We start from the raw sequence: 140,806 nt of genomic DNA, 5'->3' as shown, positions 1-140,806 counted from the left end.
CATTGAGATAAAGGCTAGAGCTGCCGCTTTCAAGGAGAGGGACTCTAACCTGAGAGCTTATTAGAAATGTCCTCAGACGAACCATCAAATAGGCAAAGAGTCAATACAGGACTAAGATCAAATCGCACTACACCAGCTCTGATGCTCATTGGATGTGGCAGGGCTTGCAAACTATTACAGACTACAAAGGGATGCACAGCCGAGAGCTGCCCAGTGACACGAGCCTACCAGACAAGCTAAACTACTTCTATGCTCGCTTCGAGGCAAATAACACTGAAACATGCATGAGAGAATCAGCTGTTCCGGATGACTGTATGATCACGCTCTCCGTAGCCGATGTAAAACCAGTCAATTTACACAATGCTGCTGGGCCAGACGGATTACCAGGACGTGTGCTGCGAGCATGTGCTGACCAACTGGCAGGTGTCTTCACTGACATTTTCAACATGTCCCTGATTGAGTCTGTAATACAAACATGTTTCAAGCAGACCACCATAGTCCCTTTGCCCAAGAACACAAAGGCAACCTGCCTAAATGACTACAGACCCGTAGCACTCACGACCGAAGCCATGAAGTGCTTTGAAAGATTGGTCATGGCTCACATCAACACCATTATCCCAGAAACCCTAGACCCACAACAATTTGCATACCGCCCAAAGAGATCCACCGATGATGCAATCTCTATTGCACTCCACATTGCCCTTTCCCACCTGTACAATAGGAACACTTATGTGAGAATGCTATTCATTGACTACAGCTCAGCGTTCAACACCATAGTACCCTCAAAGCTCATCAATAAGCTAAGGATCCTGGGACTAAACACCTCCCACTGCAACTGGATCCTGGCTCCCCAGGGGTGCGTGCTCAGTCCCCTCCTTTACTCCCTGTTCACCCACAACTGCATGGCCAGGCACGGCCCCAACAGCATCATTAAGTTTGCAGACGACACAACAGTGGTAGGCCTGATCACCGACAACGACAAGACAGCCTATAGGGAGGAGGTCTATCCCTCAATGTAACCAAGACTAAGGAGATGATTGTGGACTACAGGAAAAGGAGGACCGAGCATGCCCCCATTCTTATCGACGGGGCTGTAGTAGAGCAGGTTGAGAGCTTCAAGTTCCTTGGTGTCCACATCAACAACAAACTAGAATGGTCCAAGAACACCAAGACAGTCGTGAAGAGGGCACGACAAAGCCTATTCCCCCTCAGTAAACTAAAAATATTTGGCATAGGTCCTGAGATCCTCAAATGGTTCCACAGCTGCAACATCGAGAGCATCCTGACTGGTTGCATCACTGCCTGGTACGGCAATTGCTCGGTCTCTGACCGCAAGGCACTACAGAGGGTAGTGCGTGTGGCCCAGTACATCACTGGGGCTAAGCTGCCTGCCACCCAGGACCTCTACACCAGGCGGTGTCAGAGGAAGGCCCTAAAAATTGTCAAAGATCCCAGCCAACCCAGTCATAAACTGTTCTCTCTACTATCGCATGACAAGCGGTACCGGAGTGCCAAGTCTAGGACAAAAAGGCTTCTCAACAATTTTTACCCCCAGGCCATAAGACTCCTGAACAGTTAATCAAATGGCTACCCAGACTATTTGCATTGTGAGCCCCCTCCAACCCGTCTTTTACGCTGATGCTACTCTCTGTTTATCATATATGCACAGTCACTTTAACTATACATTTATGTGCATACTACGTCAATTGGGCCGACCAACCAGTACTCCCGCACATTGGCTAACTAGGCTATCTGCATTGTGTCCCGCCACACACCACCCGCCAACCCCTCTTTTACGCTACTGCTACTCTCTGTTCATCATATATGCATAGTCACTTTAACCATATCTACATGTACATACCACCTCAATCAGCCTGACTAACCGGTATCTGTATGTAGCCTCACTACTTTTATAGCCTCGCTACTGTATATAGCCTGTATTTTTTTACTGTATATAGCCTTTATTTCTTTACTTACCTATTGTTCACCTAATACCTTTTTTGCACTATTGGTTAGACCTGTTGTATTCGGCTCACGTGACAAATCATCTTTGATTTGATTTGACTTAGAACGCCTCCTCTCAAGTTGTCGCTTACCTCTTTAGTGCTAACACTCACAGGCACTCCTGTTATCACCCCTTTAATTAATCCACTGCTTCTCTGCTTGATCAGTCTAGCTGCTCGACACTACCTTACACCTTGAGAGCTTTTTCCCTCTGCGCCATGTCCTTACAGAACACCAACAAGCTCCCATCTTAACACTTTGACAACTTCCCCAATCAACTCTTTTATCACAGCCTCTTACCCCCCCCTCTTTATTTGTCCCACTATGCTCCATACTTGCTTCACTTTCTTCTCCATCACTATCTCCTACCATCTCTGACCCAGTCACAGCACAGCACAGCCATGCCGAAACGCCGCCACACCGAGTAAAGTTGGATTGTTTGTTTATCAACAATTGATCGCTAGCCACAGCTTTCAGCCTCTACCTCATCCCATGTACTCCTATAGTTCTCTAAGGCTGCTTTTACACAAGCAGCGAAATTCTGATATTTTTTCCACTAATTGCTCTTTTGAGCAATCAGATCAGGTCTGGAAAAGATCTGATGTGATTGGTCAAAAGAGCAATTAAGTGAAAAAAATATCAGAATTGTTTTGCCTGTGGTAGCTTATTGGAGTTGGCCACCCCTGTCATAAGATCAATATTCATACAACAGAAAAACATTACAAAAGGAGAGCGATGACCCAGCCATCTAACCATGCCATAGAAAATGACTGTACATTCTGTCCTTAATGCAGCAGTACTATCAAATATGACTTTACCTGGCCAGGAATGCATGACTTACTTTTAGAAAGGACGATTGACAGGACTGTTGCATCCTTCTCTGGCTCTTGGCACAGACAAGAATGACATGCCATGTCTTTCTCAAGTTGTGTAAAGATTATACATTGTTGAGTTCCCTCTATTGTAAGTGGGGAAAAACTATTTCACTATATCTAAACTAGGATATACATCTTAAATAAGAAACATGTCTTTCATTCAACAGCACAAATACTTAAATTGATAAAATATCAATAAATCAAATGTCCCGGGGACAACTGTACTCTCTGTCGTGTCCGGAGACCAAGGCTATGGAAACTTACATTGAGGATTCCCTAGTTGCAAGGTGTATTCGTCCTTCTGCCTCCCCCGCTGCACCAGGCTAATCGACTACCAGGGCCTCAATGACATCATTGTGAAGAACCGCTACCAGCTACCACTCATTTCCTCGGCCTTCGAAACGCTCCAGGGGGCCACCGTTTTATTCAAGTTCGACCTGCGGAATGCCTACCATCTGGTGCGAATAGCGGTCACTATGAATATCTGGTCATGCCATTTGGCCTAACCAATGCCCCAGCTGTGTTCCAGGCCCTGGTTAATGATTTTCTCTGCGACATGTTGAACCAGTTTGTCTTCGCCTACATTGACGATATCCTAATTTTCTCCCACTCAGCCCAATAACACGAGCTTCATATCTGACAGGTCCTCCAGTGCCTCCTGGAGAACCAGCTTTTTGTGAAAGCGGAGAAATGCGAATTCCATCGCTCCATCATCACCTTCCTTGGTTACATCATCTCTGCAGAGAATGTACAGATGGATCCCGGGAAGGTGAGAGCGGTGGTGGATTGGCCCCAGCCTACGTCCAGAGTGTAGTTTCGTGGTATTTGACAACTTTTATTGCCACTTTATCTGGGGTTACAACACCCTGGCTTCTCCCCTGTATGCACTCACCTCTCCCAAGGTTCCATTCATGTGATCCCCAGCTACTGACCGGGCGTTCAGGGACCTCAAACACTGCTTACCCATAACTCCCATATTGGTTCATCCTGACCCATCCCGTCAGTTCATGGTAGAGGCCGACGCTTCGGGTATCGGAGTGGAGGCTGTGCTGTCCCAGCGTTCAGCCCTGGACCTCAAGTTACATCCATGCGCCTTCTCCCATCGCCTCAACGCCATGGGGGGAATTACAATGTGGGGAATCGTGAGATCCTCACGGTGAAGACGGCATGGAGACACTGGTTGGAGAGGGTGGAACATTCATTCATTGTGTGGATGATTCACAAGAACCTGGAATATCTCCGCACTGCCAAGCATCTCAAATCCAGGCAAGCTAGGTGGGCCCTGCTTTTCACACAGTTTAACTTCTCCCTCTGCTACAGGATCCAGTAATATCAAGCCGGATGCGCTGTCACGCCGCTTTAGCCCCGCGGCTACACTCTCGTACCCTGAGACCATCTTTTTCACCTTGTGCCTGGCAACAGCACTCAGTTGGGGAATAGGTCCGTGAAGCGCAGCGTTCCCAGCCGAACTCCAGGGGGGCTGATAACCGGATATTTGTTCCTGACGCTGTCAACGCTTTTGGTGGCCTACTATGATTCTGGATGTCTCCTTGTTTGTCGCCGCCTGCACGATCATTGCACAGAACAAGACTCCTCAGCAAGTGCCTGTCCATCACCATCCCTGGTCTCACCTATCCCTGGACTTCTTCACAGGTCTCCCCCCGTCTGATGGCAACACCGCCATCCTGACAGTAGTGGACTGGTTTTCCAAAGCCGCCCATTTCATTCCTCTCCCCAAGCTACCCTCTGCCAAAGAGATGGCCCAGCTCATGGTGCAGCACGTCTTCCGGATCATGGACTCCCAGTTGACATGGTCTCCGACCGGGGTCCTAGGTTCTCGTCCCGGTTCTGGAAGGTGTTCTGCACACTCATTGGGTCATCGGCCAGCCTGTCCTACGGGTTCCACCCTCAGTCCAACAGCCAGTTGGAGCGAGCCAATGAAGATCTGTAGATGACTCTTTGCTGCCTTGTTTCCGCTAACCCCACCACCTGGAGCAGGCAAATCCTGTGGGTTCAATATGCCCGCAACACCCTCCCCTGCTCTGTCACGGGTCTCTCACCCTTTGAGTGTTCCCTGGGTTATCAGCCCCCGCTCTTCCCATAGCAAGAGGAAGAGATCGGCATACCCTCAGTCCAGATGTTTGTCCGCCGCTGTTGCCATACCTGAAAGAGAGCCCAGTTGGCTCTTCTCAAGACTACATCCAGGTATCAAAAAAAGTGGACTGCCACCAGACCATGGCTCCCCGGAATCGTCTTGGGCAGAGATATTCTCTGTCCACTCAAGATCGCCCCTCCGAGTGGAGTCCCATAAACTTTCCCCCCATTTTATCGGCCCTTTCCCTGTCTCCAAGATCATTAGCCCCTCTACTGTTCGTCTTCTGTTGCCCCATACCCTCCATATACATCCTACTTTTCATGTGTCTAGGATTAAACCTATGTCTCACAGCCCTTTGTCTCCTCTTTCCAGGTCCACCCCTCTCCCCTGTCTCATTGATGGCCAACCGGCGTACACGGTGAGGCACCTCCTGAAGGTTATACCTTGGGGCAGTGGATTCCAGTACCTGGTTGACTGGGAGGGTTATGGTCCAGAGGAGAGGTGCTGGGTCCCTGCTAGGCACATCCTGGACCCAGACCTCATCGCTGAGTTCCAACGCTGGCACCCCGATCAACCATGTATGGGCCCAAGTAGGATGCCAAGTGGCCACCCCTAGAGGGGGGGGGGGGGGGGGGTACTGTCACACCCTGATCTGTTTCACCTGTCTTTGTGCTTGTCTCCAACATCCTCCAGGTGTCATCCATCTTCCCCATTATCCCCAGTGTATTTTGTCTGTTGTGCCAGTTTGTTTTGTGTCATCAAGCCTACCAGTGTTTTTCCTGTGCTTCTGCCTTCCTCTAGTTCCTGTTTTGTCCATTCTGCCTGCCCTGACCCTGAGCCTGCCATTCTGTATCTTGTCACACCACCCTGGATTACTGACCTCTTCCTGCCCTGCCCCTGAGCCTGCCTGCCGTTCTGTATCTTTTGGACTGCTAGAAGGCCAGTATCCCGGAGTCGCCTCTTCACTGTTGACATTGAGACAGGTGTTTTGCAGGTGCTATTTAATGAAGCTGCCAGTTGAAGACTTTTGACACGTCTGTTTCTCAAATTAGACACTCTACTGTACATGTCCTCTTGCTCAGTTGTGCACTGGGGCCTCCCACACCTCTTTCTATTCTGGTTAGAGCCATCTTGTGCTATTCTGTGAAGAGAGTAGTACACAGCATTGTATGAGATCTTCAGTTTCTTGGCAATATCTCGCATGGAATAGCCTTAATTTTTCAGAACAAGAAGTTTCAGTTTCAGAAGAAAGGTCTTTGTTTCTGGCCATTTTGAGCCTGTAATCGAACCCACAAATACTGATGCCCCAGATAGTCAACTAATCTAAAGGTTTATTGCTCCTTTAATTAGAACAACAGTTTTCAGCTGTGATAACATAATTGTAAAAGGGTTTTCTAATTATCAATTAGCCTTTTAAAATGATCAACTTGGATTAGCTAACACAACGTGCCGTTGGAACACAGGAGTGATGGTTGCTGATAATGGGCCTCTGTACGCCTATGTAGATATTTCATTACAAATCTGCCGTTTCCAGCTACAATAGTCATTTACAACATTAACAATGTCTACACTGTATTTCTGATCAATTTGATGTTTTTTAATGGACCATTTTTTTTGTGCTTTTCTTTCAAAACCAAGGACATTTCTAAGTGACCCCAAACTTTTGAACAGTAGTGTGTATATATATTTCCTGAGCTTTCTTACATCGCCTAAATATAGGACCAATATATTCCACTTCTCAAATGGATTGTTTCAGTTTTCGAATTCAGTTCTCTAAATTCAGATTAGAAAAACCAGAGACAACGTCCTGGTACTTTGCCAGCCAGGAAAGGTAGAAGAGAACAGATAGAATCAAACACTCACTGTGGTAAACAGAAAGGTCCACTCATGGGGTTGGCATGTTAAGCTTGTAGATATTCCATTTAAAAAATCTGCCTTATCCCAGCTACAATAGTCATTTACAACATTAACAATGTCTACAATGTATTTCTCTTCGATTTCATGTTATTTTAATGGACAGAAAATGTGCTTTCCTTTCAAAAACAAGAACATTTCTAAGTGACCCCAAACTTTTGAACGGTAGTGTATGCCTGCCATTGAAGCGTTTCCTGGAAACAGCAGAAGTTGGCCGTCTTGCTGTCGGTGCATATGTACCTCATCCCGACTTTTCTCGTCGACTCCGTCTAAAGTCAGCTACTTTCGGCTTACCACTCAAACGTGCTCTCTTTCCATTTCCCTTGACAACCGGAACATCCGATTGTTGGAGACTCAGGAGAGGCGACTAGCTAGCTAATATTTTTACATTCCCAGTTTGTTTGTTATCCCATATAGGTGATAAACTATTATTGTCTAGCTAGCAATTGACTTAGTATGGGGTGTATGCAAATTGTATTAGCTTTTTTGATAACATATGGCTCTCATCATAAAACCTAGATACGAACTCATGTAGCTACCCTTAAACCTGTCAAGTTGTAGCTATAGCTAATGTTAGCTATATTTCAAGCCTGTGAAATATAGCCTAGCTAGTTTTCAGTAGGGTACTAACATTTTGCACAGACCCATGTTAACTAACGTTAGCTATCGTATGATAGAAACCTCAAGACAGTATTGTGTTTTAGCAGATATTTTGTTAGTTGTGTAACGTTATTTCCTTTTGGGATGACTGTAACGATGATCCGCACTCATCGGTACCCAGCCCTTAAGGACTAATGTTACAGTTACTAGATCAATTTAGTTATTACTTCTACACTTACAGTACATTACTTAATTTTTCATTATCAAAGTACTAAACAAAATACTGTAGTTCAATAGCAATGAGCTGGTGTGTATGTAATCTAATTCAATTTATTGTTGTTAGAACAACATTGGGAATACAGGCCATATTGTTTGTCTGACACAAGTTAGTGACAAGACAAGATTGCCCTGTCATATGATACAATGGCATTTTGGCTACCAGTGTCACTGCTGAGCCTCGAGTATGTGCGTCTCCCGTTAAAATGAAAGGTACTTGAAATTTGATCCATTTGTGCATGTAACGGACTATTACATTTTTTGGGCAAGTAACTTTGACCTTAGGGCAAGTAAAACATAAACTGTACTTGCCGTATGGGCAAGTGGCTTTGAGAGCTTAAAGTCATCCCCTGCCTTGCTCGGAACATAAGCTAGGAACACAAAACAGAGCTGTGAATTCACTCTTTCTTCCTGGAAGGGAGTGACATATGTTCTGTAACTTAGACTACAATAGTACACATAGTTGTATACATGCACTCAAGCAGTTTCATGACAGTTATTTTCCCATTGAATTATCTTACCCTCTAAGAAATTCTTTGATCTATGACTTTCTTCCATGTAATAGTAACCTGTAACACTAAATTACAAATTAGCCTATTTGCTGAACCGTATGATCCTTCCAAACCTTTACACATTCTTTAAAAATAGGTTTGGGTTAACTTCAAACGTTTTAAACACTCACATGGATAGCAACAAAGCTTTTCCTTGAGAATGCTCTCTTCAGGCTACATTTGCAGTATGGCCTATTTTTCCACAGTACACAATGTAAAGTAATCTGTGCTATTGCTGATCACACCGTAGATAAGTTAATTGATTTGGTTTGTATTTTGACACACATATCCTAATTTCATTAGCAGGTCAGTATAATGTGGATTAGTCTATGATGGTGATACAGTGCGTTCGGAAAGGATCTAGACCCCTTGACTATTTCCACATTTTGTTACCCTTCAGCCTTATTCTAAAATTAATTAAATTGTTGTTTTCCCTATTCAAACTACAAACAATTCCTCATAATGACAAAGCAAAAACAGGTTTTTAGATTATTGATTAAACTGAAATATCACATGTACATAAGTATTCAGTGTGCAGCTGAACATTGCATGCTGGAAAACACTTGGTTTGTTATTTTTGATTTATAAAAATCCAATATTCATTAAATACGAATACAGAACTTGTTTCTGCGTGGATTCCGCAATGCGGTTAGTTTTTAACTGCAAGGACCGCTATTTACTGTCCTGGAATCCCGCTTAAGACAGGTGTGCTGCCATCCTGTTAGAAGGTAACAGATTATTTTATTACAATGGTTCAATTGGATTTTCATTGTGTTCAATGGTGTTATTTGCTCCCTAGTGGATGTTTCTGGTACTTAGAAAGACTACGCAAACAGGAAGTAGAGAATTTGTTCTGCACGCATAGAAGCAGCTACAAACAACGCTACGGTGCAGGTCTTTCAAGTCACGCTTCAGCCTTGGAAAATATTTGTTTGTAAGTTCAATTCAAGCATTTAGCTAATGATTATAATCTTGTTATTGATAGAGTTGCTTACATATCAATGTTGGTTGCATTTACTCACAAATTGCAATGCCTTTCATGTATGTCGTTAGCTGTATTACTTTGCTCGTGCGTCATGCAAACGAATTGTAAAATATGCAATACTGTAGTTTTGTTACTGTTCCTAGTGTAATATGCTTTGTTATTCTACATAAATGGTTGTACAATATTAGAGTAATGAAAGGAGCCAATTACCATATGAGTAACAATTAGCTATATGGTTTGGCATCATGCCAGATGCATGGTACCTTAGCGCGTGCTTTGTATTTATGCAACTTCAAATGTATAATGTACAGCTACAGTGTGTCGGTGTGAATTGAATACTAAAGTATATTATTTTCTGTATTTTGCAGTTTCACAACATAAACATTTTCAATATATTCATTCAAGAAAAGTCACGCCTTGGGAGTTTTATTGAAGACTTAGTTGTTAGCTATCTGTCTAGTTTTGCATGGGAACGCAACTCAAGGGCAGAATAGTGAAAAAACATCATCACAGCGGGCTCAAGCACAAGAATAACTGCACACGGTGGTTATGTTTCTACGTTCATCAGCCAACAAAGCCTCTTATCCTAGGGAAGACCAGCAGTCTACGATGCAACAACCAGAGTCAGGTGTTCAACAGAGAGAGATGGAAGAGCCTCTTCAGCACATTGGGACCAAGTCTCAATCTACAAGATCAAGGTCATCAAAACAGTCAAGCAGATCCTCAACGGCGAGTTCTGCAGCCATCAAAGCACGCGCCAAGGCGGACGCAGCACGTGCACAAGTCTCTTATGCTGAGAAGGAAGCTTCTGTGATGAAACAAAAGGCAGAAATAGAGGCCAGCTTGTTGAAGCAAAAAGCTGACCTCGAGGCAAGTTTATATGTTCTCCAAGTTGAGAGAGCAGCTGCTGCTGCGTTGGCTGAAGCTGCAGCCTTTGAAGAAGCTGTAGAATCAGAACGCAGAGAGCTTCGCAAAGAACTAGACACAGGGACACAGCCCTTAAGTCCAGTCCAACGTACATGTGAGTATGTGCAACAACATGCTAGGCCCTACTTTGCTGAACTTCCATTTGAAGTGGAGAAACAAGAGCTTAGTGTTGACCCAGCTACATGCCATAATCCAGAAAGTAGCAAACAACAGAACATGAGCAGAGACTCTCCGTTCAAAAGAAAGGAACAGCAGCATGGTGGAAATGGAAAACAAGCCCACTTCCAGTCACACACACAAAACTTCCCTGAGTCACAAGTGGCACCAGACCTCATCAAGTACCTCCTACGCCGTGAGATGGTGAGTTCCGGACTCCTGAAGTTTGATGATCGTCCTGAAAATTATTGGGCATGGAAAGCATCCTTTCTCAATGCGACCAGAGACTTGAATTTATCAGCCGGGGAAGAGTTAGATCTAATTACCAAGTGGCTAGGGGCAGAGTCGTCTGAGCAAGCAAACAGAATTAGATCTGTCCATATTTTCAATGCAACAGCCGGACTTAACATGGTCTGGCAACGACTAGAAGAGTGCTATGGTACACCCGAAGTGATCGAGAATGCACTGTTGAAGAAAATTGAGGATTTTCCAAAACTGGCTAACAAAGACAATCACAAACTAAGGGAACTAGGTGACATTCTTCTCGAACTGGAGTGTGCTAAAGTAGAAGGGTACCCTCCAGGCCTCGCTTATCTGGACACATCTCGGGGGGTAAAGCCTATTGTAGAGAAACTTCCATTCAGTTTACAAGAAAAATGGATAGCACAGGGATCCAAATATAAGGAGGACTATCGGGTAGCATTCCCACCATTCTCGTTCTTCTCGAGATTCATCAGGAACCAGGCGAAATTAGAAATGACCCCATCTTCACCCTCTACACCTCAACTAACCAGGTGTCCATGAAAAGTGAGAAACCTGCCAGGTACAGCAGCAAGACACCTGTGACTGTATATAAGACAGATGTGTCATCTGAGGCCTCAGACCACCAAACCAAACCCAGTAAGACAAAGGTTGAAAACCCTGACCATCACTGTCCAATACATAACAAGCCTCATCCTCTTAAAAAGTGTCGTGGGTTTAGATACAAAACTCTAGATGATCGCAAATCATATCTCAAAGACAATGGCATTTGTTTCCGATGTTGTGGCTCAACTCAACACAGAGCTAAAGACTGTAAGGTTTCAATCAAGTGCTCTGAGTGCGACAGCGACAGGCATCTTGCTGCTCTGCATCCAGTCCCAGCCCCTTCAAATACAGACACCGCTAAAGCAGAGACGGAGCATGGCGGGGAGCAAGGTGACGATGCTCTTCTATCTGTCACCTCAAAGTGTACAGAGATCTGTGGTGAGGCAGTCAATCCAAGATCATGTTCAAAAATATGCCTAGTCAAAGCTTATCCGGCTGGGAAAAGAGAGAAAGCTGTCAAAATGTATGTAGTGCTTGATGAACAGAGTAACAAATCTCTGGCCAAGACAGAGTTTTTCAGTCTCTTCAACATCAATGACAACTCTGCTCCATACACCATGAAGACGTGTTCTGGGGTAACAGAGACTTCAGGCAGGAGAGCCGTCAACTTCATGGTGGAGTCTATAGATGGACACATGCAGCTCACTCTCCCTACTCTGATAGAGTGTGATATGATGCCAGACGATAGGATGGAGATTCCCTCCCCCGACATTGCGTATCATCATCCCCATCTGCAACCAGTTATGGACAAAATTCCAGCAGTGGACCCAGACGCTCCCATCCTCCTGCTCTTAGGACGAGACATCTTAAGGGTACACAAGGTACGAGAGCAAATCAATGGGCCCCACGACACTCCTTATGCACAGCGACTCGACCTCGGGTGGGTCATCGTGGGTGAGGTCTGTCTGGGAACGGCTCACCGACCAGCCAATGTTAACGTGTTCAGGACAAACATACTTCAAAATGGTCGCACATCCTATCTGAGCCCTTGCCCTGACATCATCCAGGTAAAAGAGAACTACAACAGTTTAGCTCAGAAACACATCTCTCCCTCTACAGTGCACTCGAGAGATCCAATCACAACTGTGAACACAGACAGCCTGGGATGTTCCGTGTTCGACAAAACACAAGACGATGATAAACCAGCACCATCAGTGGAGGACAAAGCCTTCTTGGACATTATGGACAAACAGGTTTTCCAGGATGATGGAAACAACTGGGTGGCTCCACTACCCTTTCGCCCCACTAGACGTCGCCTCCCTAATAACAGGGAGCAGGCCATGAACCGTCTCACATCACTTCGCAGGTCTTTAGACAAAAAGCCTGACATGAAGCGTCATTTTATTGACTTCATGCAAAAGATGCTGGATAACGACCAAGCCGAACCTTCACAGCCACTAGAGGGAGACAAAGAATGTTGGTATCTGCCCATATTTGGTGTTTACCATCCACAAAAGCCTGAACAAATACGAGTAGTATTTGACTCCAGTGCCAAGTGTCAAGGAGTGTCACTTAACGATGTTCTGCTCAGTGGTCCAGACTTAAACAACACACTCTTGGGTGTCCTAATGCGTTTCCGCAAGGATTGCATTGCACTAACAGCAGATGTGCAACAAATGTTTTACTGTTTTGGTGTACGTGAGGATCACAGAGATTACTTAAGGTTTCTCTGGTATGAAGACAACAACCCAGATAGAAACATAACCGAGTACAGGATGAAAGTGCATGTATTTGGGAACAGCCCTTCACCAGCCGTAGCCATCTACTGTATGAGACGAGCAGCGCTACAGGGTGAGAAGTAACACGGGTCAGAACCCAAGCAATATGCAGTGAGGAACTTCTACGTCGATGATGGTCTGACATCAGTAGCTACTACAGAAGAAGCTATCAACATTCTAAGAAAAACACAAGCAATGTTGGCGGAGTCCAACATGAAACTACACAAGATTGCATCCAATAGCAAAACAGTTATGGAAGCCTTCCCTATGGAGGACCGTGCGAAAGACTTAAAAGATCTGGACCTAGGAGTGGATCCTCTTCCCTTTCAACGGAGTCTGGGACTTTCTTGGAACCTGGAAACAGACAGCTTCTCATTCCAGGTGTCCCACAATGAGAAGCCTTTTACGCGGAGAGGCATCCTGTCCACAGTGAATAGTCTTTATGACCCCCTTGGGTTCGTGGCTCCAATAACAATGCAAGGTAAAGCCTTAATCAGAGAACTCTCTTCTGATCAGAGTGAGTGGGATGCCCCTCTTCCCACAGAAAAATAAGAGAAATGGAAACAGTGGAAGCAAGTCCAGTGTCTCGCTGACACCTTTTGGAAAAGGTGGAGACAGGAGTACCTGACAACGCTGCAGAGACGCAGAAAATGGACAGCAGAAAAGCCAAATGTAAAAGTGGGAGATGTTGTCTTATTGAAAGACAGTCAGGCACACAGAAATGACTGGCCAGTCAGGCTTGTGGTAAAAACCTTTCCCAGTACTGACAAAAAGGTTAGGAAAGTAGAACTAAAAATTGTCAAGCAAGGAGCTGCTAAGGTGTTTCTGAGACCAATCTCAGAGATTGTTGTTCTTCTTTCTGAAGCATCCTAGAGAAAAAAGATAAAAATAGAAAGGACATTATTTGTTTCTTGATATGTTTTATTTCATAGTGGCACAATTTCATTATACCAGTGTGAGTGTGCTGCCATCCTGTTAGAAGGTAACAGATTATTTTATTACAATGGTTCAATTGGATTTTCATTGTGTTCAATGGTGTTATTTGCCCCCTAGTGGATGTTTCTGGTACTCAGAAAGACTACGCAAACAGGAAGTAGAGAATTTGTTCTGCACGCATAGAAGCAGCTACAAACAACGCTACGGTGCAGGTCTTTCAAGTCACGCTTCAGCCTTGGAAAATATTTGTTTGTAAGTTCAATTCAAGCATTTAGCTAATGATTATAATCTTGTTATTGATAGAGTTGCTTACATATCAATGTTGGTTGCATTTACTCACAAATTGCAATGCCTTTCATGTATGTCGTTAGCTGTATTACTTTGCTCGTGCGTCATGCAAACGAATTGTAAAATATACAATACTGTAGTTTTGTTACTGTTCCTAGTGTAATATGCTTTGTTATTCTACATAAATGGTTGTACATTATTAGAGTAATGAAAGGAGCCAATGACCATATGAGTAACAATTAGCTATATGGTTTGGCATCATGCCAGATACATGGTACCTTAGCGCGTGCTTTGTATTTATGCAACTTCAAATGTATAATGTACAGCTACAGTGTTTCGGTGTGAATTGAATACTAAAGTATATTATTTTCTGTATTTTGCAGTTTCACAACATAAACGTTTTCAATATATTCATTCAAGAAAAGTCACGCCTTGGGAGTTTTATTGAAGACTTAGTTGTTAGCTATCTGTCTAGTTTTGCATGGGAACGCAACTCAAGGGCAGAATAACAGGTTTAAGCCTGCTTCGCAGAGACACTAAACTGCTAGCCAACAAGCTAACGAAGTTGGTACCAGATGAGTTTTGCAACGGAGTCCTCTTTGTCTGGAGAAATAAATGAACGGTTCCTGCGCTGTAGGAGCTGTATCTATTACGCTCTGTTTCGGGACAAACCGGACCACACGGAGTTCCAATGTAGCAATTATTTACTTGCTGGGGATTATAGGGTGGAGGTGGCTTCATTGATCACACAGGTCGCCAGCCTACATAGGAAACTTGGGAAAGCGCACAGTGGAATGTTTACATTTTCTAAGCCGGTGGCTAGACAGCATTCACGCTTGTGGGATGCATCTCCGCCTTGTTGTTTATCGTTATCCGACTGGCTGGTGTTTCCCGGAGCTCCCACATCTGATAGCGGAGTCGAAGGAGCACAGCAAGACAATCAATGATGGTCGCATGTCACGAGCCGTGGAATTCGAAGGCTGCAACTTCCAGCAAACCAGTCTACACTCCAGCACTAAGCAGGTGTGCCCTAGGAGGAAGAATACTGTGAGCAGCTCACCCTACACTAACATAAATAACATGAACTACTGGTGCTAAACTTCCCAGTAAAGTAATGAAAGCAAGTAAACATCCCAGAAGAAAAGTGCTCAAAATAGCCCACGTTAATACATGTAGTTTAAGAGACGAAGCTCATGAAATCAATAACCTGCTAGTAACAGATTACATTCATATTCTGACTATCTCTGAAACTCACTTAGATAATACGATACAGTGGTAGTAATACAAGGTTATAACATTTATAGAAAAGATAGAAATGCCAATGGTGGAGGTTTTGCTGTTTATATTCAGAACCACATTCCTGTAAAGATTAGAGAGGATCTCATGTTAAATACTGTTGAAGTAATATAGGTTCATCTGCCCCAACTATAGCCCATTCTGGTGGGAAGCTGCTACAGACCACCAAGTGCTAACAGTCAGTATCTGGATAACATGTGTGAAATGCTTGATAATGTATATGATATCAACAGAGAGGTATATTTTCTGGGTGATTTAAATATTGACTGGCTTTCATCAAGCTGCTCACTCAAGAAAAGGTTACAAACTGTAAGCAGGGCCTGCAACCTTGTTCAGGTTATCAGTCAATCAACAAGGGTAATTAAAAACAGCACAGGAATGAAATCATCAACATGTATTGATCATCTTTACTAATGCTGCAGAAATTTGCCGAAAGCAGTATCCAAATCCATCGCATGTAGTGATCACAATATAGTAGCAATATCTAGGAAAACCAAAGTTACAAATGCTGGGCCTAATATAGTGTATAAGAGGTCATACAATAAGTTTTGTAGTGATTCCCATGTTGTTGATGTAAAGAATATCTGTTGGTCCTTGGTGTGTAATGAGGCGCAAAAGGACACTGCACTTGACACGTTTATGAAATTGCTTATATCAGTTGCTAATAAGCATGCACCCATTAAACAATCTACTACAAGACCAAGGTCTCTCCCCTCCCTGGGTGGGGACAGAATGTCCTGTAAGGAACACAGTATTCCAGCCGGTCTGACAATAGCTCCATTCGTTTCTAACAAGGAACAGAAAGTCCTTGTTCTAATTCAGAACTAAAACTACACACATTATATTCAGTGTTATGATTATAATAAGATTCATACATTCATACAGTGACAGAGTAGTATTCTGTTTAGTTATAGTTCTACGTTAAATGTATATATCATTTAGTCATTATTCATGAAAATCCCATAACATTTACTCTGATTCTTCATATAATTTATCTTTATTTCAAAGTGTATTTAATTTTCAATTAGTTTAGTCACATGATTTCTTAATTTGCAGGACTTTTTTGCCATACCTTTTGCTTTATGCCATTCAACAATAAAACTGTTCAATTCCTTATCAATTCAAGGGAATGTAACAGTTTTCTTAATGGGTGCATGCTTATTAGTAACTGGAATAAGCAATTTCATAAATGGGCCAAGTGCAGCTTCTGGTTGCTCCTCATTACACACCATAGATCATCAAATATTCTTTATATTATCAGCATATGAATTACTACAAAACTTCTTGAATGGCCTCTTATACATTATATTAGGCCCAGCCTTTGAACTTTGGTTTTCCTAGTTATGGTACTATATTGTGATCACTACATCCTATGGATCTGGATGCTGCTTTAAAGCACATTTTTGCAGCATTAGTAAAGATGTGATCAATACATGTTGATGATTTAATTCCTGTGCTTTTTAATTACCCTTGTAGATTGACTGACAACCTGATCCAGGTTGCAGGCACTGGTTACAGTTAGATTATTTTCGCGGAGTGGGCAGCTTGATGAAAGCCAGTCAATATTTAAGTCGCCCAGAAAATATACTTCTCTGTTGATATGTGGTTCTGAATATAGACCGCAACACCGCCTCAGTTGGCATTTCTGTCTTTTCGGTAGATGTTATAACCATGTATTGCTACCACTGTATCATCAAAAGTATTATCTAAATGAGTTTCAGAGATAGTCAGAATATGAATGTCATCTGTTACAAGCAAGTTATTGACTTCATGGACCTTGTTTCTCAGCCTCATATGTTAATATGGGCTATTTTTTAGCACTTTTCTGGGTTGCTTGATCGTTTTTAATGCTTTCTGGGAAGCTTATCAGAAGTAGACTTACTCATGTTATTTATATTGGAGCTGATAGTGCAGGGTGAGCTGCACAAAGTAGTCTTCCTACAAGGGCACACCTCCTCAGTGCTAACAGTGTAACTCTGGTTCATAGGCTCATGATTACTGCATTCAATAGCTTTAGGGTAAACAGAAATATTCGGTGCAATTAGGGGCACATCAATTAAGTTACTAACATTGTGTTTGCCAATGCCCCTAGAATCATGTACATTTGATGCAGCATTATAATGACATTGTCACAATGGTAGGGATTAAACGAGTTGGTCTTAGATCATTAAACAGCAATTGTTTCAACGCAGCGTTGAAATGCGTGGACGGAGTCCAGGAGCCAAGATGATTTCGATGGACTCCGTAATTCCTGTAGAGTATCTTCTGTTTCCAGAAGATGTCAAAGGTATCTATAAAAGTGACGCCAGCAGGGCTACAGTAGTATTTTAGCCACATGTGTAATGCCAGCAGTCTGCTGAATCTTTCACAACCGCGGCCCAACGCTGATACTGGACCTGAAATTATTGGCAGTTTTTTGTAGTCTTTTAATGCTACAATCAGTTCTTTAAAATCCATCAAATTCACTTTAACAGCCACATCATATTTCGCTTAAGTTGATTGAACTAAATCGTTTTTGGTATCTTTTAATTGTCACTGTATTAGACTAAGCATGGGTGATTTGATGATGTTGTTATGTTGAAGTTAAGATGGTGCTGGAATAGTGGAGGCCGCTCCTGTTTTCTTTGCATCTTGCAGTAACTGTCAGTGGTTCTAAATCAAAATGTTACTTTCTTGACCATGCTGTAGGTCATGTAACTGTTTGTTACATGCAATATGCTTTGTGGACTTCACCAGACAGAGGTTGGTCTCCGGTTTTGTGATGAAACAAAGGTGTGATTAAATGTATTCTGCTGCGGAAGGTCACAGGTTCTAATCTTGCTGGTGCACTTTCAGTTCTCAGAAGATCCGTGTTACAGCTCGATTGAAATTTAAAGGCAATGTTGCCACATTCGCGGAGACTTCATTCATGGTAAGCCCTGCACACAGTATGTAGTCTCAATCAGAAATCAGAATATCAGTATTGGCCTTCATTTTAACAACTAAATTAGGTTAGTTGAAATTAGGTTAAATTATGTTATTGAGACAATCACTACAAAAAAGTTTTGCATAATATGTATGGTTTTGGACAGTGGTGGAAAAAGTACGCAATTGTCATATTTGAGTAAAAGTAAAGATAGAAAATTACTCAAGTAAAAGTGAAAGTCACCCAGTAAAATACTTCTGTAGTAAAAGTCTAAAAGTATTTAGTTTTAAATATACTTAAGTATCAAAAGTAAATGTAATTGTTAAAATATACATAGATACAATAAGTATCGAAAATAAAAGCATACATCATTTCAAATTTCTAATATTAAGCAAACAAGATGGCGACATTGTTTTATTTACAGATAGCCACGGGCACACCCCAACACTCAGACATCATTTACAAATGAATCATGTGTGCTTAGTGAGTGTCGTGCAAGTTCTAAAGAATCAGGAGAGACTTGGATAATTCTTCAAGCAATCCTTCTTTAACGTCAATGAATTATTGTAATAATGGAGCTGGTCAACGTCCACCCGTATGAGAGCCCGACAATACAGGAAGTGCTGAGGTCTTATACAGTGGATGCTTAGTCATGGCTGGTTCCACCCCTCCCCAGCAGATCAGGACATCATAAGCAACCTTGTTTCCTTCTTGTGTATCGGGTAATAGCGCACAAACAACTGATAACGTTAGTTCCGTTACCCCTCTCTGTTCAAGCCAGCCTCTGTTCTCTTCATATCTCCACACAACTGTGCCCTTGGAAGATAGTAAAAGACAGGATAGACTGAAAAACTGTGGTCACTCTCAGAGGCTCTTTTCTTGACCGTGTGACTAAGTTGAACAGAGGTAGAATGGAAAAATGCCAGCTCCTTCCTTCTTACAAGACCTTCAAACAGACAGGGGACATCTACAGGTTTACAGTGGCTTGCGAAAGTATTCAACCCCCTTGGTATTTTTCCTAGTTTGTTGCCTTATAACCTGGAATTAAAATAGATTTTTTTGGGGGGGTTGTATCATTTGATTTACACAGCATGCCTACCACTTTGAAGATGCAAAATATTTTTTATAGTGAAACAAACAAGAAATAAAACGAAAAAACTGAAAACTGGAGCTTGCATAACTATTCACTCCCCCAAAGTGAATACTTTGTAGAGCCACGTTTTGCAGCAATTACAGCTGCAAATCTCTTGGGGTTTGTCTCTATAAGCTTTGCACATCTAGCCACTGGGATTCTTGCCCATTCTTCAAGGCAAAACTCCTCCAGCTCCTTCAAGTTGGATGGGTTCCGTTGGTGTACAGAAATCTTTAACTTCTTATGGCTGGGGGCAGTATTGAGTAGCTTGGATGAAAAAGGTGCCCAGAGGTGCCCAGAGTAAACTGCCTGCTACTCAGTCCCAGTTGCTAATATATGCATAGTATTAGTATATTTGGATAGAAAACACTCTGAAGTTTCTAAAACTGTTTGAATGATGTCTGTGAGTATAACATAACTCATATGGCTGTCATGCTCTGACCTTAGATATCTGTTTTCTTTATATTTTGGTTGGGTCAGGGTGTGACGAGGGTGGGTATGCTAGTTTTTGTATTGTCTAGGGTTTTTGTATGTCTAGGGGTTTTGTAGGTCTCGGTATTTGTATGTCTATGGTGGCCTGATATGGTTCCCAATCAGAGACCGCTGTTTATCGTTGTCTCTGATTGGGGATCATATTTAGGTAGCCATTTTCCCTTTTGTGTTCGTGGGTTCTTGTCTATGTGTAGTTCCCTCTCAGCACTCATTTGTATAGCTTCACGTGTCGTTTTGTTATTTTGGTTAGTTTGTTCAGTGTTTATTCTTAATATAATAAAGTATGTACGCATACCACGCTGCGCCTTGGTCCGATTCATACGACGAACGTGACAATGGCAGGCAAAAACCTGAGAAAAAATCCAACCAGGAAGTGGGAAATCTGAGGTTGCTCGATTTTCAACTCATTCCCTATTGAAGATACAGTAGGATATTGGTCATGTTGCACTTGTTTGAGGCTTCTACTGTAAAGGAGGGGCTCATGAGGGCTATTTGAGTCAGTGGTCAGGTAACTCTCGTTCCATTGCTTTTCTACAGACAAAGGAATTCTCCAGTTGGAACATTATTGAAGATATATGTTAAATATATGTTAAACACATCCTAAAGATTGATTCTATACATCGTTTGACATGTTTCTACGGACTGTAACGGAACTTTTTTACATTCCGTCTGCAACTAGTGAACGCGCTTTGACTTTGGATTTGTTTACAAAACGAGCTAACAAAAGTAGCTATTTGGACATAAATGATGGTCATTATCGAACAAAATAAACATTTATTGTGGAACTGGGATTCCTGGGAGTGCATTCTGATTAAGATTATCAAATGTAAGTCAATATTTATAATGTTATTTCTGACTTCTGTTGACTGCACAATATGGCGGATATATTTTTGGCTTGTTGGGTCTCTGAGCGCCGTACTCAAATTATTGCATGGTTTGCTTTTTCCGTAAAGCTTTTTTGAAATCTTACACAGCGGTTGCATTAAAGAGAAGTTTATCTAAAGTTCCATGTGCAACACTTGTATTTATAATGAGTATTTCTGTAAATTGATGTGGCTCTCTGCAAAATCACCGGATGTTTTTGGAACTACTGAACATAACGCCTCAATGTATACTGAGATTATTTTTATATAAATATGAACTTTATCGAACAAAACATACATGTGTTGTGTTACATGAAGTCCTATGAGTGTCATCTGATGAAGATCATCAAAGGTTAGTGATTAATTCAATCTCTATTTCTGATTTTTGTGACTCCACTCTTTGGCTGGAAAAATGGCTGTGTTTTTCTTTGACTTGGCTCTGACCTAACATAATAGTTTGTAGCGGTATTTATTAGAGAGGGGTAAAGAAAGCTTTTGTTCGGGCGCCAGGCAGGTATTAACCATGCCGAAAGGAAAAGAGTAGAATAGAGAGAACCACTACCAGACCCACACACATCAGCAGAAGAGACTGCCTAGAGTGTAGCCTGTTTACCAGATAGCCAGTGGAGAGAAAAGAGAATACACACCATATAAAACCACATCACAGCACAGGGGTAACCCAAACAAGAATACCTCATACAATAATACTAATAATGGCAGAGCAATTCAACAGCAACTGCATACAAGAATGAACCCAGTCATCAACATAGGATTTGCAATTATCTGTATTATTTTCTAGTGGATGAGTGCAGAGGGTATGAATGTGGGGGGTGTTCATCGACACAACAAAGGCCTTAAAAATGTCCAGTCTTCTCGGCCACATGTCATTAGTACATCTCAATACAGTTCACATAACAATACACAACTTGCAAGCAACCTCCCTTTTAACTGAAATGTCCAAATACTTCTGGCAGGGCAATAATAGTCCAGCTCTAATGAACTTCAATGGGAAGTGCATTGGAAAAATAGAGAGTCTGTTGCAGGGTAAAGCACTGGAACGATAGAGGGAAGAGAAAAAGAGAAAGCGAAAAAGAGAGATCTTAGCTGTGGTCTTCAGGCGTGCAGGTGTACTGTCTGACTGTCCGATGGTTTGTATGTTAAAGCTTCGCAACAATGTTGCTACTAATCCATGCGATCCATAACGGGCGCGGTCCCAAACGAAAACAACCACGACCTAGAGCAATTACACCGATGATCGAGTTAAACACTCTATAAACTACACACGCTGAAAACAAACAAAACTTCTGCAGCACAGCACACACAATCAAACTGTCGCGCCACCAAAGAGCCCCTCCCCAAAGAGCTGAACGAGCTCTCTTTATTTTCTCCTTCCTTACTGCTCATGCGCTCTTAAAGTGGCAGTGCACGGTGAAGGCTCCGTGCGGATTTCGCCACAAGTTTATGGTGCTTTTGCTGTAAAGCCTATTTGAAATCTGACACTGTAGTGGAATTAACAACAAGATTACCTTTAAAATGGTATAAAATACTTGTATGGTTGAGGAATTATGGTTGAGGATTTTTTTTGTTTCTTTTGTTTGAATTTGGCGCCCTGCACTTTCCCTGGCTGTTGTCATATCGATCCCGTTAACGGGATCTCAGCCCTAAGAAGTTTTTAAGTCATACCCCAGATTCTCAATTTGATTGAGGTCTGGGCTTAGACTAGGCCATTCCAAGACATTGAAATATTTCTCCTTAATTAAACCACTGGAGTGTTGCTTTAGCAGTATGCTTAGGGTCATTGTCCTGCTGAAAGGTGAACCTCCATCCCAGTCTCAAATCTCTGGAAGACTGAAACAGGTTTCCGTTAAGAATGTACCTGTATTCAGCTCCATCCTTCAATTCTGACCAGTTTCTCAGTCCCTGCCGATGAAAAATGAGAGGTGATGAGGATGATGAGAGGTGTTGGATTTGCGCCAGACATAGTGTTTTCCTTGATGGCCAAAAAGCTCAATTCTAATCTCCTTTGACCAGAGTACCTTCTTCCATATGTTTGGGGAGTCTCCCACATGCTTTTTGGCAAACACCAAATGTTTACGCAATTTTTTTTTTTTAAGCAATGGCTTTTTTCTGGCCACTCTTCCGTAAAGCCCAGCTCTGTGGAGTGTACGGCTTAAAGTGGTCCTATGGACAGATACCCCAATCTCCACTGTGGAGCTTTGCAGCTCCTTCAGGGTTATCTTTGGTCTCTTTGTTGCCTCGCTGATTAATGCCCTCCTTGCCTGGTCCATGAGTGCTGGTGGGCGGCCCTCTCTTGGAAGGTTTGTTGTGGTTCTCTGTGGGTTGTTCAAAGTTTCTGATATCTTCTCCACAACTTTGTCCCTGACCTGTTTGGAGAGCTCCTTGGTCTTCATGGTGCTGCTTGCTTGGTGGTGTTGCAGACTCTGGGGCCTTTCAGAACATATACTGAGATCATGTGACAGATCTTGTAACACTTAGATTGCACACAGGTGAACTTTATTAACTAATTATGCGACTTCTGAAGGTAATTGGTTACAACAGATCTTATTTAGGGGCTTCATAGCAAATGGGGTGAATACATATGCATGCAGCACTTTTCCATTTTTTACTTTTTAGAATATTTAGAAAAAAATATTATTTTTTGGACAATTTTGTGTATGTCCATTACATGAAATCCAAATAAAATTCCATTTAAATTCCAGGTTGTAATGCAACAAAATAGGAAAAACATTGGGCCAGTAACTGAAAGGTTGCTGGATCGAATCCTCGAGCTGACAAGGTAAAAATCTGTTGTTCTGCCTCTGAACAAGGCAGTTAACCCACTGACTTGCTAAGTTAAATAAAGGTTACATTTAAAATAAAAAAATAAAATGTAACGAGTACTTTTGGTTGTCAGTGAAAATGTGTGGAGTGAAAAGTACATTATTTTCTTTCGGCATATATAGTGTATTAAAAGTAAAAAATACTGCAAAAATACTAAAGTAAAAATATTTTAAAAAATACTATAAAGTACTACTTAAGTACTTTAAGCCACTGGTTTTGGAAAATATTTAAGACAGGGACTGTCTGAACTTAGATCGATTTTATTCTCTATGATTGGTTAGGTCAGGGTGAGACTCGGGTGGGAAATTCTATGTTTTCTATTTCTTTGTTTTTGGCCGTGTGTGGTTCCCAATCAGAGGCAGCTGTCTATCGTTGTCTCTGATTGGGGATCACATAAAAGTTGTCATTTTCCTTTTGGGTTTTGTGGGATCTTGTTTTCTGTTTAGTGTTTTTTTGCCTGACAGAAATGTTCGTGTTCGTTTTTAATTTTTAATATTTAGTTTGAGTGTTTTTGAATATTAAAATCATGAACACTTTCCACGCTGTGCTTTGGTCTACTACTTTCGATGAGAAACGTTACAGAAGATCCCACCAGGACCAAAGGACCAAGCCCAGTGGCCAGGAGGAGTGGACATGGGAGGAAATAATGAATGGAGAAGGACCCTGGACAAGGGCCGGAGAGTATCGCGTCCAAGGGAGCAGATGGAGGCGCGAGAGCTGAATGGCGACGATGCGAGGAGTTAGAGCAACAACGGAGCTCGAGAGGCAGCTCCAAAAATCTTTTTTTGGGGGAGGCACACGGGGAGATTGGCTGAGTCAGGGTTTAGACCTGAGCCAACTCTCCTAGTGCTTATCGTGGGGAGCGTGTGACAGGGCAGGCACTGTGTTATGCGGTGCGCATTAACAGCCGGGGGCACTCTTTGCCAGCTCCTCGCATTTGCCGTGCTAGAGTGGGTATTCAGCCAGGACGGATTGTGCCGGCTCAGCTCTCCTGGTCTCCGGTGCGTCTCCTCGGTCCAGGATATCCTGTTCCTGCTCCCCGCACTTGCGGTGCTCTACGCACTATGCCTCCAGTGCGCCTTCATAGCCCAGTGCGTCCTGTGCCAGCTCTTTACACTCACCGAGCTAAAGTGGGTATCCAGCCAGGATGCGTTGTGGCAGCTCCCCGCACCAGGCTTCTAGTAGGACTCCTCAGTCCAGTGAGACCTGTTCCGGCTCCACGTACGAAGCCTCCAGTGATGATCCATGGCATGAAGCCTCCAGTGATGATCCATGTTACGGAGCCTCCAGTCATGATCCATGGCCCGGAGCCTGCAGTGATGATCCATGGCCCGGAGCCTGCAGTGATGATCCATGTTACGAAGCCTCCAGTGATGATTCATGGCACGAAGCCTTCAGTGATGATCCATGGCCGGAGCCTCCAGTGATGATCCATGGCCCGGAGCCTCCAGTGATGATCCATGGCACGAAGCCTCCAGTGATAATCCATGGCACGACGCCTCCAGTGATGATCCATGGCACGAAGCCTCCAGTGATGATCCATGGCACAAAGCCTCCAGTGATGATCCATGGCACAAAGCCTCCAGTGATGATCCATGGCCCGGAGCCTGCAGTGATGATCCATGGCACGAAGCCTCCAGTGATGATCCATGGCCCGAAGCCTCCAGTCATGATTCATGGCCCGGAGCCTGCAGTGATGATCCATGTTACGGAGCCTCCAGTGATGATCCATGGCCCGAAGCCTCCAGTGATGATCCATGGCCCGAAGCCTCCAGTGATGATCCATGGCCCGGAGCCTGCAGTGATGATCCATGTTACGAAGCCTCCAGTGATGATCCATGTTACGAAGCCTCCAGTGATGATTCATGGCACGAAGCCTCCAGTGATGATCCATGGCCGGAGCCTCCAGTGATGATCCATGGCCCAGAGCCTGCAGTGATGATCCATGGCACGAAGCCTCCAGTGATGATCCATGGCACAAAGCCTCCAGTGATGATCCATGGCACGAAGCCTCCAGTCATGATTCATGGCCCGGAGCCTGCAGTCATGATCCATGTTACGGAGCCTCCAGTGATGATCCATGGCCCGAAGCCTCCAGTGAGGATCCATGATACGAAGCCTCCAGTGATGATCCATGGCACGAAGCCTCCAGTCATGATCCATGGCCCGGAGCCTGCAGTCATGATCCATGTTACGGAGCCTCCAGTGATGATCCATGGCCCGAAGCCTCCAGTGAGGATCCATGGCACGAAGCCTCCAGTGATGATCCATGGCACGAAGCCTCCAGTCATGATCCATGGCCCGGAGCCTGCAGTGATGATCCATGGCCCGGAGCCTGCAGTGATGATTCATGGCCCGGAGCCTGCAGTGATGATCCATGGCCCGGAGCCTCCAGTGATGATCCATGGCACGAAGCCTCCAGTGATGATCCATGGCACGAAGCCTCCAGTGATGATCCATGTTACGGAGCCTGCAGTGATGATCCATGTTACGGAGCCTCCAGTGATGATCCATGGCACGAAGCCTCCAGTGATGATCCATGGCCCGAAGCCTCCAGTCATGATTCATGGCCCGGAGCCTGCAGTGATGATCCATGTTACGGAGCCTCCAGTGATGATCCATGGCCCGAAGCCTCCAGTGATGATCCATGTTACGAAGCCTCCAGTGATGATCCATGGCCCGGAGCCTGCAGTGATGATCCATGGTACGAAGTCTCCAGTGATGATCCATGTTACGAAGCCTCCAGTGATGATCCATGGCCCGAAGCCTCCAGTCATGATTCATGGCCCGGAGCCTGCAGTGATGATCCATGTTACGGAGCCTGCAGTGATGATCCATGTTACGGAGCCTCCAGTGATGATCCATGGCACGAAGCCTCCAGTGATGATTCATGGCACAAAGCCTCCAGTGATGATCCATGGCACGAAGCCTCCAGTGATGATCCATGGCACGAAGCCTCCAGTGATGATCCATGGCACGAAGCCTCCAGTGATGATCCATGGCACGAAGCCTCCAGTGATGATCCATGGCACGGCGCCTGCAGTGATGATCCATGGCACGAAGCCTGCAGTGATGATCCATGGCCCGAAGCCTCCAGTCATGATTCATGGCCCGGAGCCTGCAGTGATGATCCATGTTACGAAGCCTCCAGTGATGATCCATGGCACGAAGCCTCCAGTGATGATCCATGGCACGAAGCCTCCAGTGATGATCCATGTTACGGAGCCTGCAGTGATGATCCATGTTACGGAGCCTCCAGTGATGATCCATGGCACGAAGCCTCCAGTGATGATCCATGGCCCGAAGCCTCCAGTCATGATTCATGGCCCGGAGCCTGCAGTGATGATCCATGTTACGGAGCCTCCAGTGATGATCCATGGCCCGAAGCCTCCAGTGATGATCCATGTTACGAAGCCTCCAGTGATGAACCATGGCCCGGAGCCTGCAGTGATGATCCATGGTACGAAGTCTCCAGTGATGATCCATGTTACGAAGCCTCCAGTGATGATCCATGGCCGGAGCCTCCAGTCATGATTCATGGCCCGGAGCCTGCAGTGATGATCCATGTTACGGAGCCTGCAGTGATGATCCATGTTACGGAGCCTCCAGTGATGATCCATGGCACGAAGCCTCCAGTTATAATCCATGGCACGACGCCTCCAGTGATGATCCATGGCACGAAGCCTCCAGTGATGATTCATGGCACAAAGCCTCCAGTGATGATCCATGGCACAAAGCCTCCAGTGATGATCCATGGCACGAAGCCTCCAGTGATGATCCATGGTACGAAGCCTCCAGTGATGATCCATGGCACGAAGCCTCCAGTGATGATCCATGGCACGAAGCCTCCAGTGATGATCCATGGCCCGGCGCCTGCAGTGATGATCCATGGCCCGAAGCCTCCAGTCATGATTCATGGCCCGGAGCCTGCAGTGATGATCCATGTTACGGAGCCTCCAGTGATGATCCATGGCCCGAAGCCTCCAGTGATGATCCATGGCCCGAAGCCTGCAGTGATGATCCATGGCACGAAGTCTCCAGTGATGATCCATGTTACGAAGCCTCCAGTGATGATTCATGGCACGAAGCCTCCAGTGATGATCCATGGCCGGAGCCTCCAGTCATGATTCATGGCCCGGAGCCTGCAGTGATGATCCATGTTACGGAGCCTGCAGTGATGATCCATGTTACGGAGCCTCCAGTGATGATCCATGGCACGAAGCCTCCAGTTATAATCCATGGCACGACGCCTCCAGTGATGATCCATGGCACGAAGCCTCCAGTGATGATTCATGGCACAAAGCCTCCAGTGATGATCCATGGCACGAAGCCTCCAGTGATGATCCATGGCACGAAGCCTCCAGTGATGATCCATGGCACAAAGCCTCCAGTGATGATCCATGGCAAGAAGCCTCCAGTGATGATACATGGCCCGGCGCCTGCAGTGATGATCCATGGCACGACGCCTCCAGTGATGATCCATGGCCCGAAGCCTCCAGTCATGATCCATGGCCCGGAGCCTGCAGTGATGATCCATGTTACGGAGCCTGCAGTGATGATCCATGTTACGGAGCCTCCAGTGATGATCCATGGCACGAAGCCTCCAGTTATAATCCATGGCACGACGCCTCCAGTGATGATCCATGGCACGAAGCCTCCAGTGATGATCCATGGCACGAAGCCTCCAGTGATAATCCATGGCACGACGCCTCCAGTGATGATCCATGGCACGAAGCCTCCAGTGATGATCCATGGCACGAAGCCTCCAGTGATGATCCATGGCACGAAGCCTCCAGTGATAATCCATGGCACGACGCCTCCAGTGATGATCCATGGCACGAAGCCTCCAGTGATGATCCATGGCACGAAGCCTCTAGTCATGATCCATGGCCCGGAGCCTGCAGTGATGATCCATGGCACGAAGCCTGCAGTGATGATCCAGAGAAAGGAGCCTCCAGCGACGGTCCCCAGTCCGGAGCCTCCAGCGACGGTCCCCAGTCCGGAGCCTCCAGCGACGGTCCACAGGCCGGAGCCTGCAGCGACGATCTACGGTCCGGAGGCCCCGGAAATGATCCCTGCACCAGAGGCGCCACAGAAGTGGGGGGAGCCTCAAGCGGGAGGGGTCTGTGTCCGCAGCGGAGCCCCCACCGAGAGTAGATGCCCACCCGGACCCTCCCCTATAGGTTCAGGTGTGGGGGGGGGGGTGTACTGTCACGCCCTGACAGTACCCCCCTCTATTTTTGGTTAGGACAGGGTGATACTCGGATGGGAAAGTCTGTTTGCTTTTCTTTGTTTTTGGCCGTGTGTGGTTCCCAATCAGAGGCAGCTGTCTATCGTTGTCTCTGATTGGGGATCACATATAGGTTGTCAGTTTCCTTTTGGGTTTTGTGGGATCTTGTTTTTTTTGCCTGACAGAATTGTTCGCTTTCGTTTTCACGATAGTTATTTTGTTTGAGTGTTTTTGAAAACGGGATAGGGGGCAGCATTTTCACTTTTGGATAAATAGCGTGCCCAAATTCAACTTCCTGCTACTCATCCCCAGAATATAAGATATGCATATTATTAGTAGATTTGGATAGAAAACACTCTGAAGTTTCTAAAACTGTTTGAATCATGTCTGCGAGTATAACATAACTAATGTAGCAGGCAAAACCCAGAGGACAAACCATTCAGATTTTTTTTTTGAGGTCACTGTCTATTTTTCATTAGGGAACCAGATTTCTAAGGGACTTGTTTGCAGTTCCTACCGCTTCCACTGGATGTCACCAGTCTTTAGGTTATTCCTTTGTGTAATGAAGAAGTACGGCCATCTTGAATGAGTGTCACTTGAAGTGTACTTTCTGAGAGAGGCGTCTTCCTGTACTGAACACAGATAGTCCCATCTTCAATTTGATCAATTTTTAACGTTTAAAACTACCTAAAGTAGTTTGAAATGTTTTGGCAAAGTTTACAGGTAACTTTTGAGATATTTTGTAGTGACGTTGCGCAAATTGGAAGCTGTGTTTTTCTGGATCAAACGCGCCAAATAAATGGACATTTTGGATATATATCGACGGAATGAATCGAACAAAAGGACCATTTGTAATGTTTATGGGACTTATTGGAGTGCCAACAAAAGAAGCTCGTCAAAGGTAAGGCATGATTTATATTTTATTTCTGCGTTTTGTGTTGCGCCTGCAGGGTTCAAATATGCTACTCTCTCTTTGTTTACTGTTGTGCTATCATCAGATACTAGCTTCTTATGCTTTTGCTGAAAAGCCTTTTGGAAATCTGACATGTTGGCTGGATTCACAACGAGTGTATCTTTAATTTGGTATCTTACATATGTGATTTAATGAAAGTTAGATTTTTATATCATTTCATTTGAATTTGGCGCTCTGCATTTTCCCTGGCTATTGGCCAAGTGAGACGCAAGCATCCCGCCTATCCCAGAGAGGTTAAAACCATGAACACTTTCCACGCTGCACTTTGGTCCACTCCTTTCGACGAGAACCATTACAGAGACAAAGGCTTTGAGGTAGTGGTCCTCAAACACAAAACATTGGTTTCATATTTTATTTTTTTTAAAGTACTTAAGATTTTCATGGTGTTTACATAAATTGAAAGCAATTCATCAAGGGATAGATCAAGATGTGACGGGAAATGTTGTCCTGGTTTCTAGCCACACAGTTAATCATCAGTGTGTATGTACACTCAAAGTACGAGTGCATTTTTTATTTGAATTCATATGTTGAATAAAATAGCGGTATCAATGCTTAAAGGCAAACAGACGTTTGACCCCATATTGAAGACAACATATATAAATGGGGACAGAGAAACACAATGGTTCCAAAATATAACATTTCCACACTTTTCAAATTTCCACACCTCCTTGGGGACGACCCGGAGGATGAGGAGGACGAGGCGCAGGGCGATCCGGATGGAGGCGGTGAAATTCCTGCAGTAATGATGGATCTAGGAAGTCCTCCCCCGGCACCCAGCAACTCTCCTCCGGACCATACCCCTCCCACTCCACGAGGTGCTGAAGGCCTCTCGCCCAACGTCTTGAGTCCATGATGGCTCGCACAGTATACGCCGGGGCCCCCTCGATGTCCAGAGGGGGCGGAGGAACCTCCCGCACCTCAGACTGCTGGAGCGGACCAACCACCACCGGAGGATCGGCTGATAACCTAGCACACACTGGAAAGGAGATAGGTTAGTGGAAGAGTGGCAGAGTGGCAAAGGGAATTTTGGGCCATCTCCGCCCAGGGGATGAAAACCGACCACTCCCCCGGCCGGTCCTGGCAATAGGACTGCAGAAACCTACCCACAACCTGGTTAATTCTCTCCACCTGCCCGTTACTCTTGGGGTGAAAACCTGAGCTGAGGCTAACCGAGACCCCCAGACGCTCCATAAATGCCCTACTGACTTTAGATGTTAATTGGGGACCCCGATCAGAAACTATATCCTCAGGCACCCCGTAGTGCCGGAATATGTGGGTGAACAGGGCCTCCGCAGTCTGTAGAGCCATAGGGAGATCGGGCAAATGAAGGAGACGTCAGGACTTAGAAAACCTATCCACACTGTCTAGGGTCGTGGAATTACCCCGTGACGGGGGAAGATGCGTCACGAAATCCACCGATAGGTGTGACCACGGTCGTTGTGGAACGGGAAGAGGCTGCAATTTCCCTCTGGGCAGGTGTCTAGGTGCCTTACATTGTGCGCACACCGAGCAGGAGGAAACACAAACCCTCACGTCCTTAGCTAAAGTGGGCCACCAGTACTTCCCAGCAAGACAGCACACTGTCCGACCGATGCCAGGATGACCCGAGGAGGGTGACGTGTGGGCCCAACAGATCAAACGATCACGGACATCCAACGGAACGTACAGATGCCAAACTGGACACTGTGGCGGTGTGTGCTCTGTACGTGACGCCCGCTCGATGTCCGCGTCCACCTCCCATACCTCCCATACCACCGGTGCCACCAGGCAAGAAGCAGGAATTGTGGGAGTAGGCTCTGCGGACTGCTCCTCCGTGTCATTCATCATGGACAGTGCGTTTGCCTTAATGTTCTGGGAATCTGGTCTGTAGGTTAGAGTGAAAACAAAGCGGCTGAAAAACATGGCCCACCTCGCCTGGCGAGGGTTCAGCTGCCCGAATGTAGTCCAGATGGCAGTGGTCAGATGGCGGTGGTCCAAATTAGGAAAGGGTGTCTAGCCCCCCTCAAGCCAATGTCTCCACGCTTTCAGAGCCCAAACAACAGCTAACAGCTCCCGGTCCCCTACATCATAGTTTCGCTCCGCCTGGCTGAGCCTCTTCGAAAAGAAAGTTTAGGGGGCTGAGAAAGCACAGCTAAAGAGGGATCAGGATGAGCCAACACGGGAGCAGAGGTAAACAGAGCCTTCAGTTGACAAAAAGCCCTGTCCGCTGACCACTGCAGTCACACCGGTCCCCCCTTCAGCACTCTCTCGTGTCCTGAAGGGGCTGGCTGAACAGCTGCCAGGTAGAGCTCTAGCTGGAGAAGGAAACCCTGGCACCCGGGAGCCGTTCCATCATATGCTCCCGGGAACGAGAGTCGAATCCCACTTTATTCTAATGATGTAGGAAGTGTAGATCTCTGGGTCGGTTGTTGTGGGAGCTGGGAGTGTGCTGAAGGGGGGAGTGGAAAACCCTCTCTCTCCCATCGGTCCATGGTTTGCAGCAGGCGATCCATGGCTGTACCGAGACTCTGTAACATGGTCGCGTGCTGCTGAACACGCTCCTCCATTGGGAGAGGAGGGCTGGCTGTACCTGCTGACTCCATAATATTGGTGCATTACTCTGTGAGGCCGTTGGTAAAATTGAATAAATGCAGAGTCAGGCGCAGGACACAGTTCTGAGTAATAATCCAAGATTTACTCAATAAATGTTAAGATTCCAACAAGGAACACATACAATAAACTAAAGCACGAACAACGAGAACCCACATGACAAACAATGACGCACAAAACAGAGAAGGAAATCAGAGGGTTAAATAATGAGCATAATTAATGGAATGGAAACCAGGTGTGTAAATAATCAAGACAAAACTAACATGAAACATGGATCGGTGGTGTCTAGAAAGCCGGTGACGTCAACCGCCGAACCCCGCCTGAAGAAGGAGAGGGACCAACTTCGGCCGAAGTCATGGCAGAAATATATAAAACGCTGATTAAAAAATCTGTAAAAAAAAAAACACTAAATAAATAAACACTAAATAAATATATATCTGTTGATACATTTCAGATTGGGCCATCATCATTACAAACATATAATTTAGGGGGGGAAAGCCTTCATAACATAGTGTCATGCTAATGCTGGCGACAAGCAGATTGAAGAATGTCAATTATTATGAGGAAATTACCATTTGGAAACAATTAATCTTTACGGGTTGGTGATGTGATCATGTTGTAAAGAAAATCTGTCTAGTTACCTATTCATTATAGTGATACATTATTGGTGACAGTCTTCGGCAGGCCATGAATACTCATTCAACCCATATCTCATGTGGTTCCTGTCTAGCATGACTCCTAAATGTATCCTTGGGATATAACTTACATATTATATAATAAAATATGTTAATGTTGATGATTATTTTTATTTATTTATTTATTTTACCTTTATTTAACCAGGTAGGCAAGTTGAGAACAAGTTCTCATTTACAATTGCGACCTGGCCAAGATAAAGCAAAGCAGTTCGACAGATACAACGACACAGAGTTACACATGGAGTAAAACAAACATACAGTCAATAATACAGTATAAACAAGTCTATATACAATGTGAGCAAATGAGGTGAGAAGGGAGGTAAAGGCAAAAAAGGCCATGGTGGCAAGGTAAATACAATATAGCAAGTAAAACACTGGAATGGTAGTTTTGCAATGGAAGAATGTGCAAAGTAGAAATAAAAATAATGGGGTGCAAAGGAGCAAAATAAATAAATTAATTAAATACAGTTGGGAAAGAGGTAGTTGTTTGGGCTAAATTATAGGTGGGCTATGTACAGGTGCAGTAATCTGTGAGCTGCTCTGACAGTTGGTGCTTAAAGCTAGTGAGGGAGATAAGTGTTTCCAGTTTCAGAAATGTTTGTAGTTCGTTCCAGTCATTGGCAGCAGAGAACTGGAAAGAGAGGCGGCCAAAGAAAGAATTGGTTTTGGGGGTGACTAGAGAGATATACCTGCTGCGAGCTGAGATAAGGGGGGACTTTACGTAGCAGGGTCTTGTAGATGACATGGAGCCAGTGGGTTTGGCGACGAGTATGAAGCGAGGGCCAGCCAACGAGAGCGTACAGGTCGCAATGGTGGGTAGTATATGGGGCTTTGGTGACAAAACGGATTGCACTGTGATAGACTGCATCCAATTTGTTGAGTAGGGTATTGGAGGCTATTTTGTAAATGACATCGCCAAAGTCGAGGATTGGTAGGATGGTCAGTTTTACAAGGGTATGTTTGGCAGCATGAGTGAAGGATGCTTTGTTGCGAAATAGGAAGCCAATTCTAGATTTAACTTTGGATTGGAGATGTTTGATATGGGTCTGGAAGGAGAGTTTACAGTCTAACCAGACACCTAAGTATTTGTAGTTGTCCATGTATTCTAAGTCAGAGCCGTCCAGAGTAGTGATGTTGGACAGGCGGGTAGGTGCAGGTAGCGATCGGTTGAAGAGCATTAATTTAGTTTTACTTGTATTTAAGAGCAATTGGAGGTCACGGAAGGAGAGTTGTATGTCATTGAAGCTTGCCTGGAGGGTTGTTAACACAGTGTCCAAAGAAGGGCCGGAAGTATACAGAATGGTGTCGTCTGCGTAGAGGTGGATCAGAGACTCACCAGCAGCAAGAGCGACCTCATTGATGTTTACAGAGAAGAGAGTCGGTCCAAGAATTGAACCCTGTGGCACCCCCATAGAGACTGCCAGAGGTCCGGACAACAGACCCTCCGATTTGACACACTGAACTCTATCAGAGAAGTAGTTGGTGAACCAGGCGAGGCAATCATTTGAGAAACCAAGGCTGTTGAGTCTGCCGATGAGGATGTGGTGATTGACAGAGTCGAAAGCCTTGGCCAGATCAATGAATACGGCTGCACAGTAATGTTTCTTATCGATGGCGGTTAAGATATCGTTTAGGACCTTGAGCGTGGCTGAGGTGCACCCATGACCAGCTCTGAAACCAGATTGCATAGCAGAGAAGGTATGGTGAGATTCGAAATGGTCGGTAATCTGTTGACTTGGCTTTCGAAGACCTTAGAAAGGCATGGTAGGATAGATATAGGTCTGTAGCAGTTTGGATCAAGAGTGTCCCCCCCCTTTGAAGAGGGGGGTGACCGCAGCTGCTTTCCAATCTTTGGGAATCTCAGACGACACGAAAGAGAGGTTGAACAGGCTAGTAATAGGGGTGGCAACAATTTCGGCAGATAATTTTAGAAAGAAAGGGTCCAGATTGTCTAGCCCGGCTGATTTGTAGGGGTCCAGATTTTGCAGCTCTTTCAGAACATCAGCTGAATGGGGAAGGCTTGGGCGAGTTGCTGTTGGGGGTGCAGTGCTTTTGACAGGGGTAGGAGTAGCCAGGTGGAAAGCATGGCCAGCAGTAGAAAAATGCTTATTGAAATGTTCAATTATGGTGGATTTATCAGTGGTGACAGTGTTTCCTATCTTCAGTGCAGTGGGCAGCTGGGAGGAGGTGTTCTTATTCTCCATGGACTTTACAGTGTCCCAGAACTTTTTTGAGTTAGTGTTGCAAGAAGCAAATTTCTGCTTGAAAAAGCTAGCCTTGGCTTTTCTAACTGCCTGTGTATAATGGTTTCTAGCTTCCCTGAACAGCTGCATATCACGGGGGCTGTGCGATGCTAATGCAGAACGCCATAGGATGTTTTTGTGTTGGTTAAGGGCAGTCAGGTCTGGGGAGAACCAAGGGCTATATCTGTTCCTGGTTCTAAATTTCTTGAATGGGGCATGTTTATTTAAGATGGTTAGGAAGGCATTTAAAAAAAATATCCAGGCATCCTCTACTGACGGGATGAGGTCAATATCCTTCCAGGATACCCCGGCCAGGTCGATTAGAAAGGCCTGCTCGCTGAAGTGTTTCAGGGAGCGTTTTACAGTGATGAGAGGAGGTCGTTTGACCGCTGACCCATTACGGATGCAGGCAATGAGGCAGTGATCGCTGAGATCTTGGTTGAAGACAGCAGAGGTGTATTTAGAGGGGAAGTTGGTTAGGATGATATCTATGAGGGTGCCCGTGTTTAAGGCTTTGGGGAGGTACCTGGTAGGTTCATTGATAATTTGTGTGAGATTGAAGGATGGCTGGGGTGTTAAGCATGTTCCAGTTTAGGTCGCCTAGCAGCACTAGCTCTGAAGATAGATGGGGGGCAATCAGTTCACATATGGTGTCCAGAGCACAGCTGGGGGCAGAGGGTGGTCTATAGCAGGCGGCAACGGTGAGAGACTTGTTTTTAGAGAGGTGGATTTTTAAAAGTAGAAGTTCAAATTGTTTGGGTACAGACCTGGATAGTAGGACAGAACTCTGCAGGCTATCTTTGCAGTAGATTGCAACACCGCCCCCTTTGGCAGTTCTATCTTGTCTGAAAATGTTGTAGTTTGGAATTAAAATGTCAGAATTTTTGGTGGTCTTCCTAAGCCAGGATTCAGACACAGCTAGAACATCCGGGTTGGCAGAGTGTGCTAAAGCAGTGAATAGAACAAACTTAGGGAGGAGGCTTCTAATGTTAACATGCATGAAACCAAGGCTATTACGGTTACAGAAGTCGTCAAAAGAGAGCACCTGGGGAATAGGAGTGGAGCTAGGCACTGCAGGGCCTGGATTCACCTCTACATCGCCAGAGGAACATAGGAGGAGTAGAATAAGGGTGCGGCTAAAAGCAATAAGAATTGGTCGTCTGGAACAGAGAGTAAAAGGAGGTTTCTGGGGGCGATAAAATAGCATCAAGGTATAATGTACAGACAAATGTAAGGTAGGATGTGAATACAGTGGAGGTAAACCTAGGTATTGAGTGATGAAGAGAGAGATATTGTCTCTAGAAACATCATTGAAACCAGGAGATGTCATTGCATGTGTGGGTGGTGGAACTAATAGGTTGGATAAGGTATAGTGAGCAGGACTAGAGGCTCTACAGTGAAATAAGCCAATAAACACTAACCAGAACAGCAATGGACAAGACATATTGACATTAAGGAGAGGCATGCTTAGTCGAGTGATCAAAAGGGTCCAGTGAGTGGAGAGGTTGGTTGAGGGTCACGGTGATTTAGACAGCTAGCCAGGCCATCGGTAGCAAGCTAGCATAGGATGGAGGTATGTTGTTAGCCACCTCTTGCGTTCGGTAGATTAGTGGGGTTCCGTGTGGTAGAGGGGATTAATCCAAATCACACAACAACAACAAAAATAAGAACAATAGATATAGTTATAGAGGCCCGAGAAGAAAACATAATAATAATAAAAATAAATAAATTGTCCGATTGTCTACTCAGATAGCAGCCGGTAAGACAGCTAACGGTTAGCGGGCCGCAGATGGGCGTTCAGGTAACGTTGCGACGGAGGAGCCAGCCGGATCTCCTTCGGGTAGATAACGTCGGCAGTCCAGTTGTGAAGGCCCGGTGGGGCTACGCGTAGGCAGCAAAACGGGTCCGGATAGGTGACTGCAGCCCAGGAGTGAATGATGGAACTCAGGAGTGATTGACGGAGCTGGCTAGCACCGGAATAATTGATGTTTGCTCCGGAATCGACGAAATCCGATTGTCACACGGATAGCAGCTAGCTAGCTGTGAGATCCGGGTATGAATGTCCAGAGAGCAGTTGAAATCCAGGGACATGTAGAGAAAAATTGGTCCGGTGTGTTCCGTTCCGAGCCGCGCTGCCCCGTACAAAACTGGCGATAGATTTTCGAGCTAAAGGATAGCTGATGACCACAAACCGTGGTTAGCTGAATACTAACGATTTGCCAGTAAAGAAGCTAACTAGCTTCTGATTAGCTTCTGGATTAGCTTCTGGGCTAGCTCCTGGCTAGCTTCTGGCTTGTTTCTGGCTAGCTTCTTGGAGTTTCTGGCTAGCTTCTTGGAGGATTACAGATCTGAGGTAAATAATACTTTTTTATAAATATAAATTGGTGAGGCGGGTTGCAGGAGAGTGTTTTGAAGATGAGTTGATGGAAAATAAAAATAAAATGTATGTGAAAAAAGTTGTAAATATATATATATATACAGGACACGACAAGACGAGGACAAAAGACGTCTGAACTGCTATGCGATCTTGGAGAGAAAGATATTACACAGAACACAAAGTCGGACAGCTGAAAACAAATATGTACAGTATTCACACAAAATAACAGATTGGATAATGTAACATCCAAAATGTTTACATTATCCAAAATGTTTAGTAGGACAAAAATGCAGAAATTGAATACTAAAACACAATTGAAACAAATGAAAAAGCTTTCGCTATGTACCTTATTGGTGCTTTATCATTGATCCCCAGAATGCACTACCCACAGATGTGTTGTTGAAAGACTGAGTCATATATTCAATCATTCATTCAGTACATATCTCTACAATTTGGACTTGCAAGTCATGAGATGTGGCTATAGTGAGAACAAGAATCGTACAGAGTATTGCTTAACCAGAGATGACTAAATATATCTATTATATAGAACGCAATACACAGAATAATGGCAAGGATATACATAGTGCATTCAGTAAATGTCCCAAGATACTAACCGTTACCCAATTTACCCAATTATTTTTATTTGATTTGATTAATTCTTCTAAACTCAGCAAAAAAATAAATGTCCCTTTTTCAGGACCCTGTCTTTCAAAGATAATTCGTAAAAATCCAAATAACTTCACAGATCTTCATCGTTAAAGGGTTTAAACACTGTTTCCCATGCTTGTTCAATGAACCATAAACAATTAACAATTAACATGCACCTGTGGAACGGTCATTAAGACACTAACAGCTTACAGCTGACACTATAAAGAGACCTTTCTACTGACTCTGAAAAACACCAAAAGAAAGATGCCCAGGGTCCCTGCTCATCTGTGTGAACATGCCTTAGGAATGCTACAAGGAGGCATGAGGACTGCAGATGTGGCCAGGGCAATAAATTGCAATGTCCGTATTGTGAGACGCCTAAGACAACGCTACAGGGAGACAGGATGACAGGATGGCAACTGAGATCCTTTATAGCAAAGACAGACCCATCTAAACTCACATGACAAATAACAGATCTTAGGAACATTACACAAAGCAAGATTTTACTTTAGAGAGGAGTGTCCCATAGCCTGACAGCATTGGCTATAAATTATCATTCAGTTTGCCCTCTTAGACGAAGTTCTTATCTCGTTCTTGGTACCACTTAGGACCAAAACATTACTCATCCAATGGCATATATCAATTGTCAATTCTAGATACTCCCATATCAAACACAGCCCCTCCTGGACAAGATCAGAAAAGACAGTGAGCCTCTTAGGGCATATACTAAATCAAGATAAGGGCAACCTCAGAGGGGACGTGTAATAGTTACAGACACATTCCCATAAGAAGACAAGCCTGACCTCTCCACTCTCTGGGCCCCTAGTGACTAAGCCATAGCAGAGAAGGGATAACTGCAAACTGCCAACAGTATTATCCAAAAGAAAACATCCTAATGACAAATATCTCACATAAGCATTATTATATAAATAAAACATCTTATTTATCAATGTTACCTAACTAATTCTGATTCTGCTACCACACCATGTGTAACAACACCTGCACACGGTCGGTACATCCGAACATCACACCTGCGGGACAAGTACAGGATGGCAACAACAACTGCCCAAGTTACACCAGGAACGCACAATCTCTCCATCAGTGCTCAGACTGTCCACAATAGGCTGAGAGAGGCTGGACTGAGAGCTTGCAGGCCTGTTGTAAGGCAGGTCCTCACCAGACATCACCGGCAACAACGTCGCCTATGGGCACAAACCCACCGTCGCTGGACCAGACAGGACTAGCAAAAAGTGCTGTTTACTGACGAGTAGCAGTTTTGTCTCTCCAGGGGTGATGGTCAGATTTGCGTTTATCGTCAAAGGAAGCCTGTACACTGGAGCGGGATCGATTTGGAGGGGCAGGATCCGTCATGGTCTGGGGTGGTGTGTCACAGCATCATCGGACTGAGCTTGTTGTCAGTGCAGGCAATCTCAACGCTGTGCGTTACAGGGAAGATATCCTCCTCCCTCATGTGGTACCCTTCCTGCAGGCTCACCCTGACATGTCCCTCCTCAATCCCATTGAGCATGTTTGGGACCTGTTGGATCGGAGGGTGAGGGTTAGGGCCATTCCCCCCAGAAATGTCTGGGAACTTGCAGGTGCCTTGGTGGAAGAGTGGGGTAACATCTCACAGCAAGAACGGGCAAATCTGGTGCAGTCCATGAGGAGGAGATGCACTGCAGTACTTAATGCAGCTAGTGGCCACACCAGATACTGACTTAATTTTGATCAGGGACACATTATTCCATTTCTGTTAGTCACATGTCTGTGGAAATTGTTCAGTTTGTGTCTCAGTTGTTGAATCTTGTTATGTTCATACAAATATTTAATCATGTTAATCAGATTACACATTCAATATTCTTCCAGGTCATTGGTAATTAATGTGTTATTAGCTAACAGGCCAAGAAAAGCATAAAAAAATACTAAATAATACATTTTATTTTACCATTTGAGTCAACCAAAAGTGAGTATGGAAATCTTGAAATAGTGTATAAAATGTTGGTGCTGTGTTAGGTGAACACTAAATACTTTGTTGTATGCACCTCTGTAAGTAGACTATGACTGCATTCATGTAAATGGGGAGAAATGACATGCACTTGAACACATAAGCAATATCGCAGATTCAGTAGAATACCATTGTATTGAGCTTACAGTGAGTAGTTCATACAGGTATATAGGTAATCCATAGTGCTGGTGGATTCTTTTGTTTTAAGGGTCAGGTAGCAACGCCAACAGCGAGAAGAAAATTATGAATATATGGACCAGAGTCATGATGCAGTTCCCTTAAGCACATCAAATGGAAATTAAAGGCACCATTAATATTTTTCTCCATTGAAATACTCTGAACCATTGGTATATAGTAGTGTATATGGCACTTTCTTTCATGACATGAGCATGTTTGTACACATTTCTATTTATTTATAAAATATTTTTTCACTACTTTGCTAAAATAAACGTTGTCTTTCTTTTTTTTTGCAAATATTTAATTTATAGAAAATAAAAGTTTAGTGGTGACTATTATTTATTTTTGAAGTATTTTAAGTATTTTTCTAAGCAATATTTACATTTTTGACATTATACAGCAATTGGATCTTGGTTGGCGATGATGCTGGATAACCTGGCTTGCAGGTCATCCTGTGGGGAGAGTCGGAGTGCTGGGTAAGTTCTGCAGCTGTCTGTGAGTGGCTCCACACCTGCAGCCATGTAATCCTGTAAACTCAGGAAGGGCGTGTCCTCTCCCACGCAACAGTCCTCCTCCGTGTCGCTCTCCGAGCTGCTCCTCGCCGTACTGCTGACTCGGTCGTTGGACTCCGTTTTGTGGCCCGCCGTGTGGCCATTGGGCTTTGTGCTATTGGCACAGCGGCCATTGTTGTTGTTTGTGAGTTTTTTAGGGAGGCTTTGCGGGGGAACGGTTGGTACCACAACCGTGGCGGCGACCGCCTCGTACTCCTGCGTTGTCTCGTAGTTGTCGTTCTCGACCATCCTCAGCGGGCTGGGCGGGGGGCTGTGGGCCTTATGGCCATAGTTGTAGTGGGCACAGTTCCTTTTGGACTGGCTGTGGTGGTGGTCGGGGCGCGGCGGCTTGTCACGGGGCCACAGCGTGGTGGTGAACAGCAGGGGGTCCTCCTCTTCGCCAGTGGGGCTGACTGCCACCGAGGGGACTGAGGTGGCCAGGCTGGACAGTGGGGCCGAGATCTCAGAAGGAGGGGAGGCCGGGGTCACGGGAGAGAGCAACTCCACAGGAGACAGGCGCGTTGGGGTGGTCATTGCTGATGGATACCTGACAGACAGGACCAAAAGAGAAGCCACTATCGATTAGGAACATAAAAGTGAGAACACACAACTGTATGCATGGACACCACTTGAATCCTTATTAGGGACACATGCTTTTTAGCTAAAATAACTAAATCCATAGCATTACATTTTGTTCCCTATAGGTACAGTCAAATCCTCAAGTGCACATCCGATGAGCGTAGGCTCCTTTAATGAAGTGCAGTGCAATTCACCAGTCTCCACTCAAATACTTTATTTTTTACATTCCTCTACTCTTGTTCAGGATACACATTCATTCCCGATCCATTTCATCAAGCAGGTATAGAACTGTATAGGCCTTTCTCTTAGTATGTGTGGGGAGGACAGAGACACAGATGTGAAGAACACTGGAGCATTTGTCTCCGTCTGCCCCAGCCAGTCATTAGAGTTATGTGCACAGATGGGTTCTCTCTGACTCAGTGTGGCCTGTGACCTTTGCTGCACAGCTCGACTGACAACACGGTTACACCTGCGCTCATCAGCACCACATTGGTTTACTAATGAGCATTTATGAAGTCATCATTGTCCATTAGGTTTGATCTAGGAGGGACTGTTTGTGAAGTCTAAATATAGGTGTAATGTGTGCTCCATCTCCGGCCTCTAGGTCACCAGGCTGCTCATTATGGCGCACACCTGTCACCAGCGTTACTCGCACCTGCACATCATCAGACTCACCTGGACTCCATCACCTTCCTGATTATCTTCCCTACATATTTCACTCCCTTTGGTTCCCTCCCCAGGTGTAATTGTTTCTGTTTCCTGTCTGTGCATTGTTCGTGTTTCAAATCAAATCAAATGTATTTATGAAGCCTTTCGTACATCAGCTGATATCTCAAAGTGCTGTACAGAAACCCAGCCTAAAACCCCAAACAGCAAGCAATGCATGTGTAGAAGCACGGTGGCTAGGAAAAACTCCCTAGAAAGGCCAGAACCTAGGAAGAAACCTAGAGAGGAACCAGGCTATGTGGGGTGGCCAGTCCTCTTCTGGCTGTGCCGGGTGGAGATTATAACAGAACATGGCCAATATGTTCAAATGTTCATAAATGGCCAGCATGGTCAAATAATAATAATCACAGTAGTTGTAGAGGGTGCAGCAAGTCAGTACCTCAGGAGTAAATTTCAGTTGGCTTTCCATAGCCGATCATTAAGAGTATCTCTACTACTCCTGCTGTCTCTAGAGAGTTGAAAACAGCAGGTCTGGGACAGGTAGCACGTCCGGTGAACAGGTCAGGATTCCATAGCCGCAGGCAGGCACATTAGTTTCTTGTTTTACATTATGTTGTGTTTATTTATCGAAACACTCCCTGAACTTGCTTCCGGACTCTCAGTGCACATCGTTACAATAGGACAGCTCATAGGAAACCTCTAATAATTAAAAAATAACTATTTCATTCAGAAGAAAGAAAATGATAGCATGGCAATGGAAATACCACAAATCTTGGATTAAATCTTGGTGATATATAAAATGAATGTTATTCCCTAAACATGATATCAAGTATAATCTCTAAAATATACCTTATTCTTAAATGGATATCTCTATTTAACTCAGTGTCTGCCACTTCTTAATGACCTATCATTAGTCACAAACCCTCAATTAGTTGTATGGGCTGAAGGGAGGTTATTGTGTGTAAAGCAGCACGTAGCACCATTAGCTACATTAGGGCATCTTTCTCCTACCTGTCTCTGAACAGCGAGTCCCTGGAGGAGTCTGGCGTGTCTCGGGTGTTCTTTAGGTAGACACTCAGGTCTCTGGCGCCGCCCGTGGCGTCCAAACGACCCCGGTGGATGGGCGTGGCGTGCCGGCTGTTCTCCATTGATGACATCACCAAGACAGAGCAGCTGTGAGATGAGGCACTCTCGCTGTGGCAGTTGCTCCAGCTGAGGGGAGACAGAGGAGAATGAAGAGGGTAGACAGAAGAGGGGAATTAATTGCTTCTCTTAAATTATGCATAACACTGGCTGCTTCAGACCCTGATGTAAGCTGTAAACACGTTAAAACATGTCTATTGCAAACCTGGGTTCAAATACTTTTAGAAATCATTTCAAATACTCCAGCTGGGCTTGATTGAGCTTGCCCGGCTTAATGGACCAATAAAATAGTCCCAAATCTGCTATAACTGCCGTTCTTACACTCCAAGCAGGCTAGAACAAAACCACAAAAGTATTTAAAGGATTCAAATAGCACTTAAAGTAGTTTGCAATATCAGTGGGCTTTGTGATGAATATCAGTGGGCTTTGTGATGAATATCAGTGGGCTTTGTGATGAATATCAGTGGGCTTTGTGATTCATCTGATTCAATAAATGAAGGAGCAGAGCTGGCTTTTTTCCCCAAAATGTAATTTAAGGTGCCCCAAAGCTTTTTACTATCATTCTTTATATTGTCTCATGGTGTAGTTTCTTTTCATTTTTATTTAGTTTCGTCACATGATTTCTTAATTTGAAGTACATTTGCCAATCAGTTTGGCTGCCAGTCTTAATTGCCATACCTTTTGCCTCATCCCCCTCAACCATACAATTTTTCAAGTCCTCATCAATTCAAGGGGATTTAACAGTTTGTATAGTCATTTTCTTAATGGGTGCATGCTTATTAGTAACTGGAATAAGTAGTTTCATAAATGTGTCACGTGCAGCGGCTGGTTGCTTCTCATTACACGCCACAGACCAGCAAATATTCTTTACACCATCAACATATGAATCACTAAAAAACATATTTTATCGCCTCTTATAAACTATATTAGGCCCAGCCTTTGGAACTTTTGTTTTCCTAGATATTGCTACTATATTGTGATCGCTACATTCCATGGATCTGGATATTGCTTTGGAGCAAATTTCTGCAGTATTAGTAAAGATGTGATAAATACATGTTGATGATTTAATCCATGTGCTGTTTAAATTCAAGGTCAGAATACGCATGGAGAGAAAAGATCATAAAGAGATCATTACGTTCAATTTACGTGCCTTAACTGGGGTCGGAATTCCCCCCAATGTGAATTCATTGCTTTTCAAACCCCTGACATAAACGGAGAGGATAGAGGAAAGGAGGAAAAGTGGGGTTGGCTGGGGTGAAATGAGAAGGATTAGGATAGAGTAGAGAGGCTGTAATGCATGTTGACAGTTATGACAGATTGACGGAAATGAACAGAACATTAGGACTTTATCTTTGACACATTATTACAGTATCTTCTTAGAGCTATTGCTCATCTCTTTTTAAAAGCGGACGACTTTCACAGATGGGAGGAGAGGAAGGAAAGGAAAAAGGAAAGGTAGGTAGGATTGTACAGGATTACCTTTGACTGGAGGTGTGGGTGACCGTTGTCGATTGATGCACTGATGATGTGTACTGGCTCGTGGAGAAAGACATTTCCGTTTCCTTCACGAGTAGATGCTGTGTGGGCAATGCATTTTTAGACACAAATTGCTATAAGAAGGGAAACAATCAAAAGAAGCGTCAATAGTAAGGCCATGAAATCACGTTCACATTATGAAACGTGCAGTACCTGTAGCTCTATGTACTCTGAAACAAGTCAACAAAAAATATATGCAATGCCTTAAGAAAGTATTCAAACCCTTTGACTTTTTCCACATTTTGTTGTTTTATAGCCTGAATTTAAAATGGAATAAATTGAGATTGTGTCACTGGCCAACACACACACACAACAGCCCATAATGTCAACGTTGAATAATTTTTTTCGAAAGGAAGGAAATCTCTCAGGGATTTCACCATGAGGCCAGTGGTCACTTTAAAACAGTTACAGAGTTTAATGGCTGTGATAGGAGAAAACTGAGGATGGATCAACAACATTATAGTTACTCCAAAATACTAACCTAAATGACAGGATGAAAAGGAAGCCTGTACAGAATAAAAATATTCCAAAACATGCATCCTGTTTGCAATAAGGCACTAAAGTTAAACTGCAATAAATGTGGCATAGAAATTAACTTTATGTCCTGAATACAAAGCGTTATGTTTAGGGCAAATCCAACACAAAACATCACTGACTACCACTGCATCATGTTATGGGTATGCTTGTCATCGGCAAGGACTAGGGAGTTTTTTAAGGATAAAACTAAACGGAATAGGGCTAAGCACAGGCACAATTCTAGTGGAAAACCTGGTTCAGTCTGCTTTCCAACAGACACTGGGAGATAAATTCACCTTTCAGCAGGACAATAACCTAAAACAAAAGGCCAAATATACACTGGAGTTGCTTCCCAAGATGACATTGAATGTTCCTGAGTGGCCTAGTTACAATTTTGACTTAAATCTATGGCAAGACTTAAAAATGGCCGTCTAGACATAATCAACAACCAACTTGACAGAGCATGTAGAATATTTTTTTTTTATAATGTACCAATATTGTACAATCCAGGTGTGCAAATATTGTTATCCACAGCTCTGACAAATTGAAAACCATAGTCATTGGCGACTCCATTACCCGCAGTTATAGACTTAAAACGAATCATCCAGTGATCATACACTGTCTACCAGGGGGCAGGGCTACTGACATTAAGGTTAATCTGAAGATGTGCTGGTTAAAGATAAAACTGGCGAGTGTAGAGAGTATAGAGATATTGTTATCCACGTCGGCACCAATAATGTTAGGATGAAACAGTCAGAGGTCACCAAGCGCAGCATAGCATCAGCGTGTAAATCAGCTAGAAAGATGTGTTGGCATTGAGTAATTGTCTCTGGCCCCCTCCCAGTTAGGGGTAGTGATGAGCTCTACAGCAGTCTCACAACTCAATCGCTGGTTGAAAACTGTTTTCTGCCCCTCCCAAAAGATAGAATTTGTAGATAATTGGCCCTCTTTCTGGGACTCACCCACAAACAGGACCAAGCCTGGCCTGTTGAGGAGTGACGGACTCCATCCTAGCTGGAAGGGTGCTCTCATCTTATCTACCAACATAGACAGGGCTCTAACTCCCCTAGCTCCACAATGAAATAGGGTGCAGGCCAGGCAGCAGGCTGTTAGCCAGCCTGCCAGCTTAGTGGAGTCTGCCACTAGCACAGTCACTGTAGTCAGCTCAGCTATCCCCATTGAGACCATATCTGTGCCTCGACCTAGGTTGGGCAAAACTAAACATGGCGGTGTTCGCCTTAGCAATCTCACTAGAATAAAGACCTCCTCCATTCCTGCCATTATTGAAAGAGATTGTGATACCTCACATCTCAAAATAGGGCTACTTAATGTTAGATCCCTCACTTCCAAGGCAGTTATAGTCAATGAACTAATCACTGATCATAATCTTGATGTGATTGGCCTGACTGAAACATGACTTAAGCCTGATGAATATACTGTGTTAATTGAGGCCTCACCTCCTGGATACACTAGTGACCATATCCCCCGCACATCCCGCAAAGGTGGAGATGTTGCTAACATTTACGATAGCAAATTTCAATTTACAAAAAAATTGAGCTTCTGGTCATGAAATCTATGCAGCCTACTCAAACACTTTTTATAGGTACAGCTAAGAAGCCTCCTGGGCCATATACAGCGTTCCTCACTGAGTTCCCTGAATTCCTATCGGACCTTGTAGTCATAGCACATAATATTCTAATTTTTGGTGACTTTAATATTCACATGGAAAAGTCCACAGACCCACTCCAAATGGCTTTCGGAGTCATCATCAACTCAAAATGTCTCCGGACCTACTCACTGCCACAGTCATACTCTGGACTTAGTTTTGTCCCATGGAATAAATGTTGTGGATCTTAATGTTTTTCCTCATAATCCTGGACCACTATTTTCGGACCACTATTTTATTACGTTTGCAATCACAGCAAATAATCTGCTCAGACCCCAAGCAAGGATCATCAAAAGTCGTGATATAAATTCTCAGACAACCCACAGATTCTTTGATGCCCTTCCAGACTTCCTCTGCCTACCCACGGACATCAGAGGACAAAAATCAATTAACCACCTAACTGAGGAACTCAATTTAACCTTGCGCAATACCCTAGATGCAGTCGCACCCCTAAAAACGAAAAACCTTTGTTATAAGAAACTAGCTCCCTGGTATACAGAAAATACCCGAACTCTGAAGCAATCTACAGAAAATTGGAACCTTCAAGCTGCATACTGGACCCTATTCCAACTAAACTACTGAAAGTGCTGCTTCCTGTGCTTGGCCCTCCTATGTTGAACATAATAAACGACTCTCTATCCACCGGATGTGTACCAAACTCACTAAAAGTGGCAGTAATAAAGCCTCTCTTGAAAAAGCCAAACCTTGACCAGGAAAATATAAAAAAAACCTATTGGCCGATATCGAATCTTCCATTCCTCTCCAAATTTGTTGAAAAAGCTGTTGCGCAGCAACTCACTGCCTTCCTGAAGACAGACAATGTATACAAAATGCTTCAGTCTGGTTTTAGACCCGATCATAGCACTGAGACTGCACTTGTGAAGGTGGTAAATTACCTTTTAATTGCGTCAGACTGAGGCTCTGCATCTGTCCTCGTGCTCCTAGACCTTAGTGCTGCTTTTGATACCATCGATCACACACATTCTTTTGGAGAGATTGGAAACCCAAATTGGTCTACACGGAAAAGTTATGGCCTGGTTTAGATCTTATCTGTCGGAAAGATATCAGTTTGTCTCTGAATGGTTTGTCCTCTGACAAATCAACTGTAAATTGTGGTGTTCCTCAAGGTTCTGTTTTAGGACCACTATTGTTCTCACTATATATTTTTACCTCTTGGGGATGTCATTCGAAAACATAATGTTAACTTTCACTGCTATGCGGATGACACACAGCTGTACATTTCAATGAAACATGGTGAAGCCCCAAAATTGCCCTCGCTAGAAGCCTGTGTTTCAGAGGAAGTGGATGGCTGCAAACTTTCTACTTTTAAACTCAGACAAAACAAAGATGCTTGTTTTAGGTCCCAAAAAACAAAGAGATCTTCTGTTGAATCTGACAATTAATCTTGATGGTTGTACAGTCGTCTCAAATAAAACTGTGAAGGACCTCGGCGTTACTCTGGACCCTGATCTCTCTTTTGACAAACATATCAAGACTGTTTCAAGGACAGCTTTTTTCCGTCTACGTAACATTGCAAAAATCTGAAACTTTCTGTCCAAAAATTATGCAGAAAAATTAATCCATGCTTTTGTCACTTCTAGGTTAGACTACTGCAATGCTCTACTTTCCGGCTACCTGGATAAAGGACTAAATAAACTTCAGTTAGTGCTAAATACGGCTGCTAGAATCCTGACTAGAACCCAAATATTTGATCATATTACTCCAGTGCTAGCCTCCCTACACTGGTTTCCTGTTAAGGCAAGGGCTGATTTCAAGGTTTTACTTCTAACCTACAAAGCATTACATGGGCTTGCTCCTACCTATCTTTCTGATTTTGTCCTGCCATACATACCTACATGTACGCTACAGTCACAAGACGCAGCCCTACCAATTGTCCCTAGAATTTCTAAGCAAACAGCTGGAGGCTGGGCTTTCTCCTATAGACCTCAATTTTTATGGAATGGTCTGCCTACCAATGTGAGAGATGCAGACTCGGTCTCAACCTTTAAGTCTTTATTGAAGTCTCATCTCTTCAGTAGGTCCTATGATTGAGCGTAGTCTGGCCCAGGAGTGTGAAGGTGAACTGAAAGGCACTGGAGCAACAGATCGCCCTTGCTGTCTCTGCCTGGCCGGTTCCCCTCTTTCCACTGGGATACTCTGCCTCTAACCCTATTACAGGAGTTGAGTCAATGGCTTACCAGTGCTCTTCCATGCCGTCCCTAGGAGGGGTGCGTCACTTGAGTGGGTTGAGTCAATGACGTGGTCTTCCTGTCTGGGTTTTCTTCGACTTTAACAGTGTTTTGTATAGCTCATTGACAAAAAAAGACAATTAAATCCATTTGAATCCCAATTTGTAACACAACAAAATGAGGAAAAAGTATTGGGCTGTGAATACTTTCTGAAATCAATGAATATTTGAAAGTTAGCGAGAGAGTTGCTTAGTCACCATTATAAGATGTGAGTGACTTACATTGACAAACTGGACGTTTTCAAGTGAAGGGTTATAAATCGGATGTCCATTAGCCATACTTGCCATGGTGTTTCTTTCATTTCGTAGGCTCTGCCTCAGAAGATCATGGAGCTTTTTCCTCTGCTTTCTGTGCACGTAAAGACAAACTGCATTGTGAGACTGACCAGCCATTTAGCCAATCCAAAAACCAGAGGGATGACATCAGAGGTTGTGATCGACCAAAACAAATATTTCAATGTTCAAATGTGCAGGCTATTACCTCAGAGAAAACTACAAATGACATAATAAGGATACTAGTAAATAATGATTTTGAGTTTAGCATAAAAATGTGACGTGAATTACTTTGTTTTGCAGTAGGCAACCACACACATGATTCCAACCACTAGGAGTGCAATGCAGATTCCTGTTATTGTTAATACACGTTTCTGATACAGCTCCTCAGCTTCTGGAAAAGAGGACAACGCATTCTTAAAACTCCACAACATGCAGGCCTTACTGTTACACAAACCAAACTCTACTTGGAAATCCCAAGGGAAACGAACAAACGTGTTTTAGGTTATGTATTACATTCACAGAAACAAACAAGCCGGGGCACAACGTTTTAGAGGAGTCACGTGGGCTTCATTCATGGCATTTCTTTCTGCAATGTTAAACAATGTTTGCCTACTGAACGTGGCCCAGATATAACATTAGTGGCTGTCGACCGAGACGGAGGAAATCGAATACATCTGAGGAGGCAGTTCTGCTGAATCCAGTCGGAAAGCGAGGAAGTGTTAGTTCAAGGTCGGGCTCAGTGATCATGACTAGGCACATTTTCCACAATTAAAATCACTCCTTTGTGTAATGTTAATATTCTAATACTGCAAACAGTACAACATTGTTTGTTCACAGGACTCAGCGCTTGGAATTATGGAATAATTATGTTTCAAAATACTTAGAGGTTAACAGTCACCAGATTAGGGGATCAAGTGAAGTGAGTAATTATATAAACTGTTCAGTAATCACACCTAGTAATCACACCTCAGTATTAGGTGTCCTGTGAACAAATGATGCTAGAAACAATCACTTTTTTTAAAAATGAAGAACAATTATTTGGTAAATTGTTCAGAGTGAACTTCAAGATCCCTTAAAAGACCTACAGCAAAAACTGCCATCACTGATGAGACAAGGGGAGGAAGCATGAGATGACAGGAAAACAAAGGGGACACTGTTGGACACATACAGTACATCCACACGGTACACTAGGAAATAGGACAGGAAAGGAAAACAAAGGGGACACTGTTGGACACATACAGTACATCCACACGGTACACTAGGAAATAGGACGACAGGAAATCAAAGGGGACACTGTTGGACACATACAGTACATCCACACGGTACACTAGGAAATAGGGCGACAGGAAAACAAAGGGGACACTGTTGGACACATACAGTACATCCACACGGTACAGTAGGAAATAGGACGACAGGAAAGAAGGAGATGAAATGAATAGGTCGCGAGGGAGGGCGCTGTCAGCATAGTTGGCATGACATGCTAAATACTGGTTGGAACAGAGGAGGGATCAGGGGAGATGCAAGGAAAAGGCAAAAGCAAGAGCTGAAGGGATCTGAACATACAGCATAAACACACTGCAGTCTCTCTGGGCACCTACACTATCTATTGTGTGTCTGACACAACAACAAGAGATAGTCTACTGTAGCTCAAACGTTTGAATGAGTCTAATGTGAGTTTATGGTGGACATTTTAGAACCTAATGTGTGTTGGTATTTTGAGGACCTGCTCGTCGTTTGTTTGTATGTGTGCAGGTTAATTTGACTATACACTAACACATTGAGGTTTTCCAGAAATGTATAATAGAAGGTGTCATTACTAAGCATTGTAGATGCTGGCTACACCATGCGGCTTCGAACTACATGGCTTTAATCACATTGCCATTTTTGGGCATGCTGCCAGAATAACAGCATCAAGGCTTGATAGATGGGCAGCATATTTAAGCTACATACAGTGGGGCAGAAAAGTATTTAGTCAGCCACCAATTGTGCAAGTTCTCCCACTTAAAAATATGAGAGAGGCCTGTAATTTTCATCATAGGTACACTTCAACTATGACAGACAAAATTAGAAAAAGAAATCCAGAAAATCACATTGTAGGATTTTTAATGAATTTATTTGCAAATTATAGTGGAAAATAAGTATTTGGTCAATAACAAAAGTTTATCTCAATATTTTGTTATATACCCTTTGTTGGCAATGACAGAGGTCAAACGTTTTCTGTAAGTCTTCACAAGGTTTTCACGCACTGTTGCTGGTATTTTGGCCCATTCCCATGCAGACCACCTCTAGAGCAGTAATGTTTTGGTTTTGCTGGGCAACACGGACTTTCAACTCCCTCCAAAGATTTTCTATGGGGTTGAGATCTGGAGACTGGCTAGGCCACTCCAGGACCTTGAAATGCTTCTTACGAAGCCACTCCTTCGTTGCCTGGGCGGTGTGTTTGGGATCATTGTCATGCTGAAAGACCCAGCCACGTTTCATCTTCAATGCCCTTGCTGACGGAAGGAGGTTTTCACTCAAAATCTCACGATACATGGCCCCATTCATTCTTTCCTTTACAGTTTATCAGTCGTCCTGGTCCCTTTGCAGAAAAACAGCCCCAAAGCATGATGTTTCCACCCCCATGCTTCACAGTAGGTATGGTGTTCTTTGGATGCAACTAGGCATTCTTTGTCCTCCAAACACGACGAGTTGAGTTTTTACCAAAAAGTTATATTTTGGTTTCATCTGACTATGTGCCATTCTCACAATCTTCTTCTTGATCATCCAAATGCTCTCTAGCAAACTTCAGACGGGCCTGGACATGTACTGGCTTAAGCAGGGGGACACGTCTGGCACTGCAGGATTTGAGTCCCTGGCGGCGTAGTATGTTACTGATGCTAGGCTTTGTTACTTTGGTCCCAGCTCTCTGCAGGTCATTCACTAGGTCCCCCCGTGTGGTTTTGGGATTTTTGCTCACCATTCTTGTGATCATTTTGACCCCACGGGGTGAGATATTGCGTGGAGCCCCAGATCGAGGTAGATTATCAGTGGTCTTGTATGTCTTCCATTTCCTAATAATTGCTCCCACAGTTGATTTCTTCAAACCAAGCTGCTTACCTATTGCAGATTCATTCTTCCCATCCTGGTGCAGGTCTATAATTTTGTTTCTGGTGTCCTTTGACAGCTCTTTGGTATTGGCCATAGTGGAGTTTGGAGTGTGACTGTTTGAGGTTGTGGACAGGTGTCTTTTATACTGATAACAAGTTCAAGCAGGTGCCATTAATACAGGTAACGAGTGGAGGACAGAGGAGCCTCTTAAAGAAGAAGTTACAGGTCTGTGAGAGCCAGAAATCTTGCTTGTATGTAGGTGACCAAATACTTATTTTCCACCATAATTTGCAAATAAATTAATTCAAAATCCTACAATGTGATTTTCTGGATTTTTTCCCCTAATTTTTTCTGTCATAGTTGAAGTGTACCTATGATGAAAATTACAGGCCTCTCTCATCTTTTTAAGTGGGAGAACTTGCACAATTGGTGGCTGACTAAATACTTTTCCCCCGCTGTATATAGCGTGAATGTATGTTTATTATTCTATAACAAATATGGTATGTTATTGCTGGATGATCCCTTCATTGGCACAAGGAAACTGACTGGAGATGAGGGGGGCAGGCTCAAGCTTCTAGTCCTACGTCTGCAAACTAAAGAGAAAGGAACTAACCCATAAATTCAATCCCAAGATGTTCTGCCAATGCAGACACGTGACAAAAAGAAAAGAGAGGTATTTTTCAGATGAGGTGTTATTCAGAATTATATTGCTCACAAAATGTTTCTACAGAGAATGGAATAATGCATTATAACTGACTATTTCACCTTATAGAATAATTCTATAATTATTCTAGAAGAGGGCTTCCCAAACTTGGTCCTGGGGCCTCCCATAGGTGCATGTTTTGTTCGCCCTAGCACTACACAGCTGAACAAAACATGCACCCATGGGAGGCCCCAGGACCAAGTTTGGGAAACCCTCTTCTAGAATATCCACTCTATTATAGTCTAACAGCTAACTAAGTAACTAAGATGATGTTACCACAATTAGGAAAAGTGATCAAACACCCTATCCCATCGAATACATGAGTTAATCAAAAATGCATTCAAATGTATCCATCTAATAATCGCTACCATGAGAGAAACTTTCTCAGTGCAGTGGCATGCACATGCAAACATCACTTTGCTTGCATTACCAATGGTAATGTCACTACACTGTCAATCAGGCAGGTTTACGGGCACTAGTTAGGGCATTAGTCGTTCAATGTTAAACACTACGACATGTCTTACAACTCTCATGATGTGTGATGATCATGTACTATTTCGATTCCCAACACACACTAATGCAGATCTACAAAGTCAATTTTGCCATCATACCAAATTCTGATTTGCCATTACTCCGATCAACAGCCATGCCTGTTAAATATGTTCAGAGGAATACAAAAACCATATATACAGTATATATACAGTGCATTTGGAAAGTATGCAGACCCCTTCACTTTTGACATATTTTGTTACCTTACAGCCTTATTCTAAAATGGATAAAATTCCAATGACACTGTTATGTACTGTGATGTACTTCCTATTCTCTCTTCGACAATAGTCTACAATTATCATACTGGTATTTTGGTTAATAGCTGTGTTATCAAAGGAGCTATGATGTGATTATAAAGTTGTGTATAAACTGACGCAATGAGGTAGTATAGGAACAGAAGGCATATTTTTCCCTGAGTAAATCTGACTAATATTCAAACATCTTGTTGGCCCTTAAAAACGATGCAAAACATAAACACATGGCTGTTCTGCACTTGTGAACCCTCAGCTTAGAAGCTCCAAGGCACCTTTCCATATGACTGCCCCAGTAACGCTGCTCTGAAAAATGTATAGAAATTCAGACAATACTTTAGAAATGGGATTAGATTTAGTCCCATTATGCCAATGTGAACAAAAAATGTTTTTGTACCCTATCCATGTTCTCTACTCAAAATATGGTTAGTGACAACAATAACAACCACTCTGTTCTTGGTCAAATTCTATGACTCATCTCATTGTTAACACATATCAAAGTCCTGCTTTCACCGTGTGTAACATGACAGCTGACTGAGTTTCAAAGTGTTTGCAACTTTCCCTACTTGGTCACGGGCAACTGTGACGCCTCAGGAGAGTACAGAGTACTATCAATATCAACAACATCTTCAACTACTCTCGCTGGGTCAAACAAGGACTAGTCAAATCAGAAGGAAAGGACTCCTTCGTGAATACTACTCTGAACAGACCCTAACATATACCTCCATTTTGAGTAGCGTACCCTCGACCCACAGCAGCCCTTGTCAGGAGGTCCATTTGTCAGCGAGGGGTAAATGATTGTGCTCTCAGCTCTTCTGAACTGCTGTCGGAGCCTTCTTCATGTATGTCCTCTCCGACCTCAGCTGCGTTCCCACAGCAAATGTGAAAATATAGGACTATTTTGGCAACAGCCATACGGAGACATTGGCTGTCCCCCCTTTGGATAATATTTCCTGATCGTCAAGGATAGGGCTGCGTCCATCCTTTCTCGGCCTATACTACGCACACACAGCATCCGTAGCTCCTCCTCATCTACAGCATCCCTCCTCCTCCTCCGTAGCAGTGAGTGTCTCTTGTTACATTGCTGGCAGCGTGCCCTCCTTGCAGGTCCAGGGGTTCACGGACACTGTATTTTTCCCTGGCTAGATAAATGCCTCCAACTGGCCGCGGGAAGAGGTTTGGGGGTGGGGTGTGCTGAGAATTTTTGGCCCGCTAATAAAGTAAAGTCCCAGTGCACTTCTTTTTTCTAAATAGTACAATAATTTACATTTATATTTCTTGGGGTTCTGATTTTTCAAGGGGTGCTACATCATCCTCAGCATCCCTACTACCCACAGCTATGCCAACTGGGAGGAGGAGTAGTGGGCCACGATGATTAGAGGAACAGATAGCGACAGCAGCATTCCTTTGATTAGCTCCTCAAATTCACTCGCTGTCATCTCAGGGAGACGCAAAATACAACTCCCTCCGTTCCTTTGCTTCCTCCACACTCCGATTACATCTCAATAGGCATCTTTTTTTTGCTCCACCTCGTAGATGAAAGCCAGGCCTTAAAGGTCTTATTGCTGCTGTTTTGCCAGGCAATGACGTGTATTCATGGATACTCAATAAAACATTTGAAATGATCAAATAATGTATCTTCAGTCTCTCTCTGTGTTTTCATAATTTTCCAGCAATTTACAATTTGCAATGGGTTCGAGTCTAGGCTCTGTCAGAGCCGGCTGCGACTGGGAGACCCATGGGGCAGCGCACAATTGGCCCAGTGTCGTCCGGGTTAGGGGAGGGTTTGGCCTGCAGGGATGTTCTTGTCCCATCGCGCACTAGCGACTCCTGTGGCGGGCCGGGCGCAATAAGTGCTGACACGGTCGCCAGGTGTACAGTGTTTCCTCCGACCCATTGGTGCGGCAGACTTCCGGGTTAAGTGGGCATTGTGTCAAGAAGCAGGGACGCACGGATCTCGACCTTCGCCTTTCCCGAGTCCGTACAGGAGTTACAGCGATGAGACAAGACTGTAACTACCAATTGGAAACCATGGAATTGGGGAGAAAAAGTGGTAAAAAAAGTTTGCAGACAACACAGCAGTGGTAGGCCTGATTACCAACGTCGAGAGAGCCTACAGGGAGGAGGTGAGGGCCCTGGCGGAATGGTGCCAGGAAAATAAACTCAACGTCAACAAAATGAAGGAGCTGATCATGGACAGCAGGGATGCTCTTGTCCCATCGCGCTCTAGTGACTCCTGTGGTGGGCCGGGCGCACTGCATTCTCAACGTGGGGGCCCTCAGGGGTGTGTGCTCAGTCTGTACTCCCTGTTCACTTATGACTGCACGCCCAGGCACAACACCAACAGTGATAGGCCTGATCACCGACAACGACAAGACAGCCTATGGGGAGGAGGTCAAAGACCTGGCCATGTGGTGCCAGGACAACAACCTCTCCCTCAACGTGATCAAGACAAAGGAGATAATTGTAGACTACAGGAAAAGGAGGACCGAGCACACCCCCATTCTCATCGATGGGGCTGTAGTGGAGCAGGTTGAGGGCTTCAAGTTCTTTGGAGTCCACATCACCAACAAACTAACATGGTCCAAGCACACCAAGACAGTGGTCAAGAGGGCACGACAAAACCTATTCCCCCTCAGGAGACTGAAAATGTGGCATGGGTCCTCAGATCCTCGAAAGTGTTACGATGAGCGAAGGGGGGGAACCCAAGAGCGGACTCAGAAGAGGAAGCCGGGATGAATGCACAAATAGGTTTATTGATCACAGAGAAATGGGAAGTGCAGAACCGGGGTAGCTAAGATGAGTTGCAAAAACCAGGATTGTAGAGTGAGGTTGGAGTTGGCTGAGTAGGACAGGGGAACATGTCCTGAGGGGAATCCAAGGTAATGGTGGTGAGTGATATCCAGAGCAAGGTGGTTGGTGGTGAGATGTGGAACAGGAGACAGGAGACAGAGACAGAGCGGTAACTACAAGGAGAGGACGAAAATGGTGTAAGGCAGGGAAACGAGCACAGCAGAGCAACAGGATCTTGAGAATAAACAAAAGGCTAGACTGATACTGTCTGAGCAGAGATTACGATCTGGCAGAGTTGAATTGGCAGGAATGGGTATTTGTAGAGGTCTTGATTTATGGAACGAGTCACAGCTGATAGAGATCTGCTTTGACTCCAGCACACATGTCTCCAACCACACCATCACACACAAATAGAAAGGGAGGGGTCGAGAGAGAACGAGTGTACTGGAGCAAATAGCTGCAGGTAAAGCATATACTGGATGACCACTAGGGAGGGTGGCAGGAGTAGATGTGACAAAAAGGTTCTACAGCTGCACCATCGGTTGCATCACTGCATGGTATGTCAACTGCTCGGCCTCCGACCGCAAGGCACTACAGAGGGTAGTGTGTATGGCCCAGTCCATCACTGGGGCCAAGCTTCCTGCCATCCAGGACCTCTATACCAGGCGGTCAGAGGAAGGCCCTAAAAATTGTCCAAGACTCCAGCCACTGGTACCGGAGTGCCAAGTCTAGGTACAAGAGGCTTCTAAGCAGCGTATACCCCCAAGCCATAAGCCTCCTGAACATCTAATCAAATGGCTACCCAGACTATTTGCATTGCCCCCCCCCATCTTTTACACTGTTGCTACTCTCTGTTATGATCGATGCAGTTACTTAATAACTCTACCTACATGCACATGTTACCTCAATTACCTTGACTAACTGGTGCCCCCGCACATTGACTCTATACCGGTACCCCCTGTATATAGCCTCGCTATTGTTATTTTACTGCTGCTCTTTAATTATTTGTTACTATTATTTCTTATTATTTTTTTTATTTTTAATTTTTAAACTGCATTGTAAGTAAGCATTTCACTGTAAGGTCGGAGCATGTGACAAATCAAATTTAATTTGATTTGACTGCCTGTCTTTCAGAACACATACATCACGGCCTGTTCACCCCGCTATCATCCGGAAGGCGAGATCAGTACAGGTGCATCAAAGCTGTTTCTATCTCAAGTCCATCATAATGTTATATAGCCATCGCTGTCCGGCTACCACCCGGTTACTCAACCCGGCACCTTAGAGGCTGCTGCCCTACTGTATGTACTGTACATCGATGGAATCACTAGTCACTTTAATAATGTTTACATTATTTTTTACTCATATCAACTATTTACAGTTGAATTCAGAAGTTTACATATACCCTAGCCAAATAGATTTAAACTCAGTTTTTACAGTAGAAATTCCCTGTCTTAGGTCAGTTAGGATCACCACTTTATTTTAAGAATCTGAAATGAAAGAATAATGGTAGAGAGAATGATTTATTTCAGTTTTAGTTTATTTCATCACATTCCCAGAGGGTCAGAACATAACATACACTCAATTAGCATTTGGTAGCATTGCCTTTAAATTGGTTAACTTGGGTCAAATGTTTCGGGTAGCCTTCCACAAGCCTCCCACAATATGTTGGGTGAATTTTGGCACATTCCTCCTGAAAGAGCTGGTGTAACTGAGTCAGGTTTGTAGGCCTCACTTGCACAAGCCTTTTCAGTTCTGCCCACAAATATTCTATAGGATTGAGGTCAAGGTTTTGTGATGGCCACTCCAATACCTTGACTTTGTCCTTGAGCCATTTTGCCACAACTTGAGAAGTATGCTTGGGGTCATTGTTCATTTGGAAGACCCATTTGCAACCAAGCTTTAACTTCCTGACTGATGTCTTGAGATGTTGCTTCAATATATCCACATAATATTCTTTCCTCATGATGCCATCTATTTTGTGAAGTGCACAAGTCCCTCCTGCAGCAAAGCACCCCCACAACATTATGCTGCCACCCCCGTGCTTCACGGTTGGGCTGGTGTTCTTCGGCTTGCAAGCCTCCCCCTTTTTCCTCCAAACATAACGATGGTCATTATGGCCAAACAGTTCTATTTTTGTTTCATCAGACAAGAGGACATTCCTCCAAAAAGTACGATCTTTGTCCCCATGTGAAGTTGCAAACTGTAGTGTGGATTTTTTATGGCGGTTTTGGAGCAGTGTCTTCTTCCTTGCTGAGCTGGAATTGTTGTTGTTCTGTTGAGATTCTGTTGTTCTGGAATTGATTTGCACTTTTCGCACCAAAGTACGTTCATCTCTAGGAGACAGAACGTGTCTTCTTCCTGAGCGGTATGATGGCTGCGTGGTCCCATGGTGTTTATACTTGCATACTATTGTTTGTAAAGATGAACGTGGTACCTTCAGGCGTTTGCTTCCAAGGATGAACCAGACTTGTGGAGGTGTACAATGTTTTTTCTGAGGTCTTGGCTGATTTCTTTTGATTTTCCCATGATGTCAAGCAAAGAGGCACAGAGTTGGAAGGTAGGCCTTGAAATACATCCACAGGTACACCTCCAATTGACTCAAATGATGTAAAATAGCCTATCAGAAGCTTCTAAAGGCATGACATAATTGGAATTTTCACTGGAATTTTCCAAGCTGTTTTAAGGCACAGTCAATTTAGTGTATGTAAACTTCTGACCTACTGGAATTGTGATACAGGTACTTATAAGTGAAAACAATTGTTGGAAAAATGACTTGTGTCATGCACAAAGTAGATGTCCTAACTGACTTGCCAATACTATAGTTTGTTAGCAAGAAATTTGTGGAGTGGTTGAAAAATGAGTTTTAATGACTCCAACCTAAGTGTATGTTAACATCAGACTTCAACTGTATATACCATATTCTAATGTATTTTAGTCAATAACACTATGACATTGTTCATCTTAATATTTAAAATCCATTCTTTTACTTTTAGATTTCTGTGTATTGTTGTGAATTGTTAGATACTACTGTTGGAACACAAGCATTTTTGCTACACCTGCAATAACATCTGCTAAATATGTGTATGTGATCAATAAAATTTGATTTGATTTGTAGCCAAAGTATCTGATGCCTGTCGTTAACAAAAGAGTATAACATGTTGCAGTTGTAGCATTTGATTGATGCCAGCAAGCACTTGGCCTCCCTTCAACTAAGCTCAACTGGGAGTTGTCCTGGTGCAGCAAAATGTCCCCCAAGTGTGGCTAGATTGGTTTTGGCTTCACACCAATCAAATCACTTCCTAAGAAAAAATGTAATTTCAGAAAAACATGTCTGTGATGGGGAGTCCCATAGGGCGGTGCACAATTGGCCCAGCGTCATCCCGGGTAGGCCGTCATTGTAAATAAGAACTTTAGTTATTCTACAATTGTTTTGATTTTTAATACATTCAAAGGCTGCATAATGAGACAAATGATTATTTGAAAAAAGTCGCATGAAAGGCATGAGCTCTGCCTTGTTTTTTGCGCAGGCTGTACAGACTTCATCAGTTTCTCGTTCACAATTTGACAAGCACTTGATAATGCCTCAAATTTCCCAGCGGCATCCTTTTGTGTAGCTGTAATGCCCCCTCAAAAAATCCAGGCCTTTTGCAGTCAGTGGCCGTTTTGCCTTTGGGCTGAATATAATAATTATAATTCCCTTCTCCCTGAGTGCTGTGTGCTCCGAAGCACCTCTCACTCACATGGCTCTCCATCATGTGATCTGGGCTTTCTCACAGGCTACAGGTGAAGACAGACACACCGGGGAGGCAACTGCACACATCCATTATCACAAATGACCTCAAATGCAATTATGCATGTAGTGCTTGTATTATGAAGGGTCATTTTTATGGTGAAATTCATCTTCCCCAAACTTGAAACTCACGCCCTGCTTATGTATACCAGTTAGGCTCTACACACCTTGTAAAGCGGATTAATGTGCTTAATCTTAAGAAGTAATTTTGTCCACTTTAGTTGTTATACAAACACGAGGTGTGCGACTGTGATTAGAAAATTAGAAAAAAGTTATTATTTCTTGCCTTACACTGGGCATCATTCACAAGTGATAATATTTAATTCACAAGTGATAGGCTAATATTGTCACCCATCTGATTATTCTTGATTTAATCTCGTCTTTACATCTACTAAATTATGTATGTGTGAAATTTGTTTTGATTTAGAATGGACCGTTATCATGAGCCTCTCTCGAAACAGGGGCAGGGGTTAAAATGCATGTCAACTATGCACTTAAATAGTGAATGGAGGACGCTTTTCCCGGGGTTCATTTTCATGCCAGCCAGGTAGGCTATACTCCTGCTGTAAAGTAAAGCAATGTGTTTAATATTAGGAAACTTGAGAAATCAATGTAGTTGCCTAATTCTGTGGAAAGGTGATGGGATCTTCCTCTATTTATTAAAGCCATCACTCTGTTTTCTCACGCAACTGCACAGCTTATAGTAATGTTGCGCAACATGCTAATACGAATGACCATCAGCAGCAGCATCAGAGCTTGGAGAAGCCTCATTACCGTGACTAAATGGTCACACGGAATATGACTGCCTTCATGACCACCGGTGTGGCGGTAATACGGTCACTGTTACAGGCCTATGTGTGACTGTTGTCTTTTTGTTGTCTCAGCATCATTGTATATCATGGTGGTGTATGAACGAATGGGTTAAAGCTAGCTAATACTTTGGCTATCGACATGTCTCTAGACAACTGGAATGTGACAAGTGTCGCTGGTTCAAATTATATTTAATTTATACTCCGGTGGAATGTCTGTAGACCGTTGCTGCGACTGTCCGTTTCCTTGTTGCAGGCAGAAGAAAAAAAGTCAAACTTTGACCCTGTCGCTGCGTCCGTCATGGTTACCTGACTAAGTCAGCAACGAGACACTGCTCAAGTTTTAAAATCCTCATGTAGAATGCCCTACTTTTATTTCCTCACATCGTAAGCTATTTTCTTTCATTTGCTCACCATTAACTTGTAAATAATGATATTTTTGTGAGTTTATTTTCCTGTAATAATCAATAAAAATGTAATAAAGTTAAGATGTTGTCAGCTGTGATATGGTCATTATTTGAACTAACGTTAGTTAGCTAGCTAACAAGCTAGAAGCAAGCCAATACATTGTTTAGAGAGTTGCTTTAGTTGCCTGGTTTGCTAGATTTACATATACTAAATATATTTTTAAATGGAAGGGTTATTGGTGTTAAAATACACCAGTTATGCTATTTTGGACCACCAGGGTGCTGGTGTCGTGCAGCCTGTCGTTTTTGTGTTTATACTTTTTCATAATGTCAACGACAAGTGTGATGTCGGACGACAATAGAATGTTCATGATGTCACTGCGCCAACTGTCTACAGACATGTCAATAGACAAAGTGTAAATCACCCTTTATAGAGCAAACAACTAAATTATCAAAACACAGGCTGTAATATGGCTTTTTAACTGGCTTGGCTTGGCTTCCTCAGTGATTTTACCCACGCACCGCAACTGTTGCCAGGTAACCTATGGTAATTGGACAGTAAGGTGAGTGGGTAAGTCACAGTGATAAAGTGCACTGGGGCCGTTGCCTGGGCGGCTGCCTCTCTCCCTCTCTTGCCTTTCCATGACATCAAAGAGGTCTCTGTTCCGGTTTTTACAGTGCCTCCATAATCCACAATGACCCCTACCCACCTCCCATAAGTGTTATTGCTCTTCAGATTATAAAATACATTGCAGGCTTAGGTTGTTTCCTTTCAAAGGCAGTAAGTAGCGAGATAGAGCTTTTTTAGTACAGCAAACAACACTGTCCCCTGCCTCCTATTTGAAGGTTCAAGTTTGGAAAGTTGAATATACATAAGTTTGAGTGTTCATTTCCCCATCATCTATTATTGTTCCATTCAATCATGACATAACAATATCAGGAAACTATAATGAACTGCTTTAAATTTCATCCAACTCTACAAAACAAGGCAAAAAAAATGGACATGCGAGAAACAGGTAACGGTGACTAACCCCGATCCGTACACATTTGCGCAACTGCAGCATTTAAACGAGGCTGCAATGAAAACTAATGGGACTGTAGCGACTGTTTTGGCATCAAAGTCCGGGGTGTGAACTAAGTCTCGATTGACATGGTAATGGACCCATAGTACTGGAGAAATAACTGACCCCGCTGTACTTTAAAGTGTGACGTGTCACAACGTAACGTACTGCACGCATTATTCAACTCATTCTGTGCCGTACAGCCTCTTTCCAAAACAATAAATCATCAATGGTGAGTGTAATGGTGAGTGTAAAGGGAATTACTCGTGAGTTCATCAATAGTTAATTTTTGCGTAATCACTGCGAGCCATCATGACTCTCAAAAACTGTGACAGCCACAGTTGAATTGTGAAGATAAATTTAGCGCCCCCTTGAAAACCATATTCAAAATTGACACAAACCTTTACATAGGTATGTAATGACACATTATATAAACTCTTAATGGTGTTATATTTACATTTTAGAGTTAATAAGTTGGGCGGGTGAAAAATGCAGTTTCCCCATACGACATATCTCCCCTTTCACTATGACGCAGTAGCGTTTGCTTCCCCACCCACCATTTTTAAAAAGACGATCATGCAGAGACGGGCATCATCAAGGTCTCGTCATTGATTTTGCTGGAAAGGGGAGAAATTGTGCTTTACAATGGTATTCATATTACAGTTGACCTGGAAGTATTACGTTTTTGGGGTGCTTAAATTAAGGTCAAATGTATGGAACATCGCAACGTACAAAAGTGCGTTAGCTACCGTTATGGGATACATACATTAAAAAAAATGAAGCAACAGGAAGTAGCGCTGATTGAGCATGCTCCAATCACAAGCACAGACAGGAAGAGAAAATAGACGTACTGTAGAAGCTGGCCATTACGTAGTTTTGACAGCGATCACCAGTAAATTCATTTGGACACCTGAGAGGGAAACAAAAAAGTCACAAACAGAAGACAAGGAAGAAGAGAAGATGAGTTTACACCAGATCTACAGAAGACTCACGTGCATCGCTGGTGTTGTCAAGGAGACTGATATGTCTTGCAACCATTGCCAGTTCTGTTTGCGAAAACATATGTACTTGAGAGAAAAGTCTCAATCAATGTCTTATTCAACAGGCCTCGAAATTCAGCAAATGTTTGGCTCATGCATTCTGATTCCAGGGAGATTTAATTAAAACTTCTTCGGGCTAGGGTCCTTTTTTTCTAAATTTCCACCTGACTGACGTGTCCCAAGTAAACTGCCTGTTGTTCAGGCCCTGAAGCCAGGATATGCATATAATTGGTACCTTTGGAAAGAAAACATGTTGAAGTTTGTAGAAATGTTAAAATAATGTAGGAGACTATAACACAATAGATATGGTAGGAGAATATCCAAAGAACAACCAATCGGATTTTGGTTTTTTGAGAGCCCATGCTCTTACAATGGAAAGTATATGGGCATAATGAATCTCCCAGGATAACATTTCTATGACTTCCACAGGGAATGAGAAATATCAGTTTGATTTTAGCAGGTGGGTTCTGTCTTCATCTTGCGTGCATACACAAATTTCCAAGACCTGTACTAAGTTTCCTATTAAACATACTTTTTTCCGTATGAAACTGTATAGTTTGATTACATTTTAGGGTATCTGAGGAGTCAATAGAAATGTATTTTGACTTATTGAAACAAAATGAAAGTTTCATTTTCAGATTCCTATCTCTGCATGTTGAACGAGTGGATTACTCAAATCGATGTCGCCAACTAAACTGACTTTTTGGGATATAAAGAAGGATTTTATCTAACAAAACGGCACTACATGTTGTAGCTGGGACACTTTGGATGACAAATCAGAGGAGGATTTTCAAAAAGTAAGTGAATATTTAATCGCTATTTGTGAATTTATGAAACCTGTGGCGGTGGAAAAATATTTTGATGTGGGGCACTGTCCTCAAACAATCGCAGGGCATGCTTTCGCTGTAATGGCTACTGTAAATCGGACAGTGCAGTTAGATTAACAAGAATTTAAGCTTTAAACCAATAGACACTTGTGTGTACCTAAATGTTTAATATCCATAATTTTTTACGATTATTTATTTGAATTGTGCGCCCTCCAGTGTCACCGGAAGTTGTCCCGCTAGCGAGACGCCTTAGCTGTGGACTCCATGCCTGAATAATTGTCTGATTATCAACCTCTTTTGATCCATCGAGAAAGGATATCGAGTCAGGATGTGTGTGTGTGTGTGTCTATTAGTAATTTGTATGCCGTTCTACCCCACTCCATACACACACACACACACGCACGCACGCACGCACGCACGCACACACACACACACACACACAACAAATTGTCTGGATGTATTGGCCGTCTGGCTCTGGGAGAGACAGTGATTAGAACTTTAGAACAGGTATGAAACACCAGAGAGAACACGAATGGCTGAGTGCACAAATATTTGGGGTTTATGACTCTCACAGGCACAGTGGCTTGACATCGCTTCCCAATGTATTCCGCTAAGCACCTGGGGGGGCCTGATGTAACATCTACCAGTCTACCAAGTAGCGGCACATTAACAAATTAAGCCCTTCATTAAAATCTAAATGACTAGAGGCTAATTGAAAAAGGGCAACATACTGACCAATGCTCAGTTTTTTGGAAAAATCTGCCTTTGACGTTTCTTCGTTTGTAAGTTGTTTGTGTACTGAAGCGGGAATTAACGTGTGGGTTAGGGGCGAAGACATGCAGATCATCTGGTGTTTGATGACAAAGCAGGAGGCTGAGTAATGTCTTGCTAAGGAAGAGATTGTGGAGTGAGATGCAGAAATAATCCAACAAGCCAGTCCAGCTGTGATTCAGTTCTGACAGGGTCTGCTGGGCAAGCCCATTCTCTCAGAGGCAGAGAAAGAAAAGGGGGATAGAGAGAGGGGAACGTGGGAGTGGGATGGAAAATAGCAGGAAACTGATAGGTGTAAGTGTTGCTGGTATGTATGCTGGTTTACCCAGAGGTCAGTGACCATTGTCAGGTAGAGTACAGTAGGACGTAATTCGAATGTACTGCCATTTCAAATAACCGCATGGCTAAAGAAAGACATTCGTATTGGCTATGAATAGTTAAATACAGATTAAATTAAATAAAACATATAATTTGCTATAAATAAATTGAGGAGGGGGTCAGGATGGAAAGCGTTGCTTCCATGATGTTCTGACCCTTCCACACTGTGTGCCTGTTACAGAATCCGTGCTCTGACTCTTCAGGCTTCAGAGAATCAGGCTCCACAGGGACCCCTGGCAGACAGGTTATTTTTGTAGAGGGTTTCTGAGGGAGTGACGGCATGCTGCATCATTTACTGAAAGGAAACGAAATATCCCGGAGACAGCAGCGTTTTTGCGCTTAGTCACCGAAGTATTGAACACGAAACTCAATCTGTCGGTGGACGGTAAGAGTCTGTCTTATGTATGTGTTGGATGGCCCAGACCCAAAGTGTATCCTTGGCAATGTCAAGCCTTGTGTCAGGCACAAAGAGGGAGGAGCAGCAGTGATCTTTCTTGCTGCTGCAATGGAAACAATAATACCATGAGCTATCCCCACCTCACCATGTCTTTTGAAAACGACTGGGTTTTCTAACCACAGATGTAATGATGTAATATACAAATTGGGAGATGCTGTAGATAATTAGGAAGAGTTTACAACCTAGCAATGTTTCTAAAGGGTCAATCCACTTTGCTATACAGACCACAGTGTACTTCAATGCCTTAGTGGTCAATTGGTCTGGATAATACATGATTTTTCCTCAGATGGATTTTATATGAATGACAATGATGGAGAATGTGGACAGGACAGCAGAGAGGTGATTATCTTGTCAAATATAGATGTCAGCGATGTATGCTGTTGCTTCTCATACGAAGCGTGTAAAGAGCATGCCAGCTTGTTTGCTGCTCGGGATGATTCGCTACTCATGTGCCTTGAGCTGAGTACTCAAACTCTCAGAGACTGAAAGTCACAGAGGTTCAAGCCACAGAGGGCACTGGGAAAGCACATCAAGCCCCGTCCTGCCTCGGTCTCTCATCGGCTCTATCACTTGGATCAGGGCTGAACACTCTCGACAACAAGAGTGCGATGCTGGAGCATAGCATAGCATGAACATAGCATAGTCCTGCTGTAAGAACACGGCTGATCCTGACACCAGCACAATGTCAGCACAGAGTCATGTTCAGTAGGGCATGTGACGGAAAACACTTTAAAACGTTTCACAACAACAAACTGAAATGACCCTTTCTTATTGGACAAGTCCCTACTACAGTCTGTTTAGTTACATTTGGTGCCTAATGAACATGACCCAGCTCTAAGGTTACAAAGTGAAAAATGAAATGGGGAAGAAGACAGAAAGAAAATCTCATAAATACAACATAGCCCCAGATTTGGGGTTTGTTTTTCTTAAATGGAGTGCGATGAAAGGAGCCGGCATTAATAATGTAAGGGGGCATAGGGACCTCCACCTGCTCTGCTCTCCATGTTGCTTAGCCCAGTTAATGTCATCCAAAGCATCCATTAGAACATCCTCCCCTACAGCTGCCCAAAAAGACATTTCAAAGTGCAGAGGCAGCACATTTGTACACCGCTATGATGTCTTGTGCATTCACTTTAATCTCTGCTCGGGTCTTTGGATTTTTTAATGATTTACTCAAAAAACATTCAACTGACACCTTTGCTTTACTGTAAAAAAGGCACAGTTTGGGCCTAAAAAGCTCTGCGGCCTAATTTAGCAGGCATAAATGGGGCTGGACATAGCGCATTCTAAAAGATCATGACTTCAAACATGATAGATAGTAAATGTTATGACTGCATCTACTGTATCAGCATGTGCTACTTCTTGACATGTACAAAAAAGCAAAGTAGTGTGCTGAAGTCGGCACCGGCATCATGTGGGAGCACAATTAAATATTTAGAAACAGCAGCTATAAGCCATCAGGAATTGTATTAAGCATAAAGTCAAACATAGTCTGCATAGTATAGTACAGTGTGTGGTGTGGATGTTGTTGTGTTTCATCATGTCCTACCTGCAGAGGAACTTGGACCTTCCAGGGGTGATGTCCAGGGTGAAGCACTCCCCTCCGTTTACACAGTAGTTTTTCTGGCTGTCACTACAGCGCGTCATGTGGCTTGAGGTCTTCACCACAGCGGTGGTGCTGGTGGCAGCTGCAGGAAGATACGAGGGATTAGCAGGAAATGGATCCAGTCATCCCAGTAGACCCCTGGGGAGTGTTCAGCTGAACGCTAGTGCTTAGAGAAAGCTACTGTGGCCTGATATAACTCAAATATTAATAAAACATTTACAACTCCTTGCTGTCTAAATAATGACTTCAAACCTAAAGTCAATTCAGAATGGTTATCTTATCTTCAATGAACCAGCTTTGGAGCAGTGATGTTTCTGAAAAGTCTCAAGACGTGGAGACGCATTTCCCCTTTTCTGCCCATTGGAGCAGCTCAGGCCAGTGCCGTCCAGTGAATCAATAGGCTGGAGCTCTAAGCACTCTGTCAGCTGGTGGTCTCGACAGCCTCTCCCCACAGCCTGTCCTCCCCAGTCTACACTGTGTGAAAGCCCATAAACATTTTAAATAAGCACTTTCCCCCCCCCCCCCCCCTAACCCTCTATCTCATCCGGATGTCACTTCTGGCATCAGAAGCCTTTGCGCATCGGAAATACAATGGATGCGACTGCCGGCCGAAAAGACGTCAGAGCTCGATGACTAGGGGGTTGAATGAGTTATCTTGCAAAACAAATCTACTTCCTGGCATGGATGAACGCTCTAGTCGGTTTGACAGTGTTTAGGGCAAAAAAAAACATGGGCCGTGAACCTGGGCCGTGAACCACCCTACCGGGCCCTCTCAGACTCAGAGCACCACAAGGGCAGGAGGAATATACTTTCACATACATCATTTTGGCTTAAAACCACATTTTGGTCCTGGCTAATTCCAGCCGGACGAGGTGAGCATTGTTGCATACTTTACTCCTTTTTAAAAACCTACCTGGGAAGAGGATCGTGACCCGGATGCCAATGTGACTGGTTTAGGCCTCATTGACGATTCCGACGTAGTGCCGTGCCTGTGTCTCCTTCCTGACAGACAATCGAGTTAACTCATAGATTATTCTTGAGATGACGCAATGATTTCATAGGTCACAGACACCATCAGCTTACATTTTGTACTGAGAGACATTACCTTTTGACTAAATGCAATTCAATCTCTAGGGGCCATACTGTTGTTTCCCAGTAAACAGCCAATACTGGTTGAATAATTGACAATGCAACAGATTGCTTATCTCCCACAAATCAAATTACTTGCTATGCCACCGTTAAATCAATCAAAAGTCTGCATCCTACTCTTCATTCTAAAAAACAAATGTAAGCTCCCCTCTGCATACAGATAGACTGTAGCTAATATATGGGGAACAATCTCTCCTCACAGACGCCAATGCAATTACACTAGGGCTTAAATAAGGGACAAGTTTAAGTAATGACACACTCAACTAATCATGAATACCAACCATTCCAACGATATGACCCTCAGACAGCCTTCCTCACTTTTTCAAATCCACCAACTTCCAGGTGCTAAATTGTAGGGCAGTTTATCTATTAGAAATGTTGAGCCTTTTCAGCACTGCAACTAAAAGACTGGCAACTGGCCTACCTACGATTGCTCTGCTAGATTAGGATAATTGCCCAGTGAGGAAAAAAGAAACACATCTGATTGCCATTACTGACGTTTTCAGCTTTTGTTTGGGACCTTTCAAAATGTCAACCAGCTATTGATACAAACCCTATCACTAACATTGATTCAATCAGCAAAAGTCAGCATTGTTATCTGAAATACATCAGCACATACTGTATGCATTAGAACTGGTAAGCGATCGGTACCAAATCAGTCACGACACACCTTACTTCCTTGTACAGTCTAGTTCTTAATCCAGTATCAAAACAGGGAGAAATATGGTTTGAAATATTGTTAGTTTTACAGCAGAGGCTTAATGAGAGAAGTGAGAGAGAGGGTCATGAGGGCTATATTTAATGACGCTGCAGAGCTCAAGCTGCACCTTTTTCACCCACCGAGTTTGATGGAAGAGAAAGATACAGTTCAATCAACAACAACAAAATGTGTGTGGTGAATAAGAAACCCAGAACTGGGGAGCTGCTTGATGGAGTGTCTCGTCCTTCTCCTGCATCGGCCCTTTGGGCCAATGGCGGGCTGGTGGTGGATTTTTGCCGACCCAACAGCCCATTGCAGCTTACCGTATGCTTCCCAGTCAAAACAGTTCACGCATATACACAAGTTTACATACACTTAAGTTGGAGTCATTAAAACTCGCTTTTCAACCACTCCACAAATGTCTTGTTAACAAACTATAGTTTTGGCAAGTTGGTTAGGACATCTACGTTGTGCATGACAAGTTATTGATACAGATTATTTCACTTATAATTAACTGTATCACAATTCCAGTGGATCAGACTTTTACAGGCACTAAATTGACTGTGCGTTTAAACAGCTTGGAACATTTCAGAAAATTATGTCATAGCTTCAGAAACTTCTGATAGGCTAAGTGACATAATTTGAGTCAATTGGAGGTGTCTAATGTCATTTGCTCGTGTTTCTTGGCCCAATTAGTCTCCTCTTCTTATTGGTGTCCTTTAGTAGTGGTTTCTATGCAGCAATTTGACAATAAAGGCCTGATTCATGCTCTGAATAGTTGATGTTGAGATGTGTCTGTTACTTGAACTTTGTGAAGCATTTATTTGGGCTGCAATTTCTGAGGATGGTAACTCTAATGAACTGATCTTACATTATTCCATGTGTTATTTCATAGTTTTGATGTCTTCACTGTTATTCTACAATGTAGAAAATAGTAAAAATAAAGAACATCCTTGAATGAGTAGGTGTGTCAAAACTTTTGACTGGTACTGTACATACAGTACACTGTATTTATAGATTGCATTTGGATTACTGTTACAGTGCTATTTGGTTTGTTAAAATTGGATTCCTTCTGACATTTCATGATACATTTTTTATTTAAAAATGTTTATTATTCATGTACTTGTTTCACATTTTACTGTGTAACAATCAGCTCGGATTTCAAACCATGCTGCAATTAAAAGTTCAAAGAACTTACAGGATCAGTCTCACCGAATTGTTGAGGAAGACGGAAATCCAGGCTGGTGGATTTCCTTACATCAGCTCAATGTTCATGGCATCCTCCAAAACAAACACAATCCACAAGAATGAGCAACAATTATCGCCTTCAATGGTTAAATCTATCCTCTTTATACAAATGGAACCTCAGCCAGGTACACACCAAATACTACTCCCCCTTAAAGGGATAGTCCAAAAATATGACAATGACGGCCATCCTAGCTTTGCTCAGGCAAATAAACGCAGTCAGAACTGGCAAATACATAATATACTGTAACAGCATTAAAATACACAAAGGTTTACCCTTTGAAATTTTTTTAAACTTTAAAGCAGACACAAGTATATGTCTATGTGTCTATCACCTCACACTTGTGGCTGTGTCACAACTGCACCCATTATAACATCTGCTAAACTGTGTACACGACCAATAAACTTTGATTTGATTTGGGACCTAAAACAGAGTGAAATATAAAGACAATTTAATATTATTCTCATGTATGTCAAAATCTATTTAAAACTGCTTTAGAGAGTAGTAAGACAGACATCTGTTCCAAGATGGCATAGCAGCCGGACGGACGACTGTTTTGTCCCATCCCGTGTGTACAGTTGAAGTCGGGTGTTTACCTAAACCTTAGCCAAATACATTTAAACCCAGTTTATCACAATTCCTGACATTTAATCCAAGTAAAAAATCCCTGTAGCCACTTTATTTTAAGAATGTGAAATGTCAGAATAAAAGTAGAGAGAATTATTTATTTCAGCTTTAATTTCTTTCATCATTTTCACAAGTTTACATACACTCAATTAGTATTTGGTAGCATTGCCTTTAAATTGTTTAACTTGGGTCAAATGTTTCAGGTAGCCTTCCGCAAGCTTCCCACATTAAGTGGGTGAATTTTGGCCCATTCCTCCTGACAGAGCTGGTGTAACTGAGTCAGTTTTATAGGCCTCCTTGCTCGCACACACTTTTTCAGTTCTGCCCACAAATCTTCTACAGGATTGAGGTCAGGGCTTTGTGATGGCCACTCCATTATTTTTGTTGTCCTTAAGCCATTTTGCCACAATTTTGGAAGTATGCTTGGGGTCATTGTCCATTTGGAAGACCCATTTGCGACCAAGCTTTAACTTCCCGAATTATGTCTTGAGATGTTGCTTCAATATATCCACATCATTTTCCTACCTCATGATGCCATCCATTTTGTCCTTACCTTTGCTGGTTTTGCTGAGTGGCCTTTCAGGTTATGTCGATATAGGACTCCTTTTACTGTGGATATAGATATTTTTGTTTCCTCCAGCATCTTCACTAGGTCCTTTGCTGTTGTTCTGGGATTGATTTGCACTTTTCGCACCAAAGTACGTTCATCTCTAGCAGGCAGCACGCGTCTCCTTCCTGAGCGGTATGACGGCTGTGTGGTTCCATGGTGTTTATACTTGCGTACTATTGTTTGTACAGATGAACGTGGTATCTTCAGGCATTTGGAAATTGTTCCCAGGGATGAACCAGACTTGTGGAGGTCTACAATTTATTTTCTGAGGTCTTGACAGATTTCTTTTGATTTTCCCATGATGTCAAGCAAAGAGACACAAAGTTTGAAGGTAGGCCTTGAAATGCCTTCACAGGTACACCTCCTTTTTGACTCAAATTATGTAAATTAGCCTATCAGAAGCTTCTAAAGCCATGACATAATTTTTTGTAATTTTCCAAGCTGTTTAAAGGCACAGTCAACTTAGTGCATGTAAACTTCTGACCCACTGAATTGTGATACAGTGAATTATACGTGAAATAATCTGTCTGTAAGCAATTGTTGGAAAAATTACTTGAGTCATGCACAAAGTAGATGTCCTAACCAAAACCATAGTTTGTTAACAGGAAATGGCCCCATCAGTAGAGGATGCCTGGTTGCTCTTCAAAAGTGCTTTCCTCTCCATCTTAAATAAGCACACCCCATTCAAAAACTGTAGAACTAAGCCAGCAAGCCAGGCTTCTTACCCATTTAAAGTTTGTAGAACTAAGAACAGATATAGCCTTGGTTCACCCCAGACTTGACTGCCCTTGACCAGCAAAAAAACATCCTGTGGTGCTCTGCATTAGCATCGAATAGCCCCCGCGATATGCAACTGTTCAGGGAAGTCAGGAACCAATATATTCAGTCAGTTAGGAAAGCAAAGGCTAGCTTTTCAAACAGAAATATGCATCCTGTGGCACTATTTCCAAAAAGTTTTGGGACACTGTGAAGTCCATGGAGAATAAGAGCACCTCCTCCCAGCTGCCCACTGCACTGAGGCTAAGAAACACTGTCGCCACCGATAAATCTACGATTATCGATAATTTCAATAAGCATCTTTCTACGGCTGGCCATGCTTTACACCTGGGTACCCCTGCCCTGGGCGAACATCTCAGCACCCCCCCTGCAGCTACTCGGCATCCTATTTCGCAACAAAGCCTCCTTCACTCATGCTGCCAAACATACCCTCGTAAAACTGACTATCCTACCGATCCTTGACTTCGGCAATGTCATTTACAAAATAGCCTCCAACACTCTACTCAGCAAACTGGATGTAGTCTATCACAGTGCCATCCGTTTTGTCACTAAATTCCCATATACCACCCACCATTGCAACCTGTATCCTCTCGCTGGCTGGTCCTCACTACATATTCGTCGCCAAGCCCACTGCCGCCAGGTCATCTATACATCTTTGCTAGGTAAAGCTCTGCCTTATCTCAGCTCACTGGTCACCATAGCAACACCCACCCGTAGCACGCGCTCCAGCAGGTATATTGCACTGGTTGTACCCAAAGCCAACACTTCCTTTGGCCGCCTTTCCTTCCAGTTCTCTGCTGCCAAAGACTGGAATGAATTTCAAAAATCTCCCTCTCTGACTTCAAGCATCAGCTCTCTGAGTAGCTTACTGATCATTGTACCTGTACACAGCCAATCTGTAAATAGCCCACCCAACTACCTCATCCCCATATTATTACTTACCCTCTTGCTCTTTTGCACCCACTATCTCTACTTGCACATCATCATCTGCACATCTATCACTCCAGTATTAATGTTAAATTGTAAGTATTTCGCCTCTATGGCCTATTTATTGCCTACCTCCCCCCTACTCTTCTACATTTGCACACACTGTACATACATTTGTTTATGTGTAAATCTGTGTTGTTGTTTTTGTCACACTGCTTTGCTTTATCTTGGCCAGGTCGCAGTTGTAATGAGAGCTTGTTCTCAACTAGCCTACCTGGTTAAATAAAGGTGAAATATATTTTTTTTAAATAAAAAGACAGTGCTGAGGCAGACAGTGGTGGAGATGAGGAAGGTTGCAATGCAGGAAGAGGCAGAGGAGACACAGAGAGAGGAAGCAAGCTGAGAGAGAAGTTAGTACTGGTTCCCAAACTTGGGGTCAGGAACCCATGAGGGGTCCCCTGATATTTAAACGAGGTCCCCTGAGAGAATCTGTAATTTTTCAAACATTTTAGAGTCAACTAAGTTCATTTAACACTTGCACACTTTTGCAATAAAGAAAACTGTATTTCAGTACAGATTACATGAGATAATAAGAACATGAACGTGATTAAAAAGATAACACATTTCAATATAAACATCTTCACATCCTATATTTCTGGACATTTCTAGTGTCCAGTCCAAATTAACTGTTTTGGGAGGCATGACCTGATGTGCGTTTTCTGTCATTTTTAACCACCTGAAAATGCAATCAAACAATACAGTTCCAAAAATGTAATATATTTTGGTTTATATCGGTGATTGTTCGTCTTATCTCGATCGCCCACTGGTGTTTATAGTTTATCCACTTATTTTTTTTACCTCTACATCACTGACGACGATCAATGCTACTCTACAACCTAAACATCACCAGAATCAATATTTTGATGTGGTCTTGTGTGGCTCAGCTCATGGGTTTGATTCCCGCTGGGCACACCCGTATGCACTCACTACTGTAAGTCACTTGGGATAAAAGCGTCTGCTAAATGGCATACATATGTGCAGTGACTGCAGGAATATAAGATCACCTCGTAACTGAGCTGAGAGCACCACATTGGCTTGATGGGGAGGGTAGATTCATATTATTTTAAATGGAACATCTTCCATTTCAATTAAATACTACTAAGCGTTGTGTTTAAATCGCTGGGCTGGCTTGCATTATTAATGTAACTGTAAATTACAGTCACTTTGAATTCTAGTAACTGTGCAGTTAAGGGCAACATTTTGATTAAGCAAAAAAATATGTTTTTTGAGATAAACTACACCCATGCTTTCCATTTCGCACCATAACTAATGATGGTGAAAGGGAGAAAAAAAATGAAAGTGTTTCTTTCCCCATTCCAACGGATGTTGACAGACTGCTTCAGACCATCTGGTGTCTGTTTAGTCAAGAGCCCAATTGGATTTCTCCAACCAATGGAGTGGGTTATAATCATAACCACCCCCCTCATCCCCTTTGGTTGGCTTTACTGTCTACTTCTAGGGCCACAACTTGAACCGATGGATAATCTAATAGACACACCATGGAGATGCCATGTCTGGGACAATTTTGTTTTGAGCACACGTCTGCTCCTATTCGATAAAGACTTTCGAGGGCTCCTCTTCAGAGGGCCCAATTAACGAGGGGAGAATACAGTTTGAGTAAAACATTTTAGTGAATACCTTACGAGTTTACAGACTTTTCTTCAACTTTCACCAGCTAAATGAGGTATCGTTTTGGGCAGAGTAGCCGACCATATTAGTTCCTCTATATGTTTGTTTGATTTAATTCAGAAATAGTAAATGTATGATAAGTATATTAACTGTGTTTGACACCACATGCCAATGTCAGTAAGGGTACAGTACATTGGTTGTGAGTAATAAAACACTGCTGTGCCATATTTCACACTAGTGGTAGTGGCAGGTATAATTAATTAGACAAGTTCATGTGAAGAGGTAACGATAAGTGTATGTCATTGTTATCTGATAAACTTATCGGCATAGCTTTATAGAGTACAATTTTGTAAGTGATTAATAACTGGGCATTATAGAGACAAACACCATGTATCCCACTTCAATTGTAAAACATTAGCAGGCTCAGGAGTTAATATAGCCTGTTCATTTATCTGGGACCTGAGAGTCAAAAACGCTGGTTTGAATGAATAAACCAGTGTGGCTAGCAGCAGCTAGGAGGTTATGTGATAACTATTTCATCTCAAGCATCGCAACAACACCTAGAAAACAGAGTATCCTATCCTCAACCCACATCCCTTGGGGGTCTGAACACCAAATGATCTGTTAAAGAGTAGAGAGGAAGCCCATTGTCTCCGACCACTTCCTGTGTGTGCGAGGCTACTCCAGGCTATAGGTTAACAGTTCCGAGGGCTACCAGACATAGGGAGCATCTGTTTTAATCAGCAGTGTCATATGATCAGCTAATTACTCTCATGGTGTCTTCTGTTCATTTTCAGGTCAGGGTTTTGTGCACAGAGATGAGGCGCCTTATATCACAGCTGTTGACAAGAAATGAGTTTGTTTTCTCTTAGAAACAAATCAAATTTGATCGGTCACACACACATGGTTAGCAGATGTTAATGCGAGTGTAGCGGAATGCTTGTGATTCTAGTTCCGACTGTGCAGTAATATCTAACAAGAAATCTAACAATTCCCAACAACTACCTTATACACACAAATCTAACAAATAATCGAACAATTCCCCAACAACTACCTAATACACACAAATCTAAAGGGGTGAATGAGAATATGTACATGAATGAGCGATGGCCGAGCGGCATAAGCATGGTGCAGTAGATGGTATAAAATACAATATATACAGTCCATGTGATATGAGTAATGTAAGATATGTAAACATTATTAAAGTGGCTTTATTTAAAGTGACTAGTGATCTATTTATTAAAGTGTCCAGTGATTGGTTCTCAATGTAGGCAACAGCCTCTCTGAGTTAGTGATGTTTAGCAGTCTGATGGCCCTGAGATAGAAGCTGTTTTTCAATCTCTCAGTCCCAGCTTTGATGCACATGTACTGACCTCGCCTTCTGGATGATAGCGGTGTGAACAGGCAGTGGTTCGGGTGGTTGTTGTCCTTGATGATATTTTTGGCCTTCCTGTGACATCGGATGGTGTAGGTGTCTTGGACAGCAGGTATTTTGCCCCCTGTTGATGCGTTATGCAGACCGCACCACCCACCACCCTGGAGAGCCTTGCGGTTGCGGGCAGTGCAGTTGCTGTACCAGGCTGTGATACAGCCCGACAGGATGCTCTTGATTGTGCATCTGTAAAAGTTTGTCAGGGTTTTGGGTGACAAGCCACATTTCTTCAGTTTGAAGGTTGAAGAGACGTTGTTGTGCCTTCTTCACAACACTGTCTGTATGGGTGGACCATTTCAGTTTGTCTGTGATGTGTACGCCCAGGAACTTAAAATGTTCCACCTTCTCCACTGCTGTCCCTTCGATGTGAATAGGGGGGTGTTCCCTCTGCTGTTTCCTGAAGTCCACGATCATCTCCTTTGTTTTGTTGATGTTGAGTGAGAGGATGATTTCCTGACACCATACTCTAAGTGCCCAAGTGTCTTATCGTTGTTGGTGATCAGGCCCACTACTGTTGTGTCATCTGCAAACTTGATAATTGAGTTGGAGGCATGCATCACAGTCATTGGTGAACATTGAGTACAGGAGAGGGCTGAGCACACACCCTTGTGGGGCCCCAGTGTTGAGGTTCAGCGAAGTGGAGATGTTGTTTCCTACCTTCACCACCTGGGGGTGGCCCGTCAGAAAGTCCAGGAACCAGTTGCACAGGGCGGGGTTGAGACCCAGGGCCTCCAGGTTGATGATGAGCTTGGAGCGTACTATGGTGTTGAATTCTAAGTTGTAGTCAAAGAACAGCATTCTTACATAGGCATTGTTTTTGTCCAGATGGGATAGGGCAGTGTGCAATGTGTTGGCGATTGTGTCATCTGTGGAGCAGATGGGGCAGTATGCAAACTGAAGTGGGTCTAGAGTGGCCGGTAAGGTGGCGGTGATATGATCCTTGACTAGCCTCCAAAGCACTTCATGATGACAGAAGTGAGTGCTACGGGGTGATAGTCATTTACTTTAGTTATCTTTGCCGTCTTGGGCACAGGAAAAATGGTAGCCATCTTGAAGCATGTGGGGACAACAGACCGGGATAGGGAGCGATTAAATGTCTCTGTAAACACACCAGCCACCTGGTCTGCGCATGCTCTGAGGACACGACTAGGGATGCCGTCTGGGCAGCCTTGCGAGCGTTAACAAGTTTAAATGTTTTACTCATGTCAGCCACAGAGAAGGAGAGGGGGGGACGGAGTCTTTGTCAGCGAGCCGCGATGGTGGCACTGAATTATCCTCAAAGCGGGCAAAGAAGGTGTTTTACGTTTGTCTGGAAGCGTGACGTCGGTGTCCATGACGTGGCTGGTTTTATCTTTGTAGTCAGTGATTTCCTGTAGACCCTGCCACATACGTCTTGTGTCTGAGCCATTGAATTGCGAGTCCATTGAAACCGTCATCCATCCACGGTTTCTGGTTAGGGTAGATTTTAATAGTCACAGTGGGTACAACATCTCCAATGCACTTCTTAATAAACGCACTCACCAAGCCAGCGTATAGGTCAATATTGTTCTCTGAGGCTGACAGGAACATATTCCAGTCCACGTGATACAAAAAATCGTGACGCGTGGCTTCCGATAGGTCAGACCAGCGTTGAATGGTTCTCGTCAATGATACATCCTATTTGAGATTCTGCCTATAAGACGGAACGAGCAAGACGGCGTTGTGGTCAGATTTGCCGACGGGAGGGCGTGGGAGGTCTTTGTTTGCATCGCGGAAGTTAGAGTAGCAGTGGTCGAGAGTGTTAGCCCTGCGAGTCATGCAATCAATATGCTGATAGAATTTAGGTAGCCTTGTTCTCAAATTGTATTTGTTAAAATCCCCAGCTACAATGAATGCAGCCTCCGGATATATAGTTCCCAGTTTACATAGAGTTCAGTGAAGTTCCTTGAGGGCCGTTTTGGTGTTCGCTTGAGGGGGAACACAGCTGTGACTATAACTGACGAGAATTCTCTTGGAGGTAAAATGGTCGGCATTTGATTGTAAGGAATTCTAGGTCGGGTCCCCTTATCTCAGGTCTATAAACCCTGCATGTGCTGCGATTGTGCTGGTTGAGTGAGGAAGGATGGATCAAATCAAATCAAATTTTATTTGTCACATGCGACAAATAGAACAGTGAAAGGCTAACTTACAAGCCCTTAACCAACAATGCAGTTTTAAGAAAAATACAAGTTAATAAGTAAAAAACGAGAAAAAAATTAACAAATAATTAAAGAGCAGCAGTAAAATAACAATAGTGAGGCTATATACAGGGGGTACCAGTGCTGAGTCAATGTGCGGGGGCACTGGTTAGTCAAGGTAATTGAGGTAATATGTGCATGTAGACAGAGTTAAAGTGACTAAGCATAGATAATAAACAGAGAATAGCAGCAGCATAAAAGGGAGGTGGGCAATGCAAATAGTCTGGGTAACCATTTGATCAGCTGTTCAGGAGTCTTATGGCTTGGGGGTACAAGCTGTTGAGAAGCCTTTTAGACCTAGACTTGGCGCTCCTGTACTGCTTTCTGTGCGGTAGCAGGGAGAACAGGCTATGACTAGGGTGGCTGGAATCTTTGACCATTTTTAGGGCCTTCCTTCTCCCAGCAAGCTGTTGAGTCATTAGTGAGACCAGCCAAACTGATTGCTCTATTTATTCTATCCCCGGGATTGCCAGCAGTGCTGGTTCCTACTCAGACATATTGAGACCTCCCTGACTTGACAGATTGGAACAAGAGGATGGCTCTGAAAAAACAACGGGAGTCTATGGAGAGTCAGCTCTCCATAGGGAGGAATTAGGAAGAGGAGCAAGTTTCACTGGTTACTCTACTTGGGGGTTTTGTATTCACTGTTGCGTCTAGACGAAAGGCTGAGAAGGATGACAAACATTTTCACAAAGTTCCACATTTTTTCTGAAATCCCAGTTCGACGATTCACATAATCATTAAGGAATAAGCAGGAAGGGCGTTATTCAACTGGGAAAGTTTCCAGAATTGTGCCACCCTAGATTGGATGGGAGTGACCATTCTCAGATCCAACCTCAAAGACGAACAGTGGATAGCGGAGAGCTTTGCTCTCCCGTGTATCCTTAAAGCAATGCATATGTTGTCACTTCGAAAGCCCTGAAAGAGCGAGGGACACTTTGAAGATACGTTTATGATAATTAGGGACTAGCTGAGCCTTGAAGAGGCAAAGGATTGGAGAGGTATCAATTTTCCTTTAAATATTCATGCCACTGGCCAACTTTGCAGTAGGGATAAATCAACCCTGGCTCAAAAGTTAAAAAAAATGCCTATTTCAGGAAGATCTTTAAGAGCCTTTAAATGGTCATCCATATTTTCACTGCGCAACCATGTCTTAGGGCTGAAGTTAAATCTTACAATATGGCTGGGGCATCTCCGCTGCCCACTTACATCTTTAATCTATCTGCTTGTAGAAAATGAGAGGAATCAGGTAAACTCAAAATAATATATTGGTTTGGAAGACCATGTTAAGCTTGCTTTTGGGTTTTCTGTGGGACTGTTTGAATAAATTCCTGTGAATCATGCACTGGCTAAGTAGGTAGGACTCTCCCACTCCAAGCTTTGCATTGACATGCACATCTACAAGAATGGAGTATTTTGAGAACACATGCTGTGGATATGGGAACCTTGGAAGCCCCATCGTTCTTCACCATACATGGATTAGGTTTAAATCCCGCCTGATCTAAGGGCCTGGCTAAACTGGATTTGTTCTCTTCCAGGAGCCTCTCGTCCTCAGTCTGACTGACACCCATTGTCCCTCTCTTCCATCCCTTCAAGGCTGAGGAGGCACTCGGAAATGGTCATGTGGCAACAGGAGCACTCTCATTATATTCTCCAAATGTAGGGTCACTGTTAAAAAGTGAAGAGGATTTTCATTTCAAGTTATTTGTAATTCACAAAGAATCCAGAGTAATAGGATTTCACGGAAATTACTGGTCTATGGTCGTTGACCTAGCTCTTCATCATTATAATCATTATTATCTACTCTTATTTGACCAAGTAATCTGATTGAGAACACATTATCATTTATAGCAATGACCTGGGAAGATTTGCATTGGGGGGGGGGACTGAGGGGCTGAATGAGCCAATCGGAAGTCAAGGATGGATGCACTAATAAGTTAATCAAAGTGTAAAAGAAATACATGAACTATAACACTATTGTTTCAAGGAGCTTTGATTTTAATGAACTTTTCAAGTACTTACTCTCACTTGAAAAACACAGGGGTAATAGGGGCAGAACCATGAGGGGATTGCGGAAATGGAGTGACGGGACATCATTTTAAGAGGCCATGTTTGATGAAAGCGATTCAGACAGTAGCAATGTACTTCTTTGCGTGTGGGTCCCTGGACACCTACAGCCTTGATCAAGTAAGTGATGCACAAGGGGGAAACTGGAGGGAGAACATGACTAATAATATATTTGTAGAACATCTATTAAAAACAAATGTGCATACAGTTCATATAAACTGTTAGAAAGTAAAACTGTAGATAAAGATTGTGCACCTAGGTAAGAACTTTTTATGGACTGCTTCACCATGTAGCAATAAAACAAAACATGCAGGGCATCTTTTCAAAAACCTCCCACTTAAAATCCAAACAACCAAGAACTTCAGGGTTCTCAAAGGGTACATATTTTAATATCACAAAACTGAAGGGTACATCTACCATTATGATCTAAAGTAATTTCCTCACCTTAAATAAGCGTGCCCCATTCAAAAAATGTAGAACTAAGAACAGATATGGCCCTTGGTTCACTCCAGACCTGACTGCCCTCGACCAGCACAAAAACATCCTGTGGCGGACTGCACTAGCATCAAATAGTCTCCATGATATGCAACCTTTCAGGGAAGTCAGGAACCAATACACACAGTCAGTCAGGAAAGCAAAGGTTAGCTTTTTCAAACAGAAATTTGGATCCTGTAGCTCTAACTCCAAAAGGTTTTGGGACTCTGTAAAGTCCATGGAGAACAAGAGCACCTCCTCCCAGCTGCCCACTGCACTGAGGCTAGGAAACACTGTCATCAACGATACATTTACGATAATCGAGAATTTCAATAAGCATTTCTCTACGGCTGGCCATGCTTTCCTTCCTGGCTACCCCAACCTCGGCCAACAGTTCCACACAGTTCCGCAGCTACTTGCCCAAGCCTCCCAGCATCTCCTTCACCCAAATCCAGATAGCAGATGTTCTGAAAGAGCTGCAAAACCTGGACCCGTACAAATCAACTGGGCTAGACAATCTGGACCCTCTCTTTCTAAATTTATCTGACACCATTGTTGCAACCCCTATTACCAGTCTGTTCAATTTATCTTTCTTATCATCCGAAATCCCCTTAAGATTGGAAAACTGCCGCGGTCATCCCCCTCTTCAAAGGGGGACACTCTAGACCCAAACTGTTACAGACCTATATCCATCCTGCCCTGCCTTTCTAAAGTCTTCGAAAGCCAAGTTAACAAACATACAAGTTAATAAACAGATCAATAACCATTTCGAATCCCACCGTACCTTTTCCTCAGTGCAATCTGGTTTCCGAGCTGGTCACGGGTGTACCTCAGCTACGCTCAACGTATTTAACAATTTCATAACCGCCAATCGATAAAAGACAGTACTGTGCAGCCGTCTTCATCGACCTGGCCAAGGCATTCGACTCTGTCAAATCACCGTATTCTTATCGGCAGACTCACCACCTTGGTTTCTCAAAGACTGCCTCGCCTGGTTCACCAACTACTTCTCAGATAGAATTCAGTGTGTCAAGTCGGAGGGCCTGTTATCCGGACCTCTGGCAGTCTCTATGAGGGTGCCACAAGGTTCAATTCTCAGGCCAACTCTTTCTCTGTATATATCAACGATGTCGCTCTTTCTGCAGGTGATTCCCTGATCCACCTCTACGCAGACAACACCATTCTGTATACATCTGGCCCTTCTTTGGACACTGTGCTAACAAACCTCCAAACGAGCTTCAATGCCATACAACACTCTTTCCATGGCCTTCGGCGATGTCATTTACAAATGTAACTCCAACACTCTACTCAGCAAACTGGATGCAGTCTATCACTATGCCATCCATTTTGTCACCAAAGCACCGTATACCACCATGCTCTCGTCGGCTGGCATATCGCTACATGTTGCTACATATTCATCGCCAGACCCACTGGCTCCAGGTCATCTATGCGTCTTTGCTAGGTAAAGCTCTGCCTTATTTTACCTCACTGGTTATGATAACAACACCCACCCGTAGAACGCGCTCCAGCAGGTATATCTCACTGGTCATCCTCAAAGCCAACACTTCCTTTGGCCGCCTTTCCTTCCAGTTCTCTGCTGCCAATGATTGGGTATGAATTGCAAAAATCGCTGAAGTTGGAGACTTACTAACTTTAAACATCAGCTATCAAGCGCAGCTAACCGATTGCTGCACCTGTACACAGCCCATCTGTAAATAGCCCATCCAATCTACCTACCTCATCCTCATATTGTTTTTATTTACTTTTTTGCACACCAGTATTTCAACTTGCACATCATCATCTGCACATCTAACACTCCAGTGTTAATTTGCTAAATTCGAATTACTTCGCTACTATGGCCTATTTATTGCCTCCTCACGCCATTTTCACACGCTGTATATAGACTTATTTTTCTATTGTATTATTGACTGTATGTTTGTTTATTCCATGTGTAACTCTGTGTTGTTGTTTGTGTCGCACTGCTTTGCTTTATCTTGGCCAGGTCACAGTTGTAAATGAGAACTTGTTCTCAACTAGCTTACCTGGTTAAATAAAGGTGAATGATTTGTCACAAATGCTTTTAGTTTTAGAAATATTTACAAAATTAAGGAGCTGATCATGGACTTCAGGAAACAGCAGAGGGAGCACGCCCCTATCCACATCAACGGGACCGCAGTGGAGAAGGTGAAAAGCTTCAAGTTCCTCGGCGTACACATCACTGAAAAACTGAAATGGTCCACCCACACAGACAGTGTTGTGAAGAAGGTGCAACAAGTGACTCTTCAACCTCAGGAGGCTGAAGAAATTCAGCTTGGCCCCTAAGACCCTCACCAATTTTTACAGATGCACAATTAATAGCATCCTGTCGGGTTGTATCACTGCCTGGTATGGCAACTGCACAGCCCGCAACATCAGAGCTCTCCATAGGGTGGTGCGGTCTGCCCAACGCATCACCGGGGGCACACTGCCTTCACTCCAGGACACCTACAACACCCGATGTCACAGGAAGGCCAAAAAAAATCATCAAGGACATCAACCACCCAGGCCTCGGCCTGTTCACCCCCCTACAATCCAGATGGCGAGATAAGTACAGGTGTGTCAAAGCTGGTACCGAGAGACTGAAAAACAGCTTCTATCTCAAGGCCATCAGACTGTTAAATATTCATCACTAGCCGGCTACCACCTCTATCAACTCTGCACCTTAGAGGATGCTGTCCTAAATACATAGATATGGAATCACTGGTCACTTTAATAATGGAACACTAGTCACTTTAATAATGTTTACATAATGCCTCAATCATTTCATATGTATATACTGTATTCTATTCTGCTGTATTTTAGTCAATATCACTCTGACATTGCTCATTCTAATATTTAAATATTTCTTACTTCCATTTTTCTACTTTTTGATAGTGTGTACTGTTGTGAATTGTTAGATACTACTTGTTGTGAATTGTTAGATACTACTGTTGTGAATTGTTAGATACTACTGTTGTGAATTGTTAAATACTACTGTTGTGAATTGTTAGATACTACTGTTGTGAATTGTTAACTACTACTGTTGTGAATTGTTAGATACTACTGTTGTGAATTGTTAACTACTACTGTTGTGAATTGTTAGATACTACTGTTGTGAATTGTTAGATACTACTGTTGTGAATTGTTAGATACTGCTGTTGTGAATTGTTAGATACTACTGAACTCTTTACGCTACACCCGCAATAGCATCTGCTAAATATGTGACCAATAAAATGAGATATTATTTGATTTGAATTATGTACCGTAATTGCTGGACTATTAAGCGCACCTGAATATAAACCGCACCAACTGAATTATTAAAAAATATGTATTTTGTACATAAATAAGCCGCACATGTCTTTAAGCCACAGGTGCCTACCGGTACATTGAAACAAATGAACTTGGTCACTATCTTCCTCCTCCTGTGCACTGAAACCACTGAAGTCATCTCCTTCGGTGTCGGAGTTGAATAGCCTCAGAATTTCTTCATCCGATGTTGGATCGTTTTCATTGTCGCTCTCGTCACTTTCATCCGGAGGCAAATACCCCGCTGAGCTCATGCTGCCCCTTCAACACGCAGCAGTCCAGCCTTTCGAAACCCGTTGATGATAGTGGATTTTTTGACAATGCTCCACGCGGTCAGGACCCACTGGCAGACTTGACCATAAGTTGCTCTTCGCTCTTCGCTTTTAGTGAAGGATTTCTCCCCACTTGTCATCCAAGCCTCCCACTGAACAAGGAGCACCACCTTAAATGCACGATTTACACTGATGTCGAGTGGCTGCAAATACTTTGGGCCATCTGCTTTTCTTCCCTCTGAAAGCTTTTGTGGTCTTTTTGCACTGAGTCAGTTCCTCACGCTGCTGTTTCCAACGTCTTATCATCGACTCATTAAGGCCAAGCTCCCGTGCAGCAGCTATATTTCCTTTTCCAACAGCCAGATCGATCGCCTTCAACCTGAAAGCTGCATCATATGCATTTCTCCGTGTCTTTGCCATGATGAGGGTGACAAAATTACTACCGTAATCAGAATGATGGGAAGTTTGAGCGCGCTCGATTTACGTCACATTATGTGACGGTGCTCAGTTTTTTGGCGGCATGAATCTTGTGAAAGCGGGAAAAATCCATAAATTAGCCGCGTCATTGTATAAACCGCGAGGTTCAAAGCGTGGGAATAAAGTAGCGGCTTATAGTCCGGAAATTACGGTATATGGATAAATTATAAAAACACAACCAAACTAATTTAACAAGTGCTCTTGCTATTTCCTCATGTAGAATAATGAGAATCCTATTCCAGACAGCACCCCGGTGTAAAGACTTGGTTAAAGGGATAGTTCACCCAAATTACAAATCCCTGTAAGCAGTCTATGGACAAGGTATGACAGAAATCCATGCTTTGCATGCAGAGATCCACTTCAGCAAAAAACTGTGATTGCAGTTGGCTAAGGAACGAAAACACTGGACACTGGAGAATTGGTAAAACATTGCCTGGTCTGATGAATCCCGGTTCCTGCTGTTTCACACTTATGGGTATGGAGAAAACCACATGAGTACATGCATCCGTAATGTCGCTTGTCAACATTGCAGGCTGGTTGTGGTGGTGTGATGATGTGGGGTGTGTTTACATGGCACACAATGGGCTCCTTGATGAAGTGTATTCATCTGCCAATAGATTTTTCCAACAGGATAATGCCCCATGCCACAAGGCTAGGATTGCCCAGGAATGATTCCACGAGCATGACAGTAAACTCAGTTTACTGCAGTGGCCTGCCTAGTCACCATATCTCAATCCAATTGAGCATCTGTGCAATGAGATGGAACGAGCTAGTCGGAAAAAAGATACACTACCAGCCAACTGTGGGAAGCATTGGACTCTACATGGGCCAGCATCCCTGTGGAACGCAGTTCAACACCTTGTGGAGTCCTTCCCCCAGACGAATTGAGGCTGTTCTGAGGGCAAAGGGGGTTGCAAGTGAATGTTAGTTTTGTACACTCAGTGTAAATGGCATCCACACTTCAAAACAAGGACTTCAAGGATATTTGAAGAGTTAAGAAGAAACATGCACCTTATTTATTTAAATTTTATTTTACCAGGTAAGTTAACTGAGAACACATTTCCAGTAATGACCTGGGGAATAGTTACAGGGGAGAGGAGAGGGATGAATGAGCCAACTGGAAGCCTGTAAACAAAGAGAATAGAGAGAGTCCTCCAGAGGAGTGTTCAGATGGTTACTAATGGCATCGGGGAGACTTTTAATTGCAGTGGCTGCTCCACAGGTGTTGTGAGCGCAGAGGCGACTCGTATGGGGAATTAGCGAGGAGCTAATCAACAAGGTGGGAAAGAGCCTAGCAGAGCACAGTAGAAGTAGGAAGACTGGGCGTCACACACGATATTAACCTTGATTGTTTGTCCTGCTCTGTCTACACAGCTATCCTGTAATGACAAATAAGAGGACACACCAACCATTATGGTGAGCAGGGGGCTATTACACAGAAGGGGCCTGTTGTTGAATGCCACTTACAGGTGTGTCAGAATTGCCGGAGAAACGTCACTTCGACAGGTTCTGCCAAGCATATCTAATGATAGTTTACATTTTATCGCAATTATAAACCTTGAATATGCGTTTCAAACAAGCAGACTGAGTGATTCAGGCTCGCTGGTGGCGCTGCATCTCAGTGCAAGATGCGTCACCACAGTCCCTGGTTCAAATCCAGGCTGAATCACATCCGGCCATGATTGTGAGTCCCATAGGGCGTCGCACAATTGGCCCAGTGTTGTCCAGGTTTGGCCGGGATATGCTGTCATTGTAAATAAGAATTTGTTCTTAACTGACTTGCCTAGTTAAATAAAGGCGTAATAATTCAACCACTCAGCTCTTCTCTGATAGGGGGAGAGAGAGAGGAGGAAGCGTGTGAGAGAGATGTTGTAATTGATGGAGTTCCCATAATCGACTACCCTAGTGGTTTTTACTGTCTCACTATAATCACTGATAATGCATCTCCTCATGGCTGACCTCATTTATTGGCATTTTAATGTCTTATTCTTTATTGTGGCACTGCAGCGGATGAAAACGCATCGATATTTTGGCATCTTTTTGTCAGAGGGCATTTCATACTGGCGCTCGGTGAGACTTTATGGTACAGTAGAATATGTAAGTCTATTCCCTAGCTGTCTGTTTTATGATTTGCCAAAACACTTCAATATTGTGTGGAGTAGTCCAGCAGTCATGTAAGAACTGTATCAAGGTACGGGATGTGCAGGGGGACTATGTGGAAGGGACATGTTCACATTGGCATATGAGGCAGTAATGAAACTGACATGATGGCTACACTGTCCATTAAGTGAACGTTATTTATAATAAGGGTTACATGGAGAAAATCAGACCTCTCTGAAATAAAAATGGATGGCCCTCCCTTCAGCAAAATATATGTAACCTAAACCCCCCCTGAACACTTGAAAAAAACAAGTGACCCTCTCCTATACCCAAAATAATTATTAAAACAGAGTGGAAAGCAGAGAACATGCCTTTTACCCTGACTTCTTGGACAGACATGCCGTTTTAAAAACGGTTCTTTGTCCTGTAAAAATGACATGGCAACGCAGGACTTCTGATAGCACACAGGGCTGCGGGATAGAAGGATGTGTTTTTTTTTTACCTTTATTTAACTAGGCAAGTCAGTTGTTTACAATGACAGCCTAGGAACAGTGAGTTAACTTCCTTGTTTAGGAGCAGAACAACAGATTTTTACCTTGTCAGCTCAGGGATTCGATCTAGCAACCTTTTGGTTACTAGCCCAACGCCCTAATAACTAGGCTACCTGCTGCCAGGTTCACAGACCACCGTGGACAAGAATAGGGTTGGAAACATCTCCTTTATATTAAAATCATTGCATGAATCTACCATTGTATTTGCAGGTCCAGAAAAAATTGCCTTTCATAAACATTTCATGCAATTCTACGTAATTTTACATATTAGCAGAATATTTTTTAATACCTCACAAATTACCTAAATTACAGGCTAAGACTGGACAGAGACATAGGCCTGTGTTCATCTTATCATATTTATTCAATGCCAAACCAGTGTGTTGTTGTTTGCAACGAAACTGTCGTTGAGTTTTAAATATCTGTCCAAGAAGTCAGGGTAAATGGTAAGCATGTTCTCTGCTTTCCACTCTATGTTAACAAATAATAAAATCTGAGCAGTCATTAGGAATCTGAGCATGGTACTTTGAAAAGTTAGACCTACCTTTCCACCCCAGACAGAGAATAGGCCTACAGACGCAGAAAAATGTGAGCTTTAACTCCTGGCTTCTCTTCTTCCATGACTTAACCCAATGATGGAAGGTCACAAGTATTTCCCTGAATGCTGTCTGGGTTTTAACATCTTCTATTGTACATAAAGTGAACAACTTAATGAATTGATAGTGACAGAATTAGATTAGTTCCCAAGCAAAGTCCATTCTTTGTATAATCGGCTATAGAAGGTTGTAGCTCAGCCTATGAATGTCAAAGAAACTAAACAATTATATTCCACTATGCATCGGAGTCACATCTTTCCCCGGTATTTTACTTAGTGTTTTGAGCATAAAACATAATTGACCAAAGCTCTGTTTAGAAAAGACAATACTGTGCAGCCGTATTCATCGACCTGGCCAAGGCTTTCGACTCTGTCAATCACCACATTCTTATCGGCAGACTCAACAGCCAAAGTTTCTCAAAAGACTGCCTCGCCTGGTTCACCAACTACTTCTTAGACAGAGTTCAGTGTGTCAAATTGGAGGGCCTGTTGTCTGGACCTCTGGCAGTCTCTATGGGGGTGCCACAGGGTTCAATTCTTGGGCCGACTCTTTTTTCTGTATATATTAATGATGTCGCTCTTGCTGCTGTTGATTCTCTGATCCACCTCTAAGCAGACCACACCATTCTGTGTACTTTTGGCCCTTCTTTGGACACTGTGTTAACTAACCTCCAAACGAGCTTCAATGCCATACAACTCTCTTTCCGTGGTCTCCAACTGCTCTAAATGCAAGTAAAACCAAATGCATGCTCTTCAACCGCTCACTGCCCGCACCTGCCCGCCTGTATAGCATCACTACTCTGGACGGTTCTGACTTAGAATATGTGGACGATAGTCCTATGGCATACCTTCTCATACCCGTTAAATTCTAGTCCTGGTTTTAACTTAACAGCCCTTCACTAACACGGAGGTAGGCTATTTAAAGAGTGATGGGTGGAGGAATTGGCCGACAAATCTATGGATATAGCAGCCTATACCCTAATTTCGTCTGTCAAACAGGTGGGCTTACCTCTTATTTCTTAAATAGGAATAAATAGGTTCCAACACAAAGTGTTAGTATTAGTAAAGTCTACGGTTGAAATGAATTATGCCTACTCAAACTGGCTTACTTTCAGCACCACGAACTGTCCATTTTTTGATTGCTTCAAATTTCAGCACCACAATGTAAATTACTTCAATCTGAATTATTGTGAGGTCAATTGTGAACTCTGATAAATACATCATGGGCAAGAAACATTGTTTTATTAAAATCAATTACAGTAGTAGCAAGCTATCGAAGTTGACCTCTGTCCTCCTCATCATCACGCTCTCATCTTCAAACTGAACAGAACATAGGCTAGTCAGTGCGCATGATATTGTATTTTTTGGAATAGACCTAATCCCCCCCAAAATCTGAACAATTATTTGACTCTCCTGAACTGCCTCTGTAGGCCTACACAGTATTGGTTAGGCAGCACAAAAAAAGGTTTGATCAGTGAGAGCAGAGCTGTCCGCGGCTCAGGGCTGGAATATCGATTGCAGTGTGTAAAATGTTTTTTTTTTAACTTCTTGAATCTACTTGAGACGCACATGTCCCAAGTAGGCACCTGGAAATGCAAATGCGCTACGCTAAATGCTAAATGTACTCGTTAAAACTCAAACCTTGATCAAAATTCACAAGCAGGGTATTAAATTAAAGCTACACTCGTTGTGAACCTAGCCAGCAAGTCAGATTTTTAAAATGCTTTTCGGCGAAAGCATCAGAAGCTATTATCTGATAGCATGCACCCCCCAAAATGCCAGCTCGACACGTAAACAACAGATTTTGCGATAGACGGCGCTACCCAAAACGCAGAAATAAAATATAAAACATTCATTACCTTAGACGAGCTTCTTTCTTGGCACTCCTATATGCCCCATAAACATCACTATTGGGTCTTTTTTTCGTTTAAATCGGTCCATATATACCCAAAATAGCTTTGTATTGAAGTAGTGTCATTCAGAAAAATTCATCGTTTTTAAACGCTGCGTAATTTTTTAAAATTAAAAAAGTCGACGATAAACTTTCACAAAACACTTCGAAATCCTTTTGTAATCCAACTTTAGGTATTAGTAAACGTTTATAATCTATCAAAACGATTACAGGGCGATGTCTCTTCAATAGGTCCTCACTTCAAAAACAATGCAATCTGATCTCTCCTTGAACTGCATCCGGGTGAAGACTGGAAAACTTGGGGTCAGACAGATGGATTTTCCAACAATTAATTCGATTGAAAATTAGTACAATGGCGCCATCGTGCGGAATTTGTATGAAGTGCAGGCAAATTTCCATTAAATTCTGTTCTCCTTTAACAACTGGTGGAAGTGACTTATGGAAATTATTTTTTGCTTTCAGAGAGCAGTTTTTCTTGCGTTTTTCAATGAAACACACGCTCTGTTATAGTCACAGCCGTGATTTAACCAGTTTTATAAACTTCAGAGTGTTTTCTATCCACACATACTAATCATATGCATATACTATATTCCTGGCATGAGTAGCAGGACGCTGAAAAGTTGCGCGATTTTTAACAGAATTTTCAAAAAAGGTGGGGGTAGATTTAACAGGTTTTAAACTGCACTGTCGGTTAGGGGCTCGTAAGTAAGCATTTCACTGTAAGGTCTACACCTATTGTATTCGGCCCATGTGACAAATACAATTTGATTTGATGTAATGTAATTTTATTTACACCATCCCAGCAGCGCAAAAGACTAGGAAGTACATTTTTGTAGAAATATGACTTGTGCTTGCACTTTGCAGCCTCTCAGAGATGAGGGGTGGCATCGGGCACACATCGATATAGCTTAATAAGCAACTAATTATAAAACACTGAGAAATATTGACATTTCATCAATTACAAATGACATGACACTCCCCTGGACTACATAAAAAATACTAAACCCTCCCCTTGACTGAATTTGAAAAAGCATGACCCTCCAGGTACCATTTCTGTCAATTTCAATCCTCTCTTACAGTGGCACTCCACAACTGAGCCATTGTCTCTTACTGGCAACACTGAAGGCGGAAATACAAGTACTGAAGTCTGAATCAAATGTTATGAAAGGTTATGACAAAGGTACAGTGATGTAGCTTTTCCATTTCCCTTTTGTTGAGTCGCTGATAGAGCCTATATCTTCTGGCCAAGGCTTTGGTGTTATATATCAGGACCTTGTTCCACAGTGTGACAATCAAAATTCCTTCAGAAGCTATGACTTTGAGCACATTGGAAGACAATTGATTTAGGATGCCGATCCAAGCCCTTGTTTTACCATTGGTTCATATAATGATTGACAGGTGAGATAAGTAGTAAGGATTGGCTAAGGACCTCAAATTCTTACCCATTTAATTAGCTTTAACAGCTTCTTTATCATGAACTTCACCTCAGAGAAAAAAGGGTTTGGTGAAAGCCCAGAATCTACTCTTTACAGTTACATGACAGGTGAACCCTAAAAATATCCAGCGGAGAACTTTGAAAAGATCTGTCCTAAATACAATCTCTTCCTGCCAGACACAGTTGGTTTTAACCCCTCTTCTAAGCTGTTCTCTGCATTATTTATTTAGGGGAGACACTGCATGTTTTTCAAACCGGAGATTCTGACAACACCTCAGAGCGAGAAAGTCTTTCCTATCTGTGAGATAAAAAGTCACTCAGGGTTGAGGATGGGTATTTATGGGGTTACCTAGGGTTCAGCCCTGGGCCAACCTGATGGCTCAACATTAGGTAATGGACCTTGTTTGATAAACAGCACAATGGATACACTTTCATCAGCAATTAAGTGTATTAATCACCAAAAGGAACCAATGTTTTAAGTGGACTATTCTCAAATTCTGCACTGTACTCTGGCATCTGTTCACATATAAATTATCTTAAATAGGTTAGGTAAAAAATAATCTACACATTTTCTGAAGTAGAATTCTGTAATTCAGAAATGGGAGTGCTCATTTGACTTGTACCGACGTCAGCCAAACCTGAGGGTTTCTAAATGGCCAGACACAGAATAGGTGAGGCTTTTCAATGAGAAGGACTTGGAAGACATACTGTTTTTGAATTTGCTGAGTCACTAAATGGGGACAAAGGAACACACACAGAGCCATTACAGAATAGTGGTCGTACCTTAATCAATGGCAAAACATTTTAGCGTAATTAAATTAGAGACTGTCGCCTTCGTCATAATGGTAATGCACCCCTTGGCCCCATTCAAATGCTCCTTATCGCTAACCGGTTGAAGTGTAAAGATTATGGTCCTTGTTTCATTAAAATAAAACTTCCTTAATTAAATGATGGCCTTCTGTCTCGGAACATTTGTCAAAATCAACCATTGGACCATCAAACACAATAGATAAAACCCAGCTGACCTTGCGGTCGTAGGCCGAGCAGTTGCCATACCAGGCAGTGATGAAACCAGTCAGGATGCTCTCGATGGTGCAGCTGTAAAACCTTTTGAGGAACTAAGGACCCATGCCAAATCTTTTCAGTCTCTTGAGGGGGAATAGGTTTTGTCGTGCCCTCTTGATGATTGTCTTGGTGTGCTTGAAACATGTTAGTTTGTTGGTGATGTGGACGCCAAGGAACTTGAAACTCTCAACCTGCTCCACAAAAGCCCCATCGAGGAGAATGGGGGCGTTCTGCTATGGATTTGATGAATAATGGTTAAACAATGTATACATTTAACTAGAACTATATCTAATTGAATTCTACCCTGTTTTACTATATCTGATTTATAATGTTAGTTCATAAGAAAGAGGTTATGTAGCATGAACAAGGAGTAATTAAAATGTAATAAACAGCATTCCAATTAGGTTGGAGAGGAATGTGTGTGTGTCTGAAGTAAGCAAAGAGGAATAAGAGAGAATAAATACTATTGACTAATTGACTCATTTTTAATAGACTGGTCTCTGTCTATTTTATGCAAATAAGGATCTTACAAATTCTTAGAAACTGACAGAGTGATTTTAATTGAATTGGTTAATGAACACATATAGGAATTATAAAATTTCCTTGACACATTCTCAGTCCTCCTTATCCTGTAGTCCACAATCATCTCTTTTGTTTTGATCACGTTCAGGGAGAGTTTGTCCTTCCACCACACGATCAGTTCTCTGATCTCCTCCCTACAGGCTGTCTCGTCATTTTTGGTGATCAGGTCTACCACTGTTGTGTCATCTGCAAACTTAATGATGGTGTTGGAGTTGTGCCTGGCCATGCAGTCATGAGTGAACAGGGAGTACAGGAGGGGACAGAGCACGCACCCATGACGGGGCCCGTGTTGATGATCAGTGTGGCGGACGTGTTGTTACCTATCGTTACCACCTGGGTGCAACCCGTCAGGAAGTCCAGGATCATGTTGCAGAGGGAGGTGTTTAGGCCCAAGGTCCTTAGCTTAGTGATAAGCTTTGAGGGCACTACGGTGTTGAAAACTGAGCTGTAGTCAATGAATAGCATTCTCACATAGTGTTCCTTTTGTAAAATTGTGAAAGGGCAGTGTAGAGCGCAATAGCGATTGCATCATTTGTGGATCTGTTGGGGTGGTATGCAAATTGAAGTTGGTCTAGGGTTTCTGAGATAATGGTGTTGATTTGAGCCATGACCAGCATTTCAAAGCACTTCATGGCTACAGACGTGAGTGCTATGGGTCGTTAGTCATTTAGTTAGGTTACCTTAGTGTTCAGGGACAATGGTGGTCTGCTTCAAACATGTTCGTATTGCAGACTCAGACAGGGAGAGATTGAAAATGCCAGTGAGGACACTTGCCAGATGGTCAGCGCATGCTCGGAGTACAGGTCCTGGTAATCCGTCTGGCCTTGCGGCCTTGTGAATGTTGACCTGTTTAAAGGTCTTACTCACACCGGCTGCGGAGAGCGTAATCACACATTCATCCGGAACAGCTGATGCTCTAAATCTTGTATCATTGTTATTATTATTATCATTATTGCCTCGAAAGCAAGCATAGAAGTAATTTAGATGGTCTGGTAGTCTCGTGTCACTGTGCAGCTCTCGGCTGTGCTTCCCTTTGTAGTCTGTCATTTTTTGCAAGCCTTGCCGCAGCCGACGAGCATCGGAGCCATTATAGTACGATTCGATCTTTGTCCTGTGTTGATGCTTTGCCTGTTTGATGGCTCATTGGAGGGCATAGCGGGATTTCTTATAAGCTTCTGGGTGAGAGCCCCACTTATTGAAAGAGGCAGCTCTACCCTTTAGCTCAGTTTGGATGTTGCCTGTAATCCATGGCTTCTGGTTGGCATTAAAGTCCCTGGCCACTAGGAGCGCCACCTCTGGATGTGCTCGCACTAATTGAGTGCGGTCTTAGTGCCAGCATCGGTTTGTGGTGGTAAATAGACAGCTACGAAGGATATAGATAAACTCTCTAGGTAGATAGTGTGGTCTACAGATTATCATGAGATACTCCACCTCAGGCGAGCAAACCTTGACATTTCCTGAGATATCGTACACCAGCGGTTGTTCACAAATATACACAGACCGCCACCCCTTGTCTTACCAGAGGCTGCTGTTCTATCCTGCCGATACAGTGTACTGTATAACTCACCAGCTGTATGTTATTCATGTCATCGTTCAGCCACAACTCGTTGAAACATAAGATATTACAGTTTTTAATGTTCCGTTGGTAGGATATACGTGCTTGTAGTTCATTATCGAGCGATTGTACATTGGTCAATAGTACCGATGGCAAAGGCAGATTAGCCACTCGTCGCTGGATCCTCACAAGGCACCCCGAAGTCCTTCCGTGAAACCTCTGTCTATACACTTCCGGCGCCGACAGAGATGGCCGCCTCGCTTCGCGTTCCTAGGAAACTATGCAGTTTTTTGTTTTTTTACGTGTTATTTCTTACATTAGTACCCCAGCTCATCTTAGGTTTCATTACATACAGTTGAGAAGAACTACTGAATATAAGATCAGCATCAACTCACCATCAGTACTACCAAGAATATGTTTTTCGCGACGCGGATCCTGTGTTCTGCCTTACAAACAGGACAACTGAGTGGATTCCATGCAGCGACCCAAAAAAAAAACAACTCCGAAAAAGAGGGAAACGAGGCGGTCTTCTGGTCAGACTCCGGAGACGGGCACATCGTGCACCACTCCCTAGCATTCTTCTTGCCAATGTCCAGTCTCTTGACAACAAGGTTGATGAAATCCGAGCAAGGGTAGCATTCCAGAGGGACATCAGAGACTGTAACGTTCTTTGCTTCACGGAAACGTGGCTCACTGGAGAGACTCTATCCGAAGCGGTGCAGCCAACGGGTTTCTCCACACATCGCGCAGACAGAAACAAACAACTTTCTGGTAAGAAGAGGGGCGGCGGCGTATGCCTTATGACTAACGTGACATGGTGTGATGAAAGAAACATACAGGAACTCAAATCCTTCTGTTCACCTGATTTAGAATTCCTCACAATCAAATGTAGACCGCATTATCTACCAAGAGAATTCTCTTCGATTATAATCACAGCCGTATACATCCCCCCCCAAGCAGACACATCGATGGCTCTGAACGAACTTTATTTAACTCTTTGCAAACTGGAAAACATTCATCCGGAGGCTGCATTCATTGTAGCTGGGGATTTTAACAAGGCTAATCTGAAAACAAGACTCCCTAAATTTTATCAGCATATCGATTGCGCAACCAGGGGTGGAAAGACCTTGGATCATTGTTACTCTAACTTCCGCGACGCATATACCACGCCTCCCTTTCGGAAAAGCTGACCACGACTCCATTTTGTTGATCCCTGCCTACAGACAGAAACTAAAACAAGAGGCTCCCACGCTGAGGTCTGTCCAACGCTGGTCCGACCAAGCTGACTCCACACTCCAAGACTGCTTCCACCACGTGGACTGGGACATGTTTCGTATTGCGTCAGACAACAACATTGACGAATACGCTGATTCGGTGTGTGAGTTCATTAGAACGTGCGTTGAAGATGTCGTTCCCATAGCAACGATTAAAACATTCCCTAACCAGAAACCGTGGATTGATGGCAGCATTCGCGTGAAACTGAAAGCGCGAACCACTGCTTTTAATCAGGGGAAGGCGTCTGGTAACATGACCGAATACAAACAGTGCAGCTATTCCCTCCGCAAGGCTATCAAACAAGCTAAGCGTCAGTACAGAGACAAAGTAGAATCTCAATTCAACGGCTCAGACACAAGAGGCATGTGGCAGGGTCTACAGTCAATCACGGACTACAGGAAGAAATCCAGCCCAGTCACGGACCAGGATGTCCTGCTCCCAGGCAGACTAAACAACTTTTTTGCCCGCTTTGAGGACAATACAGTGCCACTGACACGGCCGGCAACGAAAACATGCGGTCTCTCCTTCACTGCAGCCGAGGTGAGTAAGACATTTAAACGTGTTAACCCTCGCAAGGCTGCAGGCCCAGACGGCATCCCCAGCCGCGCCCTCAGAGCATGCGCAGACCAGCTGGCCGGTGTGTTTACGGACATATTCAATCAATCCCTATACCAGTCTGCTGTTCCCACATGCTTCAAGAGGGCCACCATTGTTCCTGTTCCCAAGAAAGCTAAGGTAACTGAGCTAAACGACTACCGCCCCGTAGCACTCACTTCCGTCATCATGAAGTGCTTTGAGAGACTAGTCAAGGACCATATCACCTCCACCCTACCTGACACCCTAGACCCACTCCAATTTGCTTACCGCCCAAATATGTCCACAGACGATGCAATCTCAACCACACTGCACACTGCCCTAACCCATCTGGACAAGAGGAATACCTATGTGAGAATGCTGTTCATTGACTACAGCTCGGCATTCAACACCATAGTACCCTCCAAGCTCGTCATCAAGCTCGAGACCCTGGGTCTCGACCCCGCCCTGTGCAACTGGGTACTGGACTTCCTGACGGGCCGCCCCCAGGTGGTGAGGGTAGGCAACAACATCTCCTCCCCGCTGATCCTCAACACTGGGGCCCCACAAGGGTGCGTTCTGAGCCCTCTCCTGTACTCCCTGTTCACCCACGACTGCGTGGCCACGCACGCCTCCAACTCAATCATCAAGTTTGCGGACGACACAACAGTGGTAGGCTTGATTACCAACAACGACGAGACGGCCTACAGGGAGGAGGTGAGGGCCCTCGGAGTGTGGTGTCAGGAAAATAACCTCACACTCAACGTCAACAAAACTAAGGAGATGATTGTGGACTTCAGGAAACAGCAGAGGGAACACCCCCCTATCCACATCGATGGAACAGTAGTGGAGAGGGTAGCAAGTTTTAAGTTCCTCGGCATACACATCACAGACAAACTGAATTGGTCCACTCACACAGACAGCATTGTGAAGAAGGCGCAGCAGCGCCTTTTCAACCTCAGGAGGCTGAAGAAATTTGGCTTGTCACCAAAAGCACTCACAAACTTCTACAGATGCACAATCGAGAGCATCCTGGCGGGCTGTATCACCGCCTGGTACGGCAACTGCTCCGCCCTCAACCGTAAGGCTCTCCAGAGGGTGGTGAGGTCTGCACAACGCATCACCGGGGTCAAACTACCTGCCCTCCAGGACACCTACACCACCCGATGTCACAGGAAGGCCATAAAGATCATCAAGGACATCAACCACCCGAGCCACTGCCTGTTCACCCCGCTATCATCCAGAAGGCGAGGTCAGTACAGGTGCATCAAAGCTGGGACCGAGAGACTGAAAAACAGCTTCTATCTCAAGGCCATCAGACTGTTAAACAGCCACCACTAACATTGAGTGGCTGCTGCCAACACACTGACACTGACTCAACTCCAGCCACTTTAATAATGGGAATTGATGGGAAATGATGTAAATATATCACTAGCCACTTTAAACAATGCTACCTTATATAATGTTACTTACCCTACATTATTCATCTCATATGCATACGTATATACTGTACTCTATATCATCGACTGTATCCTTATGTAATACATGTATCACTAGCCACTTTAAACTATGCCACTTTGTTTACATACTCATCTCATTTGTACATACTGTACTCGATACCATCTACTGTATCTTGCCTATGCTGCTCTGTACCATCACTCATCATATATCCTTATGTACATATTCTTTATCCCCTTACACTGTGTACAAGACAGTAGTTTTGGAATTGTTAGTTAGATTACTTAGATTACTTGTTGGTTATTACTGCATTGTCGGAACTAGAAGCACAAGCATTTCGCTACACTCGCATTAACATCTGCTAACCATGTGTATGTGACAAATAAAATTTGATTTGATTTGATTTGATTTCTCCTGCGAATGACGGGGATGGGGGCCTGTTCCGGTGTCTGGGGTAAATCCCTCTCGTCCGACTCATTAAAGAAAAATTACTCATCCAGTTCTAGGTGAGTAATCGCTGTTCTGATGTCCAGAAGCTCTTTTCGGTCATAAGAGACCGTTAGCAGCAGCACTATGTACAAAATGAGTTACAAACAATATGAAAAAACAAACAAAATAGCATGGTTGGTTCAGAGGCTGTAAAACGTCAGCCATCCCCTGCGGCACCTTCATCATACTCCTGTTAAAGCAAAAACCAAAACGTGCATCCCCTGGGTTCCCAAGGACCGAGTTTGGGAAATGCAGCATTATTTGGTGAAGCTGTATACTTACGCAAAATGAAACCACAAAGGCAAATATGTGTGTACTGATTTATGGTGCTGTCAGGTTGTAGTTGACTGGTTTATTATGGATATTTACACGACAATGTGAGAGAAAATATTCAACTAAGTTTTGCTATTGATATTTAATTTTAAGTCAAGGGGAAGGTACAATTAAACCACAGCCTAGATTAAGGAAGAAGGATACTACCAATTCAAGACAAACAATCATTTCGCAGGGTCATAGAGAACACAATTATTTGACATTTTAAATCGAGAGAAACTTTCAATGCAGTCAAAATAATTTTCAAGTGAAGTTATGAAGCTTCTTTCTTGTTATAGAGCTAGGCTCATGCCAACTTATGAACTAGCTCAGTTGAAACAAACTAATGCCCTTGTGCATTGTCAAGGAAAGTTCACTGAAGGAAAATAAATCCCATGTCACAGAGGTCATTTTATTAGACCCACTTATTCTCAGCCTTCACTCTTCCAGTTCTTTCACTTCAGCAAGTACTGCTTCTTGTCATTACAATATCTTGTATTATTAATGTTAATGTAACCATGCCTTTTAGCATCAGTTGGATACAAAAACCCAAAGGACAGTGTGTATATCAAACTGCCCAGCAATCATGACCCCATTGGCATCATGTGAGTATTCTGTGGGCAAGGTGGGCAGGGGCTAGCCCACACCGGCCCAACATGGGCGAGCCCAGCACAGGCTAACCCACACCAAGCCCACATCAGCCCAACACGGGCTAGCCTACAACAGCCCAACACAGGCTAGCCCACACCAATCCCACATGAACCCAACAACGTCTAACCTACACGAGCCCAACACGGGCTAGCCCACACCAAGCCCAGCTATTACATAATATAGAGGCGGCAATTCATTAAAATAATTTGGCTTTTCCCACCTCCCTTTTGTGCAACCGTTACTGAGAAGTGTCATTCCAATTTAAGGCAGAGATTGAATAAGATCAAGCATAACCTGTTATAGCAGACACCTGTGATAGCAGACACCCGCATAGCGGATATTTTGGAAGTGTCGGAGGTGGAACTAAGGTGAGCAGCATTGTCATGAAGTGTTATAATTTCAAAACGAGAAAGTGTAGGCTAAATATAAATAATTACGCTCAAAATGAAAAAGAATTCAACTAAATAAGGGGGATTTCTATAATCCTAACTGAGGTGTAGATTGCATCTCACATTCCAGTGTTCGAACTTGTAAACAAGGCTGTGTGGAATTTCTGTTAATGCGACTCCCACATTGCGGATTTGACAGCTTGTGGATTTGACAGCTCTATCACAGTTCCACTTTCGACACCGCCAAAACAACAACTACTCGGATGTTAGCTAAAGCGGATCTGATTGAATCAAGCCCTAAGTGTTCTGTTGTGTGATGCCAATTCTTTTGACTCTTGAATCTTGCCAATGAGGAAGTCTTAAACAAGTGCATGTGACATATGAAAAACTGAACAGTTTATTTTCAAAAAATATACTGTATGTATGATAGCAACAACTTGGTTGTATTTCTGATACAATATAACACATTCACTGAATATCTTTCAAGCTTAAAGTGATACAATTTGTGCATTGTAATGAAACAATTATAAAAATCATTGGCCCAATGTGGGCAGCCTACATGGGGCCAATATTTTAGTCCACATTGAGTCCACATCGTGCCAATGTGGGCATGTTTGCTGGGTGAACATTATAGAAGACTGTTCATCTCTAAGCATTGTGATCATGGAGGGGCGCATTGTGCTATATCAGGTATTTTCTATGAGCCACTGTGATTAATATGTGTAAATGGTTCTATAACAACAAGATGGCTTCCTATACCTACTGCCTTTATTGAGTTCCGGCCTTTATGGGGAATAGCTCATTAGCTTGGCTTGAAATAAATGTTCTACTGTGCTGCTGTAAATGCTCTGTTTCCTGAAGAGAATGTGTTGAGAAGATAGCTGATGGGGTTATTTACCAAAGTAATGGCTTTATAAACAGAACAGGGAAAGACCATTGGGTGTGTATGTGTATTATCTGTCAAACTGAGGCAGAGGGGGATGTTCTGTACACTCCAAAGCCCAGTTTTGCTGAGACAAGGTAATATTTAATAGGAATATCGAACTCTAAATTATACAGAACTCAAGTGAAGAAGTTAATTCAACTTAATGTGGCTAGCCACATGAAAAAATGCTATAGTATACTACGGTGATACTACGGTATCTTTGACAAAGAAGTGGAGGCTTTCTCTTTCAGGAAACCTACTGGAGAAACACTGAAAGATTTTCCATCATTTGTAGGTACTGTAGGACTGGGGTCTGCCCGGATAGTTCAGAACTTCTGCTGTTGTCTATAACCTGTATGGAACACAATATGGTCCAAACTTGGAATGTAGGTTTCTCACTTATCCCAATTTGTGCCACCCATATGGAGGAGGGGAATGGGCAGGGTATATGTACATTTGATACTATAGTATTTACCATAGTTAAAAAAGTGTATTGTTTTTGCAGACCTGTAGTGTTTTTGCAGACATAGTATTCTACAGTCTACTACAACGTTCTACAGTAGGTACAACACATGCTCGAGGGATACTACAGTGTGTAGTATAGTATTCTACAGTCTTTTTTTGTATATATAATTTTATATTCACAATACATTTTTGTTCCCCTTCGACCTCCTTCCTCCCGTCCCCTCCTCATAATGCCTCCAAACACATTTAAAAAGGGAAAGTCATTGAGTTACATGTCAGAAAACAAAACAAAAGTATACAAAAATGTTACTTCAATACAAACCAAAATGTAATAGCCTAACAATCAGGTGATTAGGTGATCTTATAGGCCTATATAGCAGTAACCTCAAGGGGTGGGGGTTGGGCCAAGAATACTGATCTGGAGGAAGTGTTTGGAGCTGTTCAGAATAAAGTCCCATCAAGTCCCAGGTGGAATACAATTAGGTGGTTGACCCTCGAATGGTGTACATCATTTTTTCAAATTTTAGAAACAGCATCAGATCTTTGAGCCAAAGAGAGGCTAAGGGAGGATTGATAGATTTTCAACATTTAAAAATCCTTCTGCTGGCTAACAGGGAGGCAAAGGTCAGAGAAGGATTGTTTTTTGGTACTCCAAAAATAGCCATTTCTGTACTAGGCTGCAACTTTAAATCAAATGCTTCAGAAAGGCTTTTAAATATAGTGAACCAATAGTCTTCCAGATGAGGAAAGGACCAGAACATGTGGGTCAAATCCACCTAGAAGCTTTTACACCTGTCACCTGTCACACCATACATATCACCTTAAACTGTATAAGGCTGAGCCGGGCACAAGAGGAGCTTCCATTAAAACTAAGTAAGCCACTATTCCAGACTTCACCAGTGATCTCTCCATTCAAGTTCCTTTTCCCATTCAGATCGGATTTTAACAGAATTATTTACAACGCCAGGTTTAAATCATTTGAACTCAAATATTAACAGTGGCACTCAATAGTCGATCAGTTACATCCCACATTGGCTTTAATAAACAAAATAGCCAAATAAAATACTTCTGTTAGCCAAGACTTCGAGCCATGCTCCAACAGTCACACTGTCCACGACTACAGGGAGTAAAATATGATACTCAGGCACAGCATGACCACAAAGAGGGAACGCACTCCACAAACACGAAAGCCAAAATATTCCAACATCAATGAGACTCGGTTGAGGCGAAAGCTTAATATATCCAAACATCCACTCAATCAAACAAATGCATTACAGTCACATGAAAGTGCAAACAAATGCAAATGCAAACAAGAAATGAACACAAGTCAAACCCTGAGATTGTAGCATTACTAAATAGTCTATACAGACTAGCTAATGCCAACATAACAAACCCACGTTGGCTATTTATGTGTTACTAGTGCCAGCTAAGCTAGTCAGCTAGTTTTACTTACACGGATACAGGTCTTTGTTCAGTCGATTCTAGATGTAGCTAGCTAGGTGTCCACATGTCAAGCTATATGTCAGCTAGATAGCCACTAGAAATGGTAGAGAAGAAGTGCTCAGATAAATCCACCGCCACATTCAAATAACCCAGTCAGTGCTTGAGCACTCCGGTTTTTGGTGTGCATGCTAGCAAGTCAGACAAATATCCCTGTTGTCTGAAATCTTCTCAGCCAAGTATAAAGTTTTCCCTGGGTGCTCCTGGAGTTAAGCAATCATCTTGTTACATTGTAAAAATAAATTTCAATATAAATGTGGCGTTAGCTAGTCAGATAGTAAACAGTCAAGCTCCCGCTAGCAAGCCAAATTGATTGTGATGTATTGTAGCTAACGTTGCCACTAATCTCAGTCAAATAAAACTAAATGAAATAAATCGGTTTCTCCCGGAACAAGAAAAATAAACATTGTTTTCACGTGAAAAGTAATATCCAAGTGGATGTCATGAAAATCAGTTCATTGCCAGCTAGCAAAGTAGCCAGCCACATATACCTCCCGCCATGTCTAGCCAGCTGGGTCACTTCTTCTATCAACTAAACTCTTCGCGCCGGACATAGAATGCTTTAGCCTCGGCCACTGTGTCAAAAATTAGGGTCTCTCCCTTGCAAAAGACATGAAGATGGGCAGGGTGTAGGAACTGAAACTTTATCCCCTTCTTGTAGAGACAGGTTTTTAGGTTCTTGAATTCAGCTCTTTTCTTCATGATATTGGCACTCAGGTCCGGGTAGAATCGTATATCTTGGCCACAGAATTTTGGTTGATACTCCTTTGCCCAGCACATTGCTCGTTCCTTGTTTTGGTAATGATAAAAGTAGGCTATGATCGCCCTAGGCCACTCCCCTGAGTTGGGTTTGGGGGTAAGGGATCTGTGCTCTCGGTCGAGCTCTGGCGGTTTGTCCTGTTTCTCACCAGCATGTCAGAGACAAATTGACTCCAGGCTCAATTCCCTCCATGATGCCAATGATCCAGATGTATTCCCTTCTGGCATAATTCTCCAACGAATGTACCTTGGAAAGTAGAGCTGTGTTGGCCGCTTTCACATGAGAGACAGCTGCTTCTAGCTCAGCAATCCGCTCGGTGTCAGTGGAGAAACCTTCTAGTGTAGTGAGGCTTCGCCCAAATGTGTTGACCGTTTCTCGAAAGGCATCAATGGAAGTTTGGAGAGGTGCCAGTGAAGTGCTGAGGAGACAAGCCATATCCTCTTTTAGGCTTCTTTGTTTAGCTAGCTCAGCTACAAGTGTGGTCATAGTAAAGGCCTCCAACTCAGCATCAGGATTGGCCGCGGCAGCCATTTTAGGCATTCGAGTAGTTGGTTCGACCTTCAACAATATGTTGGTTGTAGCAGTTCTTTTTATTTTTTTAAAGAATATAACCAACTGATACATCTACATAAAAACAGCGGCATGTAAAATTAAAGTTTAAATGGGGACCTCTCTCAAACACGTCTTCTTAGATCGAACGACCGGAGGTCTCCCAGTATACTACAGTCTATTACAGAATTGTATAGTAAGTACTATAATATTCTATAGTAAACTGTAGTATTTTTTCATGTGGGTAAACCAAAGGGAATTGTGACAATGGAATTAGACATTTCTCAGTTCAACCCAAACTGTAATGAAATGCACATTTGATTACTATTAGGAAATACCAATTAGGGAAAAGGAAGTGCATTAGAATTTGTGATTAAGAGGGTGCACCAATTGTATTAATATATGTCACAGTCAACTAGCCCGAGCATGCCATGTACTTGCAACATTGAGTTATTGTTGTATATATATATTTTTTGCAGAACAATTACAGGTGTGTTGTAGGTCGCCGACAACACCAACTGTCTCATACACACATGCAGTCATAGGAATGTCGGACACAACTTTGATACACCTCTCCACAGATTGATATGGCATCCGTACTGGCGTATTCGTTAGCTTCCTTCACATTTTCTAATTTGCTCAATGTGTCAAATAATGCGACAAATCACTATCACGTTCACTGTGCTTCCTGGTTGGACAACTGACCTGCTCTCTGGGTATTGATTTGGTCTGGGATTACCAAAGCAGTAGATCACATTTCCAATTTAAATCCGCAAATTGATCATGCAGCTTAAAAAAGGGGTGAGTGTCTTGCCTCACAGCAGCCCTCAATTTGACTAATGAATGCAGTCACACCACCTGTGTCTTTCAATTTCTAAAATGTGCCTCTGCTGTGGTGGAACACGCCAATAAATTCTATAAACGTCATCAATGCATGAGTTACGAAAAACTTCAATCGATGCGAGGCATTCATAGTATTAAACTTTCATCTGTGCTGATGATGGGCAGATTTCAATGCCAATGCTTTTGTTTCGTCAGGGGTGTGTCAAAAACACAAGGAAACCTTCCCATCTCTCTGCTCACTAAACCAAGCACACACGTCAGCTATCAGAGTGCAGGCGTTATTAACCAAATATCCTGCCTTTCGAACAGATGTCCATCTATAATCTACTCATCACATCTCCAACAGGCAATTGTCAAGTGTGAATTAATTACACTGAAAATCTCATTTGCATGAGGAAATGCATCAAGGGCAGGCAGCCACAAAAACCCACAGCTACACTACAAGAGTCAAATACAGATGTGGGATTTTGATTTGATCACTCTTTTGTTGCTAAGAACATTTTGGACTAAAAGGTAAAATCCTGTTGCTGCAAGATTATTTTGCTGAGACAATACAAGTCAAATTAAGATGAGGACAGGTGAGAAAAACATATGAAATCTCATAGGGAATGGGGAATAACGCTGCAAGAGGACAGAAGTGCTGGTAGAGTCAGCAGCTTCCCAGCAGTTCTAACTCTGGCGGCTCTCAAAGTCATGGTAGATAGCATTACTGGGATTGTATTTCTCTGTGGCTCAGAGGTGGAGGGGGAATCAATTAGCCTCCAGCAGGCTCTGACATTGAAATGGAGCATCGGACTGGCAGGAGGAAGTCTTTCCGTCACCACAGCATTTAGATATAGGAAGTCGTGCATCATCACCTAATGATTTGTCATATGAAATGGAAATAATGCACGACTAGCATTGGGGGCCCTTGTGCTTATTTCAAATATGCAGATGAGAACATGTTTTGGTGAAATTGACATAACAGCATAGCATTAAAATGCTTGTGACTAACTGTATCGAATGTGGTGTATGGGACTGTAAGGGGCGTATTTATGCAGTAGTAGATAGTTTTTTAGTTTATAGTTGGTTGTTTAGTAGTAATAGCCTGTGGTGGTTTCGAAAGGGATTTTGTTTCTTGCGCACACCCAGGTAGGTTGGTAATTCTTCTGAGGCTTAGTCATGGCCACTTGCGCTACACAGCAAGTCACAGCATGTCTGCTTTCAGACAGAGTGCTCAGCAACAGGCATTATCATTCTCCGCATAGAGTTGCATAATAGGAAAAAAATATTGTTTTAAAAACAACATGTAGAAGTAATGGCCTTTTTAGGCTGCGTATTGTACACTGGAGGATTGTATTCAAACTATTTCTCTGAATGGTATCACATGAATATCTCCTTTCTGTCTGTACCCAGTATGCTGATGTTTGATTTCAACATCAACTGACATTAGATTTCCTTCATCTGACTACAATATCTGGTTCCCTTAGTGAATATTTGTGAGTTTGTCTTTATCTGACATTAAACTTCAGAATCCTTTCTTGTCTAAACTTCCAAGGCTAATATAACTGAACATATTTACTGAAGATGAGCGTAAACTAAAACTGAGAGGAAATGAAAATACCACATGGTATCATTGGAAATACAAAGTGTGGCGTACTTACAGAATTTAGGGAGAACAACGTCATTAGATTCCACAGTAGTTTGGGTGTAGGGGGTTGGTGTTCCCTTTTTCACTGGTTTTGGGGTGTTAGGGGGTCCAGGTTGCGTGGGCGGGTCTGTGGGGTACATCAATGCAGAAGTAGGGCTGTACTGAGTCACCCTGGGGGACTGGGGTACAAAGGGTCCTCCGGTGGGTTTCCCCTCTAATATGACCTCAGGTTGTCCTGTGGTGGTGGTCGTCGGCATGGGGACAGGGGAGGGGTAGGGAAAAGACACTGGCAGATCCCGTGTGGGGTCAGAAATGATGATGAAGGGGTTTTGTTCCATGCGATCAGGGTCCAGGTGGGTGGGCGGCTCATACTCAAAGATTTTGTCCACAAAGACCCACTTGAGGCCGACGGTGCAGAGGGCCAGGCTGAGCAGGCAGGCCAGGATGGGGAGGATGCAGATCTTCTCCGAGCGCAGGCAACTGCGCACCTGTTCAATCTCTATGCACACACAGCAGGTCCCTGCCAAGCCCAATAATCCCAGGGGCCCGGCTCGACCGCCATCGCAATTGTCCCCGCCTCCCTCGGTGCCCTCTTCCCCGCACTCTCCACCTGCCGCAGCCCCCTCCGGCGCCTCCTCGGGGGCTCGTCTAGGATCGGTGCAGGAGTGGGTAAGGGACGCTGATCCGAGAGGGACAACCAGCCCGGCGGAGGAGTCCTCCGCCTCCACACTCTCCGCCATCCTCCCTCTCTCTCTCTCAGACAGAAGGATCTCTGGACTCAACTCAAAGCACACAGCAGCTGGCTGCGGCGGGTACTGTAAAGTGTGTTGTCCATTATCAGATCGCCATGGTGGGGGTTGGGTGGGAGATGAAGAAGGAGGATGCTTTTCAGAGCCGTACCAGACGTTAAAAAGGTTTACCTTTTTAACGTCTGGTAAATAAACCGATAAGACTTGCGTGACAGGGAGAAAGATTTCTTCACAGGTTCACTCTCTCAGCATTCTCATGGGAAATGTATTCACAAAACAAGTCCCGAAATAGAAGCTTCAGATTCAGCTCAGCTTAGATGCACAACAAAAGTAGCCCAGAAGACATGATCCAGTTGAGTTCAGTGCATTTCGCTGGGTGGAATCAATAGACGCTCACTCAACTGAGGACAGCTGCTGTGTAAACGCTACGGGCAGGATGCGGCTCTAGCGGCTGGGACAGATGAAGCAGGCACTGCGGTGGCAGGAGTGACATGCTGTCTGTCTGTCTGTGGTGTTCAAGCAGCAGCCGAGAGGGGATGAATCATCTCAGCAGGTCCAGAGAAACAGATCATTAGTGGAGAGAGAGAGACGCACAATGCGGAAGTATTGCCAAGTCAGGATATTCCCGTTTTCTTCCTCTCCCCTTTAGCCACTCTCTCTCTTTTTCTCTCTCTCCCACTCACTCTTCCCAGGCTGCTCCCAGTCTGAATACAAAGCATACAGCTAAACAAGTTCGTACTTGATCCAATTATGAGGAATGGCAACGAATCACAGGCAAGCAGACAGCTCAGGCCTCTCTCTCTTCCTCGCTCTCTCTCTTAACCTCTCAGACTAGAACATTGATTATGCTAATACAAAAATGGGTATGTTTTTTTGTCAAGTGGTGGGAGCCATTGAAATAGATATATGTTCCGTCCCAAGGGGATTTAGCTATTGTTTTATGGCTCTTCACAGATATCGTCCTTCATTTGGCGTGAATGACAATTAAAGGAAAAATCAGTGAAGTAATATTTCCATTAAAATAACCAAATAGGGAGTCGCACATTATCAAAACACAATTCAATTGTGTCATAGTTTACCATGCTTAATTGTTCATACTAAAGAGGCAAATTTCAGCGCTAGCATGATGTTCTTCTTTTCTCAAAATTCAATATGACACATATGCATGTTTTGAGCGTGTCTGTGTGGAAATAAAAGCTTAGACTTCTGACATTTGGGCAATTCAGTCAAAACAAAAAAGGGATTGGGACATAAATGAGCTAAATCTGTTTTAAAATCTTAAATCAAAATGTATTAGCACTAAAAGAGTCTCTTCCCACAGGGAATCCTTACCTTCAGATGGGTACAACTAATTTCCATAATACTATTCTTTAGGGAACTACTTTACTTCATACATGTATTACTACAGCAAGTTATTCAAAGGCCATATCTTCATACATGTTACTTTAAGTTAAGAAACTGTATTGGACGGGCTGAATAGTAATAGCGAGTACAATTTCTTGCTAATCCATGGGACACAGAACCAGCTCAACTTCTCATCATTCAGAAGCATAGCTCAGATATGCACAGCACAATGAATGCTCTATTTATCACAGGAGGTTGGTGGCACTTTAATTGGGGAGGACTGGCTCGTGGAAATGGCAAGTGGAATCAGTGAAACGGTATCAAATGGTTTCCATGGGTTTGTCGTCATTCCTTTCGCTCCATTCCAGAAATGATTATGAGCCGTGCTCCCCTCAGTAGCCTCCACTACTATTTACTACACCTCTGTAGAAAATCCCTGTCTTGTTTGTCACACAGCCCATGCGTATTTGCTTTGGCTCTCAAATCCCATCTGCCACAATGCAAGAGGAGCCGGGATTATTACTGGTCACAAAATCCACACTTTTCATGGCTGGTTTTAAGCACAATATCCTAACGATCCTGAGCAGCACGACAAAGATGTCCCCCTGGTGAGCTGTTAAGCTCTTCCCCCCGGTGCAAATAGGCTGGGAGGACAATCCAAAGACTGCGGTCTGAGAGAGCAAGCGGGGGGAGTTTATCCAGGAGGAGGACCACAGTCAGAAAGGTCCAGTCAATGCCACACTTCCCGTTGACACACAAATGACTCTTTTCAATCATCAAGAGGAATTAATACCGGTAATGGTATCTTTGGGTCAGTACAGTGGCCTCCTGTCAAGTGACTGTTCTCATCCTCTGGATCTGGGTGTCTGTATATTAAACTTTACAGTACATTTATGCCATTTAAAACAGAGGTTTGATCAAAAGAGGTATACTTTATTTGATAGCACCTCATGCCTAGGATCAAACACATTGGCGTAAAGGCCCAGTGATTTGAATTATGCATGATGAGTCACTGCAAGTAATGGAGAGATATTTGGTATAGAGACCGCTCTGCAAACCAATGGATGTCTATGGGATCATATCACAGGTGCTGTTATGAAATACATTTAATTTGGCAGGCAGGGATACCTCATCTAATACCACAAATTGTCTAGGGGCTCAATAGCTTTCAAGATGATACAGATCTTACGATGGAGAAAGGAAGGGGAAAGCTAATGTGTGTGACACTGAACAAGCATTAAAGCGTGCGAGATGAAAGACGCCAGAGAGGAGATTTTTTTTTATCTGACATCAAACAAGTACAATTTTAAGGGTAGTACCATTAAGGACATGGTAAAACTTCAGGAATATCTAAAGAGACGAAAACTCCAGGAAATGACTTTGACATACTGAATCCTAAGAACAGGCTGGCAGCAGTTGCAGTAAGATTAAATCAATGAATTGAATGAGTCACGTTACCCTAAACCTAGTCAACGTCTAATCGTGAAGCCAAACGGGTGTTGCCAAATGAGCTTGGATTGCCAGATACTACACTTAAGGTACAACCAATGATGTACTGTATATGCTGTAAACCCTGGATTGCTGATGCTATGTATTGGCCAATGAGACGCTTTAAAGCCACCAGTCAGCCATATTGGCACTCCTCAGAAAGCAGTCCTCCATTGAATAGAATTCTACAATATTTAATTTAAATGTTTCAAGGACTTAATTACATGTATTTAAGTATTTAGTTGTAGTGGGGGTGTAATGTTAGTACTTTCAAAAAATGATACTAAAAATGATAATAAATATTTATTTATTATTTGAATGTTTAGTTTACATAATATAATGTTAAAGTGTTCATTAAGGTGTCTGTAATAGAATAGATGTGGCAAAAATACAAATGTAGACATTAATTATATAGCTTCCTAAATATGTTTTTACAATGTGGAGGACGGCCAAGATGGAGGCTTGGTGTCTTCAAAATAACACCCCCTGTCAGTAATTTAGGGTATGTATAAATTATTGGGTACAACAATGTTTGGTCATGGTCGACGTAGCCAACAATGTTACGGGCAACAAATGTTTTAATAATCCGCTGTTGATCAGGAAGTAATAAACATTAAAATGCTGTTTCTGAACTTGATCAAAGGCACACTGAATAAAAATCTTAAACGTAACATGAGCTCAAATAAAATATTTTTTCATATGCACAAAAATAGTATTTCTCTCAAATGTTCTGCACAAATTTGTTCACATCCCTGCTAGTGAGCATTTATCCTTTGCCAAGATAATCCTTCCACCTGACAGGTGTGGCATATCAAGAAGCTGATTAAACAATGTTGTTTTAGATAATTTGGTAGTACTTCTAACCGGCCTCACAACCGCAGACCGCATGTGACCACGCCAGCCCAGGACTTCCACATCTGGCTTCTTCACCTGCGGGATTGTCTGAGACCAGCCACCTGGACAGCTGATGAAACTGTGTGTTTGCACAACTCTAGAATTTCTGTCAGATAACGTCTCAGGGAAGCTCATCATCCTCACCAGGGTCTTTACCTGTCTGCAGTTCGGAGTCGTAACCGACTTCAGTGGGCAAATGCTCACCTTTGATGGCCACTGGCATGCTGCAGAAGTGTGCTCTTCAAGATTAATCCCAGTTTCAACTGTACCTGGCAGATGGCAGCGTGTATGGCGTCTTGTGGGCAAGTGGTTTACTGATGTCAACGTTGTGAACAGAGTGCCCCATGGTGCCGGCGGGGTTATGGCAGGCATAATCTACGGACAACGAACACAATTGCATTTTATCGATGGCAATTTGAATGCAGAGAGATACCGTGACGAGATCCTGAGGCCTATTGTCGTGCCATTCATCTTCCGCCATTACGTCATGTTTCAGCATGATAATGCACAGCCCCATGTTGCAAAGATATGTACAGTCCTGGAAGCTGAAAATGTCCCAGTTTTTCCATGGCCGGCATACTCAGACAACTTTGTGTGAAGATGTGTCACCCTGCACAAGGCAAATGGTGGTCACACCAGATGCTGACTGGTTTTCTGATCCACTCCCCTACCTTTTTTTAAAGTACAGTATCTGTGACCAACAGATGCATATCTGTATCCAGTGATGTAAAATCCATATATTAGGGCCTAATTTATTTATTTCAATTGACTGATTTCAGGATATATGAACTGTAACTTAGTCAAATCTTTGAAATTGTTGCATTTATATTTTTGATCAGGCTTAATATTTATTACACCCTGTGGAATCTTTCATCACCAAACTTTCAAGTATCCTAGTTAATATTAGTTTACCTAACGCTTGGATCCAAAATTCTCATCCAAGTAATTGTGTCTGCTACATCTATCAAGAGATGTTCATTCTGAAAATCGTCAATGTGCCTCGGTAATATTAGATGAAAAAGGACACCCTCGCTTGTGGTAATTATTCCTCCAGCTAAATGGGAACACATTTATTTCCTTTTACATGCAGTCGTTTACAGGAAGTTCAATCCATTATTTATGGTAGAGGATAGATGGACCTGGCATACAAAATTCTACCGTAGATTTTAATGTGAGGCAGATTATCTGCCTATTGGCAGAAGGTTACGAGTGCATTAGGAGATGATAAGGCACTTTCTTGGCAAAAACAGCCAAGCATAACTTGTATTAACAAATACTGGACAAGGTCTAAGAGGAGTCAGGCTAGAAGTCAATAATGCTTTCACGGGCTACCTGTTAATTGTAGGTGGGAGGGCGTACAGGTTGTCACCAATTTATTAATGTGCAATTTGTCAAAAAAAAATTATAGGTGTGACATCATTACGTCCACCTGTTTTTAATCGAAACAAGATAGTTAAATGGAAACGCGTCCTAGCAGGCAATTGTTGCATCTATTTTCTATGCGAACCTTCTAAATGTCGACAAAAAAAATCACTGGGCAAGTTAATGAAAACATAGCTAGTGAGGTTTAAAGAAATAGAGGCCGATTTTAATCCTGCCAGAGCGTTGTATCATTGGCATGGACGAGACAGCACTTAGGGCATGCTGTAGCTAAGCTCCCCGTCGAGTCATTAAATGGTAGAATATACAGTCGTGGCCAAAAGTTTTGAGAATGACACAAATATTAATTTTCACAAAGTCTGCTGCCTCAGTTTGTATGATGGCAATTTGCATATACTCCAAAAAGTTAGAAACAGTGATCAAATGAATTGCAATGAATTGCAAAGTCCCCCTTTGCCATGCAAATGAACTGAATCCCCAAAAAACATTTCCACTGCATTTCAGCCCTGGCACAAAAGGACCAGCTGACATCATGTCAGTGATGCCAGCAGCATACTACCCTGCATACCACTGCTGGCTTGCTTCTGAAACTAAGCAGGGTTGGTCCTGGTCAGTTCCTGGATGGGAGACCAGATGCTGCTGGAAGTGGTGTTGGAGGGCCAGTAGGAGGCACCCTTTCCTCTGGTCTAAAAATATATCCCAATACCCCAGGGCAGTGATTGCAAAGACTGCCCTGTGTAGGGTGCCGTCTTTCGGCTTTGCACAAAAAGGGCTTCACAGGAAAGGATATTGCTGCCAGTAAGATTGCACCTAAATCAACCATTTATTGGATCTTCAATGAGAGCGGTTCAATTGTTGTGAAGAAGGCTTCAGGGTGTCAACGAAAGTCCAGCAAGCGCCAGGACCATCTCCTAAAGTTGATTCACCACCAGTACAGAGCTTGCTCAGGAATGGCAGCAGGCAGGTGTGAGTGCATCTGCATGCACAGTGAGGTGAAGACTTTTGGAGGATGGCCTGGTGTCAAGAAGGGCAGCAAAAAAGCCACTTCTCTCCAGGAAAAACATCAGGGACAGACTGATATTCTGCAAAAGGTACAGGGATTGGACTGCTGAGGACTTGGATAAAGTAATTTCCTCTGATGAATCCCCTTTCCGATTGTTTGGGGCATCCGGAAAAAAGCTTGTCCGGAGAAGACAAGGTGAGCGCTACCATCAGTCCTGTGTCATGCCAACAGTAAAGCATCCTGAGACCATTCATGTGGGGGGTTGCTCCTCAGCCAAGGGAGTGGGCACTCCCAATTTCAAACTCACTCCCAATTTTGCCTAATAACACAGCCATTAATAAAGAATGGTACCAACACATCCTCCGAGAGCAACTTCTCCCAACCATCCAGGAACAGTTTGGTGATGAACAATGCCTTTTCCAGCATGATGGAGTACCTTGCCAGTGATAACTAAGTGGCTCGGGGAACAAAACATCGATATTTTGGGTCCATGGCCAGGAAACTCCCCAGACCTTAATCCCATTGAAAACTTGTGGACAAACAAAAACCAACAAATTCTGACAAGCTCCAAGCATTGATTATGCAAAATGGGCTGCCATCAGTCAGGATGTGGCCCAGAAGTTAATTGACAGCATGCCAGGGCGGATTGCAGAGGTCTTGATAAAGAAGGGTCAACACTACAAATATTGGCTCTTTGCATCAACATCAATGTAATTGTCAATAAAAGCCTTTGACACTAATTTAATAATTTTAAATATATTTCAGTATTCCATAGTAACATCTGACAAAAAATTCTAAAGACACTGAAGCAGAAAACTTTGTGGAAATTAATATTTGTGGAAATTTTATATTTGTGTCATTTTCAAAACTTTTGGCCACAAACAGACGCCCACCCAGACCCTCCCCTATAGGTCAAGGTTTTGCGGCCGGAGTCCGCACCTTTGGGGGGGGGGGGGGGGGGGAACTGTCATTTAGTTATTTAGTATGGTCAGGGCGTGAGTTGGGTGGGCAGTCTATGTTTGTTTTTCTATGTTTTGGGGCATTTCTATGTTTTCGGCCTAGTATGGTTCTCAATCAGAGGCAGGTGTCATTAGTTGTCTCTGATTGAGAATCATACTTAGGTAGCCTAGGTTGCACTGTTTGTTTGTGGGTGATTGTCTATGTTGATGGCTTGTTTCAGCACAGGTCTCATTTTGTAGCTTCACGGTCGAATTTGGTTTATTGTTTTTATTACTCGTTAGTATAGTGATCAGTCTTTCTTAATTAAAGATTTACCATGGACACTTACCACGCCGCATTTTGGTCTTCCGATCCATCTCGCCTCTCCTCTTCAGATGAAGAGGAGGACGACCGTGACAACAACTGTATGTAGGGGGCTTAAAAATGTAAAGAATGACCACTTGATAGTCCCAGCCTCGGCTCCTTGCCCTGGCTTTGATGTGACAAAAAAGGAGCAGTTGAGTCAATTACAGGGGAAAGAATTAAGGAGAGGCTGGGTGTGTGTTAGTGCCGTGGCTCTCTGTCCTCGCCTCCCCCTGTCCGCCAGCCTGGTTCCTCTGGTAAAGGCTCATTTGTTTCTCAGTTAAAAGACCTCTGTGTGCGACCGTCAGACACATGCACACACTCCGCCCCATCCCACTAGTGCCTGTAATGGAGCTATGGGCAGGAAGTCAGTCATTCAATGGAGGAGAGGGAGCTCCATTATCATTAGTGCTACGTGCACTGCGTATCATTATTTACCGTGGGAGAGTACATTGAGAGCAACAACTGAAGCAAACAAAGAGATAAACACTCGAAAGCCACAAAGGTTGTATCTCTCGCTTACAGTTTCTTGACTGATCTGTGAGAAAATAGCAAAAATGCTTTCTGATCCTCAAACATCAGAATTCAAATGAACTACAGTGGTGACAGAAGAAATAAAAAATCATCTAAATCATACATAATACAAAAGACAACCCAGAGGCAACGCGTCAAATTAAATTGGCATTTTTCTGAAATAAAATGCAATTTAAAAAAATGTAAAAAATATTTCACCTTTATTTAACCAGGTAGGCAAGTTGAGAACAAGTTCTCATTTACAACTGCGACCTGGCCAAGATAAAGCAAAGCAGTTCGACACACAACAACACAGAGTTACACATGGAGCAAAACAAACACACAGTCAATAATACAGTAGAAAAATAAGTCTATATACAATGTGAGCAAATGAGGTGAGATAAGGGTGGTAAAGGAAATAAATAGGCCATGGAGGCGAAGTAAATACAATATAGCAATTAAAACACTGGAATGGTACATTTGACAGTAGATGAGTGTGCAAAGTAGAAATACTGGGGTGCAATGGAGCCAAATGAATAAATAAATGCAGTAATGGAAGAGGGAATTGTTTGAGCTATTTATAGATGGGCTATGTACAGGTGCAGTGAACTGTGAGCTGCTCTGACAGCTGGTACTTAAAGCTAGTGAGGGAGATAAGTGTTTCCAGTTTCAGAGATTTTTGTAGCTCGTTCCAGTCAATGACAGCGGAGAATTGTAAGGAAAGGCGGCCAAACGAGGAATTGGCTTTGGGTGTGACAAGTGAGATATACCTGCTGGAACGTGTGCTATGGGTGGGTGCTGCTATGGTGACCAGCGAGCAGAGATAATGCGGGACTTCACCTAGCAGGGTCTTGTAGATGACCTGGAGCCAGTGGGTTTGGCGACGAGTGCCAGCCAACGAGAGCGTACAGGTCGCAGTAGTGGGTAGTACTGTATATGGGGCTAGGGTGACAAAATGGATGGCACTGTGATAGACTGCATCCAATTTGTTGAGTAGGGTGTTGGAGGTAATTTGTAAATAACATTGCCGAAGTCGAGGATCGGTAAGATGGTCAGTTTTACGAGGGTATGTTTGGCAGTATGGGTGAAGGATGCTTTGTTGCGAAATAGGAAGCCAATTCTAGATTTAACTTTGGATTGGAGATGTTTAATGTGAGTCTGGAAGGAAAGTTTACAGTCTAACCAGACACCTAGGTATTTGTAGTTGTCCACATAGTCAGAACCGTCCAGAGTAGTGATGCTGGACGGGCGGGCAGGTGCAGGCAGCGATCGGTTGAAGAGCATGCATTTAGTTTGACTTGTATTTAATAGCAGTTGGAGGCCATGGAAGGAGTGTTGTTAACACAGTGTCCAAAGAAGGGCCAGAAGTATACAGAATGGTGTCGTCTGCGTAGAGGTGGATCAGAGACTCACCAGCAGCAAGAGCGACCTCATTGATGTATACAGAGAAGAGAGTCGGCCTGAGAATTGAACCCTGTGGCACCCCCATAGAGACTGCCAGAGGCCCGGACAACAGGCCCTCAGATTTGACACACTGAACTCTGTCGGAGAAGTAGTTGGTGAACCAGGCGAGGCAATCATTTGAGAAACCAAAGCTGTTGAGTCTGCCGATGATGATGTGATGATTGACAGAGTCGAAAGCCTTGGCCAGGTCAATGAAGACGGCTGCACAGTATTGTTTCTTATCTGTGGCGGTTAAGATATTGTTTAGGACCTTGAGCGTGGCTGAGGTGCACCCATGACCAGCTCTGAAACCAGATTGTATAGCGGAGAAGGTACGGTGGGATTCGAAATGGTCGGTGATCTGTTTGTTAACTTGGCTTCCGAAGACCTTAGAAAAGCAGGGTAGGATAAATATAGGTCTGTAGCCGTTTGGGTCAAGAGTGTCCGCCCCTTTGAAGAGGGGGATGAACGCAGCTGCTTTCCAATCTTTGGGAATCTCAGACGACACGAGAGGTTGAACAGGCTAGTAATAGGGGTTGCAACAATTTCGGCAGATCATCTTAGAAAGAAAGGGTCCAGATTGTCTAGCCCGGCTGATTTGTGGAGGTCCAGCTTTTGCAGCTCTTTCAGAACATCAACTGACTGGATTTGGGAGAAGGAAAAATGGGGAAGGCTTGGGCAAGTAGCTGTGGGTGTGCAGTGCTGTTGACCGGGGTAGGGGTAGCCAGGTGGAAAGCATGGCCAGCCATAGAAAAATGCTTATTGAAATTCTCAATTAAAGTTGAATTATCGGTGGTGACAGAGTTTCCTATCCTCAGAGCAGTGGGCAGCTGGGAGGAGGTGCTCTTATTCTCCATGGACTTTACAATGTCCCAGATCTTTTTTGAGTTTGTGTTGCAGGAAGAACATTTCTGCTTGAAAAAGCTAGCCTTGGCTTTTCTTTCTGCCTGTGTATATTGGTTTCTAACTTCCCTGAAAAGGTAAGTTCGATGTTCGATGCTATTGCAGAACGCATTAATTGCAGACATAGCCATCTCTACTCCCAGAAACAAGATAGGAATTACTTTGCATTTTGAGGGAAAGTAAACCTATCGAGAGAAAAAAAATGACTAGAGAGAATTTGGGAGTGAGCTGCCGTTTTGTGGAAGTGAAAAGCAATAGTGCCATCAATAACGCTCATATCATGACAAACTTTGAGCAAATGCTGTGAGGAAATGCAATTTTGTTTAAAATGTTTGCCATTCTTACAAATGTCACCTTTTGCGAAATGAGATAAGTAGAGAGAAGTGTGCAGACGAGAACTGCAGGACTGGAGCAGCAGTCTTTCATTCATTATGCAGTGTTGGGAGGTACAGTAAAGTAATTCTCGTTCAGAGCCCCTTTCCCAAATTGAGTGGGACATACTTGAGGAGTTGATGTGACTGAGACTGCAGCAAGCAGTGCTCCAATAGTATAGGACAGTCATAGCCCATGCAGATGCTGGGTGATTATGCCTGCTCTAAAGCCACGGTTGGTGACAGCAGGGCCAACGGTGCTAATACTGTTAATCTCTGTGGCTTTGTCATTTTGTCACATTCTCAAAATGCGTTTGGTCATCTTGGTCTGTCAAACGGGAGTATGTCAACAGCCAAAGAGAGGAAAGCAAATGCTATAGCAGGGATGTGTAGGCCTACTCTGTTCACCCTGACAGTTGTGACTATTCTGTAAGTATAAGTAAAATTGTTCAATTATGAGCCCAGTTGGTTTAGCCAAAATAAAAGACAGGAACCTTCCCACTAGCCTTGATTGGCTGAGATAATGGATGGGCTGGACATGCCGAGAGATGAGTTCGGATTGGTCTGACATGTAGCACACTACTGTCTACAACATATAGCTGCTCAGTATGTGTAGGCAATCCTTTCTAACACAGTTTTTTTGAAAGATAACATGAATAACTGCAAAAGTGTTGCTCTCCACTTTCTGGAGGACAGAGTATTGAAATGAGTGGAATGCCAAGTGGAAGCAGAGTATGATAGCTAAGGAGACAGAGAAAATTCTGGTGTTTGATTACAAATATGTGGAGGGTGTCGAGAAGAGAACACACAGAAGGCTGTTGTATAATACATCTTCAAACCATGGCATCCGTGACAGAGTGGGAGAAGCATTCATCATTGTATACGTAAGAGAGTCTGGCATAAAGTAGTTTTCATCAAGTTAAAATGTATTGTAAGCTAACTAGCTAATGTTAGCTGGCTGGCTTGCTAGCTAACGTTACGTGTATGATCTGTGTAGTAATATTATTTGCATCTCAGAGCCATTTGCATTTCTAGTTATAGCCTAATCTTAGCTAGTTAGCTAACACTGAATCTAGTTGGTTAGTTACCTGCAGATTCGTGCATAGTAGTAACGTTATGAGTTGGGATTATGGTTCATTGTTTAGCTAGCTAGCTACATGTCTAAACAAAAGACTCCACTTTGCAAGGTACAGTGGTTATTCTTTTAAAAGTTTTGAGCGTTAGTGGTAGATGGTGGCATTCTGTCATAGCACCACACTATCACAAGGGGGAGTTTGAACGCTGATCTATCGGTAGTCTAAACTGTGGCACAAATTGACAGTTCATAAAATTGACAGCTGTGCCATATAGACCGCAAAGTAGTTGGGAAGACATTTTCGATGTACCGATTCTATGGCACATGGTTTCTGAATTGACAAGCAATTTTCCGTTCCTCCTGACTCTCTCCGTCGCCAGCACGCACTTTAAACATTTGGATAATAAAGCATTTAAAGCATATTGAAGATAGAAGCCCCCTCTTAATGAGTTCCGAGAGCTGATCTGTTATCCAACTGTGACGTGTACTCCCGTTCTGGCCTCTAGGTCACCAGGCTACTCGTTATGGCGCACACCTGTCACCATCTTTACGAGCACCTGCTCGTCGTCAGACTTACCTGGACTCCATCACCTCCCTGATTACCTTCCCTATATATGTCTCTCCCTTTGGTTCCTTCCCTATATATGTCTCTCCCTTTGGTTCCTTCCCCAGGCGTCATTGTTTGTGTTTCAGTTTCATGTCTGTGCGTTATTCGTGTTTCATTTATTGATTAAATCACTCACTACCTGAACTTGCTTCCAGACTCTCAGTGCACATCGTTACAGAATGATGCCTCACCTAAGGGAAGCATCAGGGAGTGTTTTTTTTGTTTCGGTGGGAATGACGTCAGGTCCGGGATCCGCTACAGGCTCTCATGCCTCAGACAGATCACCAGGCTCCCCTGCTTCCAACGGCTTGTCAGGCTCTCATGCCTCAGCCGGATCAGCAGGCTCCCCTGCCTCAGTTGGTCTGTCAGGTTCCCGCGCCCCAGCCGGCAACAGGTTCCTGCGCATCAGCAGAGGTGACCGGTCCTCTCCTGATCCCCAGTATCATCATTTTGGTCAGCGTCCTGCGGGTGGAGCCGCACGTCTGAGAGGGGGTACTGTCATGCGTGTTCCCTCTCCGGCCTCTAGGTCACCATGCTACTCGTTATGGCGCACACCTGTCACCATCGTTACGGGCACCTGCGCATCATCAGACTCACCTGGACTCCATCACCTCCCTGATTACCTGCCCTATATATGTCTCTCCCTCTGGTTCCTTCCCCAGGCGTCATTGTTTCTGTTAAAGTTTCCTGTCTGTGCGTTATTCGTGTTTCATTTATTGATTAAATCACTCACTCCCTGAACTTGCTTCCAGACTCTCAGCGCACGTCGTTACACCAATGGTTATTATTATTTGTATTATTATTAACCCTGCATTATAATTATATAAAAGCCCCTTAAATATTCTCACAGACCAGAAATAAATCCTATTCATAATGAATTATCAGATGCGTGTTGCAAGCCTGATTTTTTAAAAACTTACTATATTACGTATTGGATCACAAAAAAATATAACTTTTACATTAACATGTAGTTTACCAATAAAATGGATTGACCGGAATGTGGACATACTCATTATACATATCCCGCAATAAAGAAATTCTCACTCCAATACATTTTAATAGAAAGTTAGCAAAAAAAGTCATGCTGCCATGAAAAGGAAAATACCTGTCTATTTGTGGAAAAATCACCCTGATTAACTCTTTCGTCATATTACAGTTGACCTATTTGCTTATGGTTTTGCCTTCACCTAGCGACCTATTTAAATTATATGAGCAAAAAATATGACATTTTATTTCACTGTACCGTTTACACCTTCTGTATCCTTGGCACGTGACAAATAAACGGACAAGCTAGAAACAAAACAAAACAGTGTTTAGAAAGTAGCTTTTAGCTAACTGGTTTACTAGATTGACATATACTACATTCATTTTCAAATGGATGGGTTTATTGGTGTTCAAATATATCATTTATGCTACTCTGGACCACCAGGCTACATGAACCTACAAACATTTTGTTAATCGGATTTATCTGTTCATTGAATGATTAGAATATTCCACCCTGAAACCATATAATTGTATGGAATTGATTAGAATGTTTCCAATTATAATCAATAAATATGTAGTTCTAGTCAGAATTAGGGTAAAACAATATAGCTAATGTTTATGTCTTTATAGTGTCTTATAAAACAGACTGTCTGAGCAGAATTCGGTGCTGACCTTGGCTAGGAGCCACTGAGAGATTTGGGAATGGAAAGGGAGTGATTCTCACGGTCCCTAATCTTTGTCGGCTGGGTAGCAGGACAGTGTGTGCATACCTACTGTTTGTGTGCAAATGTGTGTGCATATGTTAGTGTGGATGTGTGTGCATATGTTAGTGTGGATGTGTGCGCATATGTTAGTGTGAATGTGTGTGAGTATGTTAGTGTGGATGTGTGTGCATATGTTAGTGTGAATGTGTGTGAGTATGTTAGTGTGGATGTGCGTGCATATGTTAGTGTGGATGTGTGTGTGTATGTTAGTGTGGATGTGTGTGCATATGTTAGTGTGGATGTGTGTGTGTATGTTAGTGTGAATGTGTGTGAGTATGTTAGTGTGAATGTGTGTGAGTATGTTAGTGTGAATGTGTGTGAGTATGTTAGTGTGGATGTGTGTGCATATGTTAGTGTGGATGTGTGTGTGTATGTTAGTGTGGATGTGTGTGCATATGTTAGTGTGGATGTGTGTGTGTATGTCAGTGTGAATGTGTGTGAGTATGTTAGTGTGAATGTGTGTGCATATGTTAGTGTGGATGTGTGTGTGTATGTTAGTGTGGATGTGTGTGCATATGTTAGTGTGGATGTGTGTGTGTATGTTAGTGTGAATGTGTGTGAGTATGTTAGTGTGAATGTGTGTGAGTATGTTAGTGTGAATGTGTGTGAGTATGTTAGTGTGGATGTGTGTGCATATGTTAGTGTGGATGTGTGTGTGTATGTTAGTGTGGATGTGTGTGCATATGTTAGTGTGGATGTGTGTGTGTATGTCAGTGTGAATGTGTGTGAGTATGTTAGTGTGAATGTGTGTGAGTATGTTAGTGTGAATGTGTGTGTGTATGTTAGTGTGAATGTGTGTGAGTATGTTAGTGTGAATGTGTGTGAGTATGTTAGTGTGGATGTGTGTGTGTATGTTAGTGTGAATGTGTGTGAGTATGTTAGTGTGAATGTGTGTGCATATGTTAGTGTGGATGTGTGTGGATATGTTAGTGTGGATGTGTGTGTATGTTAGTGTGGATGTGTGTGCATATGTTAGTGTGGATGTGTGTGTGTATGTTAGTGTGAATGTGTGTGAGTATGTTAGTGTGAATGTGTGTGAGTATGTTAGTGTGAATGTGTGTGTGTATGTTAGTGTGAATGTGTGTGAGTATGTTAGTGTGAATGTGTGTGAGTATGTTAGTGTGAATGTGTGTGTGTATGTTAGTGTGAATGTGTGTGAGTATGTTAGTGTGAATGTGTGTGAGTATGTTAGTGTGGATGTGTGTGTGTATGTTAGTGTGAATGTGTGTGTGTATGTTAGTGTGAATGTGTGTGAGTATGTTAGTGTGAATGTGTGTGCGTATGTTAGTGTGAATGTGTGTGAGTGTCACGCCCTGGTCGAAGTATTTTGTGCTTTCTTTATTATTTTGGTCAGGCCAGGGTGTGACATGGGTTTATTCATGTGGTGTGTTTTGTCTTGGGGTTTTAGTAGGTATTGGGATTGTGGCTTAGTGGGGTTCTCTAGGTAAGTCTGTGGCTGTCTGAATTGGTTCTCAATTAGAGGCAGGTGATTATCGTTGTCTCTGATTGGGAACCATATTTAGGCAGCCATATTCTTTGAGTGTTTGGTGGGTGATTCTGTTACGGCTTTCTTCCGTCAAATGAGAGTCGGACCAAAATGCAGCGTGGTTCATTTGATACATGTTTAATAATGATGAAAACGAACAATACAAAAACAACAAACGGAAAGTGAAAACCTATACAGCCTATCTGGTGTATACAAAACACAGAGACAGGAACAATCACCCACCCATTCTGTTCTGTACATTAAATATAGTTGCTGAGAGTCCCTGTAATCCTAGATTCAGATCATTCAGGCGAGAAAAAACAACACCCAGATAGGCCAGTCGTGTGAGAAACTCGTCATCATGTAAGTTGTCAGACAAGTGAAAATTATGGCCAGTAAAGAAAACTTTTAGCTCATCTCTCATTAAAAATAAAACGTGTCAATACTTTTCCCCTTGATAATTGAGGAAAATAAGAACAATACAAAATGTATTTTTGATACTGTCGCAAAGCTAACTAATAAGCAACATTCCCCAAGAGAGGATGGCTTTCACTTCAGCAGTGAAAAATGTATGAACTTCTTTGAGGAAAAGATCATGATCATTAGAAAGCAAATTACGGACTCCTCTTTAAATCTGCGTATTCCTCCAGAGCTCAGTTGTCCGGAGTCTGCACAACTCTGCCAGGACCTAGGATCAAGAGAGACGCTCAAGTTTTTAATACTATATCTCTTGACACGTTGATGAAAATAATCATGGCCTCAAAATCTTCAAGCTGCATACTGGACCCTATTCCAGCTAAACTACTGAAAGAGATGCTTCCTGTGCTTGGCCCTCCTATGCTGAACATAATAAACGGCTCTCTATCCACCAGATGTGTACCAAACTGACTAACAATGTCAGCAATGAAGCTTCTCTTGAAAAAGCCAAACCTTGACCCAGAAAATATAAAAAACTAATCGGCCAATATCGAATCTCCCATTCCTCTCAAAAAAAAAAAAAAAACTGTTGCGCAGCAACTCACTGCCTTCCTGAAGACCAACAATGTATACGAAACGCTTCAGTCTGGTTTTAGACCCCGTCATAGCACTGAGACCGCACTTGTGAAGGTGGTAAATTACTCTTTAATGGCATCAGACTGAGGCTCTGCATCTGTCCCCATGCTCCTCGACCTAATTGCTGCTTTTGATACTATCGATTACCACATTCTATTTTACCTCTTGGTGATGTCATTCGGAAACATAATGTTAACTTTCACTGCTATGCGGACGACACACAGCTTGTACATTTCAATGAAACATGGTGAAGCCCCAAAATTGCCCTCCCTAGAAGCCTGTGTTTCAGACATAAGGAAGTGGACGGCTGCAAATGTTCAACTTTTAAACTTAGACAAAACAGAGATTCTAGTTCTAGGCCCCAAGAAATAAAGAGATTTTCTGTTGAATCTGACAATTCATATCGATGGTTGTACAGTCATCTAAAATAAAACTGTCATGGACCTCAGCGTTACTCTGGACCTTGATCTCTCTTTTAAAGAACATATCAAGACCATTTCAAGGACAGCTTTTTTCCATCTACGTAACATTGCAAAAATCAGAAACTTTCTGTCCAAAAATGATGCAGAAAAATGTATCCATGTTTTAGTCAGGTTAAACTACTGCAATGCTCTACTTTCTGGCTTCCTGGATAAAGCACTAAATAAACTTCAGTTAGTGCTAAACACAGCTGCTAGAATCTTGACTAGAACCAAAAACATATGATCATATTACTCCAGTGCTAGCCTCTCTACACTGGCTTACTGTTAAGGCAAGGGCTGATTTCAAGGTTTTACTGATAACCTACAAAGCATTACATGGGCTTGCTCCTGCCTATCGTTACGATTTGGTCCTGCCGTACAAACCTACATGTACGCTACGGTCACAAGATGCAGGCCTACTAATTGTCCCTAGAATTTCTAAGCAAACAGGGCTTTCTCCGATTGAGCTCCATTTTAATGGAATGGTCTGCCTATCCATGTGAGAGACGCAGACTCGGTCTCAACCTTTATAAAGTCTTTATTGAAGATTCATCTCTTCAGTAGGTCCTATGATTGAGCGTAGTCTGGCCGAGGAGTGTGAAGGTGAACAGAAAAGGCACTGGAGCAACAAACCGCCCTTGCTGTCTCTGCCTGGGCGGTTCCCCTCTCTCCACTGGGATTCTCTGTCTCAAACCATATTACAAAGTCACTGGCTTACTGGTGCTCTTCCATGCCATCCCTAGGAGGGGTGCGTCGCTTGAGAGGGTTGAGTCACTGACGTGATCTTCCTGTCTGGGTTGGCGCCTCCCACTTGGGTTGTGCCGTGGCGGAGATCTTTGTGGGCTATACTCGGCCTTGTCTCAGGATGGTAAGTTGGTGGTTGGAGATATCCCTTTAGTGGTGTGGAGGCTGTGCTTTTGCAAAGTGGGTGGGGTTATATCCTGCCTGTTTGGCCCTCTGCTGCAATAGTTTATGTGTCAGTCTGTTATATCTGGAGTATTTCTCCTGTCTTATCCGGTGTCCTGTGTGAATTTGAGTCTGCTCTTTCTAATTCTCTCTCTATCTTTCTTGCTTTCTCTCTCTCAGAGGACCTGAGCCCTAGGACCATGCCTAAAGGACTACCTGGCCTGATATCTCCTTGCTGTCCCCAGTCCACCTGGACGTGCTGCTGCTCCAGTTTCAACTGTTCTGCCTGTGGCTATGGAACCCTAACTTGTTCACCGGACCTATCTGTCCCAGACCTGCTGTTTTCAACTCTCCAGAAACAGCAGGAGCGATAGACACTCTCTGCATGATCGGCTATGAAAAGCCAACTGACATTTACTTCTGAGGTGCTGACCTGTTGCACCCTCTACAACCACTCAAATTATTATTATTTGACCCTGCTGGTCATCTATGAACATTTGAACATCTTGTCCATGTTCTGTAATAATCTCCACCCAGCAAGAAGAGGACTGGCCACCCCTCATAGCCTGGTTCCTCTCTAGGTTTCTTCCTAGGTTCTGGCCTTTCTAGGGAGTTTTTCCTAGCCACCGTGCTTCTACATCTGCATTGCTTGCTGTTTGGGGTTTTAGGCTGGGTTTCTGTACAGCAGTTTGTGACATCAGCTGATGTAAGAAGTAAGAAGGGCTTTATGAATAAATTTGATTGATTGATTGATAACCAGCGCACTTCTGTATGTTGTAAAAGCGTGACATGTTCACTGTCCATATCTTTGCATAGTGCAGAAAATACACAAGAGTTCAGAGTTCTTGCTTTAACAAAGATCCATTTTCACTGTAGTGTTCAATACATCTTACAAGCTGTCAGGCATTCCTTTGGCAGCAAGAGCCTCTCGTGGATGCTGCAGTGTACCCAAGTGGTGCCGGTTGCAACTGCTTGCATGCGCGTTACCACTCCACTATGTCTCCCAGCCATGGCTTTTGCACCATCAGTACAGATACCAACACATCTTAACCACCAAAGTCCATTTGATTTCACAAAGCTGTCCAGTACTTTAGAAATATCCTCTCCTGTTGTCCTGGTTTCCAGTGGTTTGCAGAAGAGGATGTCTTAATTAATTGACCCACCACAAACGTAACGGACATATACCAGGAGCTGTGCCAGGCCCGCCGCGTCTGTTGACTCATCCAGCTGTAACGCATAGAACTCATATAACTCACTGGCTTGTATGCAAAGTAGTAATTGTTTCAAGACATCTGCTGCCATGTCACTGATGTGTTGTGAAACAGTGTTGTTTGATGAAGCAATTGTCTGTGTCGTTTTTTGGGCCGTATCCCCAAGCATTGTCCCAGCCATATCTGCGGCAGCAGGAAGAATTAAGTCCTCCACAATTGCCTGTCCTAGCCACTCAGTAGCTCAGCATATAAGACGCTTCGAGCCCCTTCTTTTTAATGAAAGTCGTCATAATTTTAGCTCAGAAATCTCCTGGGGCTTATTTTCAAATTGGCATGTTATGTTTCTAAATGTCTGCACAAGAGTGAAGGCTTCGAGTTGTGAGATAGTACTTTTGCACATATAACACCCTGTGGCTGAGGAAAGGCACTCCTCCCAATATAAGTGAACCCCAAATCAATGTAGTTCTCATCATATTTACGCCTCTTCGATGGTCCAACGTCCCTGTCTGTTGTTCGGTGCTTCAGGGGTAAGGCGACATTAGCTCTTCGGCTGCATCAGATTCACAACTGTCAGTGTCCATGCTAGCAGGCCTAACAACAAATGTAGAATTACTGATGCTAGCATTGGATGTGCTTGTGGAAGCAGAACAACTTGTCGTTGACAGGTGCAGGTGTAGTACTGCTGATAGTAGCAGTACTACCAGTAGAGCTGGTATGTGTCTCTGGACGCGGGCCTTTCTTTTTTTTAACCATTAATTTTAGAGCAAACGGAATGAGCAGCAGCTACGTTTGGCTACATACGGACTGTTAGTGGAATTCCTGCGAAAGAGAAAGAGTAACTGTTAATGTTCATTATTTGACAAGGCTACCTGTATTTGACATTGTGTTGTTATTTCGCTGAACACTAGATGTAATTTTATTTTTGGCAGTGAAACGAGGCTACAAATGTATAGCGCCATAGGAAAATATAAACAGACTGCTTGAAAGTGAGAGGGAAAAAAAATGTGATTCACATTTTTCTTTGGCGTACTCCCGACAACATTGCGCGTACACCAGTTTGGGAATACCTGTAGACAAAGACATTCAAGGGCCATTTTCTCAAAATATTCAAGGGCCTTTTTCTCAAAAGTGGGGTAACAAGTTTATCAACTTTCTGAGCAGAATTACTTTCTCATCGTTCCTCAACTGTAGTGTATGATATACAATTTTCTAGCTCTGAGTCTCTACTTGTAAAACACAATGATCACAATTTTGGTACATAAAATCGAATTGAGCCAGTCGGTGACAGGTAGTTCACCATACTGAAGTGTCACGGAGCAGGCATTCCTTATAAAAGTGGCTGCCTTTGCTTTCGTCATGTACTTTCTCTTTGTGTCTATATGTATATATCTTGCAACAGAAGCAAAGGAATAATCACCTCAACAGATGAGAAATGAGTGGCCCAACACAGATTATGGAATTCTTGATGAAGGATTCTACAATCTGTCGTGAAGGCAGTTCAGTGCGTCAAAGAAAAACCCTCCCATCAGCGACAAAACAATCCCAATTTAATTTCAGTCTTTGTGTACATTTTACAAAGACTTCTGATTCAGTGAGAAATGCAGAGAAAGAGAACTTCACCGAGCAATAGTGCGTGAATGGAAGAAAAGGGGTCGTCGTCACGTTAAAAGTGCGAAAGATAAATTAAAATGAAAGATAGCCGGAAGAAAAGCAGCTATATATAACTCTTCAGAACAAATTAACATAGGATGAGATGCAGAGGAGTGCTAGTGGGATTGTAAAGCGTCAAAGCCTTCTTACCCATGGTGAATATGCAGGCACTGATGGAGAAAATAGATCGGAGAAAATAGATCAAAGCAAGAAAGCCAAACACATTCTATTCAGTGCATTTGTTCCATCTAGATCTATGGGCTTAAAGAAGCAATCTCCCTCTTCAGCTCCCATGCTGCACAACCGAGCACCAGCAGAGAGACATAACATTCCCAAGAGCAGACAAACCCCTCTGACAACAACCCTGAACAGGGACTTGGCACAAGGAAAAAACACAAGGCTAATAGTGTGCTTATGTAGAGATCCCACTAGAGCCTCCTTTCCCTGACCAAGTTAACCTCCACTCATTTGGGCCTATTCAAACCATACTCTGAATCATAGACATTAGTTTTCCCTGTGTAATCGAATGGATTACAAATTTAAGAGATGAACCTTATATATCCTGTCAAACGTAATGCACCGAGGAATATTTACAATGGTCCTAGCAAGGCGGAATTACAGAAAATGAATTCTGCCACCAGGAAGTTCCCCTGACCACACCCGGCCAATGGGATGAACTCAATATCCACCAGCCAACAGTCATGGATGTCTAGATGTTTTTAGCAGCTTATGAAAACATGACATGTCTATGGTTTTTTCATTAATGGAGTAATGTCTAAATGCCATTGATATGACATTGTCTGTTTGCTTCGCAGAAAGGCCTTATCCTAGTGCGACTGATGTGGGATTATTTGTGACCAACCGCCCTGATTCGGTCTTATTTACCAAAATTTGAAATTGTGTTTTTTACATTGGATAAAATCAGAGACATACAATTACAAAATGTGACTCGATTCAAGAAACCAGGCGTATGTCGCAAGTCACGACTTCACTGGAGAGCCGTTTGAACATACAAATATTTTTTTTATCAGAATGCGTTTTTTGGGTCAGAAATGCCTTCTCGAACATGTGAACTTTCATGTGCCTTAATAACAAATGTTTATGACATATATAAAAACAAATAAAGTTGTTAAATTAAGAGCCTAGTCGGTTTAGCCAAAGAAAGACAGGAACCTTACCGCTAGCCATGATTGGTTGAGATAATGAGTGGGCTGGACATGCCGAGAGATGAGTTTCAAATTACACTGCTGTGTAGCATCTTGTGTCTATAAAATGAGCTGCTCTTTATGCGTAGATAATCCTTTCTACTGCAGTTTTTCTAAAGATATAGCGTTAGCCATGGAGAACTGCAAATATGTTGCTACTGCCCTCAATAGCATCGCTGCCCTGAATTTATCAGTTCTTTGGGAAAAAGTTGTGATGGACTACTTTCTGGAGGACGATTGTGCCATGCTGACTCTCTCTGACTCTGAAAATGAATCACACGACGAGGAAATCCCGGATTTAGGTCAAAACATTTTCATTGAAGAAGACATTGTAGAGTCGTCTGATGACGGTGATGGGAAAGAAACGGCGATCAACAGTGTTGTTGTCACGGAAGAAGTTTACCGAGTTTTGAAATCAGTGGAACACAACGGGCCAAACAAGCTGTGCAAACTAAACAGGATGTATAATGAAAGGGGTTGCAGTTGCCATGAAGCTTCCATCCATGTATACAGGGAAGAATCTAGCTACAGATTCAGTTATTATACGTTTCTAATTTGATCAGAAAGTTGTTTTCATTGCAAGTTAAGGCTTGCTGGTAGCTAGCTGGCTGGAGTTCGATGGCTGGCTTGCTAGCTAATGTTATCATTCAACTTATTTGGTTAACTTTAGCTATGACAATTGGTTTGTATTGCTAGTATTGTTACTCTATGGATTGGGATTATAGTTCATTTTTTATCTAGCAAACTTTAACGTGTCTAAACAAAATACCCCAAGTTAATGCTTGCTGTTAGCTAACGTTAGCTGAGGTTAGATGGCTGGCTTGCTAGCTAACATTAATGAAGTGTATGATGTGTGTGTAACGTTAGTGATGTTTTCTCAGAATGCCATTTCACATTGCTAGTTATAGCCTAATTTTAGCTAGCTAACATTAGGTAGCTAACTTTAGCTAGCTAACTTTAGCTAGCTAACTTTAGGTAGCTATGAAAATCAGTTTGTATTGCTAGTTTAAGTTTGCTGTTAGCTAGCCAGCTGATGTTAGATGGCTGGCTAGCTAGCTAACATTATGTGCATGACATGTGTGTAGTGAAAGACCAGAGTGAACACTTTGTCTGAGATTCCTGGTGTTGTGAAGGGCAGCACTGTGACAGGAGTCAACATCCCACAGCTGGTTGGACTGGAGGATGGTACGGTGCTGGTGGAAAGCTATGGCTGGTAATAACACCTGACTCTGTACTTCAGGCCGCTACCACAGATCAAGCAATACCAGCACTACAGGTGAAAATAATTTTCATTAACTTATGTATGGAATACTATGTGATAAGTGCATGTGTAACAGTATATAAAGTATGCTAATGTACTAGTGTGAAGGCATTTGGGCAGTGGTCAAAAGTACTTAAGTAAAAATACTTTAACATACCACTTAAGTAATTTGAGGGTATCTGTACATTACTTTACAATTGATATTTTTAGCAACTTTTACTTCACTACATTTAAAAAAAAAATGTATTTTTTACTCTATACATTTTCCCTGACACCCAAAAGTACATTTTGACAGGACATTTGTCCAATTCACACACTTTAAGAGAACATCCCTACTGCATCTGATCTGGCAGACTCACTAAACACAAACGCTATGTTTTGAAATTATGTCTGGGTGTTGGAGTGTAACGGCTTTCTTTCGGTGAAGGAGAGTCGGACCAAAATGCGGCGTGTAGATTGCGATCCATGTTTATTAAACTGAAGCAACACGAATCTAAATACAAACACTACAAAATAATAAACGTAACGAAAACCGAAACAGCCTAATACTGGTGCACAGAAACACAGAACAAGGACATCAGGACACTAAGGACAATCACCCACAAACACACAGTGGAAACCCAGGCTACCTAAATATGGTTCCCAATCAGAGACAATGACTAACACCTGCCTCTGATTGAGAACCATATCAGGCCAGACATAGAAATAGACAAACCAGACACACAGCATAGAATGCCCACCCAGCTCACGTCCTGACCAACACTAAAACAAGGAAAACACACACGAATGATGGTCAGAACGTGACATGGAGTGTGTCCCTGGCTAGCCGTCAAATTATTATTTTTTTAAATAAAAAGAGAAATACATTTTGCTGTCTGGTTTAGGAATTTGAAATTATTTATAGCATTTTTTTCACCACTGGATCTGGCTGGGGGTTAAAGTGTTTCTTTCACAGGACCCATCAATTCAGACAAATGTGTCTGGGTAAGCATCATCTAACATTTATCAAATATTTATATCTGGACACTTTCTGTTTACCTGGAATTTTTCCTTATTGTAGACTTCTACCAAACGTTTACGTTCAAATGGCTCTCCTGTGAAGTATTGATCTGCGACATACACCTAGTTTCCTGAAATGAGTCACATTTGACATACTATCTCTCCACACAGTCCAACATCTGGTTAGTGGAGGTCCATGTGTTCCAGACTTGTCTTGTAGCATTAACGGAGCAAAGCTTTGATTATGATGCCCTGATCACAAAAACAATAATCCCTCACCATATTGAGATGAGTTTAAAAGACTAGCAAGTGTTGTCAACGATGCTGGAATGGGGAAAGGCTTTGGAAACACTCTTTTTGAACAATGGGCGTATATCTATCACAATGCAGTAATGTCAATGTTCCAGACAACATGTTGTCTGACATGACAGAGTGACACAGTCTGCTCTCCCCAAATGCTTCAAGATGTCCAACATTGATCCTGTACCCAAGAAAGCGAAGGTAACTGAACTAAATGATTATCGACCCATAGCAATCACTTCTGTCATCATGAAGTACTTTGAGGATCATATCACCTCCATCTTATCTGACACCCGAGACCCACTGCAATCTGCCAACCGCCCCAATAGATCCATGGATGACGCAACCGCCATCGCATTGCACACTTCCCTATCCTATCTGGACAAGAGGAATACCTATATAAGAATGCTGTTCATTGACTACAGCTCAGCATTCAACACCATAGTACCCTCCAAGCGCATCATTAAGCTCAGAGCCCTGGGCCTGGGTAGGGGACTTTCTCACGGGCCGCCCCCAGGTGGTGAAGGTAGACATCGACACCTCCACTAGCTCCACTACACGGATCATCAACACAGAGGCCCCACAAGGATGCGTTCTCAGCCTCGTCCTGTACTACCTGTTCACCCATAACTGCATGGCCACGCACACCTCCAACTCAATCATCAAGATTGCAGACGACACAATGGTAGGCCTGATTACCAACAACGACGAGACAGCCTACTGGGAGGAGATGAGGAAAAAAACACCCCACATCGAAGGGGAAGCAGTGGAGAAGGTGAAAAGCTTCAACATCACTGACAATCTGAAATGCTTCACCAACACAGACAGTGTGGTGAGGAAGGCGGGCCTCTTCAAACTCAGGAAGCTGAAGACATTTGTCTTGGCCCCTAAGACCCTCACAAACTTTTACAGATGCACCGTTGAGAGCATCCGGTCGGCTGTGTAACCCCTGATACGACATCTGCACCGTCTGCAACCACAGGGCTCTCCAGAGGGTGGTGCCGTCTGCCAAATGCATCACCGGGAGCACACTGCCTGCCTTCCAGGACATCTATAGCACCCGGTGTCACAGGAAGGCCAAGAAGATCATCAAGGACCTGTTCACCCCACTATCATCCAGTAGGTCAGTGCAGGTTCATCAAAGCTGGGACTGAGAGACTGAAAAAAGCTTAAATATCTTGAGGCCATTAGACTGGTAAATAGTCATCACTAGCTGGCCTCCACCCAACAACCTAGTTGTCACTGTCACCAGACGGCTACCATACGGTTACTCTACTCTGCACCTTAGAGGCTGCTTCCCTATGTACATCGATTTAATAATGTTTACTTACTGTTTTACCCATTTCACACACACACACACACACACACACACACACACACACACACACACACACACACACACACACAGTACCAGTCAGTTACTCATTCAAGGTTTTTTTTCCTTTATTTTGACTATTTTCTACATTGTATAATAATAGTGAAGACATCAACACTTTTGAAATAACACATACGGAATCATGTAGTAAACAAAAAAGTGTTTTAGATTCTTCAAAGTAGCCCCCCTTTGCCCTGATGACAGCTTTGCACACTCTTGGCATTCTCTCAACCAGCTTCATGAAGTATGGAATGTATTTCAATTAACAGGTGTGCTTGCTTAAGTTAAATAGTGGAATTTATTTCCTTCTTAATGCGTTTGAACCAATCAGTTGTGTTGTGACAAGGTAGGGGTGCTGTACAGAAGATATACCTTTTTGGTAAATGACAAAGTCCATGTTATGGAAAGGACAGATCAAATAAGCAAAGAGAAAAGTCAGTCTATCATTACTTTAAGACATGAAGCTCAGTCAATATGGAAAATGTCAAGAACTGTCACGTTCTGACCTTGATTTTCCGTTGTTTTGTATTTATTTCGTATGGTCAGGGCGTGAGTTGGGTGGGCAGTCTATGTTTGTTTTTCTATGTTTTGGGGCATTTCTATGTTTTCGGCCTAGTATGGTTCTCAATCAGAGGCAGGTGTCATTAGTTGTCTCTGATTGAGAATCATACTTAGGTAGCCTGGGTTTTACTGTGTGTTTGTGGGTGATTGTTCCGGTCACTGTGTTTGTTGTCACAGGATAGGACTGTTTTGCGTTTTCACATTTCTTGTTTTTGTTAGTTTGTTCATGTGAAGTTATTTATTAAAAACATGACTCAAAACAACCACGCTGCGCTTTGGTCTGCCTCTCGTACAGACGAACGTCATTACAGAATCACCCACCACAACAGGACCAAGCGGCGTGGTAACGGGCAACAGCGGCACAAGGAGGAATGGACTTGGGACGATGTGTTGGACGGCAAGGGTTGCTACACATGGGAGGAGATTCTGCCGGGAAAGGATCGCCTTCCATGGGAACAGGTGGAGGCAGCGAGGAGAGCAGAGGCAGCCGGAGAGAGGAGCCGGCGATATGAGGGAACACGGTTGGCAAGGAAGCCCGGGAGTCAGCCCCAAAAATTTCTTGGGGGGGGGCTAACAGGGAGTATGGCTACGCCAGGTAGGAGACCTGAGCCACCTTCCTGTGGTTACCGGGGGGCTAGAGAGACCGGGCAGGCACCGTGTTATGCTGTGGAGCGCACGGTGTCCCCAGTGTGGGTGCACAGCCCGGTGCGGTACATTCCCGCTCCGCGTATTGGCCGGGCTAGAGTGGGCATCGAGCCAAGTGCCATGAAGCCGGCTCTACGCATCTGGTCCCCAGTGCGTCTCCTTGGGCCGGCTTACATGGCACCAGCCTTGCGCACGGTGTCCCCGGTTCGCCTGCATAGCCCAGTGCGGGCTATTCCACCTCGCCGCACTGGCAGGGCGACCGGGACCATTCAACCAGGTAAGGTTGGGCAGGCTCGGTGCTCAAGAGCTCCAGTGCGCCTGCACGGCCCGGTCTATCCATCACCACCTCCACGCACCAGCCCTCCGGTGGCAGCCCCCCGTACCAGACTGTCTCTCCAGCCCATCCTTACAGGGGCTCCCTCCTCTCCAGCGCTGCCGGAGTCTCCCGCCTCTCCGGCGCTACCAGAGCCTTCCTCCTGTCTAGCGCTGCCGGAGTCTCCCGCCTGTTCGGCGCTACGATAGCTACTCAGTCCGGCGCTTCCAGAGCCTTCCTCCTCTCCAGCGCCGCCAGTGCCGCCCGTCTGCCCAGCGCCGCCAATGCCGCCCGTCTGCCCAGCGCCGCCAGTGCCGCCCGTCTGCCCAGCGCCGCCAGTGCCGCCCGTCTGCCCAGCGCCGCCAGTGCCGCCCGTCTGCCCAGCGCCGCCAGTGCCGCCCGTCTGCCAGAAGCCGCCAGTGCCGCCCGTCTGCCCAGTGCCGCCCGTCTGCCCAGCGCCGTCAGTGCCGCCCGTCTGCCCAGCGCCGCCAGTGCCGCCCGTCTGCCAGGAGCCGCCAGTGCCGCCCGTCTGCCAGGAGCCGCCAGTGCCGCCCGTCTGCCAGGAGCCGCCAGTGCCGCCCGTCTGCAAGGGGCCGCCAGTGCCGCCAGTCAGCCAGGGGCCGCCAGTGCCGCCAGTCAGCCAGGGGCCGCCAGTCAGCCAGTCAGCCAGGGGCCGCCAGTCAGCCAGGGGCCGCCAGTGCCGCCAGTCAGCCAGGAGCCGCCAGTAAGCCAGGGGCCGCCAGTGCCGCCAGTCAGCCAGGGGCCGCCAGTGCCGCCAGTCAGCCAGGGGCCGCCAGTAAGCCAGGGGCCGCCAGTGCCGCCAGTCAGCCAGGGGCCGCCAGTAAGCCAGGGGCCGCCAGTGCCGCCAGTCAGCCAGGGGCCGCCCGAGCAGCTGCCCCTCTGTCCCGAGCTGCTATCGCCCCTCTGTCCCTAGCTGCTGCCGCCCCTCTGTCCCGAGCAGCTGCCCCTCTGTCCCGAGCAGCTGCCCCTTTGTCCCGAGCAGCTGTCGCCCCTCTGTCCCGAGCAGCTGTCGCCCCTCTGTCCCGAGCAGCTGCCTCCCCTCTGTCCCGAGCTGCTATCACCCCTCTGTCCCGAGCTGCTATCACCCCTCTGTCCCGAGCTGCTATCGCCCCTCTGTCCCAAGCTGCTGCCGCCCCTCTGTCCCGAGCAGTTGTCCCTCTGTCCCGAGCAGTTGTCCCTCTGTCCCGAGCAGCTGCTTCACCTCTATCCCGAGCTGCCCCTCTGTCCCAAGCAGCCCCTCTGTCCAGTGGGGTCATTGAGAGGGGTGGCCATGGTGAGAAAGCCACGGAGGCGGACAATAAGGCGGACTAAGACAATGATGAAGTGGAGTCCGCGTCCCGCGCCAGAGCCGCCACCGCGGACAGACGCCCACCCAGACCCTCCCCTATAGGTCAAGGTTTTGCGGCCGGAGTCCGCACCTTTGGGGGGGGGTACTGTCACGTTCTGACCTTGATTTTCCGTTGTTTTGTATTTATTTCGTATGGTCAGGGCGTGAGTTGGGTGGGCAGTCTATGTTTGTTTTTCTATGTTTTGGGGCATTTCTATGTTTTCGGCCTAGTATGGTTCTCAATCAGAGGCAGGTGTCATTAGTTGTCTCTGATTGAGAATCATACTTAGGTAGCCTGGGTTTCACTGTGTGTTTGTGGGTGATTGTTCCGGTCACTGTGTTTGTTGTCACAGGATAGGACTGTTTTGCGTTTTCACATTTCTTGTTTTTGTTAGTTTGTTCATGTGAAGTTATTTATTAAAAACATGACTCAAAACAACCACGCTGCGCTTTGGTCCGCCTCTCGTACAGACAAACGTCATTACAAGAACTTTGAAAGCTGTAACTTAGAATAGAGAGAATTCTCAAATGATACAACCTAATCTTATGAAATGTTTTGGTGAACATGACATATTTGATTACAATGTCTAAACGATTTGAGGAAATGACCAACATGCATTATACATACTGTGTGGCCTTCCAATGCTATGCCGACATCTATAATCAAGCCTCATCAATTCCCAGCTACAATTGGCTAATGCAGGTCATTATGTCCCAGGAAATACTGAGAAATGACTTCCTTTCAGGGTAAACAAATGAAAAGCCCTGGCGAACACAGAGGATTGTCTGCATGGACGGGCTAATGATGGCCTGTGGTTTCAAGTTGCAAGAAAAGGGCTACTTAAATGGAAAACCTTGAGGGGAAACTACTCAGACATAAGTACCACAAATCAATGGAGTGTTGAATCAAGGCCTGCATATTCATTATGAAGTAATAGAGGAGAACATATGACGAAGTTTACTCATTGGAGGGAGATGACAGCTCTAGCTGATCCAATCCATGGAGCATCTAGTTGACAGCATTATTTGGTTCCTTAAGACATCAGCTGACATTTTGTTTTTGGCATTGTTGTACCTTTGTAACGATGGTAACCGTCTGTGATTACCACACCACACACACACACTGCACAGTATAGAGATCACCACTCATGGTGCAAATGGAGGTATTCAGGTAACAATACAGTGAAGGTGAGCTTAGAATAATAGAGGAGTTAGTTTATGAAATAGTCTATGCAAAAAAAAACATGTACTTAGAGTTTCCTGATGCAACGTGATGGATCATTCCCTTTGCCTTGCTAATTTAGAACAGTATACTCTTCCTGCCTGTACATCTTCTCTCTCATTCTGTACATGAAGATGGCGCTGCAGTGGATAGAAGCCATCTTATGGGCTCCTGACCAGTTCTGCTATTTTTTCTACGCTGATCACAATGTCTCCGCCATCGTGTCCTATGACAGTAAACAGTTTCTGGACATGAGGACAGCGATCACTAAACTTGATTTGGATGAACATTTCTACTTCAACGAGTCGACGGCTCTGGACATTCTGCTTACTCCGGACAAGGCCCTAATCCCCAGGACTCGAAACAGGAAACGGCAAAAGCGAGGCAGGCGAGGCACCATTCTGACGAGACTACGTCAACTTCCTTGAAAATCTGTAATATCTTATGTTTCTCAGAGTCATGGCTGAACGAAGACATGGCTATACACTGAGCTTACAAAACATTAGCAGCAAAGCATTTCCATGACACATACTGACCAGGTGAAAGCTATGATCCTTTACTGATGTCACCTGTTAAATCCACTTAAAATCATTGGAGATGAACAATAGGAGAAAGGTTAAAGAATAATTGTTAAGCCTTGAGACAACAGACATGGATTGGGAATGTGTGCCATTCAGAGGGTGGACAACACAAAATATTTAAGTGCCTTTGAACGGGGTATAGTAGGAGCACCGTTTTGGGTGTGTCAAGAACTGCAACACTGCTGAGTTTTTCAGGCTAAGCTGTTTCCCGTGTGTATCAAGAATGGTCCACCACCTAAAGGACATCCAGCCAACCGCCATCGATAAAATACAGTACTGTGCAGCTGTCTTCATCAACCTGGCCAAGGCTTTCAACTCTGTCAATCACTGCATTCTTATCGGCAGACTCAAAAGCTTTGGTTTCTCAAATGACTGCCTCGCCTGGTTCACCAACTACTTCTCAGACAGAGTTCAGTGTGTCAAATTGGAGGGCCTGTTGTCGGGAACTCTGGCAGTCTCTATGGGGGTACCACAGGGTTCAATTCTCGGGCCGTATATATCAACGATGCCGCTCTTGCTGCAGGTGATTCCCTGATCCACCTCTAAGCAGACGACACCATTCTGTATACATCTGGCCCTTCTTTGGACACCGTGTTATCTAACCTCCAGATGAGCTGCCATACAACACTACGTCCGTGGCCTCCAACTGCTCTTAAATGCTAGTAAAACCAAATGCATGCTCTTCAACCGTTCGCTGCCCGAAACCCGCCCGTTCGACTAGCATCACTACTCTGGACGGTTCTGACTTAGAATATGGGGACAACTACAGATACCTAGGTGTCTGGCTAGACTATAAACTCTCCTCCAGACTCATATTAAACATCTCCAATCCAAAATTAAATATAGAATCAGCTTCCTACTACGCAACAAAGCCCCCTTTCCTCACGCCGCCCAACATACCCTTATAAAACTGACTCTCCTACCGGTCCTCTACTTCGGCGATGTCATTTACAAAACCGCCTCCAATACTCTACTCAGCAAACTGGATGCAGTCTATCATAGTGCCATCCGTTTTGTCACCAAAGCCACTTTTAACACCCACCACTGCGACCTGTATGCTCTAGTCGGCTGGCCCTCGCTACATATTCATCGCCAGACCCACTGGCTCCAGGTTATCTATAAGTCTATGCTAGGTAAAGCTCTGCCTTATCTCTGTTCTCCTCAACTTGTGTTGCCCAGCCAAACTGCGGAGGTAGGGTAGTAGACAATGACTGATCTCCCCTTCTTCGAGGCGATCAGACTCGCTGCCACCAAACTTGAGGTGTGGCATCCTATGCCTACTCTGCCTACCAAGAACACTAGGATAAATGGAATTACCCCCCAGGATAATTCCACAAACGTGGGGAGAACAGAGAAGAGCAACTCTTCCTCAGGGGTATAATCCACCTCTTGGTCAGAGAAGGCGTTGCCTGATACGGCAAGAGACATGCCATAGTC

General features: G+C 43.5%; 1 protein-coding gene across 3 annotated transcripts; it reads right to left on the bottom strand.

Annotated features, from left to right (window-relative positions):
- Window positions 1-40,396: 40,396 nt before the first annotated feature.
- LOC110509536 (pro-neuregulin-1, membrane-bound isoform) lies at window positions 40,397-109,384 on the bottom strand. Of its 3 annotated transcripts, none has more exons than XM_021590454.2 (8): window positions 107,986-109,384; window positions 68,318-68,456; window positions 64,147-64,205; window positions 50,128-50,230; window positions 49,786-49,912; window positions 45,077-45,207; window positions 43,466-43,666; window positions 40,397-41,756 (listed from the first exon to the last, which is right to left on the bottom strand). In XM_021590454.2, the coding sequence occupies exons 1-8, from the start codon at window positions 108,710-108,712 to the stop codon at window positions 41,051-41,053; spliced, it is 2,193 nt and encodes a 730-aa protein (XP_021446129.2). In that variant the 5' UTR covers window positions 108,713-109,384; the 3' UTR covers window positions 40,397-41,050. The 3 variants fall into 3 exon arrangements, with proteins under 3 accessions (XP_021446129.2, XP_021446130.2, XP_036823873.1); XM_021590455.2 differs by having other exon boundaries at window positions 45,077-45,174; XM_036967978.1 differs by lacking the exons at window positions 50,128-50,230; window positions 64,147-64,205 and having other exon boundaries at window positions 41,051-41,756; window positions 45,077-45,174.
- Between the last annotated feature and the right edge of the window lie 31,422 nt (window positions 109,385-140,806).

The sequence above is a fragment of the Oncorhynchus mykiss genome, chromosome Y (genome assembly GCF_013265735.2).
Source record: "Oncorhynchus mykiss isolate Arlee chromosome Y, USDA_OmykA_1.1, whole genome shotgun sequence".
Taxonomy (NCBI): Eukaryota; Metazoa; Chordata; class Actinopteri; order Salmoniformes; family Salmonidae; genus Oncorhynchus; species Oncorhynchus mykiss.
This window is presented reverse-complemented; position numbering and strand designations above follow the sequence as displayed.

Bases quoted from the DNA above. Each gene is read 5' to 3' on its own strand.
- LOC110509536 (XM_021590454.2), bottom strand. From the start codon at position 108,712: ATGGCGGAGAGTGTGGAGGCGGAGGACTCCTCCGCCGGGCTGGTTGTC. The intron at 49,913-50,127 runs GTAATTCACGTC...TTACGTGCACAG, and splicing joins GTTGCCTACTGCAAAACAAA to AAAGCAGAGGAAAAAGCTCC. The intron at 43,667-45,076 runs GTAATCCTGTAC...GTCTCCCCTCAG, and splicing joins ACCCACACCTCCAGTCAAAG to CTGGAGCAACTGCCACAGCG.